The sequence below is a fragment of the Natator depressus genome, chromosome 9 (assembly GCF_965152275.1).
Source record: "Natator depressus isolate rNatDep1 chromosome 9, rNatDep2.hap1, whole genome shotgun sequence".
NCBI classification, from domain to species: Eukaryota; Metazoa; Chordata; order Testudines; family Cheloniidae; genus Natator; species Natator depressus.
Window position 1 is genome coordinate 88,057,843 of NC_134242.1, and position 131,297 is coordinate 88,189,139.

The following is a 131,297-nucleotide window of genomic DNA, read 5'->3' on the forward strand; positions in this document are numbered from 1 at the left end:
CTTGAAAAAGGGTGGGGGGGAGGGGGAGGAGAGACTGATAAATATCCTTTTCCTATTACTCATTGAATCTATACCACTCTACATTTATCATTTATCTTACTTGCAGTATTGTGTAGGTTCTTGTTTCTTTTGGACACTTAGGCTCTTTTTTTGAGTCTTCTTTCAGGTTGTTTTCTGAATGTTCGGTCTACTCTGTTTATCACTCTTCTTAGAGTCATAAACATACGATTCTTTCACTTAAGTGAGCCGAATGAAAAAAATCAGTACGCCACACAAATGCACTTGAGATCTGTTGAAAGATTTAAAATATGTAGATAAAAGCCAGCTACATGAGGCTAGAAAAAAACATTCCACAATATAGAAATCATTACAGGCCCAGTTCAGCAGCTCACTTGGGCACATACTCACATCCCATCACAGCCAGGGAGGATGCACCAGCATTAGAGCACGAGCCTAGGATCTGGGCAAGTCCCTGATGTGCCAGTCTCAGTCAACAACCTTGGACAATCACTTAGTCTCTCTTCCCCATCTTTAAAAATGGGGATAATACCACTTACTGCCCCTACCTCACAGGAGTGTGGTGAGAAGTTACCTTAAAAGATTGTGAGGTACTCACACACCACAGCAATAGGGGCCATATAAGTACTTAAGATGGATAAGCCCAAATCAATAGCATCACAAACTGGAATGCAGGCAATCATGCCTAGTAGTCTGAGCAAGAGCAACTGCCAGGAAGCCAGTAATCAGATCCAGGAAGCCAGCAGGAAAGTAAGGGCAGGTCTGGAGACACAGCAGATCCAGGAGCAATCACAGCTATAGCCAGCAGAAGCATGAAGCAGCCAGAGCTCAGTTCCTGCTGTTGGGCATAAGAGCAGACTGTCTGACTTCCTCAGCCACTCAGGTGGAATGGTCAATCAGGCCATCCTGCCGTGGCTCAGCTGCCCAGAGCCTGGGCAAGCACAGCTGCAAGTTCTTATTCCTGACAAAGGAGACTTTAATGTGCTTTGCTGAAGCTGGGCCTGCCAGGGCATAGTAAAACTTTCCTTAAATGCTGATGTGCCCTTATAACTCACAATTTTGTTGTATTATTTATTAAATGCCAGTAGTATGCTTGGTGCTGGATGAAGGAAGATCAAGTCCCTGTGCCGAGGATTCCAAGTTACAGGTTTAAAAAAATCTGAAGAATACTAAAAATGCTGGGCTAGAGTCTCAGATGCTGCAAGTTGGTTTAGACCTGGGCCAGCACGTTTGTTGCCTCAAGGGTGTGGGAGGAGGAAGAGTTAAAAGCAAAAGAGTGCAATGTCTAAGTCCCACACTTCAACCTGAAGTTCAGGCTAGCTTCAGGAGGGGGAGGAACAGATCCGAAAGCTACAAAGAGCAATAATATGTTTTTAATAAAATTGTTGTTTTAAATCTTTGGCTTTTAACATCCACTTTGCAAGCCTCAGAAGCTACCAAAAGCCATTTTGTGGCAGTTTCGGAGATTCTCTATATGAAAATGAGGAAAGAGTGCTTCCACTATCAATACATGTAGTGAATGGAGTCTGGCTTGGAGGTCAATAGCTGTAAAATAATGCCTGAGGGAATGAAAAATGGCCTGAGGTTGTGATATAACACTGCCAGCCAAAGGCTGAGTGCATTATTTCATCATCAGATTAATTTTTTGTCCTAAGGACAATATTTTACACAGCTATTCCTTTTGGGGGGAAAAAACAGGCACACACAACAATTGGTATAAATCCTACTTGTTGAGGGGAATGCTACTCATTTCATTACTTGAAAGTATCGTGCTTCTGAGCACATGCAATTTGGCAAATGACTGCCCAATTTTCCAGGAAACAACAGGAAGCTATTTCAGTTCATGTCAGGATGTTTTTGCCAATCCAGCGGCCGGAGCAACAAACCAAATGCAAAAGTTAATTCTGGTACAGATGTAACACTGACCCCCAAAGTTCCTGCTGAGTGTGTGTTTAATCAATGCACTCTACTGGTGGGACTCACAACTGCTTAAGTGTGCGACGCACGTAGTCCCTTTTGTAATAAATCTGTGTGCTGAAAACAGACAAAATTATTATGCAACACCCACAGGATGCCAGGACTAGAATCCTGGTCTTTCAGCTCTAAAAACACAGCTCTCTACCCCCTGAGCTGAGAGAGAACTCTGTTAGCTGGCAATAGCAGTAGGTTGCATATCCTATCTGTGGGCTGGCCACTAGCGGGCAATATCACTTGCAGACCCAAAGCCAGGGTGCTATGGGGCTAACAGAAATTCTCGCTGAGCACCAGCAGCAGGGGCCTGTGATTTTGGAGGAGGGTGATGTGAGTTCCAGCCCTACTGTCACCATAAAGTGTCATGTTGTACACCTGTGACACCACATGTTCAAGGGGGCTCCCAGGTGGATCAGCATAGTCATGTTGACTGGAAGCTACAGGAGACCAGCAGGGGGCCTCAAGGCAGTGCACCAGTGGCACTGTGACTCCAGTTGGTCCCATAAAATCATGAAGACCTTGGGGGATCCATGGAGGTTGGGGGCTGAATCCAATGTTTCTTCCATGGGAGGGGTAAATCCTCCCTCCCTACCTCTATAATAAGCTGTGAGACTCTCACAGAGTTTTCCTCTCTTAGGCTTCCTCACTTCCTCCCTGGATTTAAGAATTTATCTGCTACATTTACAAACATCGTTTCTTATGGTGATAATAGTTTCCTGTGTTTCATTTCCCTTTCCATTAGGGAAACCTGTATTTGAAGCAAGAGGCATGCACTGGTTTCGGAGTAGCATTCGAGCAATGGGTTTCTATGAACGAATGGCTTACATACTGGTTGACACTGTCACAAGATCAGCATGACAGCAACACAGTGGATTCCTGCAGTGTGTAATTTTGCTGGCAGTGAGTGGGAGCACTTAAGAATTGATGTTCATGGGGATTGATTGTAAGATAATTCAGGACAAATTCAGCCCTGGCACAAGCTAGTGAACTCCCCTTGGCTTGGTCCCTCAAGTCTGCAGCGACTTGAGTTTCACTCAACGCAGCTTGTCATGCAATTAGTCTCTGGAGCGATTTTCAGTGGGAGCTAGTTATTAGCTGCATGTAATACAGTATACTGTTGTAATATCAGCTGGCTCCTCTATTACTGCTAGCAAAGTGAAACCTCTTCACAGGCTTCAGAACGTGCTCTGTAGTCACCTTTATCTAAATAAGACTATATTTGAGCCATCTTTACAACATAGTAACAGAGGCCTTGGAACAGAACCTCTAAGAGCAGAAACTTGCAAGTACGTAACCTCACATAGAGTCTGATCCAGCTCCCACCGGGCTCAGTTGTGTGACCTTTATTCTCCGTGGTGAGTACTTACACTTACTTGACATCAGTGGGACTCTTTACATAAGGAAGTGCTCACCTATGAGTAAGAGTTGTACAATCAGGCCCACTGAAGTCAGTTAGAGTCTTTCCATTGACTTCAATGGGTGTTGGATAAAATCATTAGTCTGGAGTGACAACTCACGAGGGTATTGTGTAGAGCAGACTGCATTAAGCCCAGTAGAAGATGCAGTATGTATCCAAAAGCCCCAGCTCCTGGCTTCATGAGAATTTCAGCTTTTCTTCTTAATTTCTAGATTTCTAGTCCACATGATTGTGGAAGAACAGTTCGAAAATTTGACCCAATGTAACCTAAAGGCTCAGACAACAGGAGGCAAAGAAAAAAGTAAAATTCATGATTTTGCAGGCATGTCATGATTTCTGAATGCTCGGGAGTTGTCAATACTGATGCTGGAGGAGCCTGAACAGCAGCTGAAAGTTGCTGAAAGAAACTAAGGAAGTCAGCTATATTAAAAACAGGGAAATATAATTAGTGCAAAAACTTCATGTTAGTATCTTCTATGCAATGAGTGTGATCAATAACATCTGTAATTGTGTGCTAAGATATAGGTAACTGGATCTTGGAGCTGGACATAAGCCAATTACTGCTAGGGTCAGGAAACAATTTCTCTGTAACAAATCATACTGTATGAGTGCATGACTGACTAGTTACCATCTAGGGCTAGGTATAAGATGGATAAAGTCATCTCTTTCTACTTAATCAGCTATCAGTCATTTCCAAAAGCAACATACTAGGCTATGGATGGTCTAATACAGTACGGTAAATCCTGCATTTCTCTATATGCTGTGCATGATTTTTCTATTTTCATTCAGTGTGTACACATGGGGATGGGGGAACAAATGTGGTTCTAATCTTTCCAAAAGGAAAGCAGAGTAATCCTGACAACTGCTATCAAGTGAATTCAACTTCAATCCTTGGTCGAACAGAAAAAATTCCATAAGCAACAAACATGGAGTATAATGGAACTGTGACCAATAAACAACAAATCATGCCAGGCAAAACATTTAATACAGTGCCTCACAAAAATCACTGAAATATTTAATTCAAATTGGTTTGGATAGGAACATTGTCACGCGGCTTGAAAATTAATTGAAGGTCCCAAATAAAGGGTAATGGTGAACTGCAATATTTTGAATGAGGGAGGAAGTTATAAGTGAGGCTACAGAGATCAGCATTAGGCGCAGTTTTATGTTACATTTTCATCTGGCAGCTGGAAGAGGAAACAAGTAGCACGTTACTTAAATGTGCAGATAATAAATTGGGAACTATAAACAGACATAACTACATCGAACTAAGAGGGGTCCGATGGGTGGAAATATGGGCAGGAAATAAAGAGACTTTCACTTGTAAGGCCACACATCTGGGAAAAATAATCTGAGCCTCAAACATTTGGGGCAGGGGAGGCAATATTTGGGGAAGAGTAACCCCAAATGATACCCAGGGTAACAGTGATCAAAATAATAGCAGAGCCACCATTAAAGGTTGTCTGTTTTTCAAGAAGTGCCATTTTTCTTGGAACAAATATCATAAGAATATTACATTTCATAAACACATTTATAAAGCCTCATTTGGTAGATTAAGGCACTAGAAATGTCTCAGTAAAGAAGTGAAAGAAAGAAAAATGTCCATGCATTTGCTGAAGCTTTACTTTATTAATTAGCAGAATGATTTTCTGTAGGTGGCTGGGGCAATGTAGTGCAACAGGAGGATGACAAACAAGAGAGCTGGCAAGAAACTGAGATGGTACAATTCACAGGATCGAGGTCTGGGTTGCAAGGCCTGGGACTTGAGTTTTATGCTCTTCGAATGCTCTCCAGCCTGAGTACTCAAAGCCTCCCTTCCCACTTGTGAACAAGTTCTCCACTATACTTTCCATAGTCTAGGTTCTGCGCCTGTCACATTGCTTGTAACATCCCTAGGGATAGTTTGCCCTGCTCCATCTCCAGCAGAAATATACAAGTGGATTTTTCTCCAGTATCAGCATCTCCCTGTTTTCTATATCTGGCAAATCTTTATAAAATAGGGAATGAATCTCCATTTCCAACCCCATACCAGTATTTTCTTACTCTTCACAATAGTCTTGTATCGTTAATCCCCCACTCCACATTGTATTAAGACAACCTGCAAGTCACAGGCCTGGTCTACACTGAGAAGTTATATCAGCCTAGCTATGTTGGTCAGAGGTGTGAAAAAGCCACACCCCTGACCCATTTAGCTATGCCAAAAAAAAAACCCCAGCACAGACGCAGCTATGCCAATGGAAGAGGACTTCCATTGACATAGCTAACTTCGTTTGGGGAGCCTGTGTTCCTACACCAACAGAAAAACTCCTTTTGTCAGTGTAGCTGCGTCTCCAGTAAAGCCATGCCCGCATAGCTATGCCAGTAATAGTCTCTGTTGTGTAGACATACCAATAGAAATCAAAGGCCTGGCTTCCATTTCCCTTCTCTGACCATAAGAAAACATTCCCTCATCACTACATAAAGTTACAAGCTTTATTTTTCCAATAGCTCTGACAATGTCCAAGGAACTGTACAAATACAAAAGAAAGCACAGACCCCAACCCCACACCCCAAATTGTTTACCCAATAGAAAGACTAAAACAGACAAAATAGGGAGGAAAAGAATGCAACATTCTAGTAAAGGGGCCAAATGGCCACATCCTGATAACACAAATTTTATTACTACATTACAAATACATAGACCTTCCCTAAATACCTGAAAACTTCACCATGGGCAGTCCAGTAGTTTCTTGTCAGGCTTATGGTAGTAAGAGGAAGGGATCTGCATGTGGCAAGGGTAGCAGTAGGGCTGATTGAATGTTTTCTGACTGAACAGTTATCAGAAAACATGGATTCGACTAAGTCAAAATGTTTCACGGAAACATACTGATTTCATCTACATTTTTGCAGGAAGTGATCTAAACTTTTCATTTTGACTTTTGTTACAATATAATATAAAGGCTAACTGTTTCTATCCAGTATTCTATACTTTGGAATATTTTTTATCACAAACAATTTCCTAGATTTCAGCTTTTCATCCCACTTCAGGGCAAAACCAAATTTTGAAATCTTGGCATTTCCTGCAGGATGGAAATTTTATTTTTCAAACAGCTCTAGGTAGCAGTCTTGGAGATTAGCTCAATATGTCAGATGTGCCAGTGTAAGCAATGGTGAGGAGATGCTTGTGCAAGAAACAGACACTGAAGATGATGGGGCAGAATGGAGGGATGAGCAGGGCAATGTGAAAAGAGATGAGGGCAGATAATGATGATGTTTGTGCTAATTTGCTGCCTGTTTCATACCTCTCCATTACCCCAGCTCTCTGATACCACAGACACAAGAATCACAGCAATAAAGCATAGCCTCAAGCATAATGAAAGAGGGAGACTCTTACCCTCAGAGGCCCCACTCAGACTGGATCTCCAGCATTTTCTGTTCTCATTGGAGTGCCAGCCATCCACTAGAGGGTGAGGAGCCCCGGTGGGCCAGCCTATATTCCACCCTGGTCCCGAGGCCCGCCAGGGACATCAGCTGGCAGCTCCTCCACGGAGCCATGAGCTTAGGTGTGTACTTGGCATGGTTCACTCCCATCCCAGACACCTGCCCCTTTTGCAGCATGAGGGAGACCCTGGAACATGTATATCTGGAGTGCACCAGGTTGCAGCCCCTATTCCGGCTCCTCCTAGATATATGATTACATTTTTGGTTGCACTTTTACCCTCACCTTCTCATCAATGCCCTCCCTATCCATGGCCCCACAAAGTCACAGGACCTCCTTGTCAACCTCCTCCTAGCCCTGGCCAAAATGGCCATCTACAAAACCAGGGAGAGGAGGTTGGCCGATGGCGTTTCCTGTGACTGTGGGCCTATTTCCGCTCCTCAGTCCATTCACGCATCTGGGCAGAGTTCCTCTGGGCGGCGTCCACTGGCTCCCTTGACACCTTCAAAGAGCAGTGGGCGCTGTCCGGGGTTCTCTGCTCAGTGTCCCCATCAGGTTCCCTTCATTTAGACCTGTCACCTCACTCCCATTCCTGTTATACCTTTAGTTGTCCCCGCAATCATTTGGAATCCCGGACCTGTGGATCCTCCCCTTAGGCTGGGAGGAGGTCCTTTAGCAGTCGCCCACTTCCTGGATCCCAACAGGACTGACCAGCATAATCTGAGTGTTGGCTGACAGCCTAAGAGAAAAAGCAGGCCTTCTACCCAATAATATGTAAAGCCATAACCAGCTCTTGGTGTGCATTGGAACATCCCGGAGGATTCTGTATGGCAATATGTGGCCTTTACATTTCACTCCCTATTCCCATTCTGCTTTTTTTAAAAAAATAACCCTCTGGGGGAAATTGGGGCTAGATCTGGAAAGAAAAATGAAATCCAGCTGTTCTACAGACAGCATGGCAGTATATATTAATGACTAGGGTTACCAGATAGCAGCTGTGAAAAACGGGACGGGGTGGGGGGTAATAGGTGCCTATATAAGAAAAAGTCCCCAAAAATGGGACTGTCCCTTTAAAAACGGGACATCTGGTCACCCTAATTAGTGACCAACTTCAGCCCCAGTCCTGCAGCCCCGCATGTACTTTAAGTATGTGAGGAGTCCCATTGAAGCCAATAGGACTAGTCAGGTACACAAAATTAGACATATGCTTAATTGTTTGCAGGATTGGGGCCTGTGTTATTGTAAACTCCTACATAGAGTATTACCAGCTGTCAAAGTTTGACTCAGACTCACAATTTATCAGACCACTCTGTTTTATTAGCAAAGTTGCTCTGCTAATACATTTAGAAGTGAGCCCCCCCGAGTGGGGCTTGTGTCTCTTAAATTATACAGTTTTTTGGAGAACAAGTTACAGAGAAGTTACAGACAAAAGAAGAAAAAGATTTTAGTCACCACCCTTCGAGATCCCTGAGACCAGTCACGTATCTTCAATTACCTGCCACCCTTAACAATCTCCTTTAACAGCTTCCAGTTAACTTAACTAATTGCCCTTCACACCTTCCATTCTGATGCCTGCTTCTTAGACATGCTGGCTCTATCTTAATTGCTTCTCCATTCGAAAGCTAACTGTCCCTACGTGTGCTCCCTCAGATACTTTGTAACATGTTTTGGCATGCCCTCTCATATACAATGTATCCAGCATGTCCTCTTATACAACGTTATACTTATACAATGTTATACTTCCATAATCCCCCCTTTTGGTCAAGGCTACGCCCATGACCAATGACTTACTGGATTCCATACATCAATCATTCTTTTTCATTACTTTCACTGGTGACATTTAACAACATTAGATTAGCACTCTGGTTAGGGGTAACCTGATGGATGGTGTGTCTTGTGCAGTTTTGGATACAACAAGAAATCAATTGAAAATACACAAAGATTATTAGAATTCCAAATAGGATAGTCAGGATTCCTTGAAACAACCAGTTTCCCCGACTAGAGAAATTGAATAAGTTACTTATCCATTTCCACAAGGAACTTGGTTCTTCGTGGGGAACGTATGCAATTTGCTCCAGATGGCTAGCACAATTTATTACCTCATTAGTATTATCAGGTATGTATACACAGCATTCTGTTCCAGTTAGAGCACAGGTCCCTCCTTTGGCTGCCAGTATTATATCTAATGCCCGACGGTTTTGGAGGGCCACTTGTTGGACCGCTCCTGCTTCTTTGGCTAGAGCTTTTAAGCTCTCTCCTGTTTCATTGGCCATGATCTCAACCACCGCTTGTAACCTTAAAAGCCTTTTTGCATGGTGGATTACCCCCCCTACTGGGACTAAAGAAATGCCAACAGCTTCTTCCCAAGTTAGGGGGCTTATGTTATCCACATACCATTTAGCATCTGGCAAGTCCCTCCTTTTTCGCCTGAAATTACGGAGGCGATTTCGTGGGAGGGACTGAAGCACCCGGAATTGTGGGAAAAGCTGAGCAGGATAACAGATACCTGACCAATTTGCTGGTAACACAGTGTAAGCATTTTCCCCACAAACACCATTAAAGCTGGGAAGGGCTGACTGCAACCCTTTGACATGTAAGAATTTACGAAGGAGGAATAGTATCCCCCAAAGGGCACAGGATGGTTTTCACTGGGAGAAGAGGTAGCATTCACATGACATTTGTAGATGGTGCTGTTTTTCTCAGGGAGGCTGTAGGGGGAGCAAGAGATTGAATCTTTGGTTTGATCCCAGGTTGAGAGGAAGTTTATCTTTCCATACCCGGTTCGCCATTCTCCAACCTTGTTTGAATAGTCCCATACACCCTGGGACACGATGTATTGGAGACAGGGGCTCCTCCCTAGATTTAGCCCTGTCCCATTACACACCCAGCACCAGTGGCCCTTTCCTTTCACCACACTTATAAGTTTAGGAATATATGTTTTTCCCAGCCCCCAAGTGTCATTTTCCTTCCATGTCCTTTTAAGTGGATAGGGTTCTCCAGCAAGCTCTGAGGAATTCAAAGGGATTGCCATGGTGGGGATACTAGCTTGTGAGTGAGCTGGGATGTGGCTGCAGACCCAGCAATTAGAAATATTCAGGATCTGGGCTATCTGCACCTGTTGTTGGATGAAAGAATTGTCACTGTCACTCTGGATTCCCCAGACCCTCAGGACACAGTAGCTGAGGATTAAGCTTCTCAAAGGACACATGTTGGAAGCAGGACCCTTTCTGGTTCCGACAACCCCTTTCGAGGGAACTGCAGTCACGGTTTTACGTCCACCAGGCAGCAGGCGCTAGGCTCACTACTGCTTCTTGTTTGTTGGGTCCTGCTGTCTGCTTACCCTCTGCTTCTGGCAACCCTTACGAGAGCGCAGATTGTAAGGTATTGCAGGCTGTTCCTCTTTGTCTTCTGGGGTTGAAGCTGGTTCTGCGTGGTCTTGCAGAGGTGCTTGGTCCCCTTGAGGTGGCGCTGGCTTACACTGTGAGGCGTGGATCCATGCAGTGATGCCGGATAATTTCACTGCTGTCTGGGTGGTGAGCAGTACCTGGTATGGACCCTTCCACCGGGGTTCCAAGGCGTGCTTCCGAAGGTGGTGCTGCAGGTAGACCCAATCACCAGGCTCAAGAGTGTGACAGGCAGCAGAGGTGGGTTCCGTCGGCCAAGCTGCTCGCACCTGCGAATGGAAGGAGCTCACAGCTTGCATTAACCCTTTGCAGTACTGGAGGAGCGTGATGTGAGTTAGGTTTAGGTCTGGGGCTGGGGTAATAGTAGCCATTGTTCGCATAGGGCGTCCCATGAGGATTTCAAATGGACTCAATTTGTGTCTCTGGGATGGGGATGACCGAATTTCCATAAGGGCCAGTGGTAAAGCAGCTGGCCAGTTTAACCCTGTGGAACTACAGATTTTTGCCAGCTTATTTTTAAGCACACCATTTCGCCTTTCAACTGCCCCTGCACTCTGTGGATGGTAAGGGCAGTGCAACAGGTGGGTGACATGTAATACCTGGTTTAGATGTTGAACAATTTTTCCAGTAAAATGTGTTCCCCGGTCACTAGACAAAGTGGCAGGAATTCCCTTGGTAGGGATAATGTGGTTTAACAGACATTTTGCAACGGACAATGAATCAGCTTTGCGACAGGGAAAGGCTTCAATCCAACCCGAAAACAGACATATTATAACTGAAATGAATTCATATTTCTGACACTTTGGCATTTGTACAAAATCAAGTTGCCAGTGTAGGAAAGGTGCTTGAGGCAAACCCCGGAACCCTTGTGTTACTTTTACAGATTTGCCTACATTGTGGCTTTGACAAGTAACACAAGTGGCACAGTGGCGGGTTGCAAAGGAGCTGAAATGGGGAGCCCACCACCCCGCCTTACTCATAGCAGAGACCATCCCCTCCTTGCCGACATGCAAAACACCATGTAGCAGGGCGGCTAGAGACGGGTAGAGTGAGAGGGGGGCTACAAAGGTACCGGTGGGCGATCGCCAAAGGGAATCAGAATGCAAAGAGCAACCCAAAGCACTCCAGGAGTCTTTCTCTGTTTCTGGGGCAGATAGCCACCATCTGGGGAGCAGTAAATAGATCAGCCAAGTTTGCATAGCAAGTCCCGTCCCAGAAGGTTTGCAGGGGTGGAATCAGAGAGGAGGAATGCATGCTCCTCAGAGAGGGGACCAACCTGAACAGACAAAGGTTTTGAGAGGGGAAAAGAGGTAGGGATCCCTGTAATGCCAACAGCAGACACAGATTTTCCAGATCGGGGAACCTCAGGCAAGTCAGTGGTGCGGACTGTAGAAAGAGAAGCTCCAGTATCAACAAGGAAAGGGAGAGAGAGATCATTTACAGTCAGGACACATTCTCCAGTAGGGGACAGAGGTAATAAGGGAGCTAAAACTTTGTGAGGTTCCCCAGCATCCCGTCATTGTTGGGGTGAAAAATAGGGTTGGGGATCAGCTGGAGGAACCAGCGGGGGGTTCACTTGATTTCCCATACAATTATTAGGTCGTCCTGGACACTCTTTTTTCCAGTGTCCAGGCTGTTTACAGTAGTTACAAACCCCAGTTAATCCAGTCCCCCGCCCCCTTCCACAACCCCGTCCCTGTCCCCGGTGTGGTCTGCTTAGTCCTGAATAATCCTGTATCTGCAGAGCCATTAACTTTTGGGAGGACTGTTTCTCCTTTCCTTTTAAAGTGCGGTGGCAATGCTCTGCTACTGCCAGCAATTTGTCCTTGGTTTCAGTCTCCCATCCCACACTTATTCGTTTTAACATGCTGCCTGTGGCAGGAAGAAGACCATCAACAAATGCATGTGCCAAGGCCCCCTGCCCATTTACATCGGGCTCTTGTATTCCTGAATGTTGTAGGAAAATATCAGTTAGCCGGGACCTATAGTCGCCTGGGCTTTCTCCTTGCCCTTGCTTACAGCAACGTATTGCTGTCCAGTTTGTTTTAGGAGACCACACTTTGGGAATGGCTTGATGCAGGCGCTTCCAAAGAGCCATACACCAGTCTCTGTATGCCGAATCTGGGCCAGTACTTTTTATGGTTGAGTGGCGTGCCTCAGCTGGCCAGTCTGCGGCAGCCAACCATTTTTCATAATAACTGGCAGGAGCTAACAATTTACACAGTTGGAGGAGATCTGTCTCAGAGGGTTCATAGGTTTCACAGATTAACAGAAACTCCTCAGCAAATTTGACAGAGTTTTCCTGTGGTTTGGGAAAACTTTTAACTATAGATAAAAGTTCCGTACGAGTCCAGGGTTTATAATCCCATATGGATTCACTTTCTCCCATCTTAAGGACTCGTAAGGGTGCCACAACAGTTTGATTAGAGTCTCTCATTAACCTCCCATCAGGTTCTCTTTTCCAAGAAGAGATGTCAAGAGAATCTTTGCAGTCTGCTTTGGATTTCTTCTTCATAATATTTTGCAGAGCTGCGAGGCCAATGAGGGTATCTTCTTCACTTTCATTATCTGTAGTCACTGAAGATTTTTCCTTTTCTGATTTCTTATTTGCGCAGGAGTATGGTGGGGGTCGGGTTTGATCTGGATTATTGCACAGGACTGGGCAAAGGGGAGCACTCGGACTAGTGGTGGGAGAGACTGCATCCAATTGAACTGTTAGTTTTTTGATAGAATTTTTAAGAGAGGTGAGTTTTGACTCAGTCCATCTACGATTTGCCTCTTCCCACCACTACATGAAGCAGTCTACTTCTCCTCTCTCCAATTTGGTTTTTGGGAGGACGAGTTTGCTTTTTAAAGCGTCCACTCGATCCTTGTCCCAAGAACCTAACAGTGGCCACTGTAATTTGGGGTTCTCTAGAGCTAATTTGGACCATTTTTCAAGAAACCTACAAGAGTCCGGACCCCTCCTAAAATACATAAAATAAGCTGGAGTTCCCTTAGGGAACTGTTCTACCTTAGACTTCTGATTACCCATCCAAGAGGACTTCACACAGCACTCACACAAGAAGGAAATTCGGGCTCAGCAGAGTGGTACCCGGTGCAACACACAGAAAGGAGCCCACAGACTACTGCCTCAACTGCCCTTGCTTTCACACCAGGGGTTATACCCAAGGCGTGGTGCGGCTGCAGCTGTGCAGATTCCACTTATTTAGACCGTGGGGATGGGGATCCCTTGGTCAGCCAGTCTCCGGACAGAGATGGCTCCCAGATTCACACACACACCACGGGGAAGACGGATAGACACAAAGACAAGACAGTCCTCAAACCGGTTAAAGCACAAAAATAATAATTACCTGAGACGTCTGATTCCAGAACCTGGATCCAAAGACCCCTACCCGAACAGAGTGGGAACCAACAAGTTCAATGGCGTAGACTGCGCTGCTGCTGTGTACCTTTCTGTCTTGTGGAGGATCGCTTGGACTAAGCGTCCAGGCGCCAGCTGCCACGATCGTCCTGCAAGGCAGTCAGGGATCACACAGCCTCAGTGAAGCCGCTTGCCATCTCGGTGGAACCTCCAAATTGTCAAAGTTTGACGCAGACTCACAATTTATCAGACCACTCTGTTTTATTAGCAAAGCTGCTCTGCTAATACATTTAGAAGTGAGCCCCCCCGAGTGGGGCTTGTGTCTCTTAAATTATACAGTTTTTTGGAGAACAAGTTACAGAGAAGTTACAGACAAAAGAAGAAAAAGATTTTAGTCACCACCCTTCGAGATCCCTGAGACCAGTCACGTATCTTCAATTACTGCCACCCTTAACAATCTCCTTTAACAGCTTCCAGTTAACTTAACTAATTGCCCTTCACACCTTCCATTCTGATGCCTGCTTCTTAGACATGCTGGCTCTATCTTAATTGCTTCTCCATTCGAAAGCTAACTGTCCCTACGTGTGCTCCCTCAGATACTTTGTAACATGTTTTGGCATGCCCTCTCATATACAATGTATCCAGCATGTCCTCTTATACAACGTTATACTTATACAATGTTATACTTCCACATAGCATAGGGAATAAAAATCTGAACATGGGATAAACAACCTCCCCCCAGAATCACATCCTATGTTCAGACATCTTCTTTGCTGAAATGTCTATCTCCTGATAGAGACTAAATTAAATTTCTCCTCTGCTGAGAGCCTGCTGCGTACATGTAAATTTCAATGAAAGCACTTTCAGAAAGAGCACAAAAACATTCCTGAGCGACATCAGCTCTATTTCATTGTGCCATTGTGATTGTTATGACAAGCTTCTGATCTTAGCAACCTCTTCCAAAGCATCATGCAAACTGTACTGGTTTTTCATAGGATTAGGTATGAGCCTTAAGTCAGATTTATTTATTTATTTATTAAAGTATAATAAAACTTGCAAGAAACCTTTTGAAGGTCAGTGTGATTAATTATCTCTCCAAGTAAACACACATTTCCCCCCGTTTTGTGTCCTGAATCTCCTACAGATTGCCTATAAAAAGCCTGGACAGACAGCTTAATTCTCAACCTGTCATTCTTTGAATACACTAGTTTTCTCAGCTGTGGTAAATAGCTGCTTGTTGATGCACTGAATCTGCAGGAATACAAAAACAAAAAAACCGAACAAACCTCTTCCTATGTTAATGCTATCAGAAAAGAGAAAATGCAAAACCCTTCATTTTAGCCACAGTGCAATGACTGTCAAATCTGCATAAATAAATCATAAATGATTAAATTAGTGATGTGTATCATTTAGGAATCTTCTTGTTTAACCATAGATGTCTTCCTCTTTTAATTATTTTATGCTTTGGGGGAAGACATCTATAGCTTTATTTGTCTAGCACAGTTTTGCAGTCATTCAGTTATCTACAGAGATCTAAAAGTTGTTGACCCTGCCAGCAAATAGCAATTATGGGTTCACTGAGAACCTGCTGTGTTGAAGTTTTGCTATAAGGAAGGCTTCCAGTTATGAACATGATACCCGCTTTTGAAATACACAAATCTCTGAGCATCTAAAATAGACAGAAGTATTTAAATATAGAAAACAGCTTGAGAAGTTCCATTATAAAGGCCAGTTAACATTCATAAATTTAGCTGATGTTTACTTTGTTCATTACTTTCTCTTATTAAATAATCATGGTAATGATAGTTCTTCTAAAGAAATAAGCACTCAAAACATTCAGAAAGAATGGTTTTCATAGAATATCAGGGTTGGAAGGGACCTCAGGAGATCATCTAATCCAACCCCCTGCTCAAAGCAGGACCAATCTCCAGTTTTTGCCCCAATCTGTAAATGGCCCCCTCAAGGATTGAACTCACAACCCTAGGTTTAGCAGACCAATGCTCAAACCACTGAGCTATCCCTCCCCCCATTGTATATAATGGCTTTCTTCTTCTTACAGATCACTTTATGAGATGTGTGTACAATAAATCTCCCTGTCCAATAGGATATTCATGCTTTTGTAACTATCTCAAAATATTATGGCCTAAGATCTTATCAGAGGACAGTGGCGCTATTAATTGTAGCCCTTCACCCTGTTAAATGTCATTTAACACAAAACTGCCACACTACAATTTGTAGCAGATGAGGGAATAAATTCTAAATGGAGGGAAATAAACTTGTTAAATACAACTGGCCCCAGTTTGCTTCTTAATGACTGTCCATTTAGGGGTTAGCACAAATGAGGGAGAAAGTCCAGCCCCCACACCCCAGGGAGGTAGCAACAGGTTTGTCCCATCTCCAATGACCTTGACAATTTTACACCACCAATTTTAAATCAAAACTGATGGATTAATCAAGGCTGATTGGAACCTGGTGCACTCTGTCAGGGTCTTTGATCGTCACACTGCAGTAATTTTCCATTTTAACTGATTCTGTCAGGGGTAAGGTTGTTAAGACAGCAAAGTGCGCTCTGCCTCCTTTCTGCTACAGAAAAGCAATTTTCTCTAACACTAGCAAGGAATTACATTAAAATGGTGAAAAGAAAGACATGACCTAATTTTTGTCAGATACTGCTGGCCAGCTCTGTGTGTGCTGGGGTTTCAGAGGCTGTCCTCAAATTTGAAAGGTCAACAAAACAGGGAGGCATGAGCAGCGGGGACACAGGCAGTCGTAAAGCTCCCCAACTCCTTCTTCCTAACCCCATTTTAGTTTTAGGGCTCCCTGACTTTCAATGGAAAATGAACCACCACTCTCCCCCTATCTCTAATGGAGCAGCTGTGGTGAGCTTCTGCAGCCCACCAGTCACCATACATGACACAGAAGGTAATGTCCCAGAGGGTTATAAACCCCACAGGTTCCATAAACCCAAAGATACAGTGTTAGGCAGCGCCCCCCCCACACACACACACACATTTGCCATGTAAGATCATTCACATTAATGATAATTACAAGACTGTCCTGGGCATGTTTTCATGCAAAGCCTACTGGATTACCAGTGAAGTGGAACAGCAGTACAGTCTGTGCTGCCAGATGGCAAGCCTGAGTTCCAGGAAGGATGGAGCTGGCGGGCTGGCCCGTGGTCCTAGGGAGCCTCTGTTCATTATGCACCTTAACTGCTCTAGAGGAGGAAGAGACAGCGGACAGCACCATTTGTACACTCAACTCTGCCTGAGTGATCCAGGGAGCATAGTGCCATTAACTCTGGCAAGAGCTGCTCAGTTTCCCCTCTAGTTTGGGCAACAAGGAAGGAAGAGAGATTCCTCCAAATTCCAAGAGCAATCAGGAAGGATGTGATTTTTAACATGGGAAGATGAGCCATAAATCATTGGCATCATGCTCAGCTCTGAGGACAATAGCATCACATGCAGGTTTGCCAGCCAGTCCTGCCTCTGCTTCCCTGTTCACTTGACAAACTGCCCAGTTGCTCCCCAGTGGGTTACTGGTTGTTTTAACCACACGTTGATTTCTCCCTTTGGGGTTAGCACTGGGTAAAGCCTTACTCCTGATTACAACCCATCTACCCGTGAACAGATCACTGTCTGTTGTCTCTGAAAATCTCTCTGAAGGGAGATCGTTACATCCCTGCTGTTAACACCACATATGAATTGGTGCAATGACACTGCCTGGGCCCCAGCAAACATGCGGTTAACACCCACTCATCTTTCCCCTCCACTTACACAGTCAGTGAATTAGAGCCAGGGAGGGTCATGTGATTCAGCAGTACTGACTGGCTGCTAAATTAGACAGACTATTGACCCGCCTGTACAGGCCATCTAATTTAAGCCACTATCTGCATGGCTGCACATTCAGTGCTATCATCCCTGATGCTGGCTGAAATACACCACTAACTTAGGCAGATGCAAATCCATTGACTTCAGCAGAGTAGCCTCATTTATATCAGTGGTGGATTTAGTCAGTTTCTCTATCCTGAGTGCTCAAAAGTTCTGCAGAACTATGCACAGATGCCCGTTACCATGCATCTACTCTGCACTAAGGGATCTGCAAGACCCTACAGGATTTGTTAGCAAGGTTTCAAGAACATGTTTGCACATAGGAGTCCATGAAGAAGTGGATAATGATCTCTTATGTCCAGGTTACTAAAACCTTTGCTAAATAGAACAGTAAAGGCTCCTCTTGCGAAGTTTGAAGGCTTCTACAGAGAACTGACACAACACTCAACAAGAACTTATTTGAAGTCATTATGGCCTATTGCTAACTGTTTATAGAATGCAGAACTTGGGAAATATAACTGTTTGAACCCCACTGGCTTTAGAAGTTACACAGCCCAAGTCTCATGAGTCAAGGTGAGACTATACCAGTTACTAGAGAATGTTAGTAAATGCTAATTTAGGAACTGAAATATTCATATCAATAACAGAATGCATTGTGATACCCCATTCAAAGCTGTTGTTGAGGATCGGTATGAAGCCTCTGTTATATTCAACGCAATAAGTCCATGATGTGGAGTCAGAAGTGCCTATCAGAGGAACTCTCAGAAGAAAAAAGGTCTATCACTATCTGAATTTGAGTAGTGGAATTACAATGTCCAACTACAATGGATGGCCCCTCCCTTAGGAAGGAAGTCAGGGTCAGATCAGAAAAAAGTCTAATCCAAAGCTTCTCCCACACATGATGTGGAAAGGATATTCCATTCATAGAAGATTGTGCTGATTTTCTTAATATGACCATTCTTCTCCTTTCCTCTGTTCTTTTATCAGAAATTAACTACTTAATTGTTGGATGTAACTTCTCTATGTTGACACCTGAGTTATCATAATTAGACTTCAGAGTTAACTCCTCCATGAGACGAATGGGAGCAGTTCACACCCTTCTCAGATTTATTATTTCAGGCTGGCTGTAGAATGAAGAATTGGTTACATTCAGTTCACGTTTTGAATGTTATCTTCAAAACCACAAGAGCTACAGACATTTTATTTTAAGTCAGAGCTTGGAGCACAGGATAATGGCCCCCAGAAGAGATACCAGCTCACCAAGCTACTGCTGCCTGGCCCAATTTGACCCCGAGTGTTGAAAGCACGCAACTGAGCTAAGGCTGCTGGGTCCGAGCTCTCTAAATCTGGACAAATTACTTATCCATGATGTGCCTCCATCTCCCCCTAGAAATAATATACACATACCCTCACAGGGGTGCTGTGAAGTGAATTTCATTAGCATTTAAAAACGCTTCCTGTCCAGCAGGGGAAAGTGGTATGGAAATGCGAAGTGTCACTGTTGCAGGGCCTCCCTTCTGAAAGAGCTCTGTTCCTAAGCTTCTTCCAGCCAAGCACACTCCCACCTCGAAGCTGCAAAATCTTCTTAGAACGTTCTTAATTATGAAGCAAACATGTTCTTCTTGTTTGTCAAATACAGGCTTTTAATTACAGTGCAATGAGGCAGATAGAGTGGCGACATGCATTAATATTGTCATTATCAGGAGATAACAGCACCATTAATACATCCCAATGGAAACAAAAGCCTGTGCTCGTGTGAATAGATGGGCAATCATGAATTAGATGGGCTCATTTTACATTTTTGGGGGAGCAAGAGGGATAAAATCAAGATGGAGTATGAAGTACAGAGCAGTTACTCAGGAAAAAGGGAAGTTTGTACTTTAACTTTACAGTTTGGAGCAGTATTGTTCTGGTCTAGTCTGTACTGTGGAGCTCCGTAACAGACACTCTCTAACTGTAGCCTCTGGACCACTGGGAGTCTGCATTCTGGCAGTTCACATTGAACTGGCTTCTCCTCCTTGCTTCCATTGCTAAATCTCAATACATGAAGGTAAAAATACACATTCCCAAAAACACTTTTTGGTTAAGCAGTTGGTGTTGGCGCCAAAGGATGTTATGGGGGGTTGTGAAAGAGAAGAAAGGTGATTTGCAGCATTAGAAACACATGTGTCCACAAAGCACTTTCTAGTAAGATGTGGGTCCCCAGTATAAAAATGTTTGAGAACTCCTGGCTCTGAGATTAGCCTCCAGTGTGAAATTAATCCAGAATACAAAATCTCCAGTGCAGACTGGCAAGCAGGAAATTGCCGACGGCTTTACCATAAGCTTAGACACATGAATGACTTGATTTTATGCTATATGCAGTGTTGTTGTAGCCGTGTTGATATGAGGATATTAGAGAGACAGAGTGGGTGAGGTAGTATCTTTTATTGGACCAACTTCTGCTGGTGAGAGAGACACACTTTTAAGCTTACACAGAGCTCTTCTTCAGGTCTGTACATTTCCCAGACCTGAAGAAGAGCTCTTTGTGTAAGCCCAAAAGCGTGTCTCTCTCACCCGTAGCAGTTGGTCCTATAAAAGATATTACCTCACCCACATTGTCTCTTTGATTTAATTTTCTCAGCGCCTGCATCGGCTTCCCTTGTTTTCACAGGGCAGGTTTCTCTTTTCCCTAAGGGGGGATATGATATGATAGAGGTCTATAAAATCATGACTGGTGTGGAGAAAGTAAATAAGGAAGTGTTATTTACTGCTTCTCGTAACACAAGAACTAGGGGTCACCAAATGAAATTAATAGGCAGCAGATTTAAAGGAAAGTATTTCTTCACACAACGCCCAAAACTCCTTGCCAGAGGATCTTTTGAAGGCCAACAATGTTAAAAAAAGAACTAGATAAATTAGATGGCTATTAGCCAGGATGGGCATGGATGGTGCCGGAAGCTGGGAATGGGCAACAGGGGATGGATCACATGATGATTACTGGTTCTGTTCATTCCCTCTGGGGCACCTGGCATTGGCCACTGTCAGGATACTGGGCTAAATGGACCTTTGGTCTGACCCAGTATGGTCGTTCTTAGGTTCCCATCACCACAAACCAACATATAACCCACCTCCCCCATTATTTTCATTTACATGGGTTTGGAAGGAATATAGACTCGATCCCATCATCTCCCCTTTATTTCTGTGCTTCGCTGCCATGCTAAACAACCTGCATTGTACTGAGTTGGGTATAAATCATTTCCTTCTACTGGATGGAGTGTCCAAGTTGCTCAAGTGTGTGCCTTCAGGACAGCTTCTGCAGCTGAAGCGTAGGGTAAACCTATACCACAGACACAGGGTCTGACGGCAGCACATGTAGGTGTACCTGAGCTAGCTTTAATCAGGCGAGCTCAAACAACAGCAGTAAAGCCACAGAAGTCCTGGCTGTGCAAGCCTGCCCAGGACCCTTGGTACTTACTCAGGTGGCTAGCCAATGCTGCCGCGGCTTCACTACTATTGGTGCCCGAGCCAGCTAGATTAATGCTAGCTGGGATACAGCTACATGTCCTGCAATCACACCTCTAGTTGCCGTGTAGGTGCATCCCATGAGAGGCTATAAGTCCTAGAACTACTACAGCTAATGACCACCAGTTCGGCTTAAAAGTTAACAGCCTGTTGTGGGGAGCCTTTGGCCTGAGTTCTAGTCCAAAGTCACATGAAGAGTTCTGATGGCCAGTTGGCTCTTTCTATACAGGTAAAAATAGTGGGCACTTGTAGTGCTCTCCTCACGAGAGCCCTGTGAGGAAGGAGAGTTTTATCATTGTTTTACCACTGGTGAAACCCAGGCTCAGGGAGGTGAAGTGATTTGCCCAGCAAGTCAGTGACCTAACCAGGACTAGAGGACCCAGGTTCCCAACTCCCATAGTCCACTCACTCTCCAAGTAGCTACAGGTTTGCTAAATCCCTGTTTTTACATGGCAAGTGTGCTCAGACCCTTTCACTCTGGATATCGAAAGGATAAGATTTGGACTGGATTAAATGAATGTAAAGTGCTCAGGGGGCTCTCACAAGTTATGGATCCAATATGTCATATTACCCAGATCTAATAAAGGATATTTCTCCAGACTAGAAATTACATTGCCTCAGTTCTATCATAAACTGCTCAGACACAGCTATCGCCACCTTTCAATATCATCTTTTAGCGTTCCAGCATGCTCTAATTCGTCTATTTGGTCTTTTATCATTTGTTGATCTGCTACCCTCACCATTGTTTAGCTAAATCACAAGAGACACAGAAACGTGGCTTGGGCCACATTACTGATGTAGAGTTATGGCAAAATTGCCTTAGTTACATTAATAAGCTTTCCCCATAGGGCAAATGCAGCTCGAGCTGCTGTGCTGCCTTAATTTCTCATTTATTTGGATTCCGTTTTGATTTTCTGTCTCTTGTTAAATATCTTGTTCTTTTTTCGCATTGATCTTTGGAATTGCCCCCATATGAGCTACACGGGAGACCAACTCCACACTACTCTAATTTGGATTACAAATAAAAGTTTTGACAAATCCATCTCAGGTTCTTTCTTTGGGGAAAATATCCTGTCACTTTTCACTGGGCTAGGACTCTTATTAGACTGGTTACTGCACCATTTGTTCTCACAATCAAGGGCATATGCCAGGAATGGCTGGACATTCTACCTTCCAAAGCCCTCTTGAAGATGATTCTTTGGACTTATGCTTCATATTGGTGAAACCTCCGGCTTAATAAAATGATCAATCCAGTTTTCTTTTGTTTTTTAAATAGTTGTAATCCAGGCTAGCGAGTGATGATACACAGCGAATGCATGGAGAATCCACTGAGAATTCCATCAGCCGTCTACCCGTCAGCCTCACATCTGATACAGCAAATGGTTATTTAGCTCTTGCATGCCAGTGCCTTGTTCTACTGCGCGGCTGATGTTTCATACTTGAGCAAGGTAATTTTTACTGATGTGTGGTTTCTATTTCAGTGTGTGCTTGACTTGTGAATATGGTTTAAAAGGAAAAACGACCATGTGGGTATGGCACAAATTGAGGGGCCAGGACACTAGAGTTCTGGTTTTGGTAAGTCATTTAGGGCCTCATTTTTTGGAAGTAAAGAGCATCTACAGCTCCCACTGACTACAACTGAAATTGTAGAATTGTAGAATTCAACTGGAATCAGCATCTTAACTTCACTGGGCCTCAATTTCACCCATCTGTAAATGGGGGATAGTAGTAGCTACTCAAAGCATTGCTGCAAGTTTAAATTGCTATGTATTTGTGAAGTACTTTGAAAAACGCAAATGGAAAGTGGTATGTAAGCACTATGGGTGGGATCCATGACAGGTCTTAGATGTTGTGACACTGAGCATCATAGCACTTAGAAAATCACAACACCACTGATCTACAAAGCTGAGTTAGGCACCTAGGCTCCCTATACACTGAATAGGGAGAGGTAGGGACCTAAGAATGTGATCCACATAAGCCGGCATGCTAGGTGAGGAGCTGCCTAAGAAAGCCAGTGGGAGATGCTAAGAAGAGGGGTGGGTACTAAGCCCTGCCCCTCTTTCAGAGATAGGCACCTAAGTCCAGGCAGCAGGGAGATTCCAATCTCCGCTTAGTGATCCACCAGCAGGAATCTACCACCTGGAGTCAGGCAGCTTAGGAGCCTGAGATGTTTCTTGCAGATCTAAGTTAGAAAATGGGGGAGAAGAAATGAGAGGGGAGCCCACCTTATAACTTTGGGCACAGTGGTTAGTGTATTGCTGGGATGTGGGAGACCCAGGTTCAATTCCACCCACTCTGCCAAGGTGGGGGGATAAAGGATTTAAACAGGGGTCTCCACCTCTCAGGAAAGTGCTCTACCCACTAGCCTTTGGGATATTCTAATATGGGGGTGTGAGCGGGGTCCCAGGGGAGCCAACTGAGGTCACCCAATTAGGGTGAATTGCAAAGAATGGGGCAGACAATCCCCAAAGCTGGTGGATATTCCAATACTCAGATTTACCAAAACACAGATTTACCAAAAGCACAAAACAGCTTCTATAATACCTCACTGGTTACCCAGAAGCCAACAACACAGTCCCTCAAATCAACCCAGCATTAGGCCTCCACCCAGACACCCAAGTCAAATATGATGAGGATTACTGAAAATCTTATTCATTATATAAAAAAAGTTCTACCAATCCCAAAGGATCGGACACATTACCTCTCAGGTTAATGAATATTCCAGATCTCACCCAAATACATGCTTACAGCCAATTCTTATTAACTAAACTAAAATGTATTAAAAATGAAAAGAGAGAGTATTGGTTAAAAGATCAGTATATATACAGACATGAGTACAGTTCTTGAGATTGTATTCATATTAGAGAGATGGTGAGCGTTGCAGTTGCAAAGAGTTATTTCAGAATTAGTTCATAGGTTACAGTCCAATATTTATGTTCAGGGTGTTCCAGCTGAGGACTGGGATCTCAGCCTTACGACTTAAGCTTCCCCTTAAGCATCAAGCAGGTCTGAGATGACAGGATCAAGACCCAGGAGTCTTTTATACAGTTTTTAACAGCCGATTGACCACACAGTCCTAGGCAAACAACAGGCCTTTGATGTTACCTTCTGTTTCCCAAACCTCACCGGTAATTAACTACATGCATTAACATAAGGCAATTTATCCATTAGGCAGTCTATCACAAACTTTAAAGAGACATACAGACAATGACATTATTTCACCCAAGGTTCATCTAAATGTTAATATTCCCTTTTGATCTCTGAATCAACAGATATAGTGACAGACAGGAACTGTGTGTTTACATGGCTAACATTTAACAAGATTAATAAGTAAACACATACAATTAGTATCACCTCTAATTTCTAACAATATAGGTTTGCACTTCAAAGTTCTAGCTAGTTCCATGTGATATTGGGCAAGTCACTTCAACTCTTTGTGCCTCACTTTCCCCATCAGCAAAATGAGGATAATGATTCTTATCTACATTCGTAAAGCATGAGATCTCTAGGGTGGCAAGCATTATATTAGTAAAACATCTCAGTCTGGGAGCAATGTATTTTATCTAATGTAAAGTCTTGAATGACTGCAGCCAATGCAGTCGTTGAGATCTTTGACTCAAAAAATAAATTAAAAAAAAAAATCCTACCACCATGTAAACAGTTAAAACACCATAAGGAACAGTTTGAGTAGTTCTGGGTGCACTTCGTTCAGATACATGAGTTGAATTCATATGGTTGTATTAATGATTCACCAGCAAGAAAACAATTTCAGGAGTTATTCATTTAAGCAATAGTTTCTACTCCACCTAAATATCAGAAGCAATAAAAGCTCCTCCGCATCTAGTAAAATAGATGAGGAAACAGTATGGTATTAAATCAGAGAATGGGAGCCAGATGTTGGGGCTTCAAGGAATACAAGACATTTTTATGATTATTTTTCTATTCCAGTTACATGCAAATAAAGCCTCCAAGATAGCGGATTGCTGGCTCAGTGCCACCCTCTCGTCAGTTACGCACAAAAGCTGGGGGCTTTGCAGGAGGGTGTCCACCTGCTTTGTCACTCCAGATCAGTGCATCTCACTGGGTACACCCCGCTGTCCTGTCTCCACCATGCCATTGTACCTGCAACTGTCAGAGTGAGGGGCTCACATAATAAAGCTACTAGCTTACAAGGGGCTGAGTATCTCCTAAAAGGAGGTGAGCATCCTCAAGCCCCACTTGAGTAAGGAAGGTTGAGGGAAATCAGGACCTGATCCTGAATCACTGACATCAGTGGGAATTTTGTCATTATCTTCAATGAGCACAGGATCAGACCTAAAATGGACGCTGCTGTTCCTCCCAGAGACAAAGGGCAGCAACTCTACAGAACTTCCAGCCTGACCTGCAGGGGTCTCAAGGTGCCTGGAGCAGTGCCTCACTGCTATATCATCTAGAGTGCTCATCTGGATACATTAGTGTTCCATATAGATGAGATTTTTGTCCTAGTTCCCATAATCCAATGTTTAAATACTGCAGGCGGATGTCAAAATAGACTAGGCTATTATGACTGAATGTAGTTATGTAGCTACCATAAAACAGGGGTAATCAAATCTTTCAGTCCAGGAGGATGTAAGCTGATTGCTGAGGAGTCATGAAGGAATTATTTTCCACTACTCTAGCAAAATCAGCTGGGTGCACATTTTCCCTCCACTTTCTGCTGAAGCATCAGCTTTGACCATTGCTGGATACAGGACTTAAGGATCCAGGAGTCCACTTATGTCTTGCAAATCCTATGACAATGCTGCCTTTGCTTGGGAGATTTATATACAGTGGTTTCATTCAAATGTAGCAGTAGTAAGATGCGGAATATTTAAAAAAGAATCAGAACAGCATATTGTCCACCTGTCAGTGCCTTTTGAAGGCACCATTGCTAGTGCTTTAGCGTATGTGCTCCTCCGCAATAAAGGGACATGGAGGTTACACGGGAGCGGGACATACCCACACTAGCTCTGAGTGAGCTCACATGCTGAAAATAGAAGAGTAGCTCCAGTAGCGTGTGCAGCAGGGATCATCCATTAGTCCCACTTGAGCATGGGATATTCACAAAACAATAAAATAAGAAAAAACAGAAGTAAAGTCTGCAGGAGAGAGCTCAGCATACGTCTGCTTTGTAACATACAGCATCCAACTGATCGCCACATTTGGGGTCAGGAAGGAATTTTCCCCCAGGTCTGATTGGCAGAGACCCTGAGGGTGTTATACCTTCCTCTACAACATGGGACAAGGGTCACTTGCAGGTTTAAACTAGAGTAAATGGTGGATTCCCTGTAACTTAAAGTCTTTAAATCATGATTTTGAGGACTTTAGTAACTCAGCCAGAGGTTATGTGTCTATTATAGGAGGGGGTGAGTTAGATTCTGTGGCCTGCAATGTGCAAGAGGTCAGACCAGATGATCATGATGATCCCTTCTGGCCTTAGAGTCTATGAGTCTGAAATGAAATTTGTCTCGCAGCAAACAGGCAAGCAAACCATTTAGAAATTTAAAGGTACAGTGAACAGAAAACAGGGTCACCACAGGTACATAGCTATGTGCCCCAATACCCATCTGTCTAGGTTTATCAATCTAGCTATATGATGTGCTGTGTACAGGATTATACATGGCGGCATAACTGAGTCAGTCACAAGCTATTTATTTGGATTGAATGCTATCACTTTAAAAAAATAACAGTTTAGTGGAACATATTAAGAAATATATTTTACTGATAGTCAAACTATCATCCCTTGTCTCCCCCGTGATACACTGTCAAAATATTGTCGTCATCTCTCATTCAGAAAAGCACCCCCTTTGGGCTTCAAAAGGGCCTTTCCTTCACATTGGTATATTTAGTCATGGGTATGCGTGTCTAACAAAGGGTTAACAACCAGGCCTTAGCCTCCCCAGCATTGTATGGTTACAAATTTGATGAATGAGTAGTAATACCTTCCAGTTAACTAAGTCTCCCCTCAACACCCATTTGAGGCAGAAAAGTATTATTTACTTTCATTTTACAGACGGGAAAGCAGAGGAACAGAGAGGTTAAGTCAGTCGACCAAGTTCCTGCAGTGGGTCAGTGACAGGGCTGAGAACAGAACCTAGGAATCCTGGCACAGAGGCCTATGCTCCAATACGCAGACTCCAAGTGCCAGACAAACTTCAGGAATGTCATTCTGTCCTCTGCTTCATGTGTGTTTTGAGCAATCTCACACAGCAGCTCTAGTTTCACAAACTGCATTAATGGCTTCTAACTGGAAAATCATAAGAGACACCAAATTCTTTACAATCCAAATTACTTAAGAGAGGCACTCAGGACAAGGTAGATTATTCAGCACTGGATGACCCACAGCTGTCAACAAGAGAGCCAGCCTGTGAGGCACACTTCCAGGAGGCCAAGTCACCCAGCATGTGAGTAATCTGGCTGACACTGGCCTGGAAGCAGTTCCACAGCTGCCAATGGGGGAGTTATCCAACAGCAGAGCCAGATGTGCTGCTGAATAGCCACATTCCAGAGAGAAGGTAGATTTAATGCTTACACCAAGCACATGCCATCTGCTCAACAGCTGCCATGTGAACTTCTGAAGAGTATTAAACCAGGAGAAAGGATGATGAGGAAGTGGTGAAAATTAAGATTTATCTTCCCTGTTTGTTTTGTAATGATATTGCCAAAGTTCTAGCTGTGCCTTCAGGTCTAGCCTCATGCGGCATTACCCCTCACATAGACTCCTGGTAGTGGCAAGACTAAGACCTTCCTAAGTGAAGATCATTGACATTACAATCTTCATTTCCAGAGCTGCCTCAATAAGATAGGCTTTCCACAAAGACTGTGCCATCTCTGGAACTGTGCAGTGGTATGTGAAAAGGATGCCAAATGCAAGTGCTAGCTGTAAGCAGGCTCCTGTTCAGGGACAATGGAATATTTCCTGATCAAGCCAAGAGATCAATGACATACTGTGCTAGAGTTAATCATGTATATGTACAACTTTCTGTATGGTGCGGGGGGGGGGGAGTGTTTTCTGAGTGGGTGACAAGTAGATGAGGGTGACTTCAGAAACGTTGAGATTCTGCTGACCATGGGATTGAGCAGAATGATGAACTCACAGAATGCTGATATTGTCTTACTTCTGTAACACACACTGTAGGGTGTTTCAAGTCTCCTGTCTACTACATCCAGGTGGGACAGGTTTATTATGAATTCTGATCTCTCATCCTGGCCCTCAGCTCATGTCTCGACTACTGTAACATCCTCCACTCTGGCCTGGACAAATCCCATCTTGCCGCACTTCTTGACTTCAAAATTGTTCTGTGAAGACCTTTTTCCTGGCTTGTCACTTCAGCCATGTCAACCCACCCTCTTTGTGACCCTCCACCGGCTCCTCCTTCTTCACCACATCACTATCCTGGCCCCACTTATCATCATGTATGTGGTATCAAGACATTGACCCTTTGCCTTGGTCACCTTAAACGACATCAGTCTCAATCACCCATTTCTTAAATTTTCCAAAAACCACCTCCGTACTTTTTCCCAGGTCAGAAGGTAGACCTAATTGGTGGACAAAAATAATGAGGAAGCACTTTAATAATGAGGACCTTTTGGGGTCCTTAAAAGAAAAGACTGACTAGGAAGCACAAGTGTAACAATTCCTGACTAAAAGAAGGGGAAGAAGCATGTTTCACCAGCAGGACCACCATCTCCTGAGACCCTGGGATCTACTGTGACACCATTGGGACTTTGTCCCCTGATCCTGAGCAACGTCCTGACCAGATCAGGCTAAGGGAGGGACCCAGATGACATCACCACCTCCACTGGCTCTGGCTTAATCCTAGACACCATCTGGGATGTAAGACTTTCTTTCCCCTCATTGTGTCCTTTTCCTTCCTCACTTTAGTTCTTCTGTTTCCTAGCTCTCTCTTTTTTTCCTTCTGTTTAATAAAGAGCCTGGCTTAGCCAGCCAAGACTATATATTTTGCAACACTGCTGTGAGCCTGTGACCAGAAAAGCACCTAAAAGCAATGCCCTAAACAGCCCAACGCTGATACAAGTTTGCCAGGTCTCAGAGTGGCTGATCAGAGCGTATGCTGGGCCTGTGTTTCTCCAGCAGGGAGGTTGCAAGTGAGAGTCAACACCAGAGACAGAAGCTGCATTTTCTATCTTTGGGGTTCTGTTCTTTCACCTCTTGTGTTTGTCCTGTTTTGTCTTTTAGGAACTGGGATCAGACTTTAAACAAACAACAGCTCCAGCCCATCTCACCTAGTTTCATCTCTTTTTCCCCAAAGAGAGCAGTTATTACCAGTAGCGCAAGTAGAAATAATTTCTTGCTGGTGCTGCAGTCATGGGAGGGACACAAGGGGGGAGCACATTACCTCCACACATGACCCTCCATGTGACTCCTCCCTGCCCTGCCCCCAGCCCGGGGCCCCCACGCTCACTCCATCCCCTCTGACATCCCCTTTTGGATATACAAACATCAAAATGCTTAACTACTCACTTTTCCCCCAAATATGTAGTATTCAGTCTGCTTATATGGAATATAGGAGTTGGGTGAGGAGCCATTTCAGCATATGTATGATTTATTAGAAGACAAATTTTAAGTAGAACTGTATCCTAAACTGCTTTATGGTATTGTACCCAAACATTGCATTTCAATGGGGGATTCAACTTCCTTTATAGGAACAGACTCCTGAAACTCTTACCAGCCCACAAAAGTGGTCCATAGTCATGCAAATAGTCCCATTGTCTTCAGTGGGACTGATCGAATTATTAAGGGTTTACAGGATGAGGTTCCAAGTTTGTAAATTGTTCTGGATGAAACTGACAATGCCTGAGCTGTCAGATCAGAAGGAGCTTCATTCGAATAAAGGTGTGAAAATGTGTGATAAGTCTTAGCTCCGTTGCTAAGATGAGGAACATATTTTCAGCAAAGTTCTTGGCAGATTCCTGAGGCAGCTGGCTGGTTTAAGGCTGTCACTGTCCGGCATTATAATCTTCACGTACAGTTCTCTCACACACAAAGCTGTAAAATGAGCTACTTGTTTTCTTTGTTTTGCTGCTCCAGTTCCAGTTAACAAAATGCATGTTAGACTAGTTTGGCTGCAAAGAAGAATTCTAGGTACACTGGGGACAACACCTAATTCCCATCAAGCTGCAGAACTGGGCTGACATCAGAATCCAAACATCCTCTGGTCAGTGCAAGCGGGGCATTCCTCTAATGAGTTGGACTTGATCTGATGTAGTATGGATGTCATGAATAATTCAGACCAATGGGGAGAAACAGAATCAAAAACACTGTTTAAACACCTTCTGCCCCTGCATCCCTCCCCTCTTCAGGATTCCTGACCAATGTAACAGCACACACATATGCCAACAAACGTTTGTGAGCATACGTATTGTGCTGTTAAAGCCATATAAAGAATGAATGTCCTCCCTAGCCGCGTTCTGCTCCTTAAAGGAGCAGAGTTCAGTGCCCCTCCCCCCACCCACCCTAAAGTCTTTCCGGTACCCCATAACCGCTAAAAATCTCTTGCCGGTACTGCATACTGGAGGGTACTGCCCTACTGACACCCCTGGTTATTACTAAGAAACTGTCAAATAAGGGGTCTTCTCTTCTTCTGAAAACTCCCTCCAGCTAAAGGAAAAGGGAATGTGGAACATGGCTAAAATAAAAGCCTTAATACTTCACATTTCAAATACTTTAACTGTTTTCTTCTTTTTCTGTATTTTAATAAAAGATTAAAAAGATGTTTAACAGTGTATTTGCTATGGTACTAAAGTAGGCTGGTCTCTGTATTCCAAACCCCAAACCTTGTTTAAAACTGTTTAATGTTGGACAGTGACAGGGTAGTGTTCACACCTTTGACTCTTTGGGCCCATTTATTCCACCTAAATGAATACAAAAACTACTCTAACCCTGCAAAGTTACCATCAGCAGCGCCAGAAATTTTCTGCCACATGGAAAGGGGTCCATTCCCCCCGCTCACAAACTAGAAATTCATATGGGTAATCCTGTTACCATTAACACATACAGCAGACCAGCTCATGAACTGATGGGGGAATAGCCTGCTGGCAAGTCTTTTAACTAAAAACCTATGGTAACCTAAGAAACACTGAGCACCCACAACTCCCACTGAAGTTTATGGGAGTTGTGAGTGCACAGGGCTTCTTGTGATTGAGCTTTTTCTTCCTTTTGTTTGAGCCTAATCTGGCATGATGCTGCACACTTCCTATAAGTCACTAAGCATGCTCAATCCTCAGGGAGTTCATTTGACGCTGATGGTCCCATTGCACTTTCCAGGAGGGGTTAAGCATGTTGCAGGATGGAGTCTTTTTTCAGCATGAGCTGTAGAATTACTGATGTCAATCTCTTCACTGGTCCTGTTCTGTTAAATCAAAAAGGTTCCCCTTTACAACACTGCCTGTTACAGTGAGTCAGAAGATTCCTCTATTAAGGCTACTGTGGTATATATGCCAGCTTCATAACATGAATTCAAAGTAATTCCAGGTCAAACCTTCAATCAAAGAAACCCCTTTAAGCTTCTTTTCACCCTCATTAAAGAGATATATAAAATTGTGCACGGAGTTGGGGAGTTAACAACATGCCATTTAAAAGAGCTCTATTAAGGTTTGGGTATTTTTATCTTTTAAAAAATATATTTGCAGATTATAAATCTAAAGAGACAATTACAAAAGCATTTTGAGAGACTTTTCACTTCATCTATAAGGGGGGAAATGGTACAGGTGGCTTAGAGGAAAGAAAATACACTGCCTAAGCCTTTTTCTTGAATAGGATCCTAACTAGCCGTGTTGCAGCTGCAGTGAAGTGTCTTACATTCCTGTGGTTTATTACAGTAAGGACCACGTCATCTGCCAAAGCGTGCTTGTAAGTTACAAAATGGTTTCCTAAGGAAACATTAGAAAAGGCAGATTTCAGAGGCTGTTTGCATTTTTACCCTGATTAGTGTCTGTGAAGATCTTTTGAAAACTTTTGTATCAAGCACAAATACAAAATCATTGCCAAAGAGTTTTCATCAGGAAGGAAGCTCAGTTGACTCAGAGAATAGGATGAGTCCTGAAAGAGAACGCTTACAGAAGTGAGAATGCAGAATGGTATTGAAAGAAACAGAAACTCAAGCAATTCTTGGCAGTCTTCAAGCACACTGTAGACTGGATCAAATTGTTTTGTGTTTAACATGAAGAGCTGTTCACAAACGGATGGGTTATTTTAATAGCTTTTTAACTCGACCTTGGACACCAAGGTTCAAGTCAAATTTAAGTAACAAATTAAGGGCTTGTTATGGTGGACACTCACCGCTGGAGCTCCTCCTGGCAGTCCAGTGCAGAACCACAGTTGCATCCCTCCCTCAGTTTCCCCTAATAGACATTCAGTGAGTTCAAATGAGGCTCTGATGTAGTGAACAGTGCCCCTTCAGGAGTCTATTTAACCAAAGACCCAAAATGTGGTACAGCTGTGCATCCTAGCTGGGGGCCCGAGTTCATCTTAGTCTGTCTGCCCACCCACTGCCCCTTCCCCCTCCCCCACCCATCTGTGTCCTCCATCCAGGCTCCTTACCAGTAAGGCTCTTGACCTGGGACCCCCTCTGTAGTCAGGCCTCCTGCCATCACCTAGGAAGTGCTCCCTCTGTGGATTCAGGGTCCCCGAAGAGGTCAAACCACTGCAGCTCTTCTCCTATGTGACATGTATTCCTCTGCAATCTGGACTTGCCTGACAAGGTCCTTTCACTGGGACCAGGTCTCCCTAAGGGCTTGGCACTCAGCTTTCTCCTGTTGGAATCTCTTCTCTCCAGGAGCACCTTCCCTGGAGATCTCCCTAATCAGGTTCCCCCAAGGAGTCCTCCTCTATGTTCTGGGGCCTCCTGCCTGAGCCTTCAGAACACCTATATTAGGCCCAGGTGTTCCTTAGCAAATTAACAGCTCCCCTGCCACCTAAAAAATTAACTACTCACAAGCAGATCTGAGTTGGCTCATTCTCCTTGAAGAGACTGTCACAAGTAGGCTGGGTGTCTGACCTCCTCAGGAGTCAGCTACCCTGTGATGGGGCTTGATCCTGCTCCCCTTAAATTCTGTTTGCAAAATTGACTTTAATGGGCCCTGGGCTGGGATCAAAATTTGTCTGGTGATCACAATGGAGATCGTGGTGAACTTTAGATCAGAAAAGCCACTGGACAATAAAACACAAGCAGTTCTGCATAATTCGACTGACAGGCAGTCTTGGATCAGGAGAGACTCTACACCAGAGTCATGAATATGCATGGAAGGTGAAATCCTGGCTCTATCAAAATCAGTGGCAAAATTCCCATTTACTTCAACAGGGCCAGAAAGCTGCAGGTGTGATTGTCTACACTATGAGCAGCTCTGTCAACAGTTATTAGTTCCTCAGTGCTGAAAGGACAAAAACTCAATCCCACACCATGTTTTTAAATTATAAGATATTGCCTGAATCAGTGCAAAGTCATTCTGCTTCCCAAGACACTCAAGCACCATTTTAAAAAGTTCCATTGCTACAAACAGACCTAAAGGACCCGGCATGGACAAGAGACCAGGTCAAAACCAACATGCAAATACCAAGGAAGGGTAAAACACATGAAGTATCTAGACTTAACTAGACAGAACTAGTTTTGAAGGTGGGTGTTCTGAAGTGGGTGTTCTGTTGGGGACACCAGGCCACCAGGAAATAGACTGAGACCACCAATTTGTTTCCCATTGGCTACCAAATAGCCAGCCAACCCTTTTAGTCAAAACCAACTTGAAGTTATGTCTCAGGAAGCAAGGACTATACTATTAGCAAAATTAGGACTGAAATATTCTAGTGTAAATAGGTGGCCTGATTTTCAGAGGTGCTGAGAACTCACATTGCCCACTGGAATGGATTTGCCAACAGCACATTACCGCTGCTCCAAGTAACTAGCCATCAGTTTTCTGTAATCATTTTCTTTAATTTTCCAGGGTAGCACACAGTGTTTTGTCCTTGCCCTTGCTCCTCCCACATTTTTCTAGATTCTTTTCTGAGCTATTTTGAGGAGCTACTGTGGGGGACTATTTTTGTGTTCTAAGTTGCAATGGCAGCATCACCAACTAACAGACTTTAGCTTGGGTGTAGAGGTTGGAGGCGGCTTTTGTAATAAGTTGCCACACCTTTCAGCACACAAGCCTCAAAAGCAAGTGGCCCTTGATATCTTGGCCCTTTTATTTCAATATCAGCCTACAAAATGATGGATCACCAATTGTTCAGTTCCCCAGCTGTTTTCTTCCTGCTGTTTCATTATCACAGCTGAACGTCTCATCTAAATCACTGGACAACTCTTTGGCGGAGATCCCACTGTGATGAGGTCCACTGGACTTGTTTCATTGTTTCAATTAACTGAACAATGACCATCAGAATGCTTCTGAGTATTGTAGTGCACTGTCCTCCCTCCATGCATTTCTACACTCACATTCCAGTCACCATTTTCCAAAGTCGTTAGCTCAGAAAGAGAAGCCAGACAATGAACAAGAAGCTGATGAAAATGCTTCTGGCAATTCATTTGATAAAAGCTCTTTACACAAACTGGTGTATTATTCATATTTATTTTAAAACTACTTAGAGGTGCAAACTAAAGTCAATTCCAAACTAAGCATCTTCTGACTTTGTTCACATTGGGAGTCACTATGTCTAACGACAAGATGACAGGAGCTCTACTTCTGAGAAACACTGTTAAATGCTAATTTTGCTCTAAAACTGGAGAAGAGGGGATTAATTATTGAGTCCAAAGACTGTCGTGTATTTTGTTGGGTTTGGATTTGTTGCCTAGCAGAAAGTATGTCTTGAACAGAAACTCACTCACCTTTTTGGTACTCCCAGGCTACTCTGATTCTAAGCTTTTTCATTAAGTAGCACATGCATAATGGCATTATACCTCTTGAGCAGCAAAAACAGCACATAATTTTATCACTTAAAATTCAGTCTTTTAGGCTGTGACTAGATACTGTACATCACTGACAATTCACATTGCAAAACAGATTTATCTAGCCAGCACGTACTACCGTGCTCTCCTTTTATATTAGCCTCACAAGAACTTTCACTTAAAACTGCTCACCTACTTTTCTGAAATAACTGATTGTAACATGCCTAATTTTAATATGTCCCATTAAGATTTCCTCCGGCTAATTAAATAATAAAACTGACACCAAAGCTAAAAGTGAGCTTGGACAACCAGCTATTACGTTTAAATTCAGATAAGAGAAATGCACAGGTCTGACTTGGAAATAGGACACATCGTCTGTCTGAAATGGTAGATTTATTCTGAGAGCCATGTGCTCCTCTCCAATGCACATCATGCAGAGGATCAACCCATGGAAGTTCTACAGAAAATAGAGCTAGGAGGGGAAGTGACTACACAATACATACCTTCCCACCAGCATTCCTCCTGCATCCACATCATGGAACCTCCTTCCCATGTAAATGGGGCAGCATGACTTGGCTGGAGGGAGGAGTCAGGAAACAGCCCTGGTCCCTGGCATGTTGACATCATAAAACAACATAACTGATGGTAAAAACAAAAAACAAAACCCACAGCACATCTGTGCTGCTGCCCTGAGTTGCAGTAACCATCACGTTGTACTCTCCAGCACAGGATGCTCCTGGAGGGGAAAGAACTAATGACAGCTTGACAACTCTGCCAGCCATTCTGGGGGGTGACCTGGAGCAGTATAGAAGTAAGGGGAGAACTCTGTAGGGTCCAAGATCCATGGGGACCTTTTTCATGGATCTCTAGCCTGTGCATAAAATTTGGTCATGCCCCTGTGGCCTGACCAGCTTGCCCAGCAGTTCCAAGGGGTTTCAAGGGATAGCAGAATGGCATCTCCTGAAATGCCACACAGCTTTTCAGGTAAGCATTCCACTTCCATACGTTTTTACATAGGAAAAAGGTCCATAAGGTCCAGTGGAAGAGAAGACACAGGAGCATTTTGGTTCCGTAGTTCACAAAAATAGTCTTGTCAGAGCAAAGACTGCAGCACTAGATGAGTGGCTTAAATGACAGGGGTCTGTGCAAGCCAAGAGCATCCAGTACAGCCCATTATGTTTGTTAAATGAACTAACGGAAAAAGAGCAGTACAAAGAGACTGGCTAAATTCTGCCCTCAGTTGCCCCTATAGAACTGCATTAGCCAGCATCTGTTTAGAAGAGACAGGGTTCTAAAATTTGAAACATAGCCCTGATCTCCACAAGAAGTGACAGTGAACCCCATGGATCTCAGGCCTTGTACACTTTCCTTCTTTGCCCACATGTTGCTTCTAGCATTGGCAGCATTATTTCACCCACTATCAGCATTGCTCAGGTGCCTGTTCCAGTGAGGATCAGAGAGTGCAAAGCTGCTACTGTTCATTCTCTTCCTGATCACAGTCACACGGTCAGCACTTCCCTTCCCAGGGACAGACAGGACAATCCACCTGGTCCATGAGCCCTTGGCTAGTAGGGGATGCTGAAAAACGATGCTGTTCTCTTCCTTCCTACCCATACAGTAAGCATGTCATGTTCACAATGCATGTGGTCTCTGCTAGCTCAAAGAGTAGGAGCACCAAAGTAGGTCCCACATTTGGGCTGCCTGTGTAACGCCCACAGACCCCGGTCGTCGGCGGGTGGGATCAAACCTGGGACCTCTGGAGCTTAATGCATGAGCCTCTACTGCATGAGCTAAAAGCCAACGGGGTGTTAGCTAAGGCAGTAGAGCAAACTCATTAAAATCTCTCTCTAAGTGCTCTCGCTGCCACTAGATGGGACAGAACACCACACCCAGGAGGTGGGTGCGTTACACCAGCACAGCAATGCATTTGCTGCTGATACTGTACACTAAACACTCTTAACAATCCAGTTTTGCACCAAAAACACAGCTAACAGACATTTTTGTTTTGTCTCGGTGCAAACAGCATGGGATGTCTCTGTGCTGACACTCCTATTCCAGCCTCAGTCTAGAAAAATGAACATCTTCTTTGAGAATCTGACATTTACAAACCTTAGCCTTCTTCTAAGAAAACAGATATGGTCAGTATGGGGACTGTCAGGGTTCCCTCCCCACTCTCAACGCTGGGGTACAGATGTGGGGACCCGCATGAAAGACCCCCTAAGGTTATTTCTACCAGCTTAGGTTAAAAACTTCCCCAAGGCACAAATCCTTCCCTGTTCTTGGACGAGTACTGCTGCCACCACCAAGTGAGTTAGACAAAGATTCAGGAAAAGGACCACTTGGAGTTCCTGTTTCCCCAAAATATTCCCCCAAGCCCCTTCACCCCTGTCACGGAGTCCCTGGGCGATGCTCTGGATCTGCTCCCCATGAAGCCAGTCAGGACTCTGGGGAAGTCTCCTTTCTGTGAGCAGACTGTCTTCAGGACACATAGCTCACCCGGCTTCCACCTTCCTGGGTCTGACCTCGGAGCATTCAGCATCCTCTGCCCCTCCGTGCGCTTCCCACAGTGAATCTACTCAGGTGGGGCTCCTGGGGAAGCCAGAGGGTCCTGCACCCCAACTTCGCAGTCAGACGTGACTCTCAGCCAGCCAGTAAAACAGAGGTTTATTAGACGACAGGAACATGGACTAAAACAGAGCTTGTAGGTGCAGAGAACCGGACCCCTCAGCTGGGTCCATTTTGGGGGGCAGTGAGCCAGACAACCACGTCTGCCCTTCATTCCATGTCTCCAGCCAGCCCCAAACTGAAACTCCCTCCAGCCCCTCCTCCTCTGGGCTTTCCCCCTTCCCAGGCCAGGAGGTCACCTGATTCCTTTGTTCTCCAACCCTTTAGCTCTCACCTCGCAGGGGGGGAAGGGCCAGGCCATCAGTGGCCAGGAAACAGGGTGTCAGCCATTCTCTGTGTCCAGACCCCTGCACACACCTGCCCTCTAGGGCTCTGCAATGATCATACACCCTTACCCCACCACCTAGATACTTAAGAACTGCATAGGGGAAACTGAAGCACCCCCACACTATTCAGAGGAAACATTAAGAACAGTCCCACTTCGTCACAACCCCCTTTCCTGGGAAGGCTTGAGAATAATCTACCAACCAGATAGATAAACAAGGTGAGCACAGACCAGACCCTTGGGTTTTTCGGACACTAAAAACCAATCAGATTCTTAAAAACCAGAACTTTATTATAAAGAGAAAAAAAAAGTAAGGAAGCAATGGGGGGTTGGGAAATGTGGCCCGTCTGGGGGAGGAGGCAGGGCCCGGGATTTGGGGAAGGGGTTGGGAAGGTGCGGGGTGGGGCGGAGCTGAGGGCAGGGAGGGCACGAAAAAAAAGCGGGGGCGGCCAAAAATGTTTTTGCTTGAGGCAGCAAAAATCCTAGAACCAGCCCTGCCTTTTGGTCAGGTGCCAACCAGGTTATCTGAGCTTCTTAACCCTTTACAGGTAAAGGAGGGATTTTATGCTACCCTTAGCTGTATGTGTATGACAGGGACGATGTCCGCCTTCCCTAACCATTGGGTACTCAGAATGCATCTTATAGAAGCTATTGAAATTCAGGCTCTACAAGCTTTCATTCATTCCTTTCACTATTTACCCAGTCCCTCTCTTTTCAGAACAGTTTGCCCTGCCATAAACCTTTTGTCGCAGGTAAACCCCTAAAAATGTAACAACAACAACACTTAGAGCTTTCCGTCTTCAGACATTAACTAACTAATCTCCACAACCCCAGGGGAGGAAGGTCCAGGCCCAGAAATATTACCATCCCCATTTTACAAATAAGAAAACAGAGAAGTTTAAGGAACTGGCTCAAGACTACAGAAGCACACACTGTCAGACCCAGGATTAGAATTCAGGAGTTTCTGGCCCCCAATCCTGGTCACAGACCTCTAGGCAACACCTCTCTGTAGAAGCATTTTTCAAATACTGGGCCCTACAAGTCATGTAGCTCTGAGACAAGATTGCCAAATACAAACTCCTTGAGAACATGCCAAAAATAACATCCTGATCTTTTTTCAGAGTAACAGCCATGTTAGTCTGTATTCGCAAAAAGAAAAGGAGTACTTGTGGCACCTTAGAGACTAACCAATTTATTTGAGAATAAGCTTTCGTGAGCTACATCCAGTGAAGTGAGCTGTAGCTCACGAAAGCTTATGCTCAAATAAATTGGTTAGTCTCTAAGGTGCCACAAGTACTCCTTCATCCTGATCTTTGTTTCATATTTTTATTTACAAAGACAATTAAGAGTCTTTTTTTAAAAAGAGAAGTCTATTTCCATCTCTATTATATGCAAGGTCTCTCTGAAGCTTGAAAATAAGCTTTCTTTACCCAAGGCTTTTTCCTGTCCTTTTCTATTTAATCAACAGTGACTGTTTCCCTTGTGTTTCTGAGAAAGAGAAAATTAACACAGCTATTTCCCTTTTTTTCCAGTCACATTTATGCACAACAGCCATCAGCTATGATGTCAGCCCAGCTCTGGGCAGTGTGTTTGTTAGCTCAATACTAGCAGCACTGCTGGATGTAGCAGGACTTTAGCATTCAATTGATCGAGCTAGCGTAGCATAGACAAAGATGATGATGATTTCCTCATTTTGCTACACACTTGTTTGCTACACACGTTAAAAACAGAAGGAAGGAAGAAGCCATCCCGTGGGCTCCTTTAGAGTCACACAATACCGTCGTCTTCTTTACATATCTTCCTGTGTGCCAGAGGTCATCATTTAAATAATGGTTATGTTCAATGCCAAGCTCCTTTCTTGATTTTTCTCAACATGGAAAGATGAGAAAAATTGATATGAAATTACTGTTACCATCTTTAATCAATTTTGTAGATTTGAAGGGCAGAAGAGACCACTATGATCATCTAGTCTGTATAACACATGCCATAAAATTTAATCCAGCAATTTCTGCACCTGGGGGATGAACTAGATTAAATGTTACCACCTGACCAGGGATTTGAACCCTATATCCTCTGATTAAAAAGATCTTTTACTAACTGAGCTAGCCAGGACTACATATTGCTTTAAAATACCTGTTGTTATCCCTGATTAAACTGCATCTATATCACTTGCAGCTACTGTACATTTTTGCTCAGAATCCCGTCCTGATCCCGTAAGAGGCTGAATGTCCTCTACTCCCCAGTGGATGTCAAGAGTGCTCAGCTTCTTGCAGAATTAGGCCCAATATGTCTTTCAGTTTGTGTTCTATTCCGTTCTATTTGCCAGCCGAGGATTTGCTTAAAGTTGATGCACATATTCAAATTTTGATTACACCTCTCTTTAGTTCAAGTGACAGAATAGCTTTGTCTTAAATACACTGACTATTAAAAATTTACATTTGGACATCAGAGCCAAGATTTCAAGAACAGGAGGCTGAAGTTAGGCTCTAGCCCAGTGGTCCCCAACCTATGGGGTGTGGAGGAATGTTTGAGAGGGCATGGCAGGGCACATGCCAGCCACTATGGAGGGGCAGGGAGGGAGCGCCACTCAACTCCACTCAGCCCCCAGCTCTGCTCCTGGCCCTGGCCCCCACTCCTGGCCATGGCTCCACTCCTGGCTACGGCCCCAGGTTCCTGGTCCCAGCCGCAGGCCTGCTTCTGGCCACAGCCCCCACCTCCTGGCTGTCACCCCAGCTACAGCACTGACTACGGCCCCACTCCCAGTTCCCAGCCCCACTCCCAGCCCTGGCTCCTGACCGCAGCTCTGGTCCTGCTCCTGACTCCCAACCATGGGAAGTGTGGACCAGGTGGGCAGGAGCACGAGCAAAAGAGTTTGGGGACCACTGCTCTAGCCACAAAAGCAAAGGAACTTCTAGGTATACCCTGGCTGGGTTAGACCCATGGTTATGGAACTGTGCTCTAGTCCTAGTAAAAGTCAGGGCCAGAACACAATTTTTTAACATGGTCAGGCTTTATCCATATAGGCTGGACCAGTGGAGTCCAGTGCCTTGCCAGCAGCCTGAAGCCCATGGGGCTCAATGTAACAATAAAGGCATTGAATAAATAAGTGATGGGGATTTAGCTACTACATAGAGGTCATATTCTACCCTTGCACTCAAATCTCCTATTGATGTCAGTGGGAGTCCCTCTGTGGAGCAAGGAAAGTTTGTGACCCTAAATGTATATCTCATACTGTGGCCCATAATTCAAAGAGGAGTCGACCATATCCACTGAATGAGTTTGATGCCCCTGGCCTTGCACAAATTGTGCTATAATAATTGGAACGCTATACAAAAAAATGGCCAGTCTAGCTATGGCCTAACTCATGGTTTGGAAAGCAAAGTCCTTTGGGAAAAAAAATCCCTATTCACCCTGGACAGGAAGATTGTGCTAGAACTCTCCTACTGACAACTGTATTTAAATATAGTTATTACTAGCATAATTCCTATGATAATGTATATACCCCCTAGAATTTATTTTAAAATCAAGGGAAGAAAAGCAGGAGATAAGTGTGGAATAAGCAAAACATTTGTAAATTGAAGGCTTTAGATAAGGTCTCAGTTCTTCTATAGTTTAGTTTATAAGGTCTCCTCTAACCTGCCAGAATTTAAATAGCTATTTTATTGCTAATTTAAAACAGATTTCTTTGTGCCCATTCGACTATTGCTTGGTGTGTGCTTTATGGGGTTTGAGTCCACTTCAGAGACACTTCCTGCTCTGCTGTGAGTGGAGGTTAATTCACTTGATCAAGATGAATGACCTAAATGACTAAACCTACATCTGCATCAATTGATCTTGTTCAAAACACCCAGGTGTCTCATCCAAAAAGGAAGCTGGAAAAGGAGTCCATGGGGACAAGGAAGCGAAAGAGCAATAGGAAACCAAATAAAGTACACTTGAAGGCTTATCTAGACGAACAACTAGTGTGCAGCAAGCTGGGATGTAAATGTACCGCTCATTAGCCTGTCGCATACTGACTGTCTGCGTAGCCTCTGCTACCATGCACTACAATTGCACTGTGTGTGGTAGTGGTGTCCTCAAGGACCTTTAGTGTGACACACTACTGTGTTGTAGATTTACACCCCAGCTTGCTGGTCACTAACTGCTCATCTAGATAAGCCTTAACTGTTTGAGTCAGTGTAGTTATTCTGGATTTTACACCAACGTAAGATCAGGATCTGGCCCACAAAGCACAACTGAAAGGTGAGGGATGGAATGTAATGAAAAATACCAGGTCTGAGCAGTGAAGTTCAGTAGTTGTGTTTAGTTCCACAATTTTTGTTCCGATACCGTGTGTGTGTGTGTGTGTGTGTGTGTGTGTGTGTGTGTGAGAGTGTGTGTGTGAGAGAGAGAGAGAGAGAGATAGATATATTAGCTGTCAATAGTGTAATAAGTGTTTTGTCTCTTCTGAAGAAAGCTAGTTACACTCTCTGCCTTTGCTCTTGGTTTCACTACCTCCTCCCACCTGTTCAGTTTTTTTTAGCTGGAAACACAGAGGAGGAGCCAGCATCATGTGACTCCACACCCTACCAGCAACTGCAGTTTTGGGAAATCTAATGAGTGTTTTGCCTACTGACTTCAGTGGGTGCAGGATCAAACTCACCAGGAGTTTGTTTGCAAAGAAAATGCAACAACAGCCTTAACTAGTGAGACAGATATAACATTGCTACAATCAGCTGAATGAGTTCCAAACTATTAGCAGCATTGTCAAGGTTACAGGAGGGAGATGTGTGATGTAAAGCCACATTCAGCAAGATGTGTGTTCTTCCATTAATTACTAGCTACAAGCTGTAGCTCACGAAAGCTCATGCTCAAATAAATTGGTTAGTCTCTAAGGTGCCACAAGTACTCCTTTTCTTTTTGCGAATACAGACTAACACGGCTGTTACTCTGAAACCTAGCTACAACTTGTCATCCCATCTCCCTTGTGACCACATATTACTTCTCAGCAGCTTTTACACATGCTATCTACCTTAACAGCTGAAGCTGTCCCCTTCCCATAATGCATCTATAAAGGCATCTGAAAAACCTGCTATACTGAAGGGCAAAAAATAGCCACTAAATCAGATGGACTGATGAGATATTTTCAGACTCTGATTTATGCACACACATTTATTTGTGGGGAAAGTCACCAGCGTTTGTCACAATTCCTCTGTTCACCTGATTTTCTAATAACGTCATCAATATCTTCTTATGAAAAGTTCTTCTTGGCCAACAGCTTGGACAAGGAGTGTTTGCTGCCTGGCACTAATATACTAAATACCACCTCTAATGCTCACTATCTACCTCTGAATTGTAGACCGAATGTTGAACTAAGCAATTGCAGGCAACATAAAAACCATAAATATAACCTATCTGGGAGACCAAATGTAATGGACGGTAATGGCCCTTTCAGCTCCACGTTCTTGGTTTTAATCCAGCCAAAAGATGGTAGTGATCAGGAGCTGGTATTGTTTGGACATGTGGCAGAAGGGCTATATGATCAATAGCAAGCAGGGGTTTACACTGCTGCTTAAGGACAGTTTAAGGACAGTAGGCACTACATAGTCCCTCATTATTGGAATTTGACCTTGGTACTAAGGTTGATATCCCGTACGTGCATGGAAAGAGGGATCTTTAAACCAAGGCTCTGACCATCTGTGGACATCTCAGCTAAAAGATGGCTCCTCTAGTAACACAGAGCTCCCTAGCACCATGCTGGGACACCTGTTCAGTACTGATGAAGAATTTCACCTATTGACTCAATAATCCCACATGCTGCTATCTCTTGGTTTTCCGTGCTGTTCTTCTGTCCTAGGCCAGACCCTGCCTAGCTCATGAGATTTGACAGGATCCCAGCCCAAGGCAGCCTGGCTTAAGTAATCTACCTGAAACACTAATTTACTGGAGTCTTAAGAATTAAGGTGATGCGACATAGTGTAATAATCTTCTCAACTTAATTTTTCATTAGTAATTTGAGATGGAGTATGGCAGGAACTGGTAGGCAGAAACCTGTGGTGTTTTATTTTGGGTTGTTTTTTTTTTTTAAATAAGCTATAATAGCACTAAGATACCTAACTGTTGTTGAACTGGCCTATACTGTAACTCCTGACACTTTGTGGTGAGATAGGATCTCATCCATTACCACGTCACCTTACTCTATAATTAGTTGTGCCTTTCTTCTACTATCAAGCAAAAGCATCAGTACTGTGAAGCTCAAAAAGTCATTTCAGGCTTATATTATGTTTTACATGCTGCTTAACTTCGTCCTCCCTGATCTGCTGCCTGATAAAAGCAACAATGAAAATATATTAGAGTGACATTTGAAATCTGTAACTACATTAGTCATTCTGTCAGGGCCACAGAGAATCTCACCAAACTCCAGAAGGGAAACAATCTGCTGAAGCACCAGCTTAGGCAGTGAGTTGCAGCTCATTGAAACCCTTTCTAGTACATGATTAAGCAACTGCTGGAGCAGTTGAAACCTGGGCTTGATTATGCAAACAGAAGATACATAACACAAACTTTGTACTGACCGCTAGTCACTGGAATATGATAACCACCCTGAGGGACAGATATAGGAAAAGGCCAAAGGCAAGTGCATGAGAAAAGATAGCATCAGTGGTCTATCTTTCATTTAGGAACTGCCAGAATGCAGATACTGGACCATATTTTCCCCTCAGTCACACCTATGTAAACTGGATTTACTCTATTGATGTCAGTGAAGGTATTCTGGATTTGCACCTACCTGACTGAAAGCACAAGTTGGCCCACTCTGTCTTTATTTTTCAATGAACCACAGACAGTGGTGCTCCAAGACCTTGTGCTGACAGCAGAATGTTGTGGTAACCAGTGTGCTTACTGTTCTTCTTCTTGTCATAGCTGATATTATTGCAATGTTTGTTACCTAAAATATAGTCAATAAAAGTAAAAAGAAACATGGAAATGCCATTTCAGAGCACACTGCTCACTTAGCATTATGGCTAGATTTGGCCTTTTTGAGTTAGAGGAGATATGGAGGAGTTGTGCTGCAGCCAGGCACCTCAGAAAATTGGGCCTGACTCAGCCAGAATTCCTCCCAGGATTCCCTGAGAATGAATACTGCAGTGGTGAGCTGGGCTATCCTCTCCCCTTTGTGGGTCCACATAGAGCAAGGCCCTAAATGTACATGGCCCCCCTGCAGCCTAAGGTCACCAAAATTAAAGTGAGCATGAAGAACGACCCATAGAACCAAGAGACTGAGCTCAGCTCACCTAAGTTGCCCACTTACTTCATGTAAACTCACTGGGTAAGATTCTCAGCCGGGGGTAAATCAGGATAGGTTCTTCAAAATCAAGAGAGCTACCTCCACATACCCCAGCCAAAGATCTGGCCCATTTGCTGTAATCATGAATCATTACAAACTGATCAAGAGACCATAACCACATGGTGAAGCCACCCTTTCCCTCTTTCTCTACTTGAGCAGGCTAAACATCTTCACCACTGAGCAAATACCTGATAAGATGAGGGAGGAAGATTTGGAGCCAAGGAAAAAGCCAAATCAGAAAAAAAATCTAATATACATGGAAGCAAATTAACTGGATAGCATAGAAGGCCTTATCTGAAGGTCTGTTATATCAAGGTAGAGTCAAGAGCCTCCCTTTGTAATGGGCTAACAATACGTTTTCATGATAGGAGAGAACTTTCTCCCAGGGGAGGAGATGTTCTCTATTCTCAAAGGAGAAAGTGAACAGGGTCTCTCTAGCAAAGTCTGCCTCTTCTGTATCTGTGATTGAAAGTTTGCCCCAGCAACTAGACCACAGAGTAAGAAACTCACTCATCTCTTTGTGAGAATCCCCAGAGGTGAAGCATCCCAGGAAAACAAAGGCCGAGAGGGGATGGGCCTCACCTAATGATGCAAAGCTTATTCCTGGGGGAATTCTGAGTCACTGCGCAAGGCAGAATTTTGCAGAAATTAACACTGTGCATGCAGAATTTCTCCCCTCCCCCCACCCCAGAAATGGGCTGCAATGCTACTAGCCACCAGTAGGGGCCGCTGGACCCAGCAGAGCACAGATCGCACACAGAAGACACTGTTGTGGGGTGAGGGAGCTAGAGGGTTCCTGACAGCTGCAGTTCCCAGCATTCCCAGAGGGAAGGAAAGGACAGTGCACAGGAAACTCTGTTGATAGATTTCCACTCCATACAGCTAAATTCAGTGCCTTGCATAATGACAGGTTTCAGAGTAGCAGCCGTGTTAGTCCGTAGTCAGATGCCGATGAAGTGAGCTGTAGCTCACGAAAGCTTATGCTCAAATAAATTTGTTAGTCTCTAAGGTGCCACAAGTCCTCCTTTTCTTTTTGCGGATACAGACTAACAAGGCTGCTACTCAGGAAACTCTGTGCAAGCCTGGGACCGAGCATCAGGCTGTTTTTCCCTCTGGATCCCTGGGCTCTGTGGCGGGGGAGGGCGCAGGTGTCTGGGCAAGGCTGGGTTGTGGCAGGGGCAGATATCTGGGCTGGGGGGACGCACAGCTGGGCTCTGCGGGGGAGGGGTTGTGGGTGTCTGGCCCCGCAGCTGGACTTGGCGGGGGGGTAAGGGAACAGAGAAACAGGAACTGGGTTGTCATAGGAGTTTCTTTAAATCTTTACTCCTACAGGAATTTTTGTTTGTGTTTGTATTTTTACAGACATACTTGCTGACAGTATGTCAAAATAACAGAAACCGGCATGATTATGAAGTGTTATTTTGACAAATTTTGCAGAATTTTAAAATATTGTGCGTAAAATTTTTAATTTTTTGGCACAGAATGCCCCCAGGAGTAAAAGCTCCACACAAATCTGAAAATCGTCAAGGCTGGACCTCAACCAAAGTGAAAATCATCAATAGGTGAGGGACCAAGTTCTCTGCAGGAGTGTCCCAAAAGATGTGAAATAATAATGCCTGATATTGACAGCACTTCACATTGACATAGTACATTTCATCCAGGAAAATCTCAAAGTGCTTTAAAGGCTACCAGCCAGATCCTGGGTTCGTATAAATTAACATACCTGCACTGAAGTCAATGGAGCGACGCTGATTTACACCAACAGAGGATATGGCCCTTTATATTATAGAAGGACCACATCCCTTAAAACTACAGTGCACGCCAAGAGGTAGGACATAACAGCTGTTTAACACAAGTACACCACTACCAAATTATCTCAGTGATATGCTAAAGATAAAGGGTCAGATTCCCCTCTCATTTATACCCAGAGTAAATCCAAAGTAACTCCATTCGCTTCAATGAAACTACTGTGGATTTACACCAGTGAAACTGAGAACAGAGATTGGCCTAATTTGTCTGTTAGTGTTGAAAACTATTGAATATTTATGGAATTATATCTCAAATTAAATCCTACATGGTAGTAGAGTTGCCACATATTTAATGCCAGAATCACTGATGCATTGTTAGCAGCAACATTTCTGTTCTTATTTTCTTCAGTTACTCATCAAAGCTTATTTACTTTGAAGTCCAATGAAATGTTCCTTTGGGGGAAGAAATTCTGGGTGGCAAGTGATACTGCTTTTGGGAATACTATTATTCTTTGTTTTGCTAAAGCTTCCAATTCCCACTTGCAGGAGGAACGGTAGGAGAAAAGAAATACCTGAAAGGCTAAAAACAATCAGACTGCACAGCATGAACTTTTCCGTCTTGGTAATGTGGTATATTAAAAATAAAAATTTAGGTACACAAATTTAGGTGTACCAGAGATCTGCATAATGTAGCTGGGGCGGGAAGGGTAAGGAGACTTTATCCCATCTTTGTGCTCCACTGAGGCTGCCAGGGGCTAGTTTGGGCCACAGCTTAACTCAGAGTAGTATCAAGTCTACTCTAAATTCTGCCTGCTGGTATCTGGTTATATGAATATTGGTTATATATGATTATATGAATTCATATGGTTATATGAATACTTTACCAGGCAGTGAGTGTCTAGCCTGGCTGGAGATGTAATCTGGCTGACAAGCAGCCTGCCTCAGTTGAAACAATGACCTCTGCAGCTCTCTATCTGAGAAACCAAATGAGGGGGGAGGGATAGCTCAGTGGTTTGAGCATTGGCCTGCTAAACGCAGGGTTGTGAGCTCAATCCTTGAGCGGCCCATTTAGGGATCTGGGGCAAAAATTGGGGATTGGTCCCCCTTTGAGCAGGGGGTTGGACTAGATGACCTCCTGAGGTCCCTTCCAACTCTGAGATTCTATGAAAAGGTTTCTTCTGAATTGGGCTGACCTCCTTGATCTCAAATTTATTCGTTAGTCTCTAAGGTGCCACAAGTCCTCCTTTTCTTTTTGCGGATACAGACTAACACGGCTGCTACTCTGAAACCTGTCATCTTGCAACAAGTGATTTACGGTGTGAAGTGTATTTCAACAAACTAGGCTTCACCTCAAAGCGCACCTCAAGCAGGCAATACAGTAAAAAGTTTGCAAAATGCTTCTACAGGCAGTTAGTGGACACAAGAAAAATGGGAGTGAATCAGTGCTGCATACTGATGCACATTCAACTCAAACCAAGGCCAATTTAGAATACTTAGGAGGCCTGTGTGAAGTGGTTCTGGAAAATCTATTTATTATCCATTTACCAATCTGCTGAAGGTTCTTCTTTCATAGCACAAGAAAGAATAATAAGTATCACTAAAGGAAAAAGAAAAGGAGTACTTGTGGCACCTTAGAGACTAATAAATTGGTTAGTCTCTAAGGTGCCACAAGTACTCCTTTTCTTTTTGCGAATACAGACTAACACGGCTCTGAAACCTGTCATTACTAAAGGAAAGTTCCTCTGTATGCAAAGTATTTTCATTAATAATGAGGTTTTATTTGCTGTTTAAAGATTGACTTGCTTTTTTTCCTGTTGTGTCACATTGTGATGCAGAAAGCGAGCCGATGAATTATACTACGGGAGATCAAATCTCCTCCTAACACAATACATGGTGCTGATTCCTGCCCCTCTGCCATGTACATTGGCCAAACCTGACAGTCTCTATGCAAAAGAATAAATGAACACAAATCTGACATCAGGAATCATAATATTCTAAAACTGGTAGGAGAACACTTCAACCTCTGTGGCCACTCAGTAAAAGATTTAAGGGTGGCAATTTTGCAACAGAAAAGCTTCAAAAATAGACTCCAGTGAGAAACTGCTGAACTTCAATTAATATGCAAACTAGATACCATTAACTTGGGTTTGAATAGAGATTGGGAGTGGCTGGGTCACACATATTGAATCTATTTCCTTAAGTTAAGTATCCTCACACCTTCTTGTCAACTGTCTAAATGGGCCATCTTGATTATCACTACAAAAGTTTTTTTCTCCTGCTGATAATAGCTCATCTTAACTAATTAGCCTCTCACAGTTTGTATGAAGAAAAGGAGTACTTGTGGCACCTTAGAGACTAACAAATTTATTTGAGCATAAGCTTTCGTGAGCTACAGCTCACTTCATCGGATGCATTCAGTGGAAAATACAGTGGGGAGATTTATATACATAGTGACAGGTTTCAGAGTAACAGCCGTGTTAGTCTGTATTCGCAAAAAGAAAAGGAGAACTTGTGGCACTTAGTCTCTAAGGTCTCTAAAAGTTCTCCTTTTCTTATATACATAGAGAACATGAAACAATGGGTGTTACCATACACACTGTAACGAGAGTGATCACTTAAGGTTCCTTCTCCACTCTGAACTCTAGGGTACAGATGTGGGGACCTGCATGTCTCTAAGGTGCAACAAGTACTCCTTTTCTTTTTGAAACCTGATAGTTTGTATGGTAACTTCCAACTTATCTGTATGTGTATATATATCTATATCTATATATCTTACTATATGTTCCATTCTATGCATCTGATGAAGTGAGCTGTGGCTCACGAAAGCTTATGGGCTAATAAATTTGTTACTCTAAGGTGCCACAAGCACTCCTGTTCTTTTTGCAGATACAGACTAACACGGCTGCCATTCTGAAACTAAATGATATGATATTACTCAGGCTTGATAGTGTTTATTCGTATAGGACTTTATCCTGGACATGGTCTAAAGCTGGTTCTGTCTTCTTTACCTTTCTTTTGCTGTCCTGTATTCCTTTCATTAACTAGCTTGTTTTAAAACAAGGGAGCAATGCTGGGAAATTAAACTAGTCACATAAATACACTCAAAAAGAAAGATGAAGAAGGGGAATAACAAACAAAATGGACAATAAGCATCCCGTACTACATAGTACGATTCTTTCACAGCAGTTGCATAGCCATTCCTATCACCACAGACCCTGACTCCTCTCTCATAAAATATAATGCCTGGACCAATCTACATTTACTTCACCACTGATCTGTAAATTCAGCAGAGAAAAAAATAAAAGACACTATACCACAAGATGGCAGACTTTCTCTTCTTATTTTCCTCTTCATTTCCCCACCATTTATCATAACTCCCTCAGGACCAAGTAAGTTCCTTTGTGGCGACAAACTTCAGAGAAAAGAAGAGGTAATTTTTGCTACAAGTGAATAAGCAATGTTTCGCCACATTTTACGAACAAGGTGTACGTTTTCCCTTGCAAATATACAAAGACACGGAGGCAATCTAATCCTTTCTATAATTATATTTACTTGCCCCAGGTCTGGAAAACTTACTTCTATGAATCTTATGTGGCAGTACAATTGACTACTCCTAGGAACAGTTGTGGTGAGGTTGAGTCTAGCCATATTACCTCATTATGTTCCTATTCCTAAAATAAATGTAAGATGGACTTTGTTCTCTTATCTGTCCATTATCAGTTAACTGTTGAACAGACGGATTTTTTTCCTTTATAAATTATAATCATTGCTATCATCATTGTAGGCACAGGTCCCGCATCTCATTTCTATTACTGGAGGGGGGTGGGGGTGTGAGATGCCCAATCCACTGACCTCTGTCACTGATACTATACAATAACCAAGGAGAGACAAATTCTAATATTTATATGTCCAAAAACAGGGGGAGGGGGCAGAACAGAAAAATGTAAATCAATCATTTAGTCCCTTCTCTATTTTACATTCTCCTGCATGTTACATGGAGCTACAGAAAGACCCCTACTCTAATGACCTCATTTTACAAAAAGGTCATTGACTTCACCCAAACTCTGCCTTCTGGAACAGAAAAACTCAATAGCACCTCTTCAAGCTAACCTAGTGGCAGCATGTTTTGTCTTGTGTGTATGTTTACAGCTGCTCAACAGTGGACAGCACCAGAATTACTCAAATGGGGTATAATTTGCCCTATTGTGTTACCAGCAGGATGAGATTCTCTCTTACCTTATGCTTGTGCTCTGAGGCCCCCACTTCAGCAAGGCACTTAAGCACATACTTAACTTTAACCTGAGGCATCTTTGTGTGTGTATGTGATATGTGTAGTGGTTTTATGTGTTATGGAGGAGCAGTTCTCATATATGTGAGGCAAATGATATATGTGGGTGGTATATAATTGATGTTGCATTGCGGCGGGGTGGGGGATGGGAGGATGGGGGGAACGGCTGTCCGGGGGTGGGGGGGGGAACGGCTGTCCGGGGGGGAGGGACGGTCGGTGGGCAGGAGGGGCCGTGTTGCTGGGGGGGAAGGGCTGTGTGAGGGTGAAGGATGGGGGGAAAAGCTGGGTGGGGGGGATGGGGAGAAAGGGTGTGGGTGGGGGAAGGGTGGGGGGAAAGGCTGGGTGGAGGGATGGAGGGAAGGGCTGTGCAGGGGGCAAGGGTGGGGGGGATGGGGAGAAGGGCTGTGCGGGGGGGAAGGATGGGGAGAAAGGCTGGGTGGGGATGGGGAGAAGGGCTGTGGGCAGGGGAAGGATAGGGGAGAAGGGCTGTGGGTGGGGGAAGGATAGGGGAGAAGGGCTGGGTGGGTGGATGGGGAAAAGGGCTGTGCGAGGGGAAAGGGTGGGGGAAAGGCTGGATGGGGGGACGGGGAGAAGGGCTGTGGGTGGGGGAAGGGTGGGGGGAAAGGCTAGGTGGAGGGATGGGGGAAGGGCTGTGCGGGGGGAAGGCTGGGTGGGGGGATAGGGAGAAGGGCTGTGGGTTGGGGGATGGGGAGAAGGGCTGTGGGCGGGGGAAGGATAGGGGAGAAGGGCTGTGGGTGGGGAAAGGGTAGGGGGAAAGTCTGGGTGGGGGACAGGGAAAAGGGCTGTGCGAGGGGGAAGGGTGGGGGGATGGGGAGAAGGGCTGTGCGGGGGGGAAGGATAGGGGAGAAGGGCTGTGGGTGGGGAAAGGGTGGGGGGAAAGGCTGGGTGGGGGACAGGGAAAAGGGCTGTGCAAGGGGGAAGGGTGGGGGGAAAGGCTGGGTGGGGGGACGGGGAGAAGGGCTGTGCGAGGGGGAAGGATGGGGAGAAAGGCTGGGTGGGGGGATGGGGAGAAGGGCTGTGGGCAGGGGAAGGATAGGGGAGAAGGGCTGTGGGTGGGGAAAGGGTGGGGGGAAAGGCTGGGTGGGGGACGGGGAGAAGGGCTGTGCGAGGGGGAAGGGTGGGGGGAAAGGCTGGGTGGGGGACGGGGAGAAGGGCTGTGCGAGGGGGAAGGGTGGGGGGAAAGGCTGGGTGGGGGGACGGGGAGAAGGGCTGTGGGTGGGGGGAAAGGCTAGGTGGGGGGACGGGGAGAAGGGCTGTGGGTGGGGAAAGGATGGGGGGAAAGGCTAGGTGGGGGGATGGGGAGAAGGGCTGTGGGTGGGGGAAAAGGCTGGGTGGAGGGATGGGGAGAAGGGCTGTGGGGGGGGGGAATGGGGGGAGGGGCTGTCGGTGGGCGGGAAGAGAGGGATGTGTGTCCCCGCCCCCCCGCCTAGCCGCTCTGGCTCCAACGTCAGCTCCGGCCTCTCCGCCCTAGAACGCCCGGGGCCCTGCGAACCAGTGAGGGGCCGCGGCTGGAAGGGCTGCGTGCGGCTCTCGCGCCCTGCCGGCCGGAAGAGGAAGTAGCAGTTCCGCCTTCGTCTCCGGGTGGGGGTGGAGCTCGAGCTCGAGCTCGTCATCGCTGGGCCAGTGGTCCCGTCCGCTCGGCGGCACCGGTGAGTGCGGGGGGGAATTTCCCAGCACGGGCACAGGGGAGAAGAACGTACCAAGAAAGTACCCCCCGTTCCAACGGGCTCCTCTGGCGCCCTTCCCTTTCCAACGGGCTCCTCTGGCGCCGCCCCCGGGAGAGGGACATAACCGCGCAGCCCCTTTCCAACGGGCTCCTCTGGCGCCCCCCCCCTCCCCCGAGAGAGGGGCATAACCGCCCACCCCCCCCCCCCCGTTCCGACGGGCTCCTCTGGCGCCCTTCCCCAGGAGAGGGGTATAACCGCGCCCCCCCCCCTTTCCAACGGGCTCCTCTGGCGCCCCTCCCTCCCCCGAGAGAGGGGCATAACCGCCACGCCCCCCCCCGTTCCGACGGGCTCCTCTGGCGCGCCCCCCCCAGGAGAGGGGCATAACCGCCCACCCCCCCCCGTTCCGACGGGCTCCTCTGGCGCGCCCCCCCCAGGAGAGGGGCATAACCGCCACGCCCCCCCCCGTTCCGACGGGTGGTCCTCACCGCCCACCCTAGGGTGAGGGGAATAACCTCCCCTTCCAGTTGGCTGCTTTGGTGGGCCTCACCCTCCTTTCCCAGAACAAGGATGATTCTCCCTTCCTTTCCCATTACCCCCGCCTCAGGAGAACCGATTAGGGTAACCAGATGTCCCGATTTTATAGGGACAGTCCCGATATTCTGGGCTTTGTCTTATATACCTGTCATATACCTGTTCTTCCCCCCCCCCACCCCACCCCACCCCCGATTTTTCTTACTAGCTGTCTGGTCATCCTATATCAGGTGCTAACAAGAGTAAACATCCCTCATGCTCCTAGGGACCTGCCCCTAAACCACTTGCCTTCTGCTTAAGTCTCTCTTCCTTCCACATACCATGTTTGTGCAGCAGTCACACCTGTCTCAGCAGTTACTGTCATTAGAAGAGAGTGTCATGCTCCAGCTCGGACAGGCCAAGTAAAGCCCAAGAGATCCGCTTTGTTCCTGTGCCCTTTCGTAGGACAAGGTTGTTAATAAATTGAAGACTCAAAATAGTGCACAACACTAAATAATAGTGACTGTTCCTGCCGCCCACACCTTGGAAGGGGAATGATTTGTGCTGCTATGCTAGGTAGCGCTTTCCTGCCTACTATGGGGAGACCCACACTAGCACTCCCCTGACTTTGCTGCCCTTACCTAAAAGGAAGGAAACCTTATACAGTACTTACCTTTCTGTAGGCTATATGCTTTCTCCCACTCTTAACACCTCCACCTGTAACTCCCAGTTTTAAAGGCCCAAACTCTGTAACAGATTAACTGAAATGTATCTGTGCACCCACTTTCCTGTTACAAGGACCGCTATGCTGGTCTTCTGTATAAAGGCACTAAACTCTCAAACCCTTTCCCACAGCTCAATTAATAAATCTGATTAGGAAATAATCCAGATTATTGTTTCCCAGGACGGACAGCTGAGACCATTCTGCAGTTTAGTTGTTAAGGAGAGAGCCCACAGAAAGAGCATGCACCTTAGTATACATGTGGCAAGACTCAAGTTTAGCCTGATCTCCAGTGATAAATTCCCCAGCCAAGGAAACGCAGTCAGTCTGTGTGGAATGAGAGGAGAAGCAGGATTGTGAATCATACTTGGTTATGGCAAGGCTTTGTCCTTCAAAATAACTTTACTTGATTAAAGTTTTCGATTGAATTACAGTGAAAACCAGGTTTCAGAGAGGTAGCCGTGTTAGTCTGTATCAGCAAAAAGAACGAGGTGTACTTGTGGCACCTTAGAGATTAACAAATTTATTTGGGCATAAGCTTTTGTGGGCTAAAACCCACTTCATCAGATGCATGCAGTGGAAAATACAGTAGGAAGATATATACAGAGAACATGAAAAAATGGGTGGTGCCATACCAACTGTAACTAGACTAATCAATTAAGGTGGGCTATTATCAGCAGGAGGAAAAAAAACTTTTGTAGTGATAATCAGGATGGCCCATTTCAAAGAGTTGACAAGAAGTTCTTTTGACTGATGTTTCGGCTGACAGCTGCCTGTTGCAGCAATGATTACTTACCTGCAACTCTGCTTCTCTGAAGATACCTGGATTTCTATGCTAGGGTTCTCAGCTCCCTGGCATGAGACAGGCTGGAGCTTCCTTAGGTCTCCAAAATTTTGAGCCCATGGGGCATAGGCAGCTAGTACTCATTCTGATAACAACTGCCAGTTTCCACTTCCTTTGTTAGAGTAAAGGTAAGCTGTTCCATCCAGTGCACACACAAGAGATTGAACACAGATTTCTGAGGATAAAGACCTTGTGGGAATATTTTTACAGAATTAATATGGAAACATCTTTATCCTGTAACTTTACCATAATAATTAGGATTGGTAAAAGCATTATAATTAATTCTTGCTGCTCCTCTCATGACAATGTACAGTGGCTTAACAATTTAAACTACAGAAGAAAGTTAAAGGAACTATAATTGCAATTTAAAATTTAGGAACTTCTTTTAAACTATGAACAGAAAAAAATTATGTTGAGATAAAATTGAATCTTTACAAATAATTATTTCCATAACCTCTCAAAAGGTGTCTTTTCTTTCTAGGAAAAAATGATTTCTGAAAGCAGTTCTTTTGTGAAAGGTATGATGTTAGGAGGACTCTTCTGTGTGTTTGTTACACTCGTAGGACATATTAAGATGGGCCATGGGACTAAAACACATCACCATGAGCATCATCATATTCAAGCACCTAACAAGGAAGATGTCTCAAATTTGTCAGAAGGTGAGCGCATGGAGCTCAGCCATAGTATCCGTGTTTATTGTATCATCCTTGTAAAACCTAAAGATCTTGGAAATTGGGCTGCTGTGAAAGAAACGTGGAGCAAACACTGTGACAAGGCAGAATTCTACAGTTCTGAAAGCGTTAAGGTGTTTGATTCTGTTGTTCTCAACACAAATGACATGTGGGTGATGATGAGAAAAGCTTATCAATTAGCATATGAACGCTATAAAGATGAGTACAACTGGTTCTTTCTAGCACATCCAACTACATTTGCTGTTATAGAAAATCTCAAATATTTCTTGCTTAAAAAAGACGCATCGCAGCCTTTTTATATAGGTCATACTGTAAAATCAGGAGAGCTTGAGTATGTAGATGGTGATGGAGGAATTGTCTTAAGTATAGAGTCCCTAAAAAGACTCTGTCAAGTTTTTGAAGACTCTGATAAGTGTCCAGAACAGGGAGGCTTGATCTGGAAACTCTCTGAGGATAAACAACTAGCAGTCTGCCTGAAATATACTGGAGTATTAGCTGAAAATGCAGAAGATTCTGAAGGAAAAGATGTCTTTAACACCAAATCAGTTGGTTCTCTTATTAAAGAAGCAATGGCTAATCACCCTCAAAAAGTAGTAGAGGGATGCTGTTCTGACATGGCCATCACTTTCAGTGGACTGGCTTCTAACCACATGCATGTAATGATGTATGGTGTTTATAGGCTCAGAGCATATGGGCACAATTTCAAAGATGCTCTGATTTTCTTACCTCCCGCAGGTTCAGAGAATGACTGATATCTGTTCAAAAAAGGCATATGTATTGTGTAGAACATGCAGTCAGCTGTTAATGCATAATGTGACTTGCATGTATACAAGCTGGTGCAATTTTTGTATTTGATGGTTTCTGTGTATTTTTTGCACATCAGGGTTTGGTCATTTTAGTTTTAAAAAGGGGAATCTTTTTTTCTAAAACTTTTATACAAAAACGTTTCTGGCGCTTGACTGTGTTGGGATGAAAAATGTTAACGGTAATGCTAAAATCTGTGATAAAGGAAATGAATTTATAGGGATGTTTGTATGGCTAAATATTTATATGTGAAAACAAATGAATCTTAATCTATTGTAATTTAAATATATTTTTGCAAGATTTTTTGATTTTGAACTCTTCCATGCACTTCTTGAAAATCTTTATATCTTTCTAAGATGTACAAATAAAAGTGAAAATACAGATTTAGTATTAAAGTACAACTTTAAGCTGTTTTCTTTACCCTAGTGCATAGAGCAATTTTTTTCAGTTTGTTGTAATCTAGAATAGAAATGTCAGTGGCCTGAATTTTTACACTTTCAGGAAAAGGTAGCAGCATTAATAGGCAGAAACCTAATAAACTTCATAACCTGCTGAAGGCTGCTGTACCTACTGATTGACTAAGCAGCACTAACGTCTATGAGAAAAACATGCATTTCCTCTGTTTTACTTTGTACGCTTGCTAGCACTCTGCACAGTTCAGGGACAAAAGCATATCCACTGTCTTCACTACCTTCTGCAAAAACACCAGTGAAGCTGAAAGTAAGAGGCAGCATACAGATGGGTGCAGGAGACAGAGGCATCAAGACAGAGGATATGATGAAGCATATTTGGTATTGCTGTTGGGGCCCATCTAAAAGGTCCTTCTAACCATCAGTGGGGGCTGGGAATCTTCATGTAAAACAAGTTTGTTCTGGTAACTCAGGACATGGTCTATTAAACAGAATTTTCTAGCAGTTAGCAATTTCAAAAAATCAAGATGGCAGTGTACCTTTAATGGATTCTGGCTCAAACCACTGAAGGTGACAATATTGAATGCTGCATCTAAAACAAATATTCTTGTTTGCTCTAAATCCTAGTCACAAACTTTTCCTGCTTTCCATGCCATAGTAGACATTACATACACTACTGTTCTATATTATGTATACTGGTTTTATATATTTACATCCCATCCTCAAGATGACTAGTTAACTGTCTACATATATCACTACTTGCATGGAAATAACTTGGTTAGCACAAGGGTGGCTGTTTGTTTGTTTTTAGAGAAAATATCAACCCTCTGATTGTGGAAGCTGTTGTACTAAAATTTCACCTTTACAACTGAAACTAGTATTAGTTAGCCAATTGCAAGTGTCACACAAAGGTAGATACTGACCCTCAGCTTCACTAAATGTTTAGTACAGACAAATAGGGAGCAGCTTTGTAATCGGGAATGACCAGTTAAAAATTAAGATGAAAGGGTTTTTCCATTCTTTACTATTTCTATAGCTAGAGTATCCCTTTAACTCATTCATTTTTTCAAAAGTTGTTACTGTGACATTAAAATCTGTTAAGCTGTGGCAAAGTACAGGAAACTTCAACCAAAAATAGTTTTATCAAATGTGGATTTACATTATCAAAGATGTCTTATAGAAGAACCAACCAAAACTTGTGGAAGTTAAACATTTGAAATACATATATTTAAAACAAACTGGTGCAGCTTTTGGCAGATTTCATTCACTTCATCTAGTGAGGTGTCCTTTTTTTTAAATACCTGGCTTGCTCTTATTTTGTACTTTGCATCCAGAGATCTGCTTTGTACGTTAAGGATTGGCTGGCTCATGTAATTGTATGCACAACAGAGATTCTCAAAATAGTTGGATGTGTTAATATGCTTAAGTACAAATAGTTAAAAATAAATTTTAATAATCCATTCAATTAAGTCAAAGAAAGTGCTTATATATTTTCTAAATTCCATATTCATAAAATAATCTTCAAGATTCTTTTGAACTGTACTTATGGTCAGCGAAGAGACTAAAAATAGGCATCTCCAGACTCAGATCTCCTGCTGTGTAATTCCCAGTTCACATGGTGACAAGTTTTCACTCCTGTTAGGAATCTAGTGTCATGGGTTAGGGGAAAGGGAGCTAGAGCATATTTAAATCCATACACAAAATTAACTAAATTCTAATTAGAGAATTTATGGCTGATGTGAGAACTAGGGAGAGCACAGCTTGAATTTACAATCCTGGATATTAGAAAATGCTAGTTTGGAAATGGAGCAGGGCTGAGTTGGAAGTCAGTGAAGCAATAAATGTGGAATACTACACTCTCTTTAGAGAATAACTACATTTTAAATCATTACAGTCTCTATAAGTCACCAGCCTCAGTCCCCCAAAGTCACAGTATCCCAGTAATAGCAGTATGAATGCTTCAGCCCCACCCTTGAGTTTCAAGAGATATGGAAGGAGGAGCTATAGTTGTCATGTAATGTTGGTACTAACATTTAGTAAGTTCATTAACTTGCTCTGTGACTGGACATTCTTAAATGAATGTAAACTTACCCATCTATAGTTACAGCAGCAAGTTAGAATGATAAGTGTGTCTATATCAGGATCTGCCCTAATGTTACTATTCCTTTCCAAGAAATAGCAAGGTAGGCAGCGTTAGAGCTATTTGCTTTATATGAAAGCAACTTTAAAACTATGCAAATCTTAGCTAGAAGTTGTTAGAGGTAAGTTACTCCCTTCCCCTATTCTGTGAACTGTAACCCATTCACTTCCATTTCTTGTTATCAGCTTCCCTTGTTACCCAAGGGAAGTTTAGTTGACAGCATTTCATCATTTAACATCAACAAGGAAGTTAAAGGGAAAGTAGAATCAATTTCCTGTGCAACCCCTCCCAGGACAGGCCTAGTGTACTGTATTCTGTCAGATGCTTTGTAAAATAAAGGAAAAAATTCTGAATTTACTTGAGTAGTACAAATAAAAGCATGTAATGTAATCCCACATCTGGTTAACAGTGAGTTCAGAGAAGTTTTATTACCAAGTTTAAAAACTGACATGTAACTGTTTTAGAATAAAGTGTGAGCACTGTATAGCTTTCTTTGTTCAACAATGATAGCGTAGTAGCTACCAAACTGGTTAATAGAGTAAGTAGGTGGAGCATTAGAATTCTGTCACTTTCAAAACTGACACCTTTTAACTTAGTGTTAGGTGAAGAGGAGAAGTCTTTAAGCTAGCACTACGTATTGTTAGATAAAACACATTTCATATCCTATAGTTGTAATAAAACTTTAGGATAAGGGAAGAGTATTTCTCTAAGTCAGTAGTTCTTGAATTAGAGTCTCCAAAAATGTTGAAACAAAAACACACAGAATGAGACAGAAGCCATTTGATACAAAATTAAAAACTGCAAATACAAATAAAAAGATTTACAATATTAATAAATCTTTCCAACGATGAGTCAGGTAGAGTTATTACTCTGGTCATTCCAGATCTTTCCACACGACAACATTCTTTCTGCATGCACAATCACTTTAATGCTGAGGATGAGTCTATGCAGGCAGTCCCCATTTATAAGTAGTAATAGCACATGTGCAGGTGATAGGGTGCACAAATGGAGGCCTCGTTGATATTCCTTTTAAAACGTGGCCCAGAAATAATAACTTCTGGTTACAGAACCTGTTAGCGCTTACCACTGTGGCCATTTAAAGTTTCCCCACCGTTACTATAGATTTTCAATGCAGGGAAAAACTGATCTCAAATATGGTGTGGTAACTGATCATTTGAATAGCGTATCCTGGTCATGTCATGTGTCTCACAATCCAATGTTTATATTATAGTCCATAAAACTAATTGCATCTTAAGAAGTGGCCACTCAGCTGAGTAAAACATTCAGACCACTACTGTTGGACAATAAGTTAAATTAGAATTAGACACAAAGCATATGGAACATAGAAACATCCAGTTTGTGTGTTGAAAAGTCAGAAACTAACATCCTTCTTGACTTCCTGTTATCAAAAGCAAATGCATTAACACATTTTAGGAATTTTATATACAACAGCATTAAATATATCCTAAATCCGATTTAAATTACTGTGGTAGGAGAGAGCACAACATTTTAAACTGTTAGCTTTCTCTCTTCTTCGCAGGAAGTGTTCTACTCACTGTTCACATATGACCTTTTCATCAGATATATCTTCAAGCATTCCGACAACATGGGTTTAGGATAAAAGCCTAAGAACTGTAATAGAGTCTAGAAAACTATTGCCGCTAACAGGACTTTAGCATTCACTTGATTTATTTAGCATAGCCACTGAACAAAATAAATTTGTACATTCAGTCACATTAAAAACAAAAGGAATTACAAAGCAGTCCATTTACTCTAAGTGCATTCCTTTGGGGGGTCACACCATTTCTTTTGCTTCACTTATATGTCTTCATATGCCAGAGGCCATCATTTAAATAATGGATATTTTCAATGCCAATCCCTTTGTTGACTTTCTCACTGTGAAAGGAAAAATTAAATGTAAAAAGGTATAATGGTTCATTATCATATTTCCAATTCAACCCAACTAACCTTTTGGGCTCATCTACATTAACGTAAGTTAACTAACATGACTACAAACTGTAAAATACATGGAAAGCTGTAGAAAAGCCTCTTTATGTAAGCTGACTGTGACTTTATACTTTAGTTTTTAATTTAAACAGCATCTTTACAAAATAACAAAGTTCAAAGTACATAATAAAAAAAAATAATCCCTGAAGTAGGAATCAAACTTTACTGCTCAGCTGCACCTCACATCACAACCAGAAATATCTGACAAAGCAGTATGAAACTAGAAAACAAACACCATCTACCAGAAAAAGACTGTCCAGTAATAAGAAACACCAATAAAAACAGTCAGACTGAAATGAAATTATAACATTTGTCATCGGGTGGACTTCCACTCACTCAACCAAATACATCATCTATCTGCCTGCTGATTCTCCTTTCTCATGCATAGAGCCCTGCAAATCCACAGGTATCCACTTTATATCTGAGGATAGCACTGTGGCTGCGGATACAAATTTTGTATCCAAGCAGGGCTCTGATGGTAAGAGCCAGGCAGGCAGCTGTGAGGAACAATGGCATGGATCCTTCACCTGCCCTGGGTGGAAGGACGCTTGGGCCCCATGCACAGAGCAGGTGGAGGGTCTGCCACAGCTGGCCACCTGGCTCTTACCCTAAGCCCCCTTCCGCCCCCCCCCCCCCACCAACCCCCTCGGCCAAAGCTGGGAGAGCCGCACTGGTAGCTGTGGGGAGCCTGGGTCTCTACATCTGCCCTGGGTGGGGGGGCTGGGAGGCAGGGATACTGGGTAGGGGTGCAGGGCTCGGGTCCCCTGCCCAGGGCAGGTGGAGGGTCTGCCTCAGCTCCGCACAGCTGCCCACCCAGCTCTTATTGTGGCCAAGCTGCGGTTCTAAACCGACCCCCCAGCCGGAGCTGGGTCCAGGAGAGCTTTGCTGGCAGCTGTAGGGAGCTTGGGTCCCTCCACCTGCCCTGCGCTGAGGGGCAGGGACACTGAGCTGGGGGACTGCTCTGGCCTCCCGCCCAGTGCAGGTTGAGGGTCCGTCACGGCTCCCCCCAACTCCAGCCGGGGAAGGGAGCAGCTTGGATCCGCAGCCCAGCCACTGTAAGAGCCAGATGGGCAGCTGTGGGGAGCCGCGGTGGACCCTCCACCTGCCCGTAATGCGGGGGCAGGGGGGAGGAGGAGAGCAGCCCCTGGCTGTGTCCCCGACCCCAGGCTCCGCACCCAGACGAGGGTAGGTGGAGGGTCCGCGACTCCACCCAGGCTCCCCACAGCTGCCCACGGCTCTCCCTGACCAGGCTCCCACAGGGAGGATGCCTCAGAACCTCAGCCTGGCCCTCAGTGTAGAGCCCTGCAAACCTGCTGATATCCGCAGATAATTTTTGCGGATAGCAGATTGGATGCGGATACACATTTGTGTATCCACGCAGGGCTGTACTCATGCAAACTTCAATGGCATCGTAATTTTTTCTCCTGCTGGTAGGCTGTGCAGTCTCCTCCAAAGCTAATGTTCTCATAGTCTCATCAATGAAGCAGCAAGAGGTACTAATGACCTATGATCAGCCCTCTCCCTCTGGATAGTAGTTCTCCACCGACGTAACACTCCATTTTTAATGGCCTATATTTACTTATTTATTTCTTAATTTAGGGCCCCTGCTCAACATGATCATGTACTGATCCAGGCCCTTTCATCTCAGAGTGCTAGGGACATCACACAGAACTGAACCTCAGCCATCTTCATGACAGTGCAATGTACTACCACCACCAGGCCACTGCTAGATGTGTTTTAGGCATATTTTAACTCCAAGCCACATTTGTGCTTCCCTTCCACTCATTTATGGTAATTAACAACACAGGCTGTTTCTATACATTGGAATCCTTCAATTCAAATCATTTCCTAATGCCTGCTAAGATGACAAAAGTCATTCAAGCAGCAGGAATCTCCCAGTTGTCATCCCACCAATTTGTAATTCAACCCTTTTGACAGAACCCTCAGTTATTCAACCAACCCTTCTATTACTTGAGAAAACTTCACTGTCTTCAAAGTTCCATTACGAAAATTATGACCAATCCCCTGGCATACATCCTGGTAAGGTGTCAGAGACTGAACACATTGCTGGAATCCAGAATTTGAGAGTTCTAATTCCAACTTTGCCACCAGCTCCGGTTGCAGGCAAGTCACTTAGTGGCTCAGTTTCCCCATCTATAAAATGAGAATACCTACTTCCTTCATGAGAGTTGAGAATTGCAAAAAGTAACTGAAGTGCTCTGAAACCTGCAAGTGCTTTAGAAGTGATATTCTTCTTCTCATAGCCTTTTGTTTCTAAATTATGCTTTTTGTGTGTATCCCCTTAATACACACACCATGTGGAATTTAATTGCAGGAAAAGAACTGCAATCATTCTAGGTTTAAGAACTGGAAGAAATGTTATATACGTCTGGATATATTTATTTATTTAAAAACAACAGCAACTGCCCCATTAATCTAATGACTAGCCCAACTGTAAGCAGCAATTTGACTTGTTACTTTATCAACCTTCTGTCATTGTTTTCTGCAGCTTCAATCAAAGTGTTAGGTGAGCTCACAAAGTACATTAAAAAGCAGAAGATTATGAAACTATATATTGTAGTAACCTAGGCACTATATGGATTCTCTCTATTCTCATTTTCCTTTGTCATTTGTTTTCTCCTCTCTATTCCCTTTTCTTTCTCCCCTTCTGTTTGCCTCTCTTTCAGAGACAAGATATTCAGTGGTTAGACGGCAGGACTGGACATTTGGATACCTATGTTCTAGCCCACATCTACAATGACCTTGGGCAAGTTATTGCAGACCTGAGACAAGACTACATGTATCCACACTTCCCTCTATGTCCTCATCTGTAAAATGTGGATAGTGCTACAATAATAATATTTATCTACTTCTCAGGGAGAGTTTCTGCTTATTTGATGTTTCACATGTTTACAGTGCCATATAAAGAGCCTCAAGGTGTAGAAATTTCAAAAGCCTCTCACTGATTTTAGGAACCTACATATCATTTTCAAAAGTCACTTAGGCATGGTCTACACCTCAAACGTAGGTTGACCTAGCTACGTCTCTCAGGGGTGTGAAAAATTTCAAACCCTGAGAGACACAGTTAAGCCCACTTAATGCACAGTACAGATATCACTACGTCGATGGAAGAATTCTTAGCTGCAGTGCTACAACTGTGCCACTGTAGCACTTAAGTGTGGACAGTGCCTTAGATACTTAGAAGCCTGAGGGTTGGTCTACACTGAAAACTTACGTCATCATAGCTACATCTCTATGGGGTGTGAAAAATCCACACCCCAAAAGACATAGCTATGCCAACCTAACCCTCCAGTGGAGCCAGCACTTGGTCAACTAAAGAGTTCTTCCATTGACCTAGCTACCGCCTCTGAGTTGGATTACCTACAGCAATGGGAGAACCCCTCCATGCTGTAGTGAGAGTGTCTACACTGAAGTGCTACAGCAGTGCAGCTGCAGCGCTGTAGCATTTTAAGTGTAGACATGGCCTAAGCCAGTTAGGTGCTTTTGGGAAAAACAAAACAAAACAAAAAACAAACTTACATTAATAATAGTTAGGAGATAAAGGTTTCCTCCTCCTTCCTTTTGCAGCTAAAGAAACATCCCTTTCTGTTAATAGAATATCAGGGTTGGAAAGAACCTCAGGAGGTCATCTAGTCCAACCCCCTGCTCAAAGCAGGACCAATCCCCAATTTTTGCCCCAGATCCCTAAATGGCCCCCTCAAGGATTGAACTCACAACCCTGGGTTTAGCAAACCAAAGCTCAAACCACTGAGCTATCCCTCCCCCAAACCATTCTCTTCTCTACTGCCTCCTCTAGTAGTTTTTCACTTCGCTTCTCTCCCACAAATGGGCCTCTAAGTTCCAGAAGAAACTTAGCCAAGCTATCTAACCTCAGCAAGCAGGAATTCTATGCATGGGAGATGGACTAGGGTTAGGACAAGAGAACAACATGAAGAAAAAGGGCAAGTGGCAGAGATAAAACTGCCAGTAAGACTTCTAATCTCTACTGTCCTGGCAAACATGAAAAGTTCACTGCATCACTGTGATGGACTTAAGCCTCCTAAACCTCAAACTACAACTCTCTCAGGACATTGAGTCCCATCAGTTAGCAAGTATTTTATATACAGATAATTTTTGTTTGCTGTTTTATGTTCATAAAGGCCTCAAACAAAAGTAACAAGCTGACACTGTCCATATTTCAGAACATGATCCCTCTTCCCTTTCTCTCATGCAAAAAAATAAAATAATGGTTTGCAGTTTTGCAGGGGGGAAAGGAGAAAAGACCTAAATAGATTTTTCTGTGCTTCTTAGAATGATTCAGCAGGAAACACGCCTGAATGAGTTCTGCACTTGGAAGGAACAGCAGTACAGCCACTCCGAGAAACTCTGGCTTAGGTCACTGTCTTCTAAATGTAATTAAGAATTATCACAAGGGGTAGGTTATACTGTATATCAGTTTTAAAAATGAGACTCACATGTCCTCAGCTGACATCTTCATGACTCCAACACACAGTGCATGTTGTTTTCCTTCTGCCATTATCGCCTACAACGTACAGCTAAGGAATACAGGTTTGTTTGTTTTTTAAAAAAAAGCACATCGCAGAAAAAAATAAAAGCAGCAGAACATTAGGAAACACCTTTTCAGAAGTATCATAGTCACTAGGATAACTGTTACCCTTTTACTACTCTCAAGAGCTTAGTTTTTAAAGATAACTGTAAGCACTAAAGCACTGTATACTTGTACAATGTCTCACTGAACAAACACTGGGCAGAATATTAACAAACTAGTGCTCTAGATTTGTTAAGCAGAAAAAATATAGTGCGTTAAACTGCTGAGTCAATGTGGGAAGAAACACAGCCACAGTTTGTATGGCCTTTAAACAGCTGTGAAATAGAAAAAACCATGTAAAGTCAGTACTGTATTGCTGTTAGTTTAACTGCTTCCTTTGTACCTAATAGGGAAAGGTGATGGCCCTGCTCTACTTAAAAGAATGATACACTGATTAAACTTGTACATCTGGGATGTTGTTTTCAACTACTCGGAAGCCAAAATCCTGAGGAACGTAACCACTGACACAACTGAAACAATAAAGTTGTGACACAAACTGAGCCAAAGGGTATTCTGAACTTCACAAATAAGTTCCCACCTGAGACCTGACAAACTCGTTACACTGAACACATTTTGCAGGTATTATCCATAAATAGTAACATGTAAGGTATCTACAGAAAGCTCGTAACTTGTGAATATTAATAATCATTGTGAGATGTACGTACAGGTAATATTTAAGGCATAATGTATCTATATTGAAAGTACACTTTATGGACTTGAAGTAAAAAAGGTCTTGAAGTCACTAGGATGTCTCGGTAATGTCCCACTTGGGCAAGGGTGGGGTTGTCATCCTGCCCTGTTTGGCCAGTGATGCAATTTTCAAGGCTCAATTGTTTAGCCTTGCGCATTACTGAGACTTTGAATAGGAAACCATCAGAGATAAAGAAACACAGTCAAAACCACTTAAAGGTGAAAAAAACACATTACAACAGAAAGAGCTTCACCCTGGCTGTGACTAGAAACCAAAACCTGTTTTCAGTACAACTGTGTTGAGAAGGACACACTGCTTCCAATCCATTCACTGACTGGGGTGCATTCACAAAAAATTTGGATTCTGATTATTGAGGAGCCACCACCCTGCTCTGCAACAGACTGAACTTGGAGGTGCGAGAATCTATTTTATTGAATAGGAAAGGTAACTATTGTAAGTATAAATAGAGATTTTCAATTTATATCGTAAGCACTTGTTTCCACACACTCTTGTTTCTAGTTAAATCATTATTCTTTTTTAGGAAGAAAGAGAAGTAGGTTTATTTAAGCGCTCACAGGTGCTGTGTACTTTACATGAGTAAAACTAGTAAATTGGGGAATGCTGCACAGGATCTGAAAATTCTGTGAATAGCCAGTGTCAGGGGCTGGGTATCACAAGGGGATGTTTCAAAGGGATTCATGAGCTGGGGTGCACCTATTGTTAGCCTGCAGGCAAAGGAAGGGCTGACATAAGCCCAGAGGAGAGGGCATGAGCGGGTGAAGGGCTCGCAGTGTCAGGGAGTTGCCACCCAGCTACCAGACTCCCCCCTCGCTGGAGGCAGGGGGTAACAAAAGTGACTCACAGTCCTGGGTACATCAAGAACCACCGAGAAGTCAGATGTATGCTCTTTCATTACTAAGGGCACATCTTCACTAGCAACGTTAAAGCACTGCCGCAGCAGCGTTTTAACGTGACTTGTGTAGTCGCAGCATAGCACTGGGAGAAAAAAAACCCACCTCCACGAGGGAAACGGCTCCCAGCGCTGGGAGCACGGCCACTGTCTACACCGACACTTTATAGCCCTGAAACTTGAAGCGTTCAGGGGGGTGTTTTTTCGCACCCGAGTGAGAAAGTTGCAGCGCTGTAAAGTGCAAGTGTAGACAAGCCCTAAGGCTAATAATGACACATGCTAACTAACAGTAGCAGCACAGTAGAAGCATTTTAGATCACGCAGCTTGGATCTGCCGATTGTTCCAGTCTCAGTCAGTGGAGAGGCGAGACCAGAGATTGGAATGCTTGCCCCCTTCACACTCAATGGAGTCCATCACAGGCATAGAGTAAAATCTTGTCTCCGATCAATTGCAAGGATCCCTTTGACATCAGTAGGACCAATATTTCATCAATATACAGTTGAGCAAAGCTCTCAGATTTATTTTTATTTGCTTTTGTGTGGTGAATTACATCTCTCCTCCCCAGTCTCCTTTTATGCTAGTTTGGATGATTTAATGATAGTTATGCAATAAAATAATTATGTTTAGATTAACGAAACACCATCCTGACCCTCAATGAGCCCTTAAATAAGAACTACAGACAAAACTGTAATCATTAGTGACTATGCACCAATACCAACATAAGTAAGAACTATGGAACAATCTTCACTCTGCAGAAGGATCTGAATGCCTCTGTCCCTTATCAGGCTATTAGAGGTAGGGCCCTTGAAAAGCTAGGATAATTCAGGACAGATTATGACTAACTTGTAAAATACAGTGATAGACAATTCACTCATCTTGTGGCACACATGAATATAACTGACCAAGAAGGATACAACAACTGTATCAACAGCAGCAGGGTAAAGTTTTGCTCCAGGAGAGGTCAGGCCAGGACACATTATATTCGCTCCACTGAGTACAAATTTAATGGCTCCTTTATCAACCTGCTGATGTGGTAAAATAAATGGATCTGGGGTGAAGGGGGGGAGAAATGAAGAATTATGATTTACCACGCTGTAGGAGGGACGACGACAGACATCAGTAATCCATGCCATTGGGTGGACTCAGTAATACACCTGCATGTTCTAAATCAGGTTAAAAAGGACAAAACAAGTTACAGGTATCACAAATTTAGTTTATTATGGTAGTAGATTTTTTGGGAGATTTATCATCACTCCGTCAGTTATCTGGAGGTCATGCTGTTTGGCAACACCCTCTCCAAAGGATATGAGCACTGTCTCCACAGTTCTCATCCACTACTGATCCAAAGAAGATGACTAAGATAGCTGAACCTAAATCTCCCACGCATCTAGTAACAATTTCAGTAAGGGTTCTCACAATGACAACGTTATTGTTTTAAAGTATCCAAATCTCCAAATCTGTACGCCCCAAAACAAGTAAAGATGCAGTCCTTCGCCAGAAAGCTTTCAGTCTAGATGTGATGGGGCAGAAGTAGTGAGGATTACAGACACACAGAAAAGAGAAAGGCATCAGAACATACAAGTGTCAGGGAGAGAGAGAGAGAGAGAGAGAGAGAGAGAGAGAGAGAGAGAAGCTCTGCAAAACTACATTTACAATACTGACATCAGTTCTGGACGTCAGGTAATATTTTCAAAAACACCTATGTCACTCAGAAGCCCAAGTCCCATTAATTTTCAGTGGGATTTAGGAGCTTTCACAAACGTTATCCTTTGGTACCAGAATAATGTAAACAGGAAGAATTCAGAGAAGAGAAACAAAACAAAATCCAGAGGGATGGATTTTATCAAATATATGTTTTAGAGCGGGGGGGGGGGGGTTTGAGGAGCAAAATACATATTACAAGGACATTTACGTGATAACCACATACAATTATTTAAAAAAAAAAATAAAACCAAAAGAAATATTGGGTAGAACTGGGGGATATAACATGAGGAAATAGGATAAAACAACAATTTAGACTGAATGTCAGGGAAAAGTCTCCCAGAGGAACTGGGGGAAGCGTCGCACATTTAAGAACAAGATTTCACAAAAAATGCTGTAGGGCACAATCCCACATTCACAGCAAAAAGAACTAAATGACTTAGCTTTCTTCCACCTGCAGCTTACTGATTGGATCTATTTTGTTTTATCTATGACAGAGATATGCAAGTGGTAAGTTTTGTTTGATACAGTAATTACAGAAACCTATTTGAGTTCCACTCATCCCTTATTATGCCCAGCTCCCAAGAGACTTACATTTGTGAAGTAACCTTAGCGTTGGGTAAAATGTCCCTTCTCTTTGCCTGAAGAACAGTAACTCTCCATTTACTGTGAGGATTTCTATATGTTCATGACTGCAAGATAAAAGAGTTATTCTAAGAGCCAATTACTTTTTTGGGTTACTGCATCATACTACTCAGTTTCTCCTGCATCTCTCCATTTGTTTGATGTAGAAACGGGGCATTCAAGCAGTAACATTTTAGTCACAAGTTTCCTTACTAAGCTCATATACCTAGTTCCTCAACATTTCCCCCCTTAGCAGCAATACAAAAAGGAGGCACAGCCCTTCAGTCACTATGGGTCTGCTTTCTCTGTTTTTTTAATTTAACATTTGACAGTGAAGTTCACTACAAGTGCACTTTGTATAAAAAAAATTGAATTAGTCAAGTCAGACTTGGAAGGCCAGATATGGTGAAAAAATGCTCTTCAGGTTTCCACCTCCTCATAATACACTCTTCTCAACCCCACTTACTTAACCATAAGCAAAAAAGATTTGAAGAAAATTTATATTTTATTTATTTTATTTTGTCTGTGTGTGTTGAAAAAGATATATTCTGAGGGATAAAAATTCCCAGTAACACCAGCCATGCACCAGGTGATGGTTCAGTCATTCGAATGAGTTCTTACATAGCTTTCCAAAAGCATAGTGAACATGGATTCTTTTGAACTAGTCATAATTTATAAGCTCCTACATGCACTCTCATCTATGATACCCAAGAGAAAAAGTATTTCTCAAAAAAGACTTAATTTTGCTGGGACACAGAAAAGTATGTAATAAGTAAACATCAAGGCAATTTGGGACCGGAGGTTACAAGAAGAGAAACTTACCATCTTACTATTTTGACAGGATCTTTCTTTGGCATAATTTGGTTTAGCCATGGTTCAATACCAGGAAACTGATCTATCAGTTGGTTCTTAATGCCTTTAATAACTGATGTCTTCAGCTGGATGCAGTTGGATACGTTCTCCTTTTCATCAAACCTGCCAAGTCACAAAACAGACTTCACTGTCTGCAATATGCCAGTATGATCACTATTTTAAGTTTAAAAAAGTACATGTAATTTAGCTATCAAATGTCTGGCAGTACTGAAGTTGTACATCTTTCACAAAAGGTTACAATTTAATGCCCACAAAAACATTTTGTAACTTTAATCTAGGCAATATGCAACTCATTTGTTAAAGGAAATACATAATCAGATAATTGTAATACAACATAATTTACAACTTTTCAGTGGCAGTTAAATGGCATTTAGATGCCGAATACTTGCTTTCACAGCAAGTAAAGCCCAATATTCTCCCAGTTTGGGTCAGTCCCACTGAAGTCAACAATACTCTCCCCAGACAGAGGAGTCTTCCCTAAAGGCTGGATTCTGCTCCATCAAAGTTAATGGGAGTGTTTTCATTAACTTCTAGTTTTAGGGCTGGATTCTGCTTCCATTGAACAACTTGCATAATCGGAGCCTAAATTTGTCCCATTTGGTTCCATTAATACAAGTTGTTATGTGTTTCTGGGTTTATCTTAGCTTTGAGCGTGTACACGACAAAAGCATGTTCTCTCATTCCTTTGGTAGATGTATGTTACCAAGCTGATTGTTATTTCAGTACATAAAAAAAATATATTTTAATAATTCTAAAATCTATTTATACAGCCTATTTAATATATTTATTTAGATCCAGAATACATGTGAAGGGAACAATTAAAAAAATGAATTATGTAGGTTATCCCAGATGTTACATGCTTTAACAATGCCACAGATCTACTTTATCACCAAACTATTTAGATATGAAGTTACAAACTAAATCTGCCACTTGAATGTATTCTCCGAAATCCACTAAATAGCAGTACAAAAACCTAGGAAAGAGCACTTACACTTAGGGACAGGCCTAACATCCGAAAGAAAGGTTAAGGGAGAAGAGTGCTAAGAACTGCATTATATCAGTGTTTGAGACACCTCTTATTTGTATCAGTTATTGAACATTTATTTACACTTTCAGAGACCTCAAGAAGCATCTAGTGAAGTCCAGTCCCCTGCATTAATGGCTGGCTTAAGTATTACCTAGTCCAAAGTATTATCTTTAGGTATAATGTGAACCTATTAAAAATCTTGACAGGCTAATTGTTTAATAACATTCATTTTGTGATTAGACACCACTAGAGAAGATCAGAAAGACAGCATTATAAAGAGAGCATCAAGCCTACAGCATTGAATGAAATGGTGAAATATCAGTGGGCATTTTATCCCCTGCGTTACTTAAAACGCACCCAACGAATAAAGACCAGCCAGGCCCAGGAGCTGAGCGATGGTAATACCGAGGTACCCACCCGGCATTCCTATGTACGGCTCCACCTCACAGCACGGGATCTCTACGACCGATGCCCTTCGTGTCACCGTTGGCTACCGCCAGGCTCTCTCAGCCCCACCGGGGTGCGCGGTGGCTGCGAGGGCGATGGGGCGGCCCTGTGGCGGGTGGGGGGAGAGGAAAGTGCCCACCCCGCCCCCAGGGGGGTGAACCCAAGCCTGGCCGCAGGGAACGCTCACGGGCTCCCAGGCGGAGGGCTGCCCCAGAGCCAAGGCAGCCCAGCCCCTGCCCCTCTGTGCTGCCGGGAGACGGTGCCAGCGACCAGCAGCAGGGGGCGCCGCTACGCCCACGGAGGGGATCAGCGGGGCCCCGCCCGCCAGCACGGGACCCCAGCTCCACCGAGGAGGGCGGGGCCCGGCTCCACGAGGGGCGCCCATTACCTCCCGCTGCGGCGGCAGCAGCCCCCCCACTTACTTTTTGAACATCTTGGGGACGCTGGGTACCGGCCAGACGAGGCGGGCGGGTCCCTGGGGGGCCGGGCGGACAGAGGAGCTGGCGGTGGAACTGGCATCCACAGGCTCCGAGTCCTAGATGCTTCACACGAGGCCCCGGCTCTCCCGTCAGCCCCAGCCGGAAGCGGGCCCACTTTACGGCATGTCGCACCTCACCATAACAACGGAAGCTCGACTGCCAGCCGGGGGCACTACAACTCCCGGCGGCCAACGCGCGGCACCGCCTCCTTGCGCGTGCGTGCAAGGACTGGGGGCGGACGGTTTGCGCGGCTCTGCCCGCCCATTCCACCTTGCGGCTTTGACGGGGTGGGGGGTGGGGTGAAGTGTCCCGCCCCTCCCCCACACAAGCCCTCCTTGCCTTCGCTCAGGCACAGAGCCCAGCTAGGGGGCCCAGACAGAATATGTGAGAAACCAGAACAAGGGGTGGGTGGTAACATGAGCTTATATAAGAAAAAGACCCAAAAATTGGGACTGTCCCTATAAAATCAGGACATCTCATCGCCCTAAGCCCGACCCACCCTACCCGAGCCACAGCGTCACCGCGGCCCCTCATTGCCCTGCTTGCCCCATGTCTGGACACAGCACCCTGCCCTCAGTTACACGTGCCTCCCCCACATCCCCGTCCTGGTCTTGTTTCCCGACCCTCCTCGTTAACCCATACACAGGCCTGCAGCCCCATGCATCGCTGAACCCTTGCACGCCTGCTGCCCCCCAGTGCAGCCTTTGTGAAATCATAGCCTATGGTTCTGCTCACCTTCAGCCTGCCTGGCTGTGCAACATCCTTAAAAGTCTTGCTAAGGATTTACTAACTGAACTGCTTGAACTGAGGTTGAGGTGGTTAGGTCAGCAGTGCAGACCGATTGTGAGAGATGGAAGAGTGCCAAGAAAGCCCACAACCTATGGAGATTGAAAAGTGTGTGGTTAATAACTCAAAGGCCCCAATGCTGTCCTCTAGCAAGCTCACCTAGCAGAGGAAAGGATAGATTGTGGGGGTAGGTGAAGAGGAAAGGAGGCCATGGCACCTCTCTGTGCTCCACACTGTTGTGCAGGGGATATGCTGGGGCCAGGGCCTCTAGTGAGCATTATTCCATGCCCCCCTCAAAACTTTGGGAATACAGTAAATCATACTAATATGGAGAGGAAATTGGTAGTATCACTATACCATAACACAAAAAGCCCAAGCCCTCCATGCTTGTACTGAGATCCACAGTAGATTCAAAGACACCTGTGGCTTTGGAATGTCCCTGTGAAAGCTAATCACACCTCCCCATTCCCATGGGTTGATGCAGATGAAGCTGAATGAATTGTAACTCAGGCCTTGTCTACACTACAAAGTTTTGTCAGCAAAAGCGACAAGTGGTTTAATTAAAACCACTGTTGCATGTCCACACTAGCTCCTTGTGTTGGCAGAGTGCATCCACAACTAGCAGCTCTTGCATCAAGGCTGAGAGTAGCTACCCCCCCCCCCATGCAACTGGATGCAAAGGGTGCTTTGGGAAGGGTTTGCAATGCCTTATGGGGCAGGTACAGCATCACATGATGCAGGTTTCTCAATCCCATTGTTCCAGAGGTATCCTAGTAGATTGTCAGCAGCTTTCCAGATTAATACTTTACTCTTTGTTCCAGAAGCAGAGCAGCACTCTAATCTGTCATACTTCCCAGTTCCCAGAGCTTTGAAAAGGGAGGGGCGCATGCTTGCAGGGCAACAAAGACCAAAACAGTGAGCAGAGCAGTTACAGCAGGCATTGTGGGATAGTGGTAGATGCCAGTTACGTCAACAAAACAAACAGCAATGTCTACACTGATGCTTTGTCGCTTTAACTTTGCCGCAAAAAGCTTTAAAATTATGCCTCTCATTGAGGTGGTGTTGTTTTGCCACCAAAAGTAGCTTTGTAGTGTGTACACTTCCTGTTTTGTCAGCAAAAGGCAGCTTTTGCAGACAAAACTTTGCAGTGTAGACAAGGTCTCAGTTTTCTGACTCCACTGCCTGGAAACACCTTTCAAAATTAACTCAATAGGAACTAGTTTTCCCTGAATACCGATGAAATGACCCAACAGTTTCTCAGATAAACTGTTCTTGAGCAATGACATTCCAAAATACAACAACAAGTTTGAATTATTTTCAAAAAGTGAAAAACCTCTTCTCACTTCCATTTCTCTAAAACAGTCTGATTCACTTCAAATTGGGAAAATTTAAAACACAAATACTAATGAGACCACAGGTGAGAAATGTCACGCAGATTGGTTTTGAGAAAAATTTTATTGGAGAAGACCAATTCTGGTCTTATAAAAAGTAAATTACAACCATTACATTGGAGCTGCAACAAGGGCTCCATAATCACAGCTATAAGAGGAGACTTGGGAGGGCGGACTTGTAGTTGGTACCACCCAGGCATGAAGGAAATCTCAGTTCATTTCCTGGCTCTCCTGATTTAATAGGTGATCATAGCCAAATCACTTAGGAACCTAAATAACTTTTGAGGATCTGGGCCTAACTTCCACTAATCTGGGCCTTAATCTCTTTGGGTGAAATCCTGGCTCCATTGAAGTCAATGTGAGTTTTATCACCAACGTCAGGTCCACTGAGGATTTCACAATTCATCCCTTAGTCCCCCGTCTGTCAAGCAGGGATAATACTTCCATACCTCATGGCTGCTGCAAAGGTAAATTCATTACTTTTTGTGAGGTGCTCAGATAGTATAGTGATGGGGGACATAGAAGTATTGTGTTGTCATCACAGAAAAAAACAAAAAAGAGAATGAGATTCCAGAAAAGTGTCAGCAATTGTAAGATACGGATTGTTAAATAGAACCGGCATGGAGTTATGCTGTTTTAAATTACCAGAGTAGAAAGATGGAATCCTATGTAAATACAGCACACTCCCTGCATACTCCTGTAAAGGAAACACATATGTCATCTATTCTGGTAGGAAATATCTGAACAGGCTTCGCACAAACAATTAAAAGCTGGAAGTGGATATGAAGGGCAGAAGAATGAATACCACATGGGGAAAAGAGCTATGGAGGGGTGAATTCATTAACACCAGCAAAAATAAGAAAACTTGGCAGCAATAATGGACATATGGTAACTAAGTGATGTAATCAGACGTCAGAAGCTGGACATTTATCTCTCATCTGTTAGCATCTACCAGCTACTTTAATCATAAATCTAAATTAAAACCAAGGGGGTCCACAAGATTGAGAACTTTTGTACATATAATGGAACCAAACAAGACACCAAGAGATGAGTTATAATTACCATACCCACTTGCATGAAATATGGGAATAGGAAACATCCTATTTAAAATTTGGATATTCCATGAGAAAATGAAAAAATAAAGACATAACTAGTTTAAAATGTTTCATTAACCAAATCTGCAAATGAAGAGATTGTGTTTGCATGTGTGTAATGGGAATTCATTCAAGATTTGACAAAGGAGTGATCAGGAAGTGAAAATGTGCAAACTAAAATCAACAGCAATAACAAGATTGAGAGAGAATGTTAAGAAAGTGACTCATTTTGATTCTGTAGGTTTATATACTTTAAAGTAATAACATTTAAATGCATTATGACAACAGATGTGGGACCAGTTATAACTGAAGGTTACTACTAGAAGTCTCACGATGTAAACCAAAGTCCATATCCTTATGTCAAATACCAAAACTACACTATTCTCCTTCTACAAACACTTATCAATGTGTATTTTGACAACGAATGCTATTTTATGTGTGAATCTAGAGCACGTGTACCAGTGAGGTTTCCCTTTCTGTAAATTTACCACAATGGGTTAATTCATCTCCCAAACTGTAAAATCCTTCCTTATACTGTGAACCACTGATCCGGTTTATAAAAACAACAAAATACATACAGAATTTTAGCAGACCAAATTCAAGGTCATGAAAGCCATAGCTGACAAAGTATTAGAGCAGGGTGAGAAAATTTAAAAATTTTATTAAAGCTAATGTTACATTTATACAGGTTGAGAAAAGTGTGTCTGTACATCCGGTTATAGTGCTTAGATTATCCACAAATACAAAGTTTGTTTAAAAACTCATAAGAAACATATAATACATTACCCAAATTTAGATTAAATTTAATGACAGTTTAAATCAGGGATCGGCAACCTTTGGCACACGGCCCATCAGGGAAATCCGCTGACGGGCCAGGACGGTTTGTTTACCTGCAGTGTCTGCAGGTTCGGCCGTTTGCAGCTCCCATTGGCCGCGGTTCGCCGTTCCAGGCCAATGGGGGCTGCGGGAAGAGGCACAGGCCGAGGGATGTGCTGGCCACCGCTTCCCGCAGCCCCCATTGGCCTGGAGCGGCGAACCGCAACCAGTGGGAGCTGCACACGGCCGAACCTGCGGACGCTGCAGGTAAACAAATCGTCCCGGCCCATCAGCGGATTTCCCTGACGGGCCACGTGCCAAAGGTTGCCGATCCTTGGTTTAGATATTAGAATCCAAATACTCGGGTACATCACTCATGAAAAGTTATACAGAGAGTTGGTTGTAGAAAGCAAATATAGGAATGAGTGTAGATTGTCCCTCAGTATTTGAGCATTTAGGATGGGTTGTCCCTTTAGTAGATATAATCCATCAGAGAAGTACCTCTGTTACTAAAGCAAGATAGTATGGAGCCTCCTGGTGCAAACAATCTGCATTTATCCATCACATCTCCTTACCCAAAAAGCCTGTCAGTATGGTTTTTATTTGCATGACAAAGCCAAGAGAAGACAAAGTGAAAAGTTTTGTTGTACTTTCTACTTGCCAATAAGTGCAATAATTAAAGGATTTAAATTTGCCACTAAACTGCATAGTCCATGCAATCACATTAAAATGGGAAAGACCTATTTGATCTAGTCCTTGTCCCTGCCAATATGGGATTATTCCCAAGGTACATTTATATTGTTTTCTTCAGTTTAAATAACTTAAGCGATAGTGTTTCCACTTCTTCCATTAACAGTCTGTTCTGAAGCCTCTTATCACCTGGACATTTTTCCTAATATTCAGCCTAAATTTTCCCTTTCTTAATTTCATCCCAATACTCCTAGTTGTCAGGGGACATCACCCTCAGTAATTCCTCTCCCTCCTTAGTGTTCATAATCTTCAAATATTGTAGAAAATGAATGGTTACATCCCATCTTCTCAGTTGTCACTTACCCTCCTTAGGCCATGTCTACACTACCACTTATGTCACTCAGGGGTGTGAAAACACACACCCTGAGAGCCACAGTTTGACCAGCATAAGCGGTAGTGCACACAACGCAATGTCAGCGGGAGAAGCTCTAAGGTCTCTAGTGTAGACATAGCCTAAGTTGTATTTCACGGTGTTAGGGCCTGATTCTGGGAGGCATAAACCTTTAATTTTCCCTCATAAATCAGTCCTTCTAGCTCCTGGTCACTTTTATTGATTCCCCTCTGAACTCCTTCCATTTTGTCTATATTTTTGAAGTGCTAAAGTATTGTTCTCAATGTGGCTGCACAAGTCTAACTGATTGTAATTTAGTAAACGATTATATTGATGATGCACAAGAAGGAATAGAATCCAACCCATTCCCTACAAGCTGTATGGCTAACAGGAATAAAAGCAACAATGTTATTTTTGTCCCTGAAGTCAACAGGATACAACCTGGAACTCACAAAGTGAGCATCTGACTCAATAGAGGTTCTATTTTTACATAGTCATTTTTCAGAGTAATACTGTGCCTTAAAATAGCATATAGTGATTATTTTTCAAATAAGACTCTCTCTGCAGCTCCAGTATTTGTTATACAACACCCCCCCCAACACACACACACACACCCCCCACTTGAAAAGATTAAGGCTGTTTACTTTAGAGAGGAGACAAGGCAAAGGTATACTAAATAATAATCTAGAGATGATAGGGTGAATCAAAGAGCTTGATCTTTCTCATAATAAAAGAACAGAGACATTCCGTGAACTCCAGAGTCAGCACTTAACACTGATAAAAAAAATTAGACACACAATTATCCTGTGCAACTCATTGCCACAATATATCATTGAAGCCAAAAGGATAGATATTTATATAGATATAATGAGAACACCCAGAGGTAAAATAGTACAGATTCTAAAAAACCCTAAAGTTTGGAAAAGATATAAATCATCATGCTTCAGGGCATAAGCCAACCGCTACATGAGAGGTATTAGGAAGAAACTTTCTCTGTGAGAAGGTTATTCCATAATTCTTCTAAAATATTTCATACACCTTCCTCTGAAGCATTTGGTAATAGCCACTATCAAAAATTGGATACTGGATTAAAAGGACCATGGGTCTGATCAAGTATAGCAATTCTTATGTTCCTCTGATGCTAGGGGTGAGATTTTGCTGTAAACTACACTAGACAAACTGAGACCTGAAGCTCTCATACAGGAAGTCTTCTATTTTACATTTTTAAGTAATTTCTTAAAATTAGCAGGTAGTTTAAATATATTTTAAATTGATCACAAACCTATTGCACTGTAATAGGTCCACATTGATTATTTTTCCTTGTTACCTTTTAACATCTGACTACAGATTAATCACTTTGATACATGGATTGAAATGTTTTCTTTAGTACCACTATCAAAATGTTAACAACTATTGCTAGGGCCCTACCAAATTCCCAGCCATGAAAAATGCATCACAGACCTTGAAATCTGGTCTCCTCCTGTCAAATCTGTTTTTTTTTTTGGTGGGCTTTTACGCTATACTATACAGATTTCACAGGGGAGACCAGTGTTTCTCAAATTGGGGGTCCTGACCCAAAAAGGATTTATTGGGGAGGTCACAAGGTTATTTTAGGGGGGTCATGGTATTAGCACCCTTACTTCTGCACTGCCTTCAGATCTGGGTGGCCAGAGAGCAGCGGCTGTTGTCCAGGTGCCCTGCTCTGAAGGCGGCGCCCCGCCAGCAGCAGCAGAGAAGTAAGGGTGGCAATACCATACCATGCCATCCTTACTTCTGCATTGGTGCTGGGGGTGGTGGCTCTGCCTTCAGAGCTGGGCTCCCAGCCAGCAGCCGCCGCTCTCCAGCTCTGAAAGCAGCTGTCACCAGCAGCAGAACAGAAGTAAGGGTTGCAGTACACAACCCCCCCACAACTCCTTTTTGGGTCAGGGCCCCTACAATTACAACACTGTGAAATTTCAGATTTAAATAGCCCAAATCATTAAATTTACTGTTTTAAAAATCCTACGACCACAAAATTGACCAAAATGAACCATGAATTTGGTAGGGCCCTAGCTATTGCACAACAGAGCTTTTATTATGCTTTCAGAAGCATTGCTTGTTTGTTACTTGCAGCCTTAACACTGCTTTCCTGGGTGTTATTCCACTCTTTCAAAAAAAATAGTCCTTCAAAAAGAAACCGGAAGTAATTATTAACATTATTCAACACAGAATATTTTTAAACAAACAAAATCTTAAAATTAACCGGAAAAAAAGCTATCCTTCCCCACCCTCTAAATCCCAAACAAGGCCCTATCTTTTGCAGGGTGGAAAAAGGTCCGACTCTTGAATACTGAACCCTGGGGCTGGTCAGGGAGTCTGTCACCGGAGGAGATCCTGGTGCCACAGGTGAGGACAGGGAAAGAGACATCCCTGAAGGTGGAGGGGGAACGGAACAACAGTGGCTTCGCATGAAGATCCCAGCTGCCGGAAGGGGGAATGGGTTCTGGTGAAGACAGTTATGTTTTATATCGCTGATTAGGTCCAAATTATATTTTGTCTGCTGATGGTTGTGATAATGGATGTACAATCACCACCATGGTGATTAGCACAGTAAAAGCCATAGATTAGATAGTTAAAATAGATTAGAGAAAGTATCCATCAATCTTTTTCTAGTCTGACTAGACATAAGTGCTTTGGTTCTTTATATAGCTAACAGAAAAGGAAAAAGGACATATGGGCTCCAATCCTGCTCTTGTTGAAGCCAATGGCAGTTTTGCCATATACTTCAGTGAGAACAGGATTGAACCCAGAGTGTATGGAAACTGTGAGGTTCTTTTCCCAGGCAAAGTGAACTGGCCAACCTTGATACTGTACATTTAACTAGGGCCTAATGCTTAATGAAATTATAGCTGTGGTACACAGGGTAAAACGGTACCTGCATAAATAGCAACATTTATTCAAGCAGTAAAATAAATATACACAAGGAAAATGATAAATATACAAAATACAAAGAGATGAAAGAACTCCAACATTATATAAATACTCAAGTGTATAAGTAATTTTAAAAGCAATTATCTTTCATTTCATTTAAAAAAATAATCAGGTGCCTCATTTTATCTTTAGCACAAATAGTCTTGTTATTCTCTCACTGGACTATGAACAAGAGGGAAAATTTGTCACAATGACAAACTATTCCAAGAGGATTTTCTTGAGCTCTTTGGAAGACATATTAATTTTCTGTAATACAGCTACACCTTAGTAATCACAGGCTGGCTAGACACGGTAACCCTTTTTAGTTACAGTTAAGAAACTACTATATTCACACAATATACAGATAGTATTAAGAATATAAGGCCAAATGTTGCCTTCAGTAACACTGGAGTAAACCTGGAGTAATTTCAGCGTAGCCAAATAAGTCAGTGGTTTTACACCAGTATAACTGAGGGCATAATTTGGCCCCAGGGTTCACATAGAGGTTTTTTTTTTCAATGGGAAGCTAGCATCTCCCTTCTTGAACTCTTTCGGTCTCACTGGGTCCCACGGCAGGATATCACTATCTATTTTCCAATTCCCCCAGGTTCTCTTCCACACATGACTGTCTTTGGAGGCATATCTGCAAACAAAGACTTCAAGGCTACTTGAGTTTTTGCATGATCTGAATTTGTTTGCATAGAGCCTCTTTGAATAAACCTCGAAGCATTTAAACCGAAGTTTTGTAATACAACTGTCCATCATTCTTAATCTCACCAAGACTTACACAGAAGCCTGTTTCTTAGGTTGCATAATACCTTTATTAGTAGCAACATTTCTATGCAGAGGACCTCATGCAAGCTGCTTTGCATGCTCAACTTCCAGTGAAATCACCTTTCAGCATCAGGTTCTAAATATACAGCATTTAAAATCCTTGAATAATTTAAGGAGAAGTGAGCAAGTGGACAGTGAAAAAACAAACTGATAAAGACTAGCTAAACTAACTAGGCTAAAAAATTAAGTGATAACAAAAGCAACACTGTTATATTTTATCTTTCTTATTATACTACAGACGCTCCTCAACCTACGCAATCATTCCGTTTCGGAAAGCCTTGCATAACCCCAATTTTACATAAGATGGAAACATATATTGTGCCAGCATAAAAAAACCAAACAATGACAACAAAAAATATTGCATGTACCTTAATCCTATTGTTATCCTGGCACACTGAAGGCTGCATTTTGGTGGTGGATGACAATGGGCTTAATTTGTAAATGAGGAAAAAGAGGAGGAGATAGGCATTACATCATCAGAGTCGTCAGAGGGGGTTTTGGAGGTGGAAGGCTGTGGAGATGTGGACGTTGCAGACCTCTCAACCTTCCTTACAAACTTATCGAGACATGACTGGATAGTGGCCTTTTTCTTCTCTTCATACATCTGTCTATAACAGGCCAGCGTTTCATCAATGCCTCTGTTAACTTTCAAGAATCGTGAGGAATTGGGGTCCATCTTCTCAAATCTTGCCATTGCAGAGTCAATCTCACGAAATGCAAGTGCCATCTCCTTGGTATTGAAGTGTCGTGGCTCTTCTACTTCTTCAACTTCATCCTCAGCTTCAGTCTGCTCTTTTACTTTTGCTGCTTCTAATTCCATGAGATCCTCATTTGATAATTCAGCTCCATGGGATTTGATAAGCTCATCCACATCACCAATATCAACCTCCAGCTCAAGCTGCTCGGCAAGCTTCACAATTTCATCTGCCACCTTCTCATATGTTTCGTCTTTTTCAAAACCTTTAAAGCTGCGTACGAACTGTGGGCACGCTTTCTTCCATACGGCATTCAAACAAACTTGGGTAACCTCTGCCCAGGCCTTAGCAATGTTTATGATGGCTTGGTAAATGTTATACGATTTCCAAAAATCGCGTAAAGTCTTGCCAGTCTCTCTGCCAGTTGCTTCTACTGCCTGTGCAAATGTTCTTCGTAGATAATAGGCTTTAAAATTAGCAATGACCCCCTTATCCATGGGCTGTAGGAGTGACGTCGTGTTAGGAGGCAGAAACACGACTTTTACATTAGGGTGAAAGTCGTCTAAATTTGCGGGATGTCCAGGAGCATTATCGACGATAAGCATAATCTTGAATGGGATGTCGTTTTCTCTGCAGAATTTTTCCACTTCGGGGATAAACAAATTTATAAACCAGTCTTTGAAAAGTGCCATTGTGATCCAAGCCTTTCGATTTGAACGGAAATGAACTGGAAGGGTAGCCTTGCTAATGCCTTTAAATGCACAGGGATTTTCTGAATGATAAACAAGCAACGGTTTCAATTTGCAATCTCCAGCTGCATTACCCCCCAGCAAAAGTGTTAGCCTATCTTTCGAAGACTTAAACCCTGGCATCATCTTTTCCTCTTTTGAAATGTTTGTTCTGTCCAGCATTTTTTTCCAAAACAATCCAGTTTCATCGACGTTAAAGATTTGCTGGGCTGTATAACCATATTCTTCTATAAGTTTTCGTAACACTTCGGGATACTTTTCAGCTGCTTTTGTATCCGCACTAGCAACCTCACTCACTTTTACATTGTGAAAATTTGCACGTTGTTTAAATCTATTAAACCACCCATGACTAGCCACAAACTTTGCATTAGGATCACTGTGTTTTCCCTTTACGTCTTCAAAAATACTTTTAGCCTTCGCTTGAATAATCATTAGACTAAGCGGCACACGTTTTTGAATCTGATCTTCCATCCACATTGTTAACAATTTTTCCATTTCATAGATAGCACCAGAACGCTGCTTCGTTATGACTGTTGATTTTAAAAGAGCAGACCCTTTCATATGCTCTTTTATGCGTGCACTATCATTCAAAATACTCTTCACTGTTGAGGTAGCCAAATCGAGTTCACGAGCAATTGATGACAGGCTTTGTCCGCCTTCATACTTTTTCACTATTTTCATTTTCTGCTCTAAATCAATCTTCTTTCGCTTACGAACTGGTCTTGCACTCTTGCTATCACTTGGTCGCTTTCCAGGCATGATTTGAATGAAATAATAGGGTGAAACAACAGAAATACAGTATCACTGAAATAACACAAGACTGAGAGGCTGTGAGAACACAAAGCCTTCCCTTGTGGGAGATGCTACTGCTGTATTCCTCTGCACACCGCACTACAGACGCTCCCCAACTTACACAATTGTTCCGTTCTGGAACGCCTTGCGTAACTTGAATTTTGCATGAGTCAGAAACGTATACCCATTACGCAAAAAAAAAAAACAAAAAACAACCTCCTATTTCTAGCTTAAGGAACTTTTTCCGTAAGTGCAGATTTGCGTAAATTGGGTCTTGCGTAACCCAGGGAGCGTCTGTATAGTACTTTGCATTTCCATACACTACGCAATATTTTCGCAACTCAAAAATTTTATTTATGCCTTATGGAACTTTTTGCGTAAGGTCGAATTTGCGCAAGTCGGGTCTTGCATAACCCAGGGAGCATCTGTATTAGTAACCATGCAATTACACGCTTATTCTATTATGCATCCACTCAAAAGCAAGTTCAAAATATCTTGAATCTAGAGAAAACACTCCTGAGTTATTTTTCCATCCATCATTGCAATTAGGTTTTAGGACTCAGGAGTTCTTTTTCTACTATTCAGACCAAACAAATTTTTTCCAGCAAAACTCAGTAAAATTACTTCTGTCTCTGTGAACCATACTTTTTGCCAAGACAAGTTAGCATAACTTTTTCTATCATAACATAGCTGCCAACAGTCTCTCTTTGAGGACCTCTTCTGCCCCAAAAAAGCAGGTGTGACCTCCCGTGAGTAGTCCTTTGACACTGTCTGCAGCAACACGGTCTGACAGCTTGTTTTGTTACTTTCACAAATATATCTCAGTCCTCAGTGACTCACAACAGTACACTCGGTGGATTATTTTTTCTTCTGATGAAAACACACCAGTACCACAAAAGGCTGTTAAGAAAGCGATCTAATTATCTCCATCCTGATGCCAATGGTTCTGACTCTTAAACTATAAAAAAGCCAAAAACTTATTTTGATTAAAGTTTTCTAAATTTTGATCTAATGCAAATTTTCACAAGAGTTATAATTTTCTCAAAAATAACCCACCTGATGTTTGCAGAATTAGCTGTGGGGGGAAAATCCTCCTTTTCCACTCTAAGCCAACCACTGACTAAAGTCTGAAATTGGAGAACAAGATCAAAGATACCATCATTTAAATAAGTCTTTCTAATTCAGTTCTCGTTTGCATATTACTCTTTGCCATTGTGTGAGTGAGTGGTACCTAGTGGTTAAAGAACAAAACCAGGATTTCTAAAATCTGGAATCTTTCTAGCACTACCACAGCTTTGGGCAAGTCGCTGCACTTCAGCTGTTTCAGTCCCCCCGTTCGTCATATACGTACCTGCTTCTCCAAGGGCTGGTGATGCCTAGTTAATATTGGGAGAGCATCCTCACATGGAAGGCACTAGAAAAGTGCAAGAGTTCCAGAATACTTCCCCAGCTGTAAAGTAGGTAGCTTACAGTATGCCTGCATAGGCATAAGGCCAGGGTGACAATGCAGCTACGTTATCTTGACTGTGAGTTTTTGCAGTACATGCACTGCATGGGGGAGCAGCCAAGCATACCTGGGTGTCTGCCCCACAACCGTTCAGGCTCCGGGCCAGTCATTTCTGCGAAACCACAAGAGGGGCAGGCAGGAAGACAACACAATCCGCAGCCCGAGGGACACAAAGCAGCTGAAGGTGTGTGCAGGGGCCAGGTTCTGGGCCTGCACTGTGCAGGACAGAGGCCAGACTAGATGGTCGCTTCTAGCCTTAACGTCTGCGGTCTCAGCGCGCAGGACACGCCCTACGCAGCCAGACACGTCCGCTGGAACGGCTTAGAGCCAGGGCACAGACGTCCAGCGGCCGAAAGGGGATTCCACCCAGCTGCCCCCGGATCACCGAGGGAGGCAGGGCCGTGAGACTACAGGCACCCCCCCCGCGCACACAGCCCAGGGGAGGCAGGCCCGGAGCGGCCCGGCCCCAGGGCGGGAGCGGGCAGCCGCGAGCTCAGTGGGCGGGGAGCGGCCCCCTCCCCCCGAGCCGGCTCTGTCCGCGCCCGCAGGGAGGGCAGCGGCTACGGGGGAGGGAGCAGTCCCAGGGGGCAGTCCCGCCGCCTAAGCGAGCGTGGGAGAAACCGGGCCCCAGCCGCCCCCTCCCCAAGCTGGAGAAGCGGGAGTGGCCCAGGCACCACGCGGGCCTGCACGTACTTCTCTCAACAGGGCAGAGGTACGGGAGCCGACAAGGATCAAACCAACCCTGTCCCAGGGCTGAGGTGGGCGGGCGTTACCCAGGCACAGGACCCTACAGGGAACCAGCCCAACCCCTCCCCCTGCTCCCGCCACGCGGAGTCGTGATGTAGCCACGCCTCCTGGCGTACGACGTATCCCACGCTCCGGAGCGCGAGGGGATAACGAACCGTCCCGTCACCCGGCGCGAGCAGCCGGCACCATGATCACTTCCGGTAGGTCAGAGGGTAGCGGAAGGGGTAGTAGAAGGTGGCAGGTTAAGACAGACGGCGAGTGGGGAGAAGTCCCCGCAGGGAGGCTGTTCTCCCACCCCATACTTCGGTCTGTCGGTGTCGAGAGACCCTCTCCTCCACCGCTCTGGGGCTTTCGGCAGAGTTTCCGGGCGGGTGTCTCCCAGAATGCCTGGCGGCCGGATGTGCCGCCATCTTTAGGCTCCCTCTCTCCCTTGTATTGACAACAACAAGCCCCGATCCGTCCCGTCCCCCCCTCCCGGGAGAGAGAGAAGGAGGCAGAGAGGGGGGAGGAGGGAGAGCGGGGGGAGCTAAAGCGAGAGGAGAGGAAAAGGACAGAGGGGCGAAGGCTGAGGAGAAGAAGAGGAAGGAAGGAAACGGGGAAGGGAGGAGGTGGAGAAAGGGGTCTATAGACAAGAGGGAGCGAGAGAGACTCACCCACCCACCCATTTATTTCCTCTGGAAGGAAGCGGGTAGGAGCAAAAGAAGGAGAGAGACCCCAGTGGGAGCAGAAAAGGTAGAATACAGGTGTAGCGAGGAGAACTGGGAGAGGCCAGTGGGTGGAGAGAAGAAGGAAGAGAGACGCTGCTGAGAGGCGTAGAAGCAAGAGAGGCATGAGAAACCACTGAGAAGAAACAAAGGGGCAGTGAAAAGACGAAATAAGTGATTCTACCGAGAGAAGAAAGTGAAGGGGGGGGGGGACTGAACGAGTCTGCTGGCAAAAAGGAGGAGTTGACAGACTCCTCTGAGAGAAGACAAACCAGAGACTGACTCTAACTCTCTCTTTGTCTGTCACACCAAAAGAATTTGATGCCCCTCAGTCTGTTCACCTCTGTGTGTTCATGTTTCCCACAGGTTTCTCTTCCCCCAACCCCCCAGCAGCAGCTCAGGAGGTCAGACCTGCCACTGATGGTAATAGCAGCAGCAGCTCCTCCTCCTGCAAGAAGAGAAAGTTAAACAACAGCAGCAACAACTCTGAAAGAGAAGAGTTTGATTCCATTTCCTCCTGCTCCTCTTCTCCTTCCAAAAACAACTCATCATCATCTTCCTCCATCATCACCACCTCCTCAGGGGGCCCCTCATCCAACCATCATCTGCAGAAGAAGCTGCGCTTTGAGGACTCCTTGGATTTTATTGGACTCGATGTGAAGATGGCTGAAGAGTCTTCCTCATCCTCTTCTCCTGCTGCCTCTTTTCAGCAGCAGCACCAGCAACAGCTCAAAAATAAAAGCCTTTTAATTTCTTCAGTGGCTGTGGGGCACCATGCAAATGGCTTGACCAAAGCTGCCTCCTCCACGGTCTCCAGTTTCGCCAACAGTAAACCTGGCTCTGCCAAGAAGTTAGTGATCAAGAACTTTAAAGGTAATAACAAGCCATAATTTGTCCTCACCTTTGATGAGTTGACACTCAACTCATGTGCTATTTCAGCATGACAAGCTATCCAGTTAGCTTATAAATAGGTTTTATTGGAAATACTCTTCTGTGATGAACGCCTGAATCTGTATGTAAAAGGGAAACATAATATCTTATGGTTTAGACTTGCCAAATCTAATACGCACTTGGAGGCAAACTCCATCATTTGGGATTACTTCTAAGGCACTTTTCATTGCCTCTTTTGAGAGGAAGGATTTGAGACCTCATACTCCTGATTTTTGCTTTTAAATCACCCTTATTCAGAATGATACCATTTGATATCCCTAATGTAGTAATTCCAACTCCAGAAACAACAAATAGTTTAGTCCAGTGTGTTTGACAGGTCTCTGCAGAAGATATCTTCTTAAAAATGGCTAATTGTCCATCTAATTTTGTCCATCGCAGTATGGTCTCTGCCTATTTTATTTCATTTTTAAATAACTTACATTTGTAGGTGATTACTAAGCTTTTATGATTGAGATGCTCTTCCCTTCTCCAGGTCTCTTAATGCATTGGCATACTTTTTTTTTGTTGTTTTTTTTTTTGGCCTTTTCCTCTCCTTGTTGCCCCACTTCTCTATCCACCCTCTCACCAGAAGGATGTGTGCTGCTCTTGTTGCTTGAGTTTTGGAGTGCCATGTGAGGCCAGGCAGCGTTGTGGCAGAGCTGAGTGCTGCAGAAGCAGAGAAGCAAAGCTTGGGCTGATGTGATGCTGCCTGAGAGCTATTTCAGCTGTATTATGGGCCACTATAGGAGCAGGCAGGGAATGTGCATAGCTTTCAAGGAGCTGCTTGTCACTTTACCTGAAAACCATGGGCAAAATCCAAGCTTCATACAGCTTTCCTTGTTTCTTTCCTCTACACCACCTCATGTTAGTCTGACAACGTATTTCCCTACTCCTGTTCTCCTCCCTCACATTGAACAAACGGTGGTTTATACAACATTTGCATCCCAAAAGATACTAAGGTGCTTCATATGCTTTAAAGATATACAAGAGGAGAAGGGCTTTTTATCTTATTCAGGACAGTAAGTTTTTAGTGAATCTATATCTAGTGCTAATTTATGGTGCTCAAATTAGATTATAACTTTGCTCTGTGGTATTCATGATAGCATTTATGAAAAGTTCTTCCATCCTACTGCAGAATGCACTAACCTCATTTAGTTTGACTCGGTTCTGGAATTTTAGAATGGTGATGCATGATAGTGAGAACTGAAGTCTAGTCTTCGTTTATGGCTTCTCTTACAAGTTATAGGTGAACGGAATATGGGCAGTAGCTTTTCACAACTTTTTTATTGTTTGTTTAATGTTGTAGCTTACACATTCTTGTGAGCACTTGTTGCATATTATAAATTGTTGTTTTGTCTGACACTTCAAAAATGTACCAGCTCTGTGACTATTTATTGAGTCAGTATTAAATGACAGATTGAAAATATTGTTTAATTCTGCCCTTATCTGTGTTGTTAAGAACACCTTATTAAAATTAGAATACGTTTTTAAAACAGTAATTTTTCACTGTTTTATTTATGTATAAATTCACTCAGCTTTGACAGTGAAAATGGGCTAATCGCATTTCTACTTAGTGCATAAGAACCTGAATGGGAAACTAACATAATGCTGGAATATTGCCAACACTGTGTGGAAATAGGTATTTTGTTTTAAATATACGTCTCTATTATGACTTCCTCTTCCCCCCCCCCCCCAAAAAAAATCACAAATTTCTGTCTTAATTTTGTTTAAAAACTGGGTTTGCAAAACTTAAACTGTGGGCCAAACTTGACCTGAAAGCGTACATGTCTTTCTCCTTAAACTCCCTACCCTCCCTTCGCCATATCCCAATATTCCTCCTGGAACAATGATCACTTGACTTAAGTGTTTTGTTTTTAGAATTCTAAGTTTGCTCTGTCCTGAAACCCCTTATACTTTCTGATGCCTTGAGATGTGGCTATGATCCTGGCTAAAAGAGAGTGAGAACCAATCATTTAGGCATCTCATCCATTTTTGTTAATTGTTCAGAAGGGTTCCTGTTGAACACTGTAAGAGACTCTCCATCTCATAGGTGTTAAGGTCTCTACTTCTGCTGCACTTCCAGCCCTTGCCAGAAGCTAGTGTTACTCACAGGATCCTGTTACTGAGCTAATTAATATTAAAAAAAAAAAAAAAGTCATTGAAAAAATCCCCAAATATTTCCATAAACTTGCTTTAGGCAATCATTTTGTGGTTAGATTTATGATCTAAAAATTAAACTCACCACAGCACTGAGGATTTGACTTAGGAAATTTTTGTTAACCTCTTTTACATACATTTTTTATTGAAGGTAATGTACAGTGGGGAGGAGCTATGGAAAGAAGGCTGTACTAAATGATAGTGGAGTTGAATCTTTCCAAGCCTGACATACTTGAACATAAAGAACAGGGCTTGAAAAACATAACAAACACCTACTGCCCAGAACCTGCAGACCTAAGAAAACACCACTGCATTGGTTCAGATTGGAAGATTTTCTTTGCAAACAAAGGTCTATAATCTATAATGTCTGTAATGTTTCCTGTGTAAATATAGCTTAAAACCTGCATAAATTGATGGGATGGGTCTCCTTCACCAGTTTTCCACTTGGTACAGTTATCTGTCTTGGAACATGTCACACATCTCTAAAAAGGGCTGGCTTCATTTTACCAACACATGATGATCAATCTGTATGTCACTTTCTAATTATTTTGTCCTGTGCTGCTAGCTTAATAAAAAATCAGTATTAATGAAAGTATAGACTGACGATATTTTTTCACTTGAACTGTTAAGTCATTAGGTATTGCAGAGTTTATAGACCGTTTTATGGTATCTGCTACAAGTGCTGTGATGTGCAGGCACAACAGGGTGACTTGAACACTGAGAGTCAAGTTGAAACTTAGAATTTCATTGCTACCTAACAGTGAAAGCAGAATCTAATGTATGCCTAAAGAGACTTTCTTTATGTTTTAGTGGAAACTAGAGTGTTTTTGCAAATTTGTCATCTTCACATTTATAAAACAACTAGAATTTTCTGCTGTCCTTAAACAGGATCTCAACCTTTATTTATATCCTAGATAAACCTAAATTGCCTGAAAACTACACGGATGAAACTTGGCAAAAATTGAAAGAAGCTGTGGAAGCTATCCAAAACAGTACTTCAATTAAGTACAATTTAGAAGAGCTCTATCAGGTAAGTGGTCCCGATCTATATTTAAAGCCATTCAGTCTAAATAAAATCTGGATATGCTCTGTTCATTTTTCATTTCTCAGAATTATTTTTGTGATTTTAAAAAAAAATGAAATATGACACTTTGTAGTTACTTTCCTACTGAACAAACTATTTACTTAGAACAGTTTCTCAAAGTGACTTTAAAAATCCAGAATAAAGGATTTGCAAGAGCTAAAGTTGAACTGAGAACTTTTTTACCTGCCAAGAGCATAATCTAAGGTGTGGTTTCCCTTGCAACAGTTGACACGAATTAAATAAGGCAAGGAGCTGTATTCCCTTTACTACTGCTTTTGAGTTTGTGCTGTGTAGCTGCTCAAGGAGAAACATGAAATCCTAAAACGTTTGGTGTTTAGGTAAGAAAAGGACAACTTGGATTAAAATGTAATCTATTTGTGTCTGTCTAAACACAATCTCTGTTCATAATTTGGGATCATAAACAACCATTTTTTAAAAAAAATCATTAACTTCTAAAGTAGGTGTAAAATGTGTCACCATATTTCCTCATGAAAATCATATTCGTTTAGTTGTCATTGCTTGCCATTCAAATTATGTATATTTGACAGTGAAAACATTTAAACTCCTTCCCCCCCCCCCCCCCCATCATTAGTAATGATTATTTTGCCCTGATTATTATTTTTAAAGAATGCTGTCGGGTCTAAATTGAGTATTAGACCTTTTTTATAAGCTCTTCAGTCTTTATATAATTACATTTCTGTTTCTGCATTCTTTATGTACAGTTACTTAACTAAATTTGTTTAGTCAAAATAACTGGGACTTCCTAAAGTTAGGGGGCGTTTTGTACCACTTAGTGCTGCACGCAGTTATAAAGAAGTACTTCTATTTTGTTCTATTTTTAAGCTTTTATCGTTTGATAGGTTTTCATGGTTTTTTTTTCTCAAAAAGGTGAATTTTGAATGTGGTTTTGGCTCCAGCAAATATACGATGACATTCTATTTTTAGGTCTTATTGAAGTTTGGGATGGGTTGAATTGCCTGAATATGGGCTGAATATTTTTTTTTCTTTTTTGTAGTCCTCATGTCCCCCCACTCAGCGCATGTTACATGCGCTTTAGATTCTTGTTTTGAACTTTTAAATCAAAACCAGCAAGGTTGAGAAACTTCATGTTTGGCATGTGCATGGTTCCACAATAAAGAGCACCTTCTTTGCACCATTTGGAGGAATTGATGGCAAATTAGATACCCTGAAATCAACAACTGCATGTGTATTTAAGCTCCGGACAAATAGGCTTATACTGTATTGAATAATGCAGAACTGCAAATAAATGTGTTTTTAAAAAATATAGTGAATCATGGGCTTATCTACCACTCAAAGGACAAACAAATCAGTTAACTAGTAGAGATGGCCTTTATCTACAAAGTCATACTGAAAACCTTGCCGCTACTTCAAAATAGTAGTTTAAAATGAATTTGCCCTCTTAGAGGTTGATATCAAACCAGGTTTCACTGTGCTACTTATGCTTAAGGAGAGTGAGTTACAACTACTTTGAGAATCATGACTTAGAATATCCTGACATATGTGTTGAAAATTTCAACCATAACGTTACAATTATTTAAATATATTTAAGTGAATAGGAACATTTCATACTTGACTGCCCTCTAAGTTGAATCTAAAAATAAATGTCTTAATTTAAAAATAGTAATAGCAATTGCTAGTATTTTAAATGCTAAATAAACCAGTGCTGCTTGTGAACAGCTGCTTGGTAAATGGATCTGATTCCAAATATGCTTTGGCAGACATTATTATCTAAGCAGAGAGAGGAATGGCCCAAAAAAAGCCTATTGAAGTTCCTTCCCACACTCTTCAAAAGGATTTATTCATATTTTGTGTTTGAACAGAGTTAAGCTTCTTGGTTTTAGTTTGACACATGTGTGTGCCAGTAAAATCCCACTGAGTGAACTTTTTTTTTTTTTTTGAGCCTTTAATTCGCTGTGTTACTACTTCTACTTCTCAGGTTGAGGTTGGGGAAGAGTGCACATAGATAAGCAGCTAAATAATCATGGAGAACTGAAAGCTTTATACAAATGGTTTATTTGCCAGAATAATTTTCTTCAGTACATCAACACTAAAAAGTAGAGGCCTAGACTTCCCTGTTTAAATGGATGATTATAAATAAGAAAGGTCAGTTTTTTAAATATTTCTCAAAGTACCTGTTGCTATGGCCTCAGAAAATCTTCCAATCTGAACCAATGCAGTGGTGTTTTCATGTGTGATTCCACCGCAACCCGTGCCTTCTCTTCTTCCTTATCCTCCCCCAAAACAAATGTAAATTTCACAATACCCAGATGGCTCTGGGGAGCCTTGGTCCCATGTCCTGAGTACATCTGATACATCTGAGAGTGCAGAATCCCAAGGCAGGGCATCTTATTCTGAACAACCCACTTCTGTGAACCGCAAGTAGGTAGTGTGATTATTTGCAGTGTTAGCAACAGCAAAACGTCTTGTACAGTATCATTTTAAATATTGATCTAGTACAACAATGTTGCAGTAGCAATTGTACAGTATCAGTGGAGATACTTCCATTTAAAAGGACAGTGTTTTCAGCAGAAATTCCCACTATCTGCCTGTTTTTTTAAAAAAACAAAGAAAAACAACTTGTCTGTTTTTTTTCTGAAATTTCGTAGTTGGTGTGGAATTTTTTCTCCATTAAAATACATGTATTTTGTATTTGATTTCTTGTGTCAACAAAAGGTTTGAAAATCCTATTTGACACAAGCGTGTTGTGAATTTTCCACTACTTATTACTGTGTAGAACTCCAGATATCATGTGCTCATGCATGTATATGTGTGAAGTTTCATACATTAAAATAAATTCATCTGAGTTTTATTTAACTTATTACACATTGAAATAAATGCACATGGGATGAAATCCATCCATTCATAATGGGCCTATAGAAGGTCCTCCAAAGTGCATAAGTCCTTGCAACCATGCGAAGAGTTGGAAATGGAGTGGGTACTTATGCAACCCCTGTTTTCTAAGGTTGGGGGGGGGGAACTCTGTAACACCTCAGAATAGACTGGCAAAGAGGGGTGCAGATCAGGAGCAGATGATTGGCCAGAAATGATTGCGTAGGGAGAGCCAGCCATTGTTAACCCTGCTTATTAACTAGAAGAGCAGCCGCAGAGGGGTTGTGCATCTGGCTCAAAGGTGACATTCCATCTTTTCAGCCCCCAGTAGTCATCTTCCCCCCACCCCAAAGCCCATTTGGGTGGAAGAGGGGTTACATTTTGTGTCCTGTGTTTACTTGAAAGTTTGATATGACTTCTCACATTTTAATGGTATGTAAGTTAGAAGCTAACCACATAGGCTATAGAGCATGAGAGAAAGGGAGAAAACTCCAACCCATATGCCATCAAACTGAACAAAGAACTGTACTGTTTTTAATAATGCAGAACTGCAAATAAATGTGTTTTTAAAAAATATAGTGAATCATGGGCTTATCTACCACTCAAAGGACAAACAAATCAGTTAACTAGTAGAGATGGCCTTTATCTACAAAGTCATACTGAAAACCTTGCCACTACTTCAAAGTAGTAGTTTTTCTGTTAGATCAGTGGTTTTCGACTTGTGGTCCATGGAACCCTGGGGGTCCACAGTCTATGCCTAAGATTTCCAAAGGGGTCCGCACCTCCATTCAAAAATTTTTAGGGGTCAGCAAATAAAAAATGGTTGAAAACCATTGTGTTAGATTAATACCATTTTTTTAAAAAAAACCAAACTCAAGACTGAGAATTTAAACGCTCAAATACCAGGAAATTCAGTTCTGGCTTTCCCGGCAGCCGGAACTCAACCATCTTGTGCTTATGTAGCATTTTGTATTATATGTGGTGTTTATACATCTTGCTTTCATGACTAAAACTACCTTGAAAAAATGATGAATTCTAACTCGGTGAATTTGCGTCCCATATATATTCAGAGTTAACTGCTTGTTTTTGACAAAAGAAGTTTGTACTAACCTTTACTACCTGTTCATCCTTTTGGAGCTAATATAATTATGGGTGAGTGAGCAGCATTTATTTCACAGAATTGCTAACTTCGGACTGTAGAGTCTTTACTGCTGGTGTTTGTTGCAGAAGCTAGAAAGAACCCAACTTAACTGTCAGATCCCATGCTGAGTTAGCTGTTGGAAAGCATTTTTACTTGTGAACTGAGCAAATACAGTCTGAAAATCATGGAGACATTACATCTGGAACTAAAGACTGGTTCTTCTACAGATACCCACATATTCTTACACAAACACCTTAGTTAACCTAACCTGTAAAGCTGTTCATGTGCATTCCATGTAAACACAATCAATACAAATTAGGAAAACACCAGGTAAGGGTCCATCCACATAAAAAGCAATGTGACTTCACATTGCCATTATGCCTACAGACTTTATCTTCACAGCCTTTTACTCCCCCCCGCCCCAAACATCCATGATGTATGCATCCATTTTTTCTAAACCACAACCACAATGCTCTTAGTTTACTATGCCCTCAGGTAGTTTAAGATATTTTATTGAGAAAGTATGGAATACAGAGCACTACCAAAAAAATCTGAGGTCATAATTAGGCTTGTGTGACCTGGAGAGATGTTGCAGGATTTAGAGGGAACTTGAGGTGGGGAGTGTGAAAGGGCGACACTGGAAATCATGCTCTCTTGCACTAAGGCTTCCCTGTCTCTTCCAGTGGAACTGCAAATGGCTTGGTAAGTTTAGTAGCTCATAAAATAAAACCTTAAGTGTCTGTGTTTCAGAGTAATAAAACCCATAAATTGCTGGAAAATTGAACTACCTCTGTTCCTGCATTTCTCACTTGGGCACTTAATGTATGTCTACACAGCAAGTAAGCACCTGCAGCCGGTGTTGGTCAGCTGACTTGCAGGCTCCAGCTGCAGGGCTGTAAAATTGCTGTGCAGACGTTCAGGCTGGAGCCCAAACCACAGGGCCTCTCAAGTGGGGAGGTTCCCAGGCTCTAGCATGAGCCTGAACATCTACACAGCTGTTTTTAGCCCGGCAGCCCAAGCCTGGTGAGCCTGAGTCAGCTGACTCAGACCAGCTGTAGCTGTGCTACTACAGGTCTTTTATGCCTGTGTAGACATATGCTAAGACTCCCACTGAAGTCTGTAAACCCGTGGGTTGTGAACTGTTTAAGGGCGGGCCCTCGTAGTGTCATTTTACTGCTGTAAAGTGCTTTGTACATCTACTGTGCTGTGAAAGCAGCAGTATGTAATGTAAAGTTCCAGAGCGGGTAGATCTGCTCAAGGATCAAAAACAAACATGTCATGTTTTTTTTTGTTTTTGTTTGTGTTTTCTTTAAATGGAAGCCACATGGAGAAATTCATTTTTATCTTGCTATATCTGTGTCATTATTTACTTTAGGCTGTTGAAAATCTCTGCTCCTACAAGATTTCTGCAAACTTGTATAAACAATTGAGACAGATTTGTGAAGACCACATCAAAGCACAAATTCACCAATTCAGAGAATATCCTTTAACTGAAAGTCTTTTCACCTGCCAATCTCAGGAGTCATGGTTTCTTGTGCATCAGTTGATGGCTTTGGGGAGGTAGCATTATCTTATAGTTTGGCATTGTGGCAGAAATAGAAAGAACAAAGTATAAGTATAAATGTAAAGCCATTTAAGATCTTCACAGAGCAAAATGAATGCAGTCCCTGAACTGTTTTAGTTATAACATCTTGTAAGTATTAGCAATGGCATCAACTGTTGTAAAACACAGGAAGATACCTGAAACTGCTTTATGTGCAGGTAAAGAGAATTAATTTCAACAACTTTAGTTTTGAATTGTATTAAGAGTCTAGAAATATCAAGTACTCCGTTACTGGTTTGGAATCTTTAAAGCTTTCTTGCTGAAATGGAAAATGGATTATTGCTAGTACTTTACTAAGAGGCAGACTTTCAATAACCCAATGATTTTACACCTGCATATTTTGTGCCCACAGTAAAATGTGGATGCAAATGTTACGTTTAGACGTATCTATAAGATTTGGGGTCACATGTCTGGTATTAGACACCTTAATTCTGGCATTTGTGCTTGGAAATGATCTCCTGTGCAAACTTTGTACGTTTGAGTCCCTCTGAAAATGTGGCCTGAAACATTCTGTATGTTTACACTTCAGTCAATCATTGTGTCTGACTAAAACAACATATAATTGTAGTTTTTCCATATGCTAGCAAAGTATTATCGTTAACGTAGATTAGGCTTCAGAGTCCAAACGTGTTTTTGTTTTTGATAATGGGACTTAGGCTCCTGAGTGATTTTTAGGTGCTTTTGATAATTTTACCCTGGTCTTGAACTACTGTTAATAACCATGACACTAATATAAACTAAAAATAGCATCTGAAAAAAAATTCTGATCCTTTCCAAAACGTAGCTAGTGAATTTGTGATGCACTCTGAAAGTATTGTGGAAAAGCAAACAAGTACTCTTGAGCTTTTTAGGTGGCTAATGTAAACTATGGGATTTTTGTCATAATTTTCTTAACTGCCTTTTCATGGATTCGCTGGACAGTGTTCTTTTTCTAAAGAAAATAGACAAATGTTGGCAAGATCATTGCAGACAAATGGTAAGGTGGTTTTTTTGTTTTTTTTTGTTCCTTTTAAAAACAAACCTGTCTATTCCTGACGGTTTACTTATCTCTCTCTTATCTTTTTACAAATACACTTTGTGCTTCTGAAATGTTATCTGATTTCTAATGTAAAGGCTTCCGTTATAGGAGGAAATGACATCTAACTTGTTAGAAATGAAGCTTTGAAAGCACTTCCCTGAGATGTACTTCTGAACATATGGCTTTGGTCCTGAATAAACATTTGAAATACACGTTGCGTGTGTATATGCTAGCCCTTCCCCTCGTGTTTGTAACTCAGAGACTAATTCTGATTTTACCCTTGGTTCATGTCTAAATGCTATTTTGCATTCTTTCCCACCCTAAATCAAATGCTAAATGTCATGTTGATCATACTTAAAACATCCCACTGCATACTAGTAAATGCAGAATACTCCAGAAATTGTTGGTAATTTTGGCACATACACATATACAGGTATATGGCATTTCAATTTCAACTGATATAAAAATGCTGGTGACTTTTTTCCCCTCCTCCCCAACAGATCATGATTAGGAGTATCTTTTTGTTCCTGGATCGAACTTACGTTCTTCAAAATTCAATGCTGCCATCTATTTGGTAAGGATGCAAAGAATAAAACTGATTTTTTTTAAAAAAATTTCTTACTATTTGAAATATAGGGATTGCAGCTAGCTACAATTTTTTTTGCCGTTCTAGAAGAGAGAAATGTTTTGAATTTAATTTCCATGAAATGTGAGTGTTTTGCAGTGATTAATAGACCAAATTTTAACTGAACTGATACCATCTAACTCCAGTTTGCATAATACAAGAAAGCCTTTTCAGTAATTGAAAAGCCAGGATTTAGGGTCAAAGGGTCATTGGCCACACATCTGGTTATCAAAGGCAGTGAGGATATTTAGTACATGTATAACATTCTAAAGATACAATGCTTTAAATATATTGGATAACGAATATGTACAACTCCTAATTTTATAAAGGGGTAAACTAAGGTTATGTCTACAGTACCAGCTCGGGCTGTGATTCCCAGGTCATCTACACATACTCTCATTAGTTTGGTGAGAACTAGTGCAAGTATAAACATGCACTGCAATAGCATGGCTTACCCATGCCGAGTCCATACCTACAGGGAGGTTGTATTCAATATGGCTAAGCCATGCCACTACCTTTGCGACCATGGCCACACTGCTATTTATAGTCTCAATAGCTCTCATCGAGCTAGCACAAGTAATTGTGTGTGAGCTGGGAAATCACACCTCTAGCTCATAGGGAAGACAGGATCAATGAGAGGTTACGGTCAGTTTTGGGGTGTCCAACTTGATATACCCCTTAAAGGTCTAACTTTTTCGGAAAGTACTGAGCACCCACTCTCAAATCAGACCCACTTAACGCATCAGGTTGGACACCCAAAACTGAGATCCCGCCTCCACATCACCTTTCATCATTTAAAATCTTTGCCTAAGGACACCAGTGATAGAGCTGAGATTAGAACCCCGGCTTCCATTCCATGCTTAAAGCAGTTTTCTCAAAAGAATTATCTTTGAAGATATGCTAGTCTTCCTATTAAATTGAGGAAACACTTTTAAGCCTCATCAGTTTTTAATCTTTCTAAATCCAGCTAATCCAAGCTAAGAATGGTTAACGTCCTAAAACAAAGTAATTATCAAAAATAAATCTCACTTGTATCTGCAGATGTGAGAATGTGTACAAGAGTATTACTTTAGATACTTGCCTATTGTTGTATATGTGTGCGTTTACACACCTCTGAAATGGCTTAGGAAACTCTGAGAGAGTAAATATTTGAGCATCAGAATCAAGAACATGTGCTGCTGTTTTTATTGTGATGGTTAAAAATAAAAAATTCAGAGATGGTTCTGCTTCAAATTATTTAAGAGGCTTTTTTATCTTTTTAGGGATATGGGTTTAGAGTTGTTTAGGACTCATATAATTAGCGATCAGAAAGTTCAGAACAAGACCATTGACGGCATTCTTCTCCTGATTGAGAGGGAAAGAAATGGTGAGGCTATTGATAGGAGTTTGCTCCGAAGCCTTCTAAGTATGCTTTCTGATTTGCAGGTGAGTACGTTTTCTTCAGTTAGCAGAAAACTGAAAAAAGTACCACACTTGTATTCCAGGACACACTATATGCTTTACACTGAATTATTCTTCTTTATTCCCTAGATTTATCAAGATTCTTTTGAACATAGATTCTTGGAAGAGACTAATCGTCTGTATGCGGCAGAGGGACAGAGACTTATGCAAGAACGAGAGGTATTTTATGTTTTAATCTTTTTCCTCTTGTTTGCAGCCACTGATGAAACATCTTAGCTAAGAGAGAGCAGAATAATGTGTTCCTTTAGTGCATTCTCCTCATGCATAGGGTAGCAGGAAATATTCTCAGCAATAGTGTGACTCACACGTCTACCTTTTTAAAAACTGGCAAATGTACTCAAGCACCATCACTCTAGGGCCTGGTGTTCTTGGTCCCAAAATTAGTCTGTAGCTGTTGCTGTCAGACTTTGGTCCCAGCATCTCTTCAACATTTCTTCATTATGTAAACAGTAAAATAACTTTCTTTAATCTTTTCAGGTTCCAGAGTATCTTCATCATGTCAACAAGCGATTAGAAGAAGAAGCAGACAGAATTATCACATACTTGGATCAGAGTACACAGTAAGTGTGTGATCTGCCTTGGCTTGGTATCTTTAGCCATTCAGTTCTAATCCTGTTGAAGGCTTTTGCCACACAAAATAACTACAGTTATTGACTAACGTATTATTTGTATTCAGATATAATGTAAGTTGCCAAATGCTTCTCCTCTGGCCCAAAACTGCTTCAAGCCAATCAGTCATTGTCTTATTTTGCACAGCTAACTGGAGTGGTTCAGATTAGAGGCTGATTTGACTTTTGGGCAATTAATTTGATTTGTGGGCCGTTTTAGGGGAGAGAGCCTGTATTCCTACTAGCAGTGGCAACTACCTGTATGAGCAAATACTCGGTTACCTTCTTAACGAAAGTAGAGAGAGGCCAGCAATAGTTACGGGGTATTCTCAGTGGGAAAACTCTAAACTAGTTAAGGCTGTAAATACCATTCAAGGAAGAAAACCCCTTGAATGTCAGTTTCTTAGATAACACAGTCATCACCTGGAAACTTAAAATGAAGATTACCTTTCGGGGTGGACTCAGGTGCAGAAGGTGGCTGGTGGGGATGCTGGAATTCCCCTAGAGAGACATACTGTGAGGCCACTGCTGTGGTTACTGGGAGGAAGAGGAGACATGCAACAGGATGTATGGCCCTCTTTGAGTACATGGGCAGCAGGTCTTACCTTGGAGTTGGGAGGGAGCAGGCCACTGAATGATAGAGGCCTCTTACTATAGTGCAGGGGTTCTCCCAACAAATATTTTGGTGGCCTCAGTGTGTGGCCACCAGCTCTTGCTGCTGGCCACTCTGACAAACCAGTCTCTCTGTCCCTGCCCGCCATAGTCCTTCAGCTGGGGCCCACCCCTGGGAAGGTGTGTCAGGAACTCTGGCCACCTGTGGAGTCCCAGGCTCCCCATGCCCCAGCCTGGCGGGAGCGGAGGAGTGTCCCAGTGACTGAACACAATAGCTGCCTCCAGTGCTGTGCACACCAGCCCCACGTGTCTCCAGAAGTGCTGCTTGGAGCCCCCGAGGAGGCCGTGTGGTACAGGACGCCGATCCCTGCTGGCGGCACCAAAACAAACACCAAGGCAGCGCCTCTCGCTGCCCTTGGTAACAGTGATTCAGGAGCAACAGCTGGGTGCTGCAGGGAGAGGCTTCTGCTCCCCCCCCCCTTCCCCCCGAATCTCCACCCATGCTTTGGAGGCTGTCGTGGCTGCAAAAAAATCTGCTGGTGGCTGCATTTGAGAAACGCTGCTCTAGTGGATGAGGAGGCAGCACCAGAGATGAACTCTGAGGGAGGGGATTTGGGACTGCTGTTATGCTGTTTCTCCAGTCCTGCTGTCCTCACTCTCCACCCCCTCAGCCATTAAAGTAAGAGTCTGCTAGGTCCTTCAGTGGATCCCTTCTTCCTGAGTCCATTATTAGCAAAGTCCCCATTCTAATTTAGGAGCTATTGGTTCAAATACCTGTCGTCTTTGCACCTTCCTGGTCACTGTCTCCTTGCTTTATGGTCTCTTGCAAGGCCTGAATGCCCTCTTGCATGAGGTTGAAGGAAGCGTATTCCCTGAGGAGCTGCTTCCCTAACTTTCTGCCCTGATGAGATCCATCTTGTGCATCACCTTGAGGCACTCAGTTACCATAGTGATGAGTTTACTATAAATCCCTCGTCAGCAACCAGCAAGTAGTTACCTACTGGGGGAAACAGGTTAAATATATTTATATATTGTTTTGTTAAACACACAGCCCCACGTTATTGGGCAGGATCCTGCCAAGTGTAGATTTAAGTCAGGCTAGTCTGTTCTTCAAATGGGATTTAAAACTGTTAGTGATAGAAAAAGGAAAAGTAATTCTAAACATTTCTTCTATAGGAAGCCACTAATTGCTACTGTAGAAAAGCAACTGCTAGGTGAACATTTAACAGCCATTCTTCAGAAAGGTAATCTTTCTTCTTTATAGAAATGTTTCTAGTTACTGCTTCGGGGCTTTCATTCCTGTGCTGAAAAGAAAGTGACACATTCAGGTGCTGGGGGAGGACACAAGCCACATCATTCTTTAACACTCCTTGCTATTCAGTTCATGAAATAGCACTGAACATTTTGCAGGAGGGCAAGTCCCATTCTCCTTTTCAGAGGTAAGGAGCCACAATGGTGTCTTCAAATACATTGCAGAGCAGAAGGAAAACTAGAATTAAAATACAGATGTTGGGTTGGGGATTCAAGTAACATTTTTAAGATCATGAGTGGGGGGGTAGCCTTTGCGTTAGAGCCAGATGTAGCAAGGGGGACCATTCAGGATAAGCAAGCAAACATGCTACTCTACTCTAAAGAAGGCAAAAGCAGTTAAGATACACTGCTTTAGCCATGTAATAATCTCTCCTCATGGTCATGAGACCATGTGTGCTCCAAGGGAGGTGAATAATGGATACATGAGTGCAACCTGCACAAATTGTTCATCTAATATGCTTTAGTAATTTTCAAGTCAAAGGAAAAATATTAGACACCTGTTAGCTGAATGGTGTGTAGGTATTGGTGAGGGAGGGTGTTCTGGTAAGAAGCCCTTCACCCACCTGTTCCCTCTTCCCAGCTACTAGAAGTGAGAGTATTCTTACTTATGTGATGTCCCTGGACTCTGCTGTGGTTTTTCAGACATCTGCTATCAAGAGGTTAATATGAAAAATGAAGATGCTGCTTGGCTGCATGTAGAGATTTGCATTTTTTATAGTGTTATAAAGCTTAATTTTCTGCAAAAATTGAGATATAGGACTTCTGAGCTTCCAAGCAAAGCTTCCCAGGGGCTAATGGAGCGTAAACTTTTTTATTACTGAATTTAAAGGAGCAATGAAGTATGAGTGAGCAAAGCTTATGGATGAGACAGTTATGTATAGTACAATAGTCCAAGATACAAGGACTTTCAGATACAGGGTTAATTCAGATTGGCTAGACAACAAAAAACAGAATGGCAGTTGACCGCAAAAAAAAAAAAAAAAAAAATCGACAAGCAAAACCATTGGAGAAGAAACGGATATATTGAATAATAAATGGCTGGGTTAACATGAGATTTGAAGTTCTTTACATTCCAGTAGCATGCATGGATCACTTCCAGTGATTATACCTTTTTTAGATGTTTAAACTTTCAAACCCACAGGTTTAAACCACCTTCTTGATGAAAACAGAATTCAAGACTTGTCTCTTCTATATCAGTTGTTCAGTCGGGTCAGAGGTGGAGTGCAAGTTCTCTTACAGCATTGGATTGAATACATAAAGGTACTGATATATATCAAGGATCTTGTACTGACCTTTTATAATCACTGAGGATTGTCCACAAAATATTTCTTTTTCATAAACAAGTATTACATCTTAGAAAGATGCAACATAGTTTTAACAGATGACTTGGAATCTTTTAAACAGCATGCTTACATGTAACCGAACGACCTGTGAAATTGCACTGGGAATGCCATTGTTTTAAAATAATTGAATATTGTCTTGAAGTATCTATCATTCCAAAATCTGGATTTTTGTTTTTGGTTTATACAGAAAAACGTGTTGGTTGAGGAAAGACACATTCCTGGTATCTTCCTGTCACTTTAGGATAACGTTGGCTGTAATTTATACCCTTATTTCCAGGTCAAGTTTACCTTGTCTACACTTACAGCGCTGTAGCGCTTAGTGATGACTCTACCTATGCTGACGGAAGACCTCCCGTCGGCATAGGTACTCCACCTCCAAGAAGCGATAACTATGTCAATGGGAGAAGCCCTTCCATCGACATGGTGCTGTCTGCATCAGGGGGGTAGGCTGGTAGAACTGTCACTCAGGTGTGGATTTTCCACACCCCTGAACAACATAGTTATATTGGCATAGGCTTGGTCTACACCACCACCTTAAGTGATACTGCTAATTATCTCTTTTCTAGTTAACCCTTTGGGTTTACACTCATTTGTTCAGAAAAGTCCACGTAGAAATTTGGAATTTAAAATGTAAATTCATACAGATTATGTGTACCAAAGGAAAAACACTTCTCTCTTTCTAACAATGAAGACTACATGATTGTATTTTGATTACTTTTGTCTGGACCAGCATCATGGATATTGCCAGGCTAGGATCTTGTCTGAAAGAGCAGTTTGCTACCAACAGCACATGTGGGGTTTTGTTTGCTGTTGCCTTGTGTTGCAAATTGAAAAAAATCCAAAAGCACTAACTTTTAGCTACAAATGTAAAGTTTTTGCTTATTAAATGGAATACACTTTCATACATGCAGTATTTGTATTCCTGAGTGTGTGAGTGGAATATCACCACAGTCTGTATTGCTCCATCCTACATTTAAATTCTCTGCTTTCGTTGAGTGGCGGATTAGGCGGGGGGAAAGCTACTTAAAAAGCAAAGGACATACATACTAGATTACAACACTAAAGACCTTTTATTATCCTTCATGTATTCATAGGAAAACTCCCATTGACTTCACTGTTCAGTGGGCAGATGATTCTGTAACTTTAATAATATTGTCACATAGGCATCCTAATTTTGGTAGGAGAGTGCTTTGTATTACTGTTGTGGTGAAATTGACTTCCCTGGGAGTCTTGCCCATGTAAGTCTCTGCAGGAATGAGTCCTTGCAGCATGTAATATTTTGGTTGTATATAGTTTTGACTATCATCTTTAAGTGTTTGTACCATAAAGTTGGCTTACCATTGTGTTTGCATCTCTTCTGAAATGCAAGTTCTGCTATATACTGACTTCAGCAATTTGATTTTTTTTTAATTGCTGTCTATCTTGGTATGGTGATTCAAAATATAGAATACTATCTGTGTGTAGCAAGTACATTCTACCTTTTAATTATTGTTGTGTTAGCGAAGCAAACATTTTTCATTGTAAAATCTGAACTTTTACATCATCCAACTTTTGGTTTGAAGATTTCATTCAGATCTGCTATTTAGAATTTTGATTGAAGGGTGAATTTTTGTTTTTCAGGCATTTGGTAGCACCATAGTAATTAACCCGGAAAAAGACAAAACTATGGTCCAAGAGCTGCTAGATTTTAAGGATAAAGTTGACCATATTATTGATGTCTGCTTTCTGAAGAATGAGAAATTTGTCAATGCTATGAAAGAAGCATTTGAAACCTTCATTAACAAGAGACCAAATAAACCAGCTGAACTGATAGGTATCATTTTCAGTCTCTCTTTCTACATAGAAGCTGTTTCTTATGTTTTGGGTTTTTTGATTATGCAATTTGAACAGATGATTAGGGGAATGATGGGATTTTATTTATGAAAGGAGGCTTAACAGAAAGCATAACTAAACTAAACAGTATATATTTCTGCAAATAGCTTAATAGGAGTCCAGAAGCATTAGATATTGTTATGGTGAATGACCACCATTTCACTGGCTAGTTGTTGTTGTTTTTTTGTTTTTGTTTTTTTTTTTGTTTGGTTGGTTGGGTTGTTTTGGGGGGGCGGGGGAGCTGAGGTATATCAGCAATGCTTCAGGACCCAATTCAATCACTAACCGAGATTAGGCAAAACCTTCCCTGGCAATGGAATTAGTTTGAGTCTTCAGGAGTCTACACAGTCTCTGTGATACCTCATTTGTGCACAGAGTGACGCAGGGGTCTGCAGCAGTGCAACTATGTAGTAGTGGATCCACCAACCATATGACCTTCCTGCCCACTATCTCTCTATCGTCTCAGTGAATGGAGCCCCTGTGGACCAATGGAAATACAGACCCTCTCACTTTCTTGTGCAGTAGAACGATACCTGTTATGCTATCTGTTGGGCTGTATACATTCTTGGGCTGGTGGGACTACCCTTTTAGTGAAATTTGCTTCAGAGTGCCCTATTTTTCAGTGATCTCTGTTTCCATAATTTTAGCAGATATTATCGCACCATTTGAAACTGGCTATTGAAATCGGCTAGCATGCACAATTTTTCTTCCCCAAGTTAAATTTCTAGAACAATTTTAACAATATATTTTACTCTGGAACCTAATGCCTTCTATTGCTGCTACTTTAGCTACATCAAGCTTGGTTCTTCAGTCAGGGACCTTTATGTGGATTATGGCTTATTATGTTTAAAAACCTTGCTTTTAAAGTAACAGATACAGGCCTGTGGAGCAGTCATGAGTGTGTGATTTTTCATCATCTTCTATTTAAGCTGGTACTCTCACTCATATGAGAAGAGGTCCTTGAACTATTGCAATTTAATGATGTTCTAAAGGCATACATGAAAATGCAGTATCAAAATGGTAGTGCTAAATTTGTTCATGGTAATGTATAATTGTTTTGGCTTTCCAAAAGGACCATAGTTTTTGGTTTATTTTTTTAAACGTCTCTAGAATGAGCTAAATGTCAAAATTTAAATGTAGGTTCATTCTGATGCTCGGCAGAGTCAGGTTTTCAATTCCTTTTACTTGTTTTGCTTTTTAGCTAAGTATGTGGATTCAAAGCTTCGTGCAGGCAACAAAGAAGCTACTGATGAAGAACTTGAAAAAATGCTGGATAAAATTATGATTATATTTAGGTTCATTTATGGTAAGGGTTACAATTTTGTTTGTGTACAGTTGTTTTATCTGTAACGTAATGTTTCCTTGCAAGTTGATTCTAATCTATCTGCCCACCCCCCTTCTCCCCCCCCCCCCCCCAAAAAAAAGTGTACAGTATCTCTGTGGATTTAGTTTGTCTTCCAATCATTTAACTGTAGAGACTGCCCTAAATGCTCACGTAGTGCCTGATTCAGAGCTAACTGAAAAACTCCCTTGGACTTTATATGGGGCCTATTGAGTAACCTTTCATTTAAATGTTGCAGTTTGCACAAACAAGTTTTATCTGATCACCAACAAATCATGTCCTTTACATTACAGGAAAAGATGTCTTTGAGGCCTTCTATAAGAAAGATCTAGCAAAGCGGCTATTAGTTGGGAAAAGTGCATCAGTAGATGCAGAAAAATCTATGCTTTCCAAACTGAAACATGGTGAGTATCTTGCCCTCCCTCCTGCTTTTCTCTGTTAGAAAGAATAGTCTAAATTAATAACTGTGTTTTCCCCTATAACAGATTTTTTTTGGTCTTCCTTTTTTGAAGTAAGTGAAAGGGAAAATGTAGTGGGTGTGTAAATCTTTTTCTACAGTGTTATGTTTATCTTTAACAATGTTATTCTGCTTTAAGAAAACAATTTCATATAAGCAAATACATTAGTACCAGGCAGAAGTCAGGAATTTAAAGTTCAAGCTGACCATCTAGTTTGTACCATCCTGGTCTTTGGGGGTAAATCTGAGGGATTCTGGCACAAAATACTTGTGCTATGATAGGATAATGTGCTTTTTCCTCTTGGGTCATGTGTTTTTTATTCAGTGTAAGGACTCACAGCCCCGTGTAACTGCCAATCAGCTCTTACCAATGGACCTTCACTATTTTGTAATACAAAATCTTGTGCTTGGTCAGACAGGATTTCTAAGGTTTAATCCAGGTCCAGACTTCAAGGAGATAAAGATCACCGTGCAGGAGATCAAAGTTTAAATCAGTGTGCAGGTCAATGGGCTGGCCCTAGGACAGTTCTTAAATTAGGAATAATTTTCTGAATTTGTATTTGTGTGCTAGATTTGAATGGCTCTCTGACATATGGTATAACCATTTTAAATGTGTTGCTTCTTAGTTTTTGACTGTTTTTTTAATTATAAAAACCTCTCTTCTAGAATGTGGTGCTGCTTTCACCAGCAAGCTTGAAGGAATGTTTAAAGACATGGAACTTTCAAAAGATATCATGATACAGTTTAAACAGGTATAGCTGTAAAGCCTACCATAGTTTGTTCTTTAGTATTTTATTACTTTCCTTGTGGGTATGTCTGATGCACCCCCCCGGGTACTCAGGGTTGTGAGGCACCTCACTACTACCTCCGCTTAGCTTGAAGGAATCTTGGCTGTGCCTGCTATGGATCAACTCCCTGAACACCAACCTCTGGCAGCACAGCACAGCCTCGCTCACTCCGTAGAGTAGCAATAAACGAATCCTGGAGTCTTCAGAACATTCCCTGCAATGTCCAACCTCTTATCCACTGAACGCTCTTGATTACCAGGCCTTGCTGTTCCTGGAGGATTAGTACACACCACCTTGTAAGATTCAACTCAGGATCACCAATTTACTGACCACCGCAGCACTTAGATTTATAGTGAAAACAATAAGTTTGTTATCAAAGAACAGAGATTCAAGTGCTAGTGAAATAAGAATATTGGAAACAAATGGTTACATATAAAAGAAAATCAAAACACGCTTTCTACTGACTAAACTTAACTAACAATTTACATCCTTGTCTTAAAAAAAAATCTTATTTCAGCCAAAGTTCTCTCCAGCATATTCAACAAAGCCTGGTTGAGACCTGTTTTTCATAAAGCAAGCTCAGACCATTTACTTCCTCAGTGAAGGATGTCAGGGTGTCGTCTTTGCCCCCCAAATACAATAGGGCAAACCCTTAGAGTGCACCTCAATATAAGTTTCTCCCCAGCTCTCCTATCCTCACCCTATTCTGGTATTTTTTCTCTTCCTGTTAGTGTCTCTGAAGTTCCCACAATCTTTCCTTAATGTTCAGTTCTGACAGGTGATAGGAGATCCAATGTGAACTATACAGTATTTAATTTATATGTAAACAGCCAGCTAGATAAACATTCTTGCCAGAAAACCTGTTGTTCACATTTGCTGGTGACCAGTCCCTAGACACAGACCTTCAAAAACATAATTTTCAGTAGAGATACATAACTTCTTACACAATATCCATACATGCATTTTGCAATGATGTTGATAACCAGCATGACACTGGCTTTTATTTGAGATCTCTCATGACATTCTGGTGAACTAGAATGTACATACCAAACCCAAGAAATTCCTGTAACCCCTCTGCACCTCCTTGCCAGAGGTTCTTGGGTCACAGTGTGTTATGGCCAAAATGTTTGTTGTAAATATTTCCTTATCATTTGAAGTAACTTTCTCTCCTTCAGAAGACACAGAGATTAACTTGCTCTTACAGGATGCACTTTTTTAACTTGTTTGTTTTTTGTACAAAGATCCTTGGGAGGGGATGATTTTTCAAAGACAAAAGGCAATTAGAAGCACAACTCCTACTGAAAAGTCAATGGGTATTGAATACTCAAATCCTATTTGTGCCTTTTGAGAAAATTCCACCTTAGTTCACTAATTGATTTAACTAATAACAGAGCAAAAATCAGCAGAACAAGTACCTAGTGGGATTTAACAGGAAATATATGAAATAAATATGCAAACTTGTTGAATGTCTAGCTTAACAGCATTACAAGCTGATGAGACTAGATCACTGATCTAGTGGAGAGAGTAGAGCACATGGTGTCAACACAACTCAGTTGTGTTCCGGGATCTGCCACTGATTTAGGTTGACTTTGGTCAAGTTATTTAACCTCTTGGCTTCAGTTTCTCTGTCTTTTAAATAGTCTTGTACTTCACAATGGCAGTGTATGGGTTTCTTTACAAACCAACATCAAAAAGTGTTTTGAGAGCCTCTGAAAGGTGCTATCATACTCATTCTACTATTCATGTAGTTAACTTGCATTCTGTGCAGAGAATATCATGGGGTCACTTGCATTCTGTGCACTCATGGCACTGATAATGCCTGTTTAACTTGCCTGTAAGAATAAGGGAACGGCACCACTTTTTCAATATGCTTTTGTTTCTCCTTGTAGTATATGCAAAATCAGAATGTACCTGGTAACATTGAACTAACAGTGAACATCCTGACTATGGGTTATTGGCCAACCTATGTGCCTATGGAAGTCCACTTACCACCAGAGGTAAGGATAACTATGTTGGACTTTGCATACAGAAGTAGAACACTTCTTTCTTAGGCTTGCCATTAGTTAATGTTTAATGTTTAACTGCCTTTTGAATAACGGGTTAAGCATTATAACCATTTTTAAAAATAGACCAACCTTTTAGAACATAAATACATGGTTAACATCTCTTTAAAAAACAAAACCTTAACATTGTTTTTCCTCCCTTAAACTGTTTTGTTTTCATTTAATTTATTTGTTTAAATAAATGCAATTGGAAGTGAAGTGGAGTTTTTCTTTCTTTCCTGTTCTCTAGATGGTAAAACTGCAGGAGATCTTCAAGACCTTCTACCTGGGAAAACACAGTGGTAGGAAACTTCAGTGGCAATCAACACTAGGTCACTGTGTACTAAAAGCAGAATTTAAAGAGGCAAGTATGAGTCTCTGGGTTATTTTCTGCTGGTGTATTCCTGCAGTCTGGATTTTGTCAGTTTTGAGGTACTTTGTGATATGACCATGAATACCTCAAGGAAAGATTCTTGCAATATGATTAATATTTAGCATTGGCAATAACCTTCTTGAATTTCTCTTAATATAATGACTGTGTGGTACCATCCAGATGGGGTAGCTCCTGCAAGGGCACCAAAGTATTTTGTGTTTAATGCATCAGAGACTCTGGTCTTGGATAAAGAAAAGGAGTACTTGTAGCATCTTACAGCATGAAGTGAGCTGTAGCTCATGAAAGCTTGTGCTCAAATAAATTTGTTAGTCTCTAAGGTGCCACAAGTACTCCTTTTCTTTTTGCAAATACAGACTAACATGGCTGTTACTCTGAAAACTGGTCTTGGATAGTATAATTCTGTTGTGTGTCATAGATAAATGACACAAATTTGGGTGTGGGAGGGAGCAGGGGATGGGGTGAGGCGGGCTCCCTGCAGCGACATCCCCCGTCGCTCAGCTGCTAGGCGGAGGTCTTGGATGGTACCATTCTGTCTTGTGTCATAGATAAATGACACAAATTTTACTTAATTTATTGGTCTGACAGTAAAGTACTGCACACCATGTTTGTGATGGTGGGGAGCAAATAGTAACTGAACATCTCATGTCTAAGATTGGTGCTGTATTTCACAGTTACCACATGGTGGCTAGTAATATGCCTGTTCAGATTCCTGAGCTGAATGAAATGGATAGCTTTCCTTCAAGCCAAGTTTTCATTTCAATTAATGTACAATACATGAATGATTTTTGACTTTCTTTCCAAGAAGACTTAGTAACATCTGGTCTCTTCATCCTTGACAGGGCAAAAAAGAGCTTCAAGTCTCTTTGTTCCAGACACTGGTGCTGCTTATGTTTAATGAAGGAGAGGAGTTCAGTTTAGAGGAAATAAAGCAAGCTACTGGGATAGGTCAGTATTAAATGCAGTTGATGGTGTCTGAATGCTGTTGTCTAAAATACTAAACAGCTTGTTTTTGCTTTAGAGGATGGAGAGTTAAGGAGAACACTCCAGTCATTAGCCTGTGGCAAAGCTAGAGTACTGACTAAAAGTCCCAAAGGCAAAGATGTGGAAGATGGTGATAAATTTACATGCAATGATGATTTCAGACACAAGCTCTTCAGGATAAAAATCAACCAAATCCAGATGAAAGAAACGGTATGGGTTGGGTTTTTTTCCCAGTTGCTGCCCTCTCTTCTGATTCTTAGTTCCATTATTTTTGCATGTCTTAAAAATACAGTAAGCTTTCTTTTGTCCAATGTTGAATTTGTTTATTTGATCAACTACATGAAGTATGCAGGTGTACTTTGTGTGGCAAGTGAACCATAGGTCTTAAATCTGAATTAGCAAACTAATCCAGATTCCCTATTAATCAGATCTGATAATCTACCCAGATTTCTAGGAATCTGAAAGATTTTAAGTAGTACCTGTTGTTGTGTATGCCATTGACCTTTGTATTCTGAAGCTTTACTAAATAAAAACTTTGCAAACTGCTGTGGATTAATCTGGCTAGATTACATGGGAATAAGAGAATTCAGAGTCTTAATTGGCATTCTGTTCTCTATATTATGGCTAGGCATTAACTTATCATTGGGTTCCTGCTGATATCTGAAACAAACTATTTTAATTTCCTATGTGAGTATGTTTCTCTTTGTAGACAATAGCCTTTCAAAAAGGACTTTGGAAGGAAATCAGGAGACAAATATTTGACACCAAAAATGCTGGGATTAATGTGTAGCTGTCTGCAGGTCAGACAACCAGAAAAGGATCACTTTGACTGTTTTCGTGTTGTTGTTTTTTTGTTTTTTTTTTAACTTTTGGGTTTTTTTTTTTAAATTGCTCATCCAGGTAGAGGAACAGGCAAGCACTACAGAAAGAGTATTTCAGGACCGGCAGTACCAGATTGATGCTGCAATTGTGCGAATCATGAAGATGCGTAAGACTCTGAGCCACAATTTGCTTGTGTCAGAGGTGTACAACCAGCTTAAATTCCCAGTAAAGGTAGAGTTCTGATTCTTTCTTTTTGTTTGAGAAGATCTTGTTCCTTGCTATACTTTCCCCTCATCGGTGTTGTAGAGATCACTCAACTAAATAATACAGTCAGTAAAGCACTTTTATTTGATAGGCAAAGTATTCCCTTCTAGGAATTTTGTTTGATGTGCCAGTTATATTCATTTGTTCACTTGAATGAACAGACATAGTAAGACCTTTTTTTAAGTAAAGCTAAAAGATAAAGCATATTATTCTAGAGCTGGGCAAACTACTGGTTGTGAATAATATTTAAAAACTTAGCTCCCTTTTTGTTTGTTAGTCATTCTCAGGCTGATTTTTTTTGCAGGTATTTATAAGTAAGGCTGCAAGTTTGTCACAGCAAGTCACGGATTCCATGACTTTCCGTGACTTCTGCAGAAGCTGGTGTGCTTGGTTCAGGGGCAGCTCAGGCAGCCCCTGCGCCAGGTGCACTGGCTGCTGCTGGAGCAGTCTCAGGCCCCCGCACACACACACCGCCCCCCCCCCCCCAGCCGTGAATTTTTGTTTACTGCCCATGCCCTGTCTGTGACTTTAACTAAAAAATATCAGTGACTACAGCACAGTATTGGTGCTGCTTCCAAGCTGCCTAGTTCAAACTTCTTTATAAAGAAGAGAATAACAAATACCTAATACAACTTTTCAGACAAATAGTTGTGGCTAAAACTTTGTGTAAACTGAGATTTACAAACACTTGTATCTGATGGCTGTCTCAAACAGTGAATGAGATGCCAGTATCTATAGGGAGAGATCCATTCAAGTTCATATTGAACTTGGAGCTTAGTTTGCAAACAAACATGTGAATCACTTGTTTCATTTTTCAGCCAGCTGTAACTTCTGGTGTTCTCCAGTGCGAGAAATGCAAAATAGAAAGTATTGCCACTTTCTTCTGTAGCTTTCTTGAAAAACACCAATTTTTGAATTTTCTCTGCAGATAAGTAAGCATTTGTATTGCATAAAATTGGCAGCCAGGCATGCATAGGTATAATAGCTGACATAAATGCTTTCTCCCTTGTTCATGGGGAGCACAACAACAATCTAGGTCACTAACTTATATGCTTTCAAATGTACAAAGTACATCTGTTACTGGATGAAAGCCTCACACAAACAGGAGATAAGCATTTTTATATGTATAATTGTGTTACAAAATACCCTTTGTGACCTGATCTAGAAAATATACAAGTGTTACATTATGGGCAGTATGTCTGCCTGAATTCCAGTTTTAATGGGGCATTCATGTTTGACAGACCCCAAAATTGACAATCACACACTTTTTGCTTTCTGTTTCTGTGAAAGACATTTTAGGTCTGTCATGCTCTTGTACTTAAATGATTTTCTCTGGCATTTCCGTAATTGATCCATAGGATATTTAGCTATTCAGATGGTAGTTTGAAAAGTGTATTCATGTAATATTGTTAAAGTAGGAGGAACTGAGTGATCAGAAACTTCGTAGAGATGGCTGCAAAAAAAAAAAAAAAAAAAAAAGTAGTACTGATGATCTGCATTATTTTACAGCCTGCTGACCTTAAGAAGAGAATAGAATCCTTAATTGACAGGGACTACATGGAAAGAGACAAAGAGAACCCAAACCAGTACAACTATATTGCATAAACATATGTTGGCCTTTGTTTTTCTGCACATTTGGTGTCATACTAAATTGCCGGTGGATAAACTAGCCTGTTGATCCCATTATTTGACTTTTTATACTACCGATGAATGAATGAAAGCAGTGTAATGGAAAAGTATAGTAGAGTGGACTTTTTTCAGTGGTTAACATGCCCATTTAAAGAGTACTATTTACATTTTAAGAAGAATGCTGTTGAACTCTTTGCATGTTATTAAGTATGATGTGCAGAAAACTGTAAGAAAGTACCTGGTCTTCGTGATTCCATTTGTCTCAGAGTCTGAAGAGGAGTCCCTTGGTATATGACAAATGTTCTTTTACACCTTTAAACTATGAAGCAGAAGAATAATTAACATACAGAAAATAGCCTTTAAAATGCTTAAACTGCATGCAAACTTTTATTTACTGTACAGAATATTGGATGTATTTATCAAGTAACAAAATGACCAATGATTTGATTCACTCATATTTGGATTTCACCCTTTGGGGGGCTGGGGGGGAATAATTACCAAGTCAAGTTATACTTATTGATGTAGAAAACATTCTCTGTTGCAATTAGGAGGAAATGTAAAAGAAATGGTACCAATATAAAATGATTTGTAAGGTTACAGAATATGTACCATTCCTTAAATAACTGCGCCACAGTAAAACTTTAATTAAACAAGCTTAGATTTGTATTTATATGGCTTACCCCAAAATGTAAAGTATTTACCCTATTCTTAACATAAAACAACAGAAACAATTTTTACTAGTCTTGGGCAGGAGAGTCCAACTCTTACAATAATACTCAGCAAAAGAGAATGTATTATAAAATGAGGCAAAAAGCAACACAGTTCTTGCACGCACACACCACAAAGCTACATGAACAAAAATTACAAATGGATTTTAATACTATTTTTCTTTGAAACGATCAAATGGCTTGAACTTCACCGTAGGTTTAGATGGGGTGAGAATCTTACAGATATGTCCTGCGTTGGATTGCTTTTAGGAGTTAACTCAAGCCAACCTAAAGCTTTAAGAACTCAGTCCTAGACAGTAGCAGGCTTTGCCTCCTAGAAACCTAAGCCTACCTCTCATACAGAAAGATACTTAAATATTGCTTCAAGGCATCTAGATCTTGTGTTCCTAGTTGATAAGAGCATTATTTGGATCTTCGTGAAACCTGGGAGGAAAAAATAGCTTGAATACAGAGGTTCCCCAAACAGTGAGGTTATTGCTTGAAGTTTTTGCAACCGGAAACTTTTTTTGCTCTAGCAGAATATGCCAGGAATATAAAGTGGCAGCAGAAGAGTTAATTTTTCCAGTTTTCCTAGACATGTGACAGCTCCCCGACCCCTCCTCAACTGGTCAATCATCTGACTCAGTTTCAGCCATGCAGCATAGCAAGATGAAGAATCTGATTCACTTTCAGGCATCTACAGCCCTGAGAAATGCCAGAGAACCCTCAGAGGCAAGAAAATGTTACTTTAGTTAAAAATAATAATAGTCTTTACTTAACCCGCCTGATGACTAGCACTCATATATTGTTGATGATCGATTATTTCATCACCTTATGGCCCTGTGGAATACATAAACCCTGTATATTTGTGTGTGTGTGTGTTGTGTGTGCGTACATTATATCTAGAACTTCCCCTTCCTGAATGTTGCTTTTCTTAAACAACTGTATGGTGTGAATTGCCTCCATTTTTTTCCCTCAAGCTCCTTTACATGAAGTGCTCACTTCACAAAACAAAGAAGCTGTGTTCCCCCCAAGTAAAGAGCACTCCTCATTTCATATCCTTCCCTCAATGCTGACTTCCTATAAAATTTGCACAGGTCTCCACATGAGCCGCAGTAAGAAACCTATCCGTTTTTTGCATAGTAGTTATCAGTCTAATCCAGTGGCAGACATTCAGGGTCACTACCTTTGAGAGGCGTAATATTTCCAGTGGGGGTGTTTCTTTGTGGACGCTGCTTCTGTAGAGAATCAGGCAAGCCTATAACTATTAGCTCAGAAACAAAGAGCCACCAGGGAGAAGACAACAATGAAATTGAGATCATGGCTTTCTATCTTCATTATTTTTAAACTTCTTTCTGTATCAGTTGCATTATGTGTCTCTTCTCCATGTATAGGGTGGTTCTGTTTTCTCAAATACAAGATTTATTTAAAAAAAGATACTGTTTATGGAGGAAAAGCTTCAAAATATTCACTTTTAGGGGAAGGATGGAAACTAAAACATTTGACTGCCCATGCTCCAATCTGTTGCAACAGTTTAAATACAACCAACGCCACATATTTAAAAATGAGACTCTATTAGAATCTCTAATTAGATGGGTGTTGAATTTCAACTATAACCAACCAGAAGGTTTTGTTTTTGTTTTGTTTTTTTTATCCCATTTATTTCAACCAGTAAATGCAGAGACTATTGTGTAGAAAACTCATGTCCTGAATTGTCATCCTACTTCAAGATTTGACACAGAAACGGAGTTAACCTTTTCACTGGCAGTCCAGCTATTAAAGTAACCCAATGAAGGGCCTATAAGAACACTGGCTTGACCAGGAACTGAAGAAAAGCAGGGAAAAGCATGCCCTCATATCCCTTTATTTACCCCACTGGCCTATCCCCAACAAATTGTTCATTTCTTCTGCTAGTGGTTTCTGGTTAGTGACAAAGCTGCAGCCAAGATTAGCATCCAGCCATACTTCTTGCTGGGATCACGTGCCTGCCTCCTGAGCCATATATTAATTTTGTTTTAGTGGGCTTGGACCACAACTCATTTGGCTATAAAACAGCTTGTCTGTTCAGCCACATATTTTTAATCCTGACTCTTGCATGCAGTTTATAGCGGACTTGTTCATAAGAAATTGCAGTTTATTCTTAGAAGTATATATTTTAGGTTTTTTAATCTTTATACCCATAAATGGACTATTTTTTGGTCTTGGCTGGTTTAAAAAAAGTGACCATTTTGTTTAAATGCTGTAATTGCGAAAGTGTTGTAAACATTGTTTTGTTCTATAGTTCACACAAAGGTGCCAAAGTAAATAGAGTTAATGAGACATAACAAATTTGTTAAGTTGCTTTAGCCGTGGTTTATATTTTGATCTTTCTAATGCTCATCTTTCAGTCACAGTATTTTTCGTTTCCCTAAACATATCATTTGCCCTAATGCTTACTTTTAAACAATGTTTTATTTGTGCATCTAAAAAAATGTTCAAATACCACTGTTTTTTAGTGATTTCATATAATAGGAAGAGTATTTTCTTTGAAAAGTTACAGTAAAGTTGTAAGAGTACAGCAGCATTCAAAAAATGTAATATACTTTTTCTATAACAATTCTTCAGAAGTATCTCTGGAGTGAAAAAAACTAACCCTGTTACTTTTAAGAAGCCTCTTCACTCGGCTACTAGAATATAAAATTGTGCTTGTTTAACTGCATCAAATGTTATAGTTATGCAGATTTGCAAATGGGGCATGTGTCACCATTGCGTCCTTTAATGCAAAAAGCAAAACCTTTTTAATGTTTCATAACAAGTCTAAAATGGGTACAGAGAGTCTTTGTTAAGTTGGTAAATAATGTAAATACGTGTCCTTTCAAAGAGTGAGTCTGTTATCTAGGTATTTTGTGTCATTTAATAAATATTAAACAGTTTTGTGTTGATAAACTCTTATTTGTGTGAGTGTGTGTAGTGTCTTTTTAATCAGACTTGTATATATTGGTGTGCTAAAGTGTCTTTGGCATTCTCCTTAATATCTTTGGGATGTATTTTGATAACAAGATTTTTGCTTTCTTCCTGGTTTCATCTGATGAAGTTACCTTTTGTTGAGGTATCACGCTTACTTGGGTTTTCCAAGTGGGTTCCATTCTTCAATTCACCTTGTTTTGTTTTTATTTTTATATTTTTAAGATCTGACACACTGTTTTCTAAGAGAGAATTTTTAAACCATCTTTACCAGCCAAAGGGCCTGATCCAAGCCCCATTAAATTCAATGACTTCACTGAGCTTTGAACCAGGCCCAGAATGCACGGGAGTACTAAAAACTGCACTAAAGTACTAAATAGGGCTTGCTGCCTGTTTCCGTAGTACAGAACCCAAATACAAAGTTCCCAGGCCAGTTACTCCCTTGAGAAAGCAGGACTGAGTGCAGTTAGCCCTAAATCAGTGTTTCTCATCGCTGCTGGTGCTGCTGTCAAGTCAGAGCTTGCTCAGAATCATTTTATATACTAATCTGAAATACGAAGAACACTTCTGAAAAAACGCATCTGTACAATGCTGGGCCACCTTTTTGGTGGGTTGTGCCATCTGACACTTGGTGCCTTTTGGGAAAACTTGTTACAAGCATAGGACTTGTCCATGCAGTATTCACTGACAGAGAGGCTTTCCTCTCACAAAGCAAGACCCACTGATGTCAGTGGGACTGCTCTCATGACTAAGCCTTTGCCAGATCAGTTGCTTTTACAATGCTTTTACAACACATAATGGCAGGCTTGAAGAGTTTGGTGGCCCGAAGCAAAGCAAGTCATTCATTCTCCATGCAATGCCCTCTGCTGAAGACTAGGATGTACTACAGGGAACAATGAGCTTGAATGATACTGCTGAGACCCTGTCTAAGAAATTAATGCTCGTTACACTGTGCATTCTCTATATGGATATAATCTGTATCTTCTTCTGCCTGTGCATCTAACATTTGTTTTAGCTTAAATAATTCCCTAAAGAGAAGTGAATGGAGGAGGGCAGGGAGATGAAGGCTAATTGGTCTCTTAATCTCTTATTTCTGGAAAAATAGAAGATATGTAACAAATGAGGTTGCTGATAATGCCTCCTAAAATATGGTTTTATTGTATAAGGCCATTTGCAATAAGATCAGGGGTGTGTGTGTGCGTGTGTGTGTAAAAACCATCTGCAGGGCAAGGTATGCCAGTATATCAGTTTTTATTTCTAGGCAGAAAACACCACTAAGCTAGTGAACGTTGTACCTAGGTAATTAATCAAAATACGTTTGCTGGGCTAGGTACTTAGAACTCTACTATACAAAGATGTCTTCCAGTCTGGCAATACTTAGAGTTCTAGAGTAGCACTGGGGGAGAGGAATAAGAATCAATGCACAGGAAGTGTGAGGATAATGGGCAGAGAAGGGAGGCAGATGCTGATCATTCCTAGGCAGAGGGAGTGGTATTCCTCCTGTCCTTTTTTTAAAGTTGCCCACTTATGAACAGCAAGTCTGGAATTCCTGTTGGAGGTACCTTGCTACCACACCTGCAGGATAAGGATTTAAGGTATACAGCATAGGAGGGAGGAAGGGACAATCTTTAGCCAAGACCTCACTGCTCCTTCTGAGCTATTTGCCTATTTCCAGCCACATGAAGGGCATCCATATAGTTTCTTAATGGTCAGAATTTTGCAAAGAGGGTTGCAAAAATATAAACAGGGTCCTTCCGTCTAAAATGCAGTAAAGGTCCAATATGTCTCCACTAGCATTTGGAAAGGAAAGTATTGGATTTCCAAATCACTATGCCTCCTGTTCACAAGGCCATGTGAGTCATCAGATTTAAAGGACACACCTGAGCCTGTCTTGAAAAGAACTCCAGATTTTGCTTGTTTTAATAGAACTCTGTGTGTTGTTGCTGCACGATACTACAATGGGGGGTGCTATGCAATAGACTGTGAATAAGACTATGAATCCTTTCTCTCCTTTTGGAAAGGTAAATCTAAAGCTAGAAGTTTCATGCAGTGCCCCCACACACATCCACCTTCTTCCTCCCCTATGATCTCCTGAGGTCCCTTCCAACCCTGATATTCTATGATTCTATATTGTAAGACACCTGGTACCCAATATACTATTTTATCCTGAATCTATCTTAATGCAATAGAAACCTTTGGAATAAAATGACAGTTCTTCAGGATGTATGTAGCACTATCAGTGTGGATGGTGCTATGATAAATAAGTTTGGTCCTGAATTGTACTAAAGTTCCAGACTGCAGAGCCAAGGTTGGTGGCTCCTGTGCTGCAGTGCTGAACTGTGTTTGAAACAAAGTCTAGTCCTTCCAGATCCAATCAGGCCCCAGATACCAGGGCTACGAGGCCAGTCTCTGCTCCTGTGACTACCAGCAACCAGGCTTCCAAGAAGCCCGGATCAGACTCCGTTCCTACGGTTCTCTCAGTCGAGCCCCCGAGGCGACAGATGTCTGAACCGAGGGCCATGTGGTTGGATCTGACTGCCACGGTTCCAGAAGAACAGGCAAGAGACAACTCAGCCACATACACCCCTGCCCCGGTACTGTACCTTGTGCCTTCTAGTTATCAGAACCACTGCAGGATCAGGGTCAGTTCCAACTTCCGCTTCCGGATTCAGAAAGATGAAATTGATCAGTGTGCCACACTCTGGGCTGTCAGCCCCTTTGGTTCCATCTGTCACAGCACCAAAGAAGAGGCACAGAGACAAAACGGCTACTGTTACCAACGCCGGCTCCCGTGAACAACGGTCGGATCTGTCCAATTCTGACAGGACTGACATGGAGACAAAGTGGACATCTGTTCCACCCCTGGCTTTGATAACAAAGGAGATGAAGTTGTGGAAAACATTAGATCTGAGGTTGTCCATGTCTTTGAGTCCTCGGTTCTAGCTACATCTTCTGTTCTGGAGAGTTCTAGCCCAGTAACAGCTCAGGTTCACCTTCCAGCTCCACTTGATTCATCAGTTCCGAGTGGAGGAGACGGTTTCCGAAAGGAGGCTTGTTTCCTCATTTCCACAATCTTCTTCCTCGTCCCCTGTTAGGAAGAAGAGGCCAGAGGTTGCTACTGATCTTCCTCCAGAACACACTATCCTTCCTCCTCTGGACCTCTATGGTAGGGTGACCAGATGTCCCAGTTTTATAGGGACACTCACAATATTTGGGGCTTTTTCTTATCTAGGCTCCTATTAACACCCACCCACCCACACACACACATGCACACACCCCTTCTGTCCTGATTTTTCACACTTGCTATCTTGTCACCCTACTCTACGGAGTCTCCAAGACCTGGATCTCATACTTCCATTCAGATCCACTGCTAACCCCGGTACATTCTATCTCCGATCCAGACCCAGATCTTTTACCAGGAAGAAGAGAGAACAAGAATATGGAGACCAGTGGCTTGTTTTGTAACACCATATGGTCTGCCTCCTGCAGGCATGTTCCCGCACCCTAGTTGCTGGGGAGATTGGCAATCCTGGGGTTCGTGGCTGTACTGGGGGCCACCTCAAGGATTTTTCAATTACACTCCAACCAGATGGAGAGGTAACGCTTTGTTTATTAAAGATCTGACAGTCCACAAATCCATGGGTCCAGCTCCTCCAGATCCATCAGCTTTATTGATAGGCTGTCTGAGGGAGACAGTGAAGAGGTAGCTCCTCCTTTTGAAAAGGAGCATTCCAAAATGGATTATGAGCCCAACTTAATGCCGGATGAACATGTAGGGGTGGCTTTGGTCTCCGTCTGAGGATTCTGCGCAGTTCCACAATTTTGGTGGATCTTATGCTGTCCAATTTAAATCTTCCTCCAGTGCCTGCAGAACAGACGTCTCACCTGGTGTTTGATATCCTTGATGCTACTTCAAGGAGTAGAGTATCCCTACCACTTCTGGATGCTCTGCTTCATCTGGTTAAGTCCGTGTGGGCCATGCCTGCTTCTCGTCAACCTGTTTCTAAGAAATCTGACAAGCTGTTGTCTCAGACGCTCTCTGAGGCTTCTGAATTCCTGAGGAGTCAGCGATTTTATTCCTGATGCTTTCTGGTGTGGAAAAAGGATAATGGGGAGGGAGGGGCTAGCTGATAGTAGACTTTAAAGAACGTGAACAAATATGCTTGAAAGATTCAGTTTCAAATGGTGACTCTGGCCTTCATAACCCTTTCGCGGTTCACCATTGACTGGTTTGGTCTCCATCTAAAGGAGGCCTGTTTTTCATATTTCACTTCATCACACACTTTGATTTGTGGTTGCTGGGTGTCATTTCCATTACAAGATGCTTCCATTTGGCCTCTCCACAGTGCCCAGAGTTTGTACAAAATGCCTCTCTATGGCAATAGTTCACCCGAGGAATCGGAGTGTTTTCATTTATCCTTATTCGGATGACTGGCTACTGAAGACCACTGTGCACGAGGATCTGTACACAACATGGCTTCACAAAACCAATCTCTTTAGATCTTGGGCTTCTTCTCAACTGCTCAAAGTCAAAAGATCCCCTTTTATAGACTCCATACTAGACTCTGTGGAAGGCAGAGCTTTTCTCCCAGAAGACACGTTTCTCAAAAGGAGCCAGTATGTATTAAAGATCCAACAATGTCCCACTTAGAGAGTGAAATTCTTTTTGGGTTTTATGGGTGTCATGCTGCCTGGTATGAGACACAGCTAAAAGCACCAATGTCAGGTCAGACTGCCAGGAAACAGGGCGTGGATCTCAAACTGGTGGTATACTCTATCATAAGATTTCACCAAGCCAATAACAAATGTGAGCTTCCAAAATACTATATTAGTTAGTATGGAGCCACAGACAGTCCCATTTAGGCCCTCTAGGCCCTAATATTCCACCCAGATAAGCCAGACTTCTGTGATAAATGATTTTTAAAACCAAGAATCCCTATTCAAAAAATGGTCATACATGGTTGATGAATTCACCAATGCAAATAGGCATCAAGTATCAAGTCATTGCATATGTTATCTTGATGTCCATGATAAGCCAGTAGATGCATTCTAGATGTTCAGGTTATAGAAGACACATCAGCTGCATCTGTGACATCTTAGGAGAACTTAAATGCTTGTAAATTGATCCCCAAACAGATGGCTGCTTGTGCATGATGGAGCTGCAAACTTCTCTAGAAGACATGACGGAGCACAAGCTTTGCACAGAGAAAAGTGTAAGCCTAATCTTTCCTGTACACACTGCAGAGGCCATCTACTCCAGCTAGCCCTAGTATGAACTGCAGAATCTTCAAAATATATTAAAAAGCTATAAATGTAATGGCTTTGTTTTTTTTTTTTTTTTCAGCAAGCCTCCAAAAGGACTGAATGTCTTGGAAACAAATAGAAGATACGCTGGGACTGAAGTTCAAATTAGTCCAACCTGGGAAAACTGGCTGGCTTTCTCATGAGCGATTCTTGGCTGTTGTCTTAAAATTACTGCAACCATTATTACGGGCTTTGGAAAGTAGCCAACAAGATAGGACAGATCTAAGTAGTGAGGCTGGTGGACTACTTTTGTTACTAAGTTCAGAAAAGATGATTGCCATTCTCTCCGATGAAGTGAGCTGTAGCTCACGAAAGCTTAATAAATTGGTTAGTCTCTAAGGTGCCACAAGTACTCCTTTTCTTTTTGTGAATACAGACTAACACGGCTGTTACTCTGAAACCTGTCATTCTCTCTCTTGTAAGTCTACTGTTGAAAACACTTGGGTCATCCATTAAATTAAATGTCATCCAGGCATCTGCTACAACAGTAGTAGATCTCTGTCCAGCGATAGAAGCTACCCTTGGATCAATCAGAGATATCCACTGAAAATGTACTGGAAGAAACAAAGACTTCAGTCCAGAAGTTGACTAATGAAGGTACTTATATTGACTCCATAAGTGAAGAGGACAAGAAGTTCTTGCTAAGCCAGCTGAAAAAGTACATAGACTTGATTCTTACAAATTTACAATAGTGATTTCTGGATTCTACACAACCTCCACATAATTTTTACAGGTGCCTGTCTTATAAAACACTGACAGTTGAGTGGAGTGAGGCGCTGCCAGCAATGGGGCTGCCATGTGATCAGGACAGAATAGAAAATTTTGAACACAGAGTAGAATATCCTACAACGAACGAATGAAGATTTAACTTCAACTTCTTCATCATCGCTAGTGGTTTGACCCAATCTTTGAGCTATGTTTCCTGGAATGAAAGAAGAAGGAACTCATCTCTTGCTACTCCCAGTCACAACAGCTACAGCTGAGTGTTTTTTTTCCTCATTGAATGAATTTTGTGTTCTGAAAAAAGTTGCCTTCTGTCTGATCATGAGCATATCAAGAAGGACTGGAAGCAACGGGCACACAAGAAGATGCCAAAGAGTTGTGCAAAAATTACAACAAGAAACCAAGAAGGATGTAGATGTCATGCTTCATAGTCGGCTTGAGTAGCCAACTTTAACTTCTGTGATGATTTTAAAACAAGAGTTAAATCTAATAAAATGGTCGTGAAACATTTTTCAGTTTTTATTATGGTGCCATACACCTTACCTTCGCCCTCATTGTCTCAACCCTTGTCGGCCCTCCCCCTTCTCCACCCCCCCCCCCATTTCAATTCCTGGGGAAAACACGGTTAGGGACTCAGCCTCTCTGTAAGGGGGTAGAGGGTGAGCTTCCTTCTCTGACTATTTACAAGTCTGGGATGTGTGGGGAAAGATTGAATTTTGCATTTGAGGCCGCTTACTTTTAAAATCACAGCATTAAACCATATTCCATGCTGTTTAAAGGCACAGTAACAAAAATGTTTTCTAGGTTTATATTTATTTGACATTTATTTAAAAAAATTGCTAGAATGGGATTTTTCAGAGCACAGTGTCTGAATTTCTAGGCACAACAGTAAATGTGCATTCTATTCACCCTTGCACTTTTTTTCCTGTGTATTCTGAAGGAAATGTGGTAACTTTCCGGCCACAGAAGTCCAGGTGCTACTTCACAGTTATCACGGTGGTAGCCCCCATGCCCATTCACAACTTCATTGTAACAGCCTGGCCAGAAAGCAGATCACCCCACTCAAACACACCCCTCTAATACCTAATCTACAAGAGAATCTCTTGTCTGTGGTAGCAGTGAAGGGCCAAAGCCATGCCGTGGATTCCATCCACAAGAGAGCAGTGGCATAGTCAGTGTGTTTCAATATGAAAACAAGAACCTTTTTCATTCTCACTAATACATCCTACCGTTTACAGATGAATCCTGTATTTGGGGCTTTTATAATATGCTCTGAATTCCACAGAGACTATAAATGCTAGAACCTTTGTCACCCATCTGCACTGATCACTAATATGAAACATAGTTAAAATGTCAATGTTTAGTACAAAGAAAAGGAGTACTTGTGGCACCTTAGAGACTAACCAATTTATTTGAGTCATACAATCTGACTTTAGAAAGAAACTGGGTTAGGGAAAGGCTGGATTCCTAGGCCAGTGTAAGTTACTGTCCATCCCTCCCACTACTCAAAAAAATAAATAAATAAATAAAAATCCCCTTAACTAGCTTGGCATTTATTACACAATGCATAAAAGTTTGATTGTCATCACTGTTAGCCCTAGCTGCCTGACTACTTAATATGACTGTAAAACAGATCTATTCTGAAACTGATGCTGAAGAAGACAATGAATCTCAATGAGGCAGGGGTGCCATTTTATTTAAAGTCTGATCATAAATTGCTGTCACCTCAGGAAGAATCAGACAACTAATGCAATTAAGTTTAAAAGGATTAGCTACTGCTTGCTCAATTATATAGTTCCTCATGTTGAAATGTTGTCTGTATCACCCCTCCCTGTCCTTCTGGTCAGCTCACAAAACATGTCCCCAGCTGTTTCAGAAAATCATACTTCAGAGCCTCTTCCCTTTTCCTGGAAGTTTTGCTTAGTCTGTTTTGTTTTTTTTTCCCTGCAGCTTGACCTATTTTCCCTATAAGTTATAATAGAAGTTTCCTGTTTCTGATTAAAATGCATCAGGTGACTGCCAGAGTCTTGACTCAGCGCTTTCATTAAGGTGTTGAATTTAATTGTTTGGTTTACTGTCACCGCCTCTTTCAGACAACCTGCATTTCAGAAACAACTAGTGGCTACTGTATGCATTACTTTGTTACAGTTTGAGCATATCCGATGAAGTGAGCTGTAGCTCACGAAAGCTTATGCTCAAATAAATTTGTTAGTCTTTAAGGTGCCACAAGTCCTCCTTTTCTTTTTGCGAATACAGACTAACACAGCTGCTACTCTGAAACCTTTATTATAGTTGTTACTCACCATGAGTATTAAGAAATTGCTTTAGAGACACGAGTACAGCAGTCCAAAGCTGTCAAGATCTACTCTTTTTTCTAATGTTAAAAGGCTAATGCTTTAATGTAATGTAGAATCCTCGTAATGGTAACATCCTGGTGGATACAGTATGATCCTCATTAAGCAACTGTCCAGGCTATTGCCAATCCTGGACATTCCTGGAGGGTTGGCAACTGTAAGAACAAGCCAAAGCAGAGACCTTGGCACATTGGGAGAACTTTTTTATAGTTTTGATTGGACTTTCTCTGCTCTGTGCTGATAGGCTGGTTCCTCCAACCTTCTCCCTCCCTCTCCATCAGTCTTTTCACCTCAGCCTCATTCTTCCTACGCTCTTCTCCCCTACCTCTCTCCCTTTCCTCCTTCCCTTCCGTTCACCTTGTTGCCTCCTAACTAGCCCCCTCTGGCTCCAAAAAATCATGGCCCTAACATGCCATTTGCTGCCATCATAGTCTTCAGTCTCCTGGTGTGTTCTACCCATCCTCCCACCCTGTGTCTGTCATGTCTATTTAGATTGTAAGCTCTTCAGGGCAGGGACTCTCTGTTTGTACAGCTCCTAGCACAACAGGGCACTATTCTTGATTGGCCCTTAGACACCAGGGTAATAAACATGATTAATACTAAGTATTCCTCGGCAGCTCGATCCTGCAAGGTCCTTGATTCCTATTCCCTTCAGCGGGACAGGAGAGTGTTTTGCACCTTTTAGGATGGGGCACCCTATGTCTGACCCCAACCCATAAATGTTGCTGTCATGCTCTCTCAATACAAATAGCTGCGTGGGTTTACAAAATGAACCTGGTAGTTTTTGCTAAAGGGAGAAGACTTTATTTTGTCCCTTCCTAACTAGGCTAGTTCCAGAAGTAAGGTGAGAGCAAAGGGTTTGGGACCTGCCAGAAAGGCTGTTGTGCAGGCTGCATGCCTGCCGCTCTGGGGCTGGAGAGAATATCTTGAAAACCCAGCCTCTGTTAGTAGGATCAAGGTAATTCAAGTTAGGAGAGCGAGAGAGAAAAAGAGAGAACTAAGGGGCTGACATAAGGTTGGAAGCTGGTTCAAATATGCAAATGTCTCATGCAAAACTAAACCCAACACTAAAGGGGGCTAAAGGGTGAGTGAGGGCTCTGAAGCTTGCAGACCAAATTCATCTTTGGATACACCTCCATTAACCTCAATGGAGCTTGCAATCATTTACACCAGAGTAGAATTTGTCCCTGTGTTTCCACAGGCCAGGCCAGGCCAACAGAGATCCTCAATTTGGGGGCTGGGACCTAGAGAGATTTCCCCAGGGGCTGCCTTTTCATCATTATCACTGCAGCTAACAGAAATTTGCAACCACAGGCCCAGGGCAGCCACCCGCATCTCTTGTTTCATTGTGTGATAGTAAAATAATAATAAGTTGATCAAGACAGAGACTGTGGTTTTGTCATTTTTATTAAGAAAAATTAAATCCTGCTCCAGCTCCCACTTACATCAATGCGAATTTTGCCACTGACCTCAATGGGAGCGGGATTGGGCCCATCAGTTGTGTTAGTAAAATTAGCTTTACCACAAGTCCCAGGGTTGAACTGTCTCATCTTCCTCTTACTTAAAACAGAAAAGGAGTACTTGTGGCACCTTAGAGACTAACCAATTTATTTGAGCATAAGCTTTCGTGAGCTACAGCTCACTTCCTCGGATGCATACTGTGGAAAGCGTAGAAGATCTTTTTATATACACACAAAGCATGAAAAAATACCTCCTCCTACCTCACTCTCCTGCTGGTAATAGCTTATCTAAAGTGATCACTCTCCTTACAATGTGTATGATAATCAAGGTGGGCCATTTCCAGCACAGATCCAGGGTTTAACAAGAACGTCTGGGGAGGGGGGGTAGGAAAAAACAAGGGGAAATAGGTTACCTTGCATAATGACTTAGCCACTCCCAGTCTCTATTCAAGCCTAAGTTAATTGTATCCAATTTGCAAATGAATTCCAATTCAACAGTCTCTCTCTGGAGTCTGGATTTGAAGTTTTTTTGTTGTAATATCACAACTGTAGTCGCGTGACCAGAGAGATTGAAGTGTTCTCCGACTGGTTTATGAATGTTATAATTCTTACGTAGAGACTGTCCAGTTTGACCAATGTACATGGCAGAGGGGCATTGCTGGCACATGATGGCATATATCACATTGGTGGATATGCAGGTGAACGAGCCTCTGATGGTGTGGCTGATGTTATTAGGCCCTGTGATGGTGTCCCCTGAATAAATATGTGGGCACAGTTGGCAACGGGCTTTGTTGCAAGGATAGGTTCCTGTGTTAGTGGTTCTGTTGTGTGGTATGTGGTTGCTGGTGAGTATTTGCTTCAGGTTGGGGGGCTGTCTGTAGGCAAGGACTGGCCTGTCTCCCAAGATTTGTGAGAGTATTGGGTCATCCTTCAGGATAGGTTGTAGATCCTTAATAATGCGTTGGAGGGGTTTTAGTTGGGGGCTGAAGGTGACGGATAGTGGCGTTCTGTTATTTTCTTTGTTAGGCCTGTCCTGTAGTAGGTGACTTCTGGGAACTCTTCTGGCTCTGTCAATCTGTTTCTTCACTTCCGCAGGTGGGTATTGTAGTTGTAAGAATGCTTGATAGAGATCTTGTAGGTGTTTGTCTCTGTCTGAGGGGTTGGTGCCACAAGTACTCCTTTTCTTTTTGCGAATACAGACTAACACGGCTGTTACTCTGAAATCTTGCTTAAAACAGTCAACCTGAGACACCACCAAGCAGCTTCAGCCAACCCCAGAACCCACAATGCGTGAGATGGGTTGATCCTGTGAGTAGTTGTACATTTTTTTAAAGGAAGGGATTGAACTAGTTAATATGCCCAGTCCTGCAAGCACTTTGTGTGAGGAACTCCCATCAGTAAAACTCATTGATTTCAATGGAGTTCCATGCTTGAAGAGCTTGCAATATCAGGCTGATTGCTTGTGCAGCTCTTTGGAGAACTAAAGAATTACTAGTAATTACATAAATTATGCTTATTGATATTATAGATAATTAACTATATTACACCAGCCCCCTCAGGACCAAACGTAACATAGCTCCTGTGATCTTCTGTCTTGTCTACATCATTACACTGCCTCTTTGAATCCCTCCATTGGCTCGCCACATCGGGTTCACCCCATCAAGTTACTCACCTTTTTGGCATCACCTCACCTTCAAGAACTTTCATGCCTCTGCTCCTCCCTCATTGTCTGCTCAAGTTTCTTAGGCCCTGCTCATGAATAGGCTTACACACATTTACAATTGCATTTGCAGGTTTTCCCAGGACAGCAACAACAAACTGGCATTTGCAGTAGAGTTAAGCAGGATCAGGGGTATAGACCATAGTGTGGTTACTCATGCTTTTACTACAGCCCTAGGCTGGGAGCATGTATAACACTGACAGACCCTGGTTGTCAGCAGGCAGGATTGAACCTGGGACCTCTGGCACTTAGTGCATGAGCATCTACTGCATGAGCTAAAAGCCATGCTTAAAGATAAGCATCTACACATTTGAAAACTTAAGGCTTCAGATTGTAAGATGTTAGGAGCATGGCTCTTCAAGACCGTTTATAAAGGAAAGTATCCAGCAAAATGGGGCCCCAATCTGGATGGGGCCTTCTGGATGCTATTGTAAAATAAAATAAACAGCTTATCCGTACAATCTTGAAGTTACAGTAACATTACTTTAATGCATTTGTAGTCATTATAAATATAATTCTAAATAATGAATTATATACATAATAAATTATCATTTTATATTGTAACCTCTGGGAAAAGGACTACCTTAATATTTGTGTCTTGTTCATTGTTGAGACAATGTTTTGGCAATTGCCATAATCACATTTATATTATATTATATTTATATTTCTTATTATTTATTTGAAAAACAATATGTGATCATGTTATTAAAGACCATTATAATCCACACACCCAAGGTTGCATAGGTAACCTTAATACTGCCATTTGCTAACCTTTGCACGCTTGACTCTCCAGCCTTACTATGTTCTTTAAATGAATTTTTTTACATGTAATTTCTTAAGTTTTTAAAAAGCAAACAAAAAAACCCTCTGAAATTCCATCATGTGGCATCATAGTGACTCCCACATGGGACATAAGCAGACCTTTAGATCTACTGCACAGATCTCTGCCACTTGAGCTAACAGAGTAATGGATAGCAATATAGTAATAGGTTGTCATCCTCTACACTGACCAGCACTAGGGTTGGATGGGACACACACTTTGACAGTGGGTTTCACAGCTATTTGTTGACAGCAGAGGTATATTGAGATTCAGGAATGCTGGGTTCCATTTCAGGCTCTGGAAGGGAGTGTTCTGCCTGTTTTCACCAAGCCTGACGCTGTCTGCCCATGCCCTTCAATCTGTCCTTGTCCCAGTCCTGTCTCTCTCCCATCCCTGGCTCCTTGTCTACCCAGTCCCAGGCTCCATTTCTCAGGCTTCTCATCCCAGTCCCCTCACAGGGCTTCTCATTCAATCCAATCTCAGTCTAATCCCCATACCTGCCCCCTTCCCAATTCCCAGTCTCAGTCCCATCCCTTCCCCCAGCTGCTAGTCCCAGTCTCCTTGTCCAAACAGTACCAGTCTCCCCTACACCTTGTCCAATCTCAGTGTTTAACCTCCCAGTCAACGAGCTCCTAGTCACCACTTGTTTCCTTCACCTGCTCCTAGCACCAGTCTCCTTGCCCAGCCAGTCCCAATCTCCCCACCCCACTAACTCTGTCACAGTTTCTCTCTCCCAAACCCTTCAGCCCCAGTGTCAGCAGGCTCCTTGTCCAAATCTACTCATTTCCCTCCTGCTAGGCCAGCTCTTCTCTCCTCTGCATTCCAGTCAGGCAGCATCCTCCTCCACACTGCCTGGGCACCAGCAAGGGTGTCATTGACAGCATATGACAGACAGGGTCTCCTGCTCTCAATTCTGGTGCCTGGCCTCTTGTTCCAGGAGAAACAATTACAGGGAAAGACTGACTTTATCCTGGTATCCCTGCACCAGAGCATGCTCTGTCGCTCTGTGGGGATAGCACTTGTGCAGCCTAGTCACATGTGAGTGCTGTGAGAAGATGGCACATGCACAGTCTGGTCCTGACTCAGAACCGTGAAAAGTTCAAGGTGCTCAGTGAGGGCAGACTCTTGAGGAATTTAGTTCCTAAAAAACAAAAAAGTCTCTACTAAATGAGTGAACTGCCATTTTTGAAAGGCTTATAACCTGGCCAAATTTGAGTGTATTTTCACAAGACCAGCAAATGGCACCTCCCTGACACAAAGGCTTTACACCCTCCACCCCTCAAATTGTATTTCTTAGTTCCAAAGCATGGGAGCACTAAAAATTCTCAGTGTCATTCTGAGAAATGGCCGAACGGTTTTGGACTAAATTAAAAAAATAAAAAAAAACAGCCTGAGACAAACATGCTGCATGGAAAATTTAATCCCAAACAGTTAAAATTTGGCAACATTATAAGCAACTC

General features: G+C 42.3%; 3 protein-coding genes across 3 annotated transcripts; 2 read left to right on the forward strand and 1 right to left on the reverse strand.

The window, feature by feature from the left end:
* Nucleotides 1-52,674: 52,674 nt before the first annotated feature.
* C1GALT1C1 (C1GALT1 specific chaperone 1) lies at nt 52,675-56,718 on the forward strand. Its single transcript, XM_074962538.1, has 2 exons — nt 52,675-52,819; nt 55,394-56,718. Exon 2 carries the CDS (start codon nt 55,400-55,402, stop codon nt 56,354-56,356), a length of 957 nt encoding a protein of 318 aa, XP_074818639.1. The 5' UTR covers nt 52,675-52,819; nt 55,394-55,399; the 3' UTR covers nt 56,357-56,718.
* A 1,427-nt stretch (nt 56,719-58,145) lies between these two features.
* MCTS1 (MCTS1 re-initiation and release factor) lies at nt 58,146-72,458 on the reverse strand. Its single transcript, XM_074962539.1, has 6 exons — nt 72,271-72,458; nt 70,324-70,476; nt 69,472-69,569; nt 68,091-68,224; nt 65,441-65,508; nt 58,146-60,854 (listed from the first exon to the last, which is right to left on the reverse strand). The coding sequence occupies exons 1-6, from the start codon at nt 72,279-72,281 to the stop codon at nt 60,773-60,775; spliced, it is 546 nt and encodes a 181-aa protein (XP_074818640.1). The 5' UTR covers nt 72,282-72,458; the 3' UTR covers nt 58,146-60,772.
* A 13,280-nt stretch (nt 72,459-85,738) lies between these two features.
* Nucleotides 85,739-117,379, forward strand: CUL4B (cullin 4B). The gene is made up of 21 exons (XM_074962536.1): nt 85,739-85,968; nt 86,839-87,345; nt 90,474-90,589; nt 96,010-96,113; nt 97,144-97,213; nt 97,756-97,829; nt 99,143-99,305; nt 99,411-99,500; nt 99,819-99,901; nt 101,738-101,805; nt 103,014-103,132; nt 104,836-105,028; nt 106,289-106,393; nt 106,723-106,833; nt 107,553-107,638; nt 109,564-109,671; nt 109,967-110,080; nt 110,950-111,055; nt 111,129-111,301; nt 111,992-112,144; nt 113,687-117,379. Exons 1-21 carry the CDS (start codon nt 85,956-85,958, stop codon nt 113,780-113,782), a joined length of 2,652 nt encoding a protein of 883 aa, XP_074818637.1. The 5' UTR covers nt 85,739-85,955; the 3' UTR covers nt 113,783-117,379.
* The last annotated feature ends 13,918 nt before the right edge of the window (nt 117,380-131,297 follow it).

Bases quoted from the DNA above. Each gene is read 5' to 3' on its own strand.
- MCTS1 (XM_074962539.1), bottom strand. The intron at 69,570-70,323 runs GTAAGTTTCTCT...TTTATCTTGCAG, and splicing joins CCTGTCAAAATAGTAAGATG to TCATGAACATATAGAAATCC. The intron at 68,225-69,471 runs GTAAGTCTCTTG...CCTTCACCCCAG, and splicing joins GCTAAGGTTACTTCACAAAT to ATCCATTTATTTTACCACAT.
- C1GALT1C1 (XM_074962538.1), top strand. From the start codon at position 55,400: ATGATTTCTGAAAGCAGTTCTTTTGTGAAAGGTATGATGTTAGGAGGA.
- CUL4B (XM_074962536.1), top strand. The intron at 111,302-111,991 runs GTATGGGTTGGG...TTGCTCATCCAG, and splicing joins AAATCCAGATGAAAGAAACG to GTAGAGGAACAGGCAAGCAC. The intron at 112,145-113,686 runs GTAGAGTTCTGA...ATTATTTTACAG, and splicing joins AGCTTAAATTCCCAGTAAAG to CCTGCTGACCTTAAGAAGAG.